General features: G+C 44.6%; 2 protein-coding genes across 4 annotated transcripts; one reads left to right on the top strand and one right to left on the bottom strand.

The window, feature by feature from the left end:
* Positions 1–24,923: 24,923 nt before the first annotated feature.
* Positions 24,924–31,194, top strand: KCNJ15 (potassium inwardly rectifying channel subfamily J member 15; the record flags this gene model as incomplete). Of its 2 annotated transcripts, none has more annotated exons than XM_082277430.1 (2): positions 24,924–25,066; positions 29,044–31,194. In XM_082277430.1, 2 exons carry the CDS (start codon positions 24,924–24,926, stop codon positions 30,188–30,190), a joined length of 1,290 nt encoding a protein of 429 aa, XP_082133556.1. In that variant the 3' UTR covers positions 30,191–31,194. The 2 variants fall into 2 exon arrangements, with proteins under 2 accessions (XP_082133556.1, XP_082133557.1); XM_082277431.1 differs by lacking the exon at positions 24,924–25,066 and adding an exon at positions 28,568–28,692.
* Positions 31,195–65,992: 34,798 nt separating this feature from the next.
* On the bottom strand, positions 65,993–124,577 carry ERG (ETS transcription factor ERG). 2 transcript variants are annotated; one of them, XM_082278156.1, is made up of 10 exons: positions 124,454–124,577; positions 95,589–95,806; positions 83,521–83,672; positions 80,745–80,948; positions 79,762–79,842; positions 77,747–77,818; positions 72,631–72,699; positions 72,237–72,293; positions 70,693–70,740; positions 65,993–68,001 (listed from the first exon to the last, which is right to left on the bottom strand). In XM_082278156.1, exons 1-10 carry the CDS (start codon positions 124,469–124,471, stop codon positions 67,481–67,483), a joined length of 1,440 nt encoding a protein of 479 aa, XP_082134282.1. In that variant the 5' UTR covers positions 124,472–124,577; the 3' UTR covers positions 65,993–67,480. The 2 variants fall into 2 exon arrangements, with proteins under 2 accessions (XP_082134282.1, XP_082134283.1); XM_082278157.1 differs by lacking the exon at positions 79,762–79,842.
* Between the last annotated feature and the right edge of the window lie 19,602 nt (positions 124,578–144,179).

Below are 144,179 nucleotides of genomic sequence, written 5' to 3'. Positions count from 1 at the left end.
CTCTCGGAGACCTTTGGACAGCTCTACTCTTTATTGGGGCCCATAGGGAGACTGGCTTTTCCTGTCTGTACAGTAACTTTCAGACATATTTTCCGTGGATGATAAAATCAGGAGAATGTGTGGGGGTATATGAGGCCACCTGGGTGCTATTTCCTAATAGCAGACGTGGGGGTTTGTTCTGGGGTTGTTTGTGGCTTTGAGTGCTGCTCAGCATCTCTATCCTAATGCATTGTCTGTGGTCTTTAAAGCCCCTAGAGAGCATTTTCAGCCATGTAGTTCAGCATCTATATCCATGTTTTAAGGTTTCTTCAAGTGTCCTGCTTTTGAGAAATGCAGAATATTTAATGCCCTTGACACTGACTGACCCAGCCTGTGGCAATGGATGGGAATGTGCAACCCTTCAATTCTTAATTAACCGCTTGAGAAGAGCAAGTGTCCCATGTTAGAGACACTTGATGCCTTTTCCTGGTCTTAAAATCAAGACTCAAACACGGTTAGAAGGGGAAAAGGGATTTTACCTTGGGATTTATTTTAAGGATCCTTAGGTGCACTACATCCAGGTCGAATGCACACAGGGAAAATGCACACAACAATGCCCCCCAAAAGATCCAGCATAACATTATAGGTTTTACTAATTAGCAGATCTATCAAAGATTCCCCAATGAGAGGCTCAAGTGAGCCCCCCTCCCCAAGGAACCTTCCCCTGGATGGTTCTCTCTTGGTTTACAGAATGTGTTCTGGAGAGGACCTTGGGCTCTGGGGCACCCTGATCCCTGGCTACCAAGCTTCTAAAATGTTGAGTCTCTCAGCTTGACAAACAAGTCCAAGAATGTAGGCAAAAAGCACTAGGAGTACAGAAGTTGTAAAAAGGTATAACAGAGGTATAAAAGAAAAGGCAAAAAATCATCATGGCATCACACTCAGAGGGACAAAACAGACCCAGCCTCCTCTCCTGATACCTTGAAAATTGAATTTTAACACCACTTTTCAACAGTTGTCCCTGAGACCAACTCCTGATATAAATATGGTGGAGTTAATTGTCATTAAAGGAGACTCTTGGTCAGGGCGGTATCCCCCTGTTAAATCTCTCTTTTCTTCACCTGCTGCCATTTGCAAGCCTAAACAGTCCTTGCAAACACTCAGATTGGGAGAGCTCTGATTTGTTTTTCATGCTTTTAATTTTCTCCTTCACATGATGGATGGTGGGATTTATTGTAGCTCAGAGGAACAAACCAGTTGTTATTCAATCTGCCCCAGGGAAGCCGCCCTGGCAACAGCCAAAAATAATAGCCATGGTCCCTGAAAAAATTCTGCTCAGACTTTCTGAAAGAATTCACCTTTGGGGCAGGGAGCAAGCATGGAAAAATGCAGCCCCAAAGGTCAGCATTTTGCAATGCTCATGGCATATGAAAATAGGAGGTTGTGATGGAAACTGTGGTGCAATCCTGGTGACAACGGGTGCAGCCGGCACCCCTGTCCATCTTCCTGTCACAGAAACGTCACCTGTCATATCATGGATTGCATTTTACTTCCTCTCAAAGTTGAGTTCTGTAGATAAATGATGACAACTCTGCTTTCTACAAAAATTTGATCTTGAAGTTGAGCCTTTTCAGTGCTCTCTGGACAAATGTTTGCACTTGGTGTTTGGAAGCTCACTTTGTTGTGCCATGATCTCTGTTGGTGATAGGACAGTCTTTTTACACACACCCTGTGCCCTTCCCTTTATTACCCTCTTTTTGTGCACTTTCAGTAGTGTTCCGTGCTCTGTCAACCTCAGGAGTTGTCTGTAGGCTCACTTCTTAATCCTCTTGGATAAAGTTTGGCAAAAGTACACACTTCAGTTCCTTTCATTCAAGCCAGAAGTTATTTTTCCAGAAAGACACGTTTAAAATGCACAAAGGTACCCATTTAATTTGCTCTGCCTTTTTACTGCTGCTTCCTGAGAGGCCATCTAGTCTGGGTATCTGAAACTGGTAGCAGTAAAGCCACATTTTTGTCCCAAATAGCTACAGCTCAAAGAAATTCAGTAAAGAAAGTTCCAAACAGGTATTTTCACAGGGCTCTTATTGCTGCTCATGAAAAGAAGTTTCCAAGTAAAAGAAACCATTATTATACAAATTATTCTAAAGCAAAGCTCCATTAAAATATCCCTGAGTTTTAAAGGTAAGGAAAAAAACCTAACCTACCTGCTGGACAGTACTGAGAAATGTGCTTGAGAATTCGAGATTGTGGCCCCATGGTTGGAGAATTCAGAGTGGATTCGCAGATTTTGTCATCCAAACAAACTGAAATCTGATTAGGAGAGATTCCCATTCCCACTGTTGTCCTCCAAAGTGTGCCACTGACGATACCTGGACTTGAAGATGAAAGTTTCTCTTTGACTGAGGAATGCTCTTTGTGCCACATCAACAGGAGGGATCCAGTGGTTGAGGAGCTGGGGTTTCCCAGCAGTTCCCAGAAGGATTTCTGGCCATCAGGGCAGCTCTTAACTAGGGAAATTCACACTTGAGCAGAAACCACGGAACAGCAGAGAGAGAGACCACCATGGGTCAAGGGGAGGGAAATGACAGACCAGGCAAAGCTGCCTCTGTTTCTTGTGGTCAGTGGCTCTCTCAGCTGGATGCTTCCAGCCCTGTCTCTCCAGCATCCCCTGGAGCAGCTCTTCTAGACCATAACCCGGGGTCATTGCTTGGGCCAGACATCCTGCTAGTAGCTGGGAACAATTTTCAGAGTTGTGTCTTGCAGAGCACAGTTTTCCATGAGCGTGGATCTGATCCTATGGCAACAAATCCAACGTCATGTTACAGCTACAACCTGAGGGACCTGGAGAGTTCTCTGCTCACACCTGGAGAGTGTGCAGGAAGCAGCCTTGCCTGCTGGGAAGCTCCCAGCAATGTGAGCAGAACATCCCCATGGGGACATTCATGCATCCTGCTGGCTCATGATGTGGCAAACCGAGCATGCACCCACCACAGAGTATCACAAAACAAAGATATGAGGACCAGTTCCAGGAATCTGCGGTGAATTTTTGCTGCTTTGGACATTTTGACCAGATTGGCAGGGGAGGGGAAATTAAAATCCCTCTTGGATCTGAAGCGCATTGTCACTCTCACTCTGGTGTGGAAAGTCAGCTTGGATTTGAATTCCTGCTTGTGAATCTGCTCCATCTCTGGGTAAGAACTAAACCCAGAAGATGCTCATTTCCACAGCCAGGGAGAAGGCAGCCAAATGTGCCTGGGAATGAGTGACTTTTCTCAGGAGGCTGTTTTCCACCAGAGCTTTCTGCTACCTGGAAATCCTTTTGCTCTCTTGGGTGGCAACATGTCAGTATTTCTGTCATTGAGAAGCAAAACTTCTGGGCAGCATCTTAAACTTGTAAGCTGTCGAAGTCCTTCCATCCCTCTCAGGACAGCAGTGGAGCTGGGGGTCTGAAACCCTGAGCTAGCTGGATGAAGAACCAACCACCTTCCCTAATGTGAGCAGATAAGACACATTTCAGCAACTGCAGCCGTCTCACATCCAAACTCCTTGGGATGAAGTTTTGGAAAGCTGCGGTAACGAGGTTTCCACAGAGGTCACTGCTCGCTTCATTGAGAACAGAGCTGGGCTCTCCTCAGCCAGATCCTTCTGTGTGAAGCTCGTCAAGCAGAGTAAAATCCTGTTCCAATTATGTGCTTTCCATGTGCACAAATCTCCCCCAGGAGCAGCAGTGTCAGCCACAACCTCTCATAATGCAAAGAGCCCACTGTGGAGGGCTTGTACTCAAACCACGGCGTTAACCCGGAGCAGGCTGGGAAAATGGGCTGTAAATTCCTTACTGTGGCCACTGCTGCAATGTCAACAAAGATGTGACAAAAGAAAAAAGATGGAAAAATGTGTGTTGAGCGTGCTAAGAGCACATGTAAGTGGGGAGAGTGTGGTGTCTGGTTTTTTGGTGTGTCAAGATTCCCATCCCCATTAGCATCCACAGTCCTGGCCCAGCACAGGGAGGACGTGGAGCTGCTGGAGAGAGGCCAGAGGAGGCAGCAGGATGAGCAGAGGGATGGAGCAGCTCTGCTGGGAGGAAAGGCTGCGAGAGCTGGGATTGTTCAGCCTGGAGAGGAGAAGCTTTGGGCTGAGCTCAGGGTGGCCTTGCAGGGCCTGAAGGAGCTGCAGGAAAGCTGGAGAGAGACAATTCCCAAGGCATGGAGGGCCAGGAGCCAGGGAATGGCTTCCCAGTGCCAGAGGGCAGGGCTGGATGGGAGATTGGGCAGGAATTGTTCCCTGGCAGGGTGGGCAGGCCCTGGCACAGGGTGCCCAGAGCAGCTGGGGCTGCCCCTGGATCCCTGGCAGTGCCCAAGGCCAGGCTGGACATTGGGGCTTGGAGCAGCCTGGGACAGTGGGAGGTGTCCCTGCCCATGGCAGGGGGTAGAGATGGATGATTCTTAAGTTCCCTTCCAGTCCAAGCCCTTCTGTGATTCCATTAATTGCATTTCCTTCAGTGCCAATGTTTTACCTAAGTTATGAGAATCTCTGTAATTAATTCTAACCCTTTCAATTATTTTTTATCAAGAACTTCATCAATAAGAATCAGGTGAATGGTTTGATGAATAGATGAATACTCTAAAGCATGTGGGAAAAATACAAAAAAGAAAGGACTGTCTTCAAACAACTAAAAAACCATGGAGTACATAAAGCACAAATATCTGTGTTCAACAAGACAAGGCTCAGCTTTACACACAGATTTAGTTGTGTAAAAGCACAAACAGATGTTTAGCAGTTCCCTGGTGAAAACTCTGCCTGCTCAGGACATCCTGAACTTGTTTTGTGCAAGAACCATTTCTGTGTCTGGTTTCTATAACGATGCCAATTTCTTTATACCCTGGGTCTGATTTTAAACTCTGAACTTTGGATTCCCAGGAACAAGGAAGAAGAGACAAAGTTTAAAGATGGCTGTGGCTTTTCCCCACTCACACTGCAGTCATCCTTCTGAGCTGGATCATGCTTCACATGAGAAGCCCAAAGTACTTTTTCACTAAAGTAACTGATTTTTGGATCAAGGATAAATTGCAGGTGTAGATTTGATAACTTTTCTGCCAGGGATCCAGTTTTATTGTCTCTTTTCCTTACTTAACTTTAGCACAGCCAACATAAAATATGAAAATGCCCTGAGCAAGCCTCTCATCACCATGGGGTTTCCTGCTCAGCTTTATTGATTGGAGAAGTTTGGGTCAGTATTTCAACATCTCTAGCCCATACTTTTGAACTCACCTGTTGTTGCTGCAAGGGAAGAGATTTATAAGCCCTGGTACTAGGTAAATCTGAATGGGAAAAAAGTGAATTTATGCATTTTGGAGGGTATGAAATAACAAATTAACTTTTCCTTCTGGCCCACCTCAGCAGCAGTGTGGGAACAGGCCCAGAGCTTGTGGTGACCCACAAGGAAGTGACACTTGTTTAAGGTGGAAAACTGTGCAAAGAAAGGTATTTACATTTCCAAATCATGCACGCAAAGCTGGGAAATGCCCATGCAACTCAAATTCTACTCTCTGCTCTGCTGCTCTGTTTTTCAGAATGGAGTAAGAATCCACAGAACATTAGTAAAAAGATTAAAAACTGAACTGTTGTGCATCTTTGAGAGCATATCCTCATATTATGATCTTCCAAAGACCCCTCACACTACAGTGGATTTCATGGTCATCGTGTTGCCACAAGTCCTGATTTGAGGGATCTGTGGGACTAGCACATTAGAATATTCATATTTTGTTATGATTTGGGCAGTTTGTGGAATTTTACTCAGAAGAAAGAAGGGGAAAGCTTTCACTGGGGATTTTTAATAATGAATAATCACAGATAAACATAATTTAATTGGACAGTGAAAGAGAATTCCTGGTGTAGGTGCTTCATCCCATCATGAATCTCTGCAAACAGAACAGCTCATCTGAAAGCAGAAAAAGACCTTCACAAGCATTTTTATATATAAATATAAATATATTTATAGCTGTTGCCATCTCCCTCATAGTAAATATAGAGAAAGAGACACCAGTGCAACAGGTTCATGGATTCGGGGAACAACCCAAGCCGTGTGAAATTCTTCGGTCTCTGGCAAAGTGAAAAAAAAAAAAAAAAAAAAAATCACCTCTAAGTGTTGCCCTTTTAAATGCAAAACAGCTGCTGCCTCCTGGCACTGCCTGAATGCTGCACTTGACAGCAGAATTCCAGCTCCTGCTTTCCTCTGGTCGCATATCAGGGCATTATTAATATCTGTTAATGGCATTTAGATCCCCGTTTAGCAGGGATTTTGCTCTGGCTGGTGTGTTCCGTGGGAATTTGAGGTGGGAAGAGTTTGGTTGGTGAAGGACTCATCCCAGTGTTCGATGTGCTCCTTGTCCCAAGTGAAAGGGAAGGAAGTTATCCCGGCACTGTGGGATGTGCCTGCAGGTGATGCTGAGCTATCCTGTCCTGGAGTAGCTTGCTGGGATATGGAATTCCCAGGAATTACAGTAATGTGGACTCAGAATAATGATATCCCAGGGCATCACATGAGCCTGGCTGGTGCTGCAGCAACTTCCCTTTCCCTGCTGCTGTTTGCATTCCCAGGGAATCCCATCCAATTCCAGCGTGGTACCAATGGCAGTGCGCAGGCTTTACATCCACACCCTGTGTTTGGGGTACCTGACTTCCCCCTGCTCAGATCATCCCTGCCTGTGCTCTCTGCAAATGGGAAACAAAGGTAGAAAGGCACCCAGGCAAACCCAGGAAAAGCCATCAAAGGAAAAAGTGTGGATAAATACATTGGAAAATTTGGTGGTCAGGTATTTCAGCTGCTGCAGCTCAGTGGGTGACAACCACAACCTGAATTTATTTCAGATGAGTCTCAATCTCCCTTTTGCCAACAGGAAAGGGGTAATCAATAACTTCGACTTTTTTATCCTTTTTCCTCTTTTCTTAGCATTATACAACCACTCATAACCTTATTTATTTAGGAAATAAGGCCTTTCAGGGACTTTGATCAGCCTGGCTGAAGTTTCTTCAAAGATTAACTGACTTCTTTAGAAGTAAATCAGTTTCCTCTGAAGCAGGTATTTGCTTACCACGTAACTGGGTGTCGAGAGCTGTGCAGTTATAAAGTTTGCTGGGCTCAGCTGTAGATTTCCTTAACACACACTGCTGACATCACTGAGTCTCCTCTCAGACTCTTTTTCTTTTTTTTTTTTCCCTCTCTTTCTCCCTCCCTCCCTCTCCTCCCTCCCTCTCTCCAGTTTCTTTATTCAGGTAATTCCAACTCAGGCTTATTTCAACTTGTTTTTGACTGACAGCGAGGGAAGGGAGACTCTCTGAGGGGTTTGGTTTGTGTTGGTTTTTTTTCTGGTTTTTTTTTTTTTTTAAATGCACACATGCTTTATTGAAAAGCCACCCAACCTTCTATAAAAAAGACTGTTTGACTTGTCATGACGATAACATCTAGTAAGGAATCTGAACATTGCTCTTTTACAGGTAAGAGGTATTTGTCAAAAATCCATACATGCTTAGCAGGGCTTTGGGAGCTGTGTGGAACTGGAAGTTAAGGAGTAGGTGCTTTTCCTATTTTTTTCTGTATTTTGGTAGTTTAAGGATTTAGAAACTGTGTGTAAAAGAAAAAAATGTTTATAAAATTGTGCCTTTTCCTGGGTTTTGACATAGAGGCATTTTAGCAATGAAGCAAAAGCTGTCACTGTTTGGTCTTTCCACTGATGTGAAGCACTGAATGTGGGGTTTGTAATGCATGGGGCTGAGATTTTTGTATGTTGGGGAAGGGGACAGACGCTGAACCTGTCTTTGTCACTGTTTGCCTGCCAGGGATTTTTTCCTGTAGAAATCCAGAGTGCTGTTTGGAGTGTTGGAATCATACCTTTCAGCCAGCTCTTGCTCTTTTTTTCAATGCAGAAATCAGTTTTCACTGGCATAGTGGGAAAACTTGCCTGGAACTTTATCCTGTCCCTGTTACCTTTGTGTATAAGAGAATGGCAGTTTTCTGTGGTAGGTGTAAAAGAATGTAAACATGTCTGAGTTGGAGAACTTTAGGCATTTTCTTCCAACTTTTGCCTGTGTCTTCACATAACTTGTTTACGACAGGTCTGGCTTTTCCTCATAATCACAATCTAAGCCTGTGGTGCAAATTCCCCTCTGCTTTTCTACTGCCTCCCTTTTTATTTTCACACTGGGATCACGCTGCAGTGAGAGTTACAGATGCAATCTCTTTTTCTCCATGAGGTGCTGGTTGTAAAGAGGAACAAAGCTGGCTTTCCTTTGAGAACCAGGAGTACCCACAGCACTTTTTAACTAACCTTCTTCCCTCTCACATTGTATTTAGAGGCATTTCCAGGCCCTTTCTGATCACAGTGCTTGTGTATTTATCTACCAAGTCTGTGCTTTCTTGTGATTTTTTTTTAAGTTGAGGGGGAAAGAAGATTTGCTGCTAAAGAAATGTCTTCTTTATTTCCCAGTTATAAAATGTCACTGTGCTCTCTGCACTCCCTAATAACCAGCTAAACAGGAGGGAGGAAGCAAGCCTGGAGTGTAACACGGTGCTGGTTGTACAGTACAAACTGGCATCACTTTTATAAAGCAGAGTTGTAGACCAGACCAAAAACTTCCCCAGGAATTTCATCCCAGTAAATGAGGCATGGCCTAGAGACAAAAACAGCAGCAGATGACTTGGGCTTCAGTCTTCCAACATACATACAATAATTCAGTCTGTTACTTTTTATAGAATTTCAAATGAAAACAAATAGTTCCTTTTTATCCTGGTTCCTCATGCAATGAAGCAAACAAGCCATTAGCCCACAGCCCTGATTGCAGCTGAATTTTTTATTGATTTATCCAGATTTCATTAAATCAGTCTGGAATATTGCTCCTGCCTCCTGTCCTGTTTCCCTCTCCTCAGACACACAGTCCACAGAGATGGGCTGTGTTCTTTGGGAACAGGTGGAGGCCAAAGCTGGGAAGGACCAAGAAAAACAGAAATGTTACTGTTTTACATGCTGAGCCTCAGAGCATTTTGAAATAAATTTTGATTCACTTTTCTTCAAGGAAAAACAAAGCAGGTTTTGGGGTGATGCCTTTTTGGTTTGTTTGCTTGATGGAGGGAAAATACCTTAGAGGCAACTTATACGTGTATGAAAATTATAAAAATGATTGATTATTGTATGAAACAGTTAAAATCAACCTTGTCAATTTACTAGGAAGGAATTTATTAAATGCTAAATATCTGAAAGCTGAGCTGTCCTTAACCCCTTGGGATGAGAGAAGTCATGAGTTACTTATTTACAGGCTTGAGCATCATTTCAGCCTTCAGAGTGTCTGGATGTGTTTGTTAATATGGCAAAGGGCTTGGTGTTAATATGGCAAAGGGCTTGGAGTTAATATGGCAAAGGGCTTGGAGTTAATATGGTAAAGAGTTTGGTGTTAAAATGGCAAAGGGCTTGAAGTTAATATGGTAAAGAGTTTGGTGTTAACATGGCAAAGGGCTTGGTGTTAATATGGCAAAGGGCTTGGAGTTAATATGGTAAAGAGTTTGGTGTTAAAATGGCAAAGGGCTTGGAGTTAATATGGTAAAGAGTTTGGTGTTAAAATGGCAAAGGGCTTGGTGTTAATATGGTAAAGAGTTTGGTGTTAACATGGCAAAGGGCTTGGTGTTAATATGGTAAAGAGTTTGGTGTTAAAATGGCAAAGGGCTTGGTGTTAATATGGTAAAGAATTTGGCAAAAATCATGTGCATGTTCCTGGAGTAAACAGGGAAAAACAGCTCCAAGGACTGGCTGTGCATGAATTGAAACTGCTGCTCACTCTCTGCCTGGCTGTGCTGAGTGGTGTGAAATGCACGTGGAGAGCAGCCAAAAGCAGTGGATCCATCACTAACCAGAGCATCTCTGCCTCCTCCTAGGAGTAGGAAATTGTCCTGTATGAGCAGTGTAGGAGATTGTCTTTGTATGGCCAGCACAGCCTGAGCTTCACAGCAAGGCAGAGGTCGTGGTCAGGCAGAAAGGGAACAAGCAGTAACAGGAGTGCCTTCGGGTATTGTCATCCTTCACTGGAAAATTATTGCTTGGACATGAAGAGGGGAGGCACATTTTTGGGATAACAGCTCTGCAGTTATTTACACCCAGTGGGAAGAAAGGTGTTTGGCAAATTTCATTTTCCAGCAGAGCCTTTTGCAAACCTTCTGCTGCCTCTGGTGAAAGTGAGGTGCTGGGACAAGGTTGGCCCCATTTAAATCCACATTTGGCTCCTTTCTGGTTTGTTTGTCTCTTGGAGATCCTCAGCTGGATTTTTCTATGCTTAGAGAGCCACTTTCTCTTTGCAACCCAAAAGTCATAAAGTAAAATAAATTTTGACAATAGTACAACCTGATCAGATTAATTTAATCTCCATTGTTTTAACAGAGGCGTTTCACTGTTGGTTCAATCTGGTTTCACATCATGAACTTTTCCTTATCTAAAATTAGCACTTTTGCATTGAGGATATATGATAAAAATGGTTATCTGTTTAATATATTACTATAATCTGTAGGGAAGGAATATATATGTAACAGTGCACCTACTTAGATGGCTTAAAATGTGTATTCTTAGCATACACTGACAAAGAGAAAAGGGTAAAATATATCATGATCAAAATTTCCCCTTTTCCTCACTAGAATTACACAGCCTAACAAAAACATATAATAATATAGATACCAAAAAAAAAAGAAAATACCCAGAATAAATAGGATAAAATAGATGTTCACAATATTTTGACCAGTAAATAATTTTTCCTGGTTAAATGATTGTAATTTCATTTTTTATTTTCCAAGGAAAATGGCAACCAGACAAACGTTTTTGTGATTTTCTGACCTTGTCTATGAAATTTCCCCAAAGTTTCCCCTTGTTTTCTGCTCAGCAGTGATCCACTCCAAGCTGCCCACCCTTCCTTCTGGAAACTTCCATGCCAGCCTTTCCTGAACCCCTCCAGCCTCTCACCCAAGGCTTCATTTTCAGAGTAAGACCAAAGGTGTATCAGCATCTGGGAGGAGGTGTTGGAGTTGCAATTCTGATTCATTTTCTTATGCAAATGGCAAAACTTTCTCACAAAGATAGGATAAAAAAAGAAAACCTTTCAAGCCTACATTTTATTTTAGCCCCATATTGAGTTTGGTTGACTGGCACAATTGGTGGCACATGGCAGTTAATCTCTGGACTGTTCCCATCTTAGTGTTTTTAGATTAAAACTCCCTTTTCCCTAAGATTAGGCAGAAAATTAATTGTTATAAGGGACTCCGTTGGAGTGCATGGTCCTAGAAGTATTTTCCTGCTCTGTTCTGTGTTTGCAGTCTAAAAAAATCCTGAAAAATTACCCAAAGAAACTCCAAACCATCAAAAAAACCTCAACCAACCAACCAACCAAAAAGCTCTGGAACTTAAATTAAAATTTGATAAAATTTAACTATATTTTTGAACAAAAATATATAAAATTTAGCATTAACTTACTCTCTTGTCAGAATAAAATGTCCAAATTTGTGACTTGATCATGACCCAAAATAGTATTTATTGGTAATAAATCTCCCTGCCCTTTGTAAGGTCTCAGACTGAAAATATAAAACTTATTTTAAGAAAATTTCTTTGGTTTTTTGAGCAGAAATCCAAAAAAAGACACATTTCAGTGGGGCAACCCCAGTGATTTATCCTCCTACTGCACCTTGGTGTGGGGTTCTGCCTTTGCAGATGTATTTTTGGTTGATAAACAGTGAAATTGCATGTGGGGACACCTTGCCTTTAAATGTTCCAGTGCTTGTTTAGAGCTTATAAATAATGATTATAGCATCAAGGAAAAGCTTTTGTCTGTGATTGCTTTACAGTCCCAAGAAATACAAAGAAATACAAGAAGTTTGTTAACCACCAAGATGTCATATAAAGACTGAAAATATCTCATAAATAAATAACCTTTCTGTTCTCACAAGAAACTCTGATTTAAGCATTTTTCTACATAAACTGAAATATTCAGAGTGAAATATACAAAAAAAGCTGGGAGAACGACCAGATCCTCATTCCCCAGCCTCAGAATGAAACAGTGGTCAAGAATTTGCTGAGTTCTTAAAACTCCAGGTGCTATTAACAGAAATTGCTCCTGATCTTCAGCTTTGCTCAGCTTAAGGCAGTACACACCACCAAATAATTCTGGTTTAGCTTTTTGCTCTTTATCAACTGATCACTGGCTCCCATCTTGCTGAATAGATGGCAGGTGATCCGTGGTGAAAAGCAGAGGAGGATTTGAACCACTCCATGAGAAGGGGAACCTTTGAAACAAGCAGCAGTGATGGAGGTGTAGGATGCAGGTTGTTCATATTTTGGAATTGCACAGATAAAAACATTGGGGGTGCTGGTGCCAGCGGCTGGACACGAGCCCAGGGGTGCCCAGGTGGGCAAGGAGGCCACTGGCCCCTGGGCTGGGTCAGGAATTGTGTGTCCAGCAGGAGCAGGGCAGGGATTGTCCCTCTGTGCTGGGCACTGAGAGGCCCCTCGAGGGCTGTGCCCAGTTCTGGCTCCTGCAGGAGAGCCCTGGAGGGGCTGGAGCGTGTCCAGGGCAGGGAAGGGAGCTGGGAAGGGGCTGGAGCCCCAGGAGCGGCTGAGGGAGCTGGGAAAGGGGCTCAGGCTGGAGCAAAGGAGGCTCAGGGGGGACCTTGTGGCTCTGCACAAGTCCCTGACAGGAGGGGGCAGCCGGGGGGGTCGGGCTCTGCTGCCGTGTCCCAAGAATGAGAGGAAAAGGCCTTAAACTGCTCCAAGGGAGGTTCAGGTTGGAGATTGGAAACAATTTTTCCCTGCCAGAGTGGTGAGGCCTTGGGATGAGGTGCCCAGGGAGTGCTGGAGTCACTGTCTCTGGGAGTGCTCAGGAGGAGTCTGGATGTGGCCCTTGGGGACAGGCTTTGGGGTGCTGCTGGTGCTGCTGGGGTGGGGCTGGATGAGCTTGAAGATCTCTTCCTACCTCGATGATTCTGTGATCATGGATGAGGGAGCCTCTTAAACCTTCAAGCTTGATGAATCCATATTTTGGTGAGGGACGTGGTGGCAGTTTCCATGTTGACATGGTGCCATGGTTTGACACTGGCCCAGCGCCAGGCACCCATGAGAGCCGCTCGCTCACCCTCCCCTGTCACAGCTGGGCAGAGGAGGGAAAAGGAAAAAAAATTAACAAACACTTCATGAGCGAGATAAAGACCGGGAGAAACACATCAAGGGCAAAACAGGCTCAACTTAAGCTGCAAAGTGAATTTATTACTAACAGAATCAGAGGAGGATAATGAGAAATAAAAGAAGCCCTTAGAACATCTTCCACCCCCCAACCCCTCGCTCCTTCCCGCTGACAGTGCAGGGGAAAGGCCGTGGGGCTTTGCTCAGTTTGTCACCCAAGGTTTTGTTCAGCTGCTCAGGGAGAGGAGCCCTTCCCCTGCTGCACCCTGGGGTCCCCCCCATGGGAGACACCTCTTTGTGAACTTCTCCAGCGTGGCTCCACTCTCACGAGCAGCAGCAGTCCTGCCAAAACTGCTGCAGCGTGGGTCACTCTTCCACAGGGTGCAGTTCTGCAAGGCCAGGCTGCTCCAGCCTGGGAGCAGGGCCCCTCTCTGCACCGGGTCTCCCACTGGAGCACAGCCTCCTGCAGGCATCCACCTGCTCCGGCGTGGGCACCTCCCCTGGGGGCTGTGGATGAATCTCTAAATCCCCCATGGATCCCCACAGGCTGCAGGGGCAAAGCTGCTTCACCATGGCCTTCACCACGGCCTGCAGAGGAATCTCAGCTCCAGCAGCTGGAGCACCTCCTGCCCCTCCTCCTTCTCCACTGACCCTGGTGTGTCCGTGTTGTTTCCCTCACATGTTCTCACCTTCCCCTCTTCTCTGGCCAGGGGAAAAACTGTGCGTGCCCACTTTGTTTTGATTTCCTTCTTAAATCTCTCATCACAGAGGCCTTACCAACCTCTCTCATTGGCCCAGCTTTGGCCAGAAGCGTGTCCATCTTCAGAGCCATCAGGGATTGGCTCTGCTGGACATGGTAGAAGCTTCTGGCAGCTTCTCACAGCAGCCACCTCTGTGGCCCCCACACTACCCAAAACCAGGCCATACCAAACCAATACACATGGACAACCAAGCTGTCCCGTGGCAGGGAATGTCACAGGCCAGAGCCTTTAAAACAGAGCAGATGTATCCTACACCTTATTTTAGATTCCTAGATAGGTTGTTTTTATATAAGAAACATGTTCATAAACTTCAGTGCCTAATCTGCATTTTTTACAACAACTAAACTGTGTGTGATGGAAAGGGCACATCATGGTGTGTAACCTTACCTGGGATCCCACACAGCACAGCATTTCCCATGGGATTTCACCCGAAAGGCTTCAGCAGTACAAGTCACGCTGACCTGTATTTATTTAGGATAATCTGACTTAAAATGCACACCTGTGCCAGGTAATTAACATGTATAATTCTCATCTTTTCAGGAGAAGAAGGGTACCTTCACATACACTGGAACAGTTGATTTTCACGGAATAAATAAACTTGGCAGCTTTCAAAAGCTCCAGCCTTGCTATAGAGGTGCAAGGAAAAGACAATTTTAGCTTTCTAAAAGTTCAGGATCTGGTCTCAGGTCATCAGGCACTGCAGGGACATGGGCACATCCATCCCTCAAAGTATCCCAGGTTTCCATCCTGGAAAAATGCATGCTTCCAAGAAAACCAATCACTCGTTATCTGTGCTGATGCTGAACATAACTTACAGTCAGAACAAATTATTTCTCACAGCACAGCAGGTCCTCAACACACTTTGCAGTCAGGTGAACAAAAAGGAAAACTTTGAACATGCTCTAAATTATTTCAGATCTAACAGTGAGTGACAGACAGGAGGAACTTTGTAGGTGAACACAACGATGGGGAGAAGTTTGTTGTGATGTATCTCAAAACAGGTGAATTTTCAGGACATGGGGAAGAGGGGAATTTCATTTATGTCACATGGGAAGCTATTGTGGAATTGGAGAAGAGAAATCTAAACTAGGAACAGAGCAAAAAACCCCCAGGGATTGATTTGATGACAAAGAGGAATGAGATGCCAACAAAGAGCAGAAGAAAGCAGAGCTATGGGGACCAGGGCAGCAGCTGTGGAAAGGTTAGACTGTGACCTTTAGGGGTATAAAGAAGTGAAAGAAGTGTTTGAATTAAGGAAGGAAAAAATTAAAATGGTCAAAAGAGCAGAAGAGAAATAAGATTTTTATCCCAGAAGTTTTGAGTGGGACAGATGAGAATGACTGTGAGCAGGAGGAGCACTGGGAGATGTTAATTAATAAACTGAAACTCTGGACTGAAAGAAAAGTTGGATTTTGGAGATGCTGTGGCACCAAGCTGCCTGCACCAGAAGTCTGAGCCGTGCAGCAAGTGGAACAGGGGAAGAACTTTTCAGGAAGAGTTTTTCCTTTGGGAAAGGCTGGATTTGACAGGGTGTCACCAGGACAACGCATGGAGGAGTTTTCTGCTTTGCCTCTAAGCTGCCACCTGGCTGGTGGAGTGACAGTCCCTGGACTTTCAGCAGTGCCATTATCTTAACCCCATCTGAAATCTGCTGCAATTTGAGATATTCACAGCCCTGCTCAGCTGCTTTTTGTCACTACTTATCTTCAGGACTTACCTGCAAAATATGACTTCTCTTCAAACAGCTCTAAAATAGAATATAAACAGCACTAAAATAACACATAAAGGTTTACCAATTACACATTTCCCATCAAGCGTGTTTTCCAGTGAAAATGGAGGGTTTATTAAATATTACAGGAAAAGTACAGAGGGTTAGAGATCAAAAAAGGTTGATTTTTCCACTGGAAGAATGATCTCTTGTGGGAGATGCAGCTGATTTCCTCATTCCCCAGTTATTCTTTGTGCCTAGACTGAATTTCCATTGATGCATCAAGCCTTATTACAAGGCGACAGAAAATAATTGGGGAACGGTGGTATTTTTTGTTCTCATAAATCAGGCAGCTTGGAAAACATCAAAGTGCCTCCTGAAGTCCACGGCATCTGTAAAAAACTCACAAAAAAACAAGGTAGAGGAGCTGCTGAGCGTTGTAGGGTTTTAAAAATAAGTTTGCGGTGTCCTGAGCGCAGTCGGAAAAAATTCTCGGCAGAGCAGGAACAATGTTCTATTCAGCCTGATTACCCCAGTGATCAAAGCTGGACCTTCCCAACTGTAAAAGATTGCAGGAGCTTTGGAGATGACATGGGATCATAAAGGAGCAGCCATAAAGATAAGGGATGTGTAAATAAACCAGCAAAACAGGCTCCTTTGAGTGTAAGGAAACACAGGGGCTTTGAAAAGCAGCGTGAGATTTTTGTCTTGTTTGGGCACATTATCACTGCTTTTATGGAGGTTCCTAAGGAACTGTGAGAAAAAGAAAAATGAGGAGGGAACTGTAATTGTGTTGCCAGATCCCAACAACCAGGACAGGCTGTGTCCCTCCAAGTGTCACTTGTCACCAAACCAACCCACCTGGTCCTTACAGTTGGCTGAGACTTTTCAACCAGGTTTAGATGGAAAAAAAAAAAACCAAACTATTTTGAAAAGTAAAAAAATTGTATTTTGTCTTTGTGGAAGCGAGATGTCACAATCTGTCACTCCGAGGAGTGTTTTGTTCCTCACCTGACTTAAATAAGACACACACACACATATCTGTGCAAACCTCAAAAAAAAAGGTTTAGTTTTTGGTTTGAACAAACAGCCAGAATGACCTTTTTTTCTTTTGATTTGGGTTTTTTTTATTTTATTTTGCCAGAAAAGTTGAAACTATTTTTGCTTTTTTTTTAAATTTTGTTTTGCTATTTCTGGTTTGGCGAGAAAATCCAAAAACACTGATGTGCACCAGTACTTTCATGCTATTTCCTCCCTTTCCGAAGCCACAGCCTCTGCAGCAGACTGAGGGGTCTGTGTCATGGAAATTGGCAGGGATCAAACAATTTGGGAAAGCAACGAGGAAAACAAAGATTCTTTTCCCTCCGATTCCTTGGGAGTTTATCTGGAAGACACACAGAGCTGGGCTGTGTAACTTCCCAGTCAAGAAACTCAGGAAACAGCTTCTTCTTAAAAATATATCCATTTTTATTCCAGTTTTTGCAGATCTGTGAGTGACAATAAGCTCCTGCACAATGTTAGCATGTTGCTGATGGAAAGGATAAATAATTAACCTGGCCTATTTTAATTTCCATCACCTAAGAGTGAAGGGGTACAAACCAGCCCACGTCTTTAAAGCCATGGGCTAATTTCAGCTTGGCTTGGCAGGTGAACAGAGGCTTCAGAAATTATGTTCCAACAAGCTCCATGAAACCAGGGAGCTCTGGAAGCCAGAGAGGCTTTATTAATGCCTTCCCTGAGAAGAGGAAATCAAGGGGGACCAGCCTTAACCAGGCATCAGAGAGTCCCCATGGAGGCCAGAGAAATGGAAAAGGCTTTGAACAGAGCTTGTGTGTTGTTACAGCCCTTGGCCCACCACCTTTCCCCAGGTTCAAATCCAGGTTGGATGGGATTTGGAGCAACCTAGGATAGTGGAAGGTGTCCCTGCCTATGGTAGGGGTGGAATGGGATGGGGTTTAAGGTCCCTTCCAACCCAAACCATTCTGGGATTCCATGAATTTGCTGGTAGCCCTGTTAAAGGGAGCAGAGAATGACACAGCTGAAGCCATTTCCACCTGAAACCCCCCCAAAGCTTCTCACCATTAATCTTTGATTTTCTGTCATCCCCCTACAAAAATACCAGAGCACTCAGGAGCATTAAGTACTTCATATGAACAGAATGGAATTTTACCAACAACCAGCTATTTTTGCTTCACACTTACTAATTTTTAAATCTCCTCAGCACTCCACAATTCCAGCTCGAAGTCCCAAGCAAGCACTGGGGCTCAGAATCCCATAAACCTCAGGAAAAGAGCATTCCCATGGACAACACTGAGGTTCTTTCCTTTTTCTGCTCTGAAATCACAGGTATAACTAAATTCTTCCTTCTCCCCTACATGCTTCTCCCCCTAAAATGCGCAGGAGTGGAAAAAAGGGCATTTTTCCACTCATTGCAAGGAGAGTAGGGAAGCTTGGCACACGAGTGAGCTATGTACTGGAATTTGGGTGGGTCTAGGAAAAAGCACAGACTTCAGTGGAAAACATATATGGGTGTGTGTGTATGTGTGAGCAAAAGCCTTTTAAACCTTAAATTAACCACATCCATGGATTGGTCAGGAACAAGAAAAAGGAAAAAAAAAAACAAGAGAAAGCTGCCCTGAAACAAAACTCTTGGGCAGTGCTGAGGATAAGCAACCCTACTCCAACAAGGAAGTGTCCCTGATATCTTTAATTCTTGCCTGACCACCTCAGAGAAGCAGGTGAAAGGCCCTGGTTTGTACATCAGTCCAGAATTTTAGAGGTTTAGAGGACCCCCAGGACCATTTCTGTCCTCTCTGGGAGCTGGTGAGGGGCAGCAGCAGGATTGGGACAGGGATGGGGACAGGGATGGGGGCAGCGTGTATGAGCCCCAGGGTGACCCCAGCACACCTTTGGGAGGTGTTTTAGCAAAGGACTTTGCTCTCAGACCACAGCCCCAGGGGGTGGTTCCTGGCCCTTGTGGATGTGTCCAAGACTGGACATTTGAGGAGATTATTTTGTTTCAAGATGTAGAGACTTCATTAAGGGCAATAATGGCCCAAAGGGGGACGTGTGTAAAAGATGATGCATCCACACCTGATTTTAAATACAGCAAAATCTCCCACATCAATATTCTAGATTTGCAACTGCTTGTGCTTTATAGACCTGGGAAGCACAGAATCACAGAATCTTCTCAGTTGGAAGGGTCCCACAAGGACCATCAAGCCCAACTTTTAAGGGAAAGACCCATACAGGGGTTGAATTCCCAGCCTTGGTGTTTTTAGCACCAGGCTCCAACCAGCTGAGCTCACACACCATGGAATGATATTTTAAATAGTAGAAATAAACCTCTGACTTCTATGTAAGTGCACATAAATGTGTGCCTGTGAAATATCACATCCTGAATTTATTGGATGCTCTTGAATTTTCTTTCCAGCATTTAAAAATTTTGAAGTTTTGTTTTGGTGAAGTAGCTTCCAAACATTTGTTTGAGAGGAAGCAGAGTTTGCTCTCCATTTATCAGACCTGGAAAATCAAGGGAAATGGGTGCTTCATGCAATTTGAAATCTTTGTAGTGCAGAGAAAACAGGGTAGGAATGAACATTTTTGAAGCTGCTGTGCCCCTCAAAGAGAATATTGTCCACGCTTACTCTAATTCACAGTAAAGAAATTAATAATCAAAAAATAAGTCAGTTATATTTGCCCCTGCTGTGCCAGTAGCATCATCATCTGTGCTTTGCCTAAGAGAGAAAGACATCCAATTTAAAAATAATTTAGGTTTGGGTGAGAGAAGTGGGTACTTTGTCTCACAGGCTGCATTTTGCCAGCATGAGAGAAGAGTCTCTGCTTGAAAACATTTTCCACAGTGTGGACTTGTTCACACAGGCAGGGCAATTCTTCATAACCAAATAACTTCCTGAGAAAATCAGCTTGCAACAAGACAAACCCATCCATCCTTCTTTCTTGGAAATGTGCTTTGTAGGATTGAAACCATCACCACTCCTAATTCACTGGTGTGTCCTGGCTGTGCAGAGGTGACAAGAATTTGGATTATTTAGCAGGTTACTCTCTATTTATCATTGCTCTGCCTACATGAAGCAGCACAAATCAGCCACAACAAACAGGTAAAAGAGATCCAGGAACTCTTTTATAGGAAAAACTTTACTCCAGTAACAGCATCCACCTTCCTGCTGGGTCAAGGTGTGCTGTTTCCCCAGTTGGATTTTATTTTGTCCACATTAGGAATAGATGAATAAAAGGCTAACAATACACAGACCTTTAAATAATTTTTTTTTGTCCCTTACCAGCTTCCTGGCCTTTTGCACCCCTACCATTACTTTCAATACTATTGAGGTTTTTCGAAATTTAAAAGGCACGTGAATTTTAATACTTTTTTGGTGGAAAACTCTTTTCAGAGCCTGATATTTCAGTGTTGACATTTAGTGGCTGCACAGAGGTGGAAAATTATGGGCAGGTTTATTTCTGCAGAGTATGTGTACATAGTATTTGTGGGGTACTCATGGGGTATTAAAGCAACTCTTAATGAGCTCGTGGCATGGGCTGAAGGAGAGCCGTGATTTACTGGAAATGTGATTTATGGGGAGAAAGCAGAGCAAAAACTCTGCCCCAGCAGCAGCCTGACACCCTGCAGGGAGCCTCACCCCCAACCACACCTCCACCCAGCTCTGAGAGAGCCCTGGTGTGCAGTGACTAATTAAAAACAAACCCCAACTTGACTGGGACACGGTGCAATGAACTGGCACCACAAAGTGTAATTAAAAAGAGCTGCTGAGCCCCTGGATATGTTCCTTCCTTGTAGGGTTGGGACACAGGTAGGAGATGATGCTTGTGAGGCGCTGAAGCCTGGTGTCTGATGTTGGGTTTGGGGCATCAGGGGATCTGTCATGAAAAAAATAAAGAGGGGCACAAAAACCTGTAAATTGTCTGCTCTAACTGGTCTGAAATGCCCCATTGCTGCCTGATGTCTTTCCTGTCCCAGCTGAGAGTCAGGGAGAAGCAGCAGCCCTGGAGAAGGCAGCCTTGCAGCTGTTTTATCCAAATTTTTGAACGACCAGCAAAGCGCTAACTTTTCTCCCTGCCATGACTTGGCACGCTCCTCTTCATTTCCAACCACCTGCTGACAATTGAAATTAAAAATCCAAGGAAATGTCTGGGTTTGGGTTTGTTTGCTTGCTTGTTTTTAAACAAAACCAGATTTTTATTAGGCCTAGAAATGAATTTGGAGGAAAAGAGCAAACAAGAAAAGAAAGCAGAACAGTTTTCTGTTCCACTAACCCCTCTTCAGCTCTGAAACAGATGCAGGAGATTTCAAACCAGCTGCAGACTGGCAAATCAGTTGCTCTGAGATTGACTTTACTATAATTATTACTACTATTCAAAGTGATGAAGTGATTCAAAGTGATGGGTGAGTACTGAGAAGATTAAAAACAAGGTGCTGTCCTTTATCTGCTGTGAAAGAAGGTAAAGCAAGGACACAGCCAACCTGTGGTGAGCAGGGAATGACAGTCCCAGAAAGCTTATCATGGAATCATGGAAAGGTTTGGGTTGGAAGGGACCTTAAAACCATCTCATTCCAACCCCCTGCCATGGCCAGGGACACCTTCCCCTATCCCAGGCTGCTCCAAGCCCCAATGTCCAGCCTGGCCTTGGGCACTGCCAGGGATCCAGGGGCAGCCACAGCCCCAGGGGCCTCCCCTCCCTCCCAGGGAGCAATTCCTTCCCAGTATCTAAAGCTTCCCTCCTTTAGCTTAAAGCCATTCCCCCTTGTCCTGTCACACCCTGTCCTTGTGAAAGGCCCCTCTCCAGCCCCCTTCAGGCACTGGAAGGCTCCTATTGGGTTTCTCTCGAAGCAGTCCAGTCCAGTCCCTTTGTTCTCGTGCTGACCTGGGAGGAGATTCCCTTCCCTGTGAACTTTTTCCAACTTAACCTGATCAGTTAATGGCTTCAGACTCATTATTTTCTATCTTGTTGCCTAAAGCTGCCACCCTGTGATTCAAATACTGGAAGGAAACACAGACACCCCTCATTTGGGTACAGAAACATGAAACTCTTGGCACATGAGCTCATGCAGGAGGATTATTGCCAGGTGATTTATACCCAGCAGCATCCAAAGAGGCTAAAATCAAGGGAAAACATGCCTTTGGGGCAAACAACTCACCCACCTTGAGCCTCAGCCCTGAAATCAGACAAAAAAGGTAGCACCAACCTCTCTGGGTGCCTTTTCCCTGGGAGCTGTGCTCTGGAGAGGTGGCCTGTCCCCACTCTGGGATGGGGAAGGCAGCAGGAGCTGTGTGAAAACACTCTCCCAGCAGCCAGAGCAGCTGGCTGGTCAAGGGCCCGTTCCCAAAAAAGGAATTAAGTACTTAGGAAGGACTTAGGTAGGCCTGAGTTGAGTAAGTGAAAAACTATTTTGCAGAAAATCCCTGCCCAGCTTCTGTTTGGTGCTGGAATGCGTACAGGTGTCTTCATCCCCGACCCTCACCCTGCTGGGTGCCCAGGAGCTCTGCATTCAGGCATGCCACAAAACACCACATGGATTAATTTATCTCATGTCTAAGCAGGAAGAGCCAAAAAATGAGGCATTCCTTGGCTTGTCTTCAATCTTCTCCCAATATTCTCCCCTGCCCTGCTCCTCCACCTCCCTCCTGCACTGCAAAGCTCCCCAAACTGTGTGGCTGCTGCCACTTGTGTTCCCAAATCTGATCCTTGGAGGTGAAGGTGAGACTCCTCCCTGAGTCTGAGGCTTTGTTCCCACATTGCTGACTGATAAGGAGCTGAGAGGATGGGGAGGGGAGACCTTGCACTAATTGAAGCTTTGCAAAGTTTGAAATCACTGAAAACAGAGTTGTTGCTGCCCATGGCAGGAGGTTGGAACGAGATGACCTTTAAGGTCCCTTGCAACCCAAACCTTTCTGTGGTTCCATGATTCTCTGATGTGATGGAGAGGTCAGGAATGGGTGATGTGAGCCTGCAGGGAGATTTTTGCTGAACATAAAGCATTCTGCAGTGAGCTACACACTTTCCTGGTGGTGTGGTAAGCACTCTTGGTTTGGATCTTTTGATTCACAGAGAGTGGGAAGGGGAGAGGAACGGGGTACAGAGCAAAATGAGAGAAAGCAGGATAATGAGTGACACCCTTGTGGTAAGGAGAAATACCTCAGGGAGAAAGAATGACAAGATTTGGCTGTTGGAAGTCCCCATGTGCGTTCTGGAAGGGGAGAGTGGAGAAACAGTGGCAGTGACTGCAGAACAGGACAACAGTTGGCATTAAGCTCTCTGAAAGTTTAGCCCTGGCTTTATATTGGCTGCTAAGCTCGACTGGGGTAGGACATCACTCCTGTTTAGTCCCATCTTAGCTCCTTCTCTGTGCTGAGCGGTTTAATGTTCCCACAGCAGCCCAAGATGTAACTGAAAGTGGAAGCGCAGGGTATGAGCTCCATAAGCAAAATGCAACAATAAATGTCCCTTTCAGCCTTGCAGAACAGCTCTGGCACCCAACTTCCCAGAAACAGAGAGGGCAGGATCCCGGGAGTCTGTTCAGACTTGTCTGCATAGAAAGAGCCAGGGATGGTTTGCACAGCAAGAATGAGGAAAGGGTTTGTGGGTGGGAAGAGCATCACGGCATGGGCAGGTTTTAAATGCTTAACTGTGCTCTCCCAGTGCTTGAAAAGACTTTGGAGCCACAGTGTGCCAGCAAGGGAGGCATTCTAAAGTATGTTACGCTGCCATGCTGAAGAAAAGCCATTTGTAAAAAATAAAAGAAGCGGGACAGGTTTCTAGGGAACCTTTCTTTCTTTCCCAGCTGTGCATAAACCATAATGCTGAGCACAAAAAGGAGAGTTTCGTGAAGTGAGGAGTTTGTTTGCTTCTTCCTGGAAGAACACTTTGGTGTACTTGAAGGATGTGCACGGCCAAGTCCCCTGCTCATTCCCAGAGCCCAGGCCAGAGGCTGGAGGGCAGGATTTTGGAAGGGTGGATGCTCACTTGCAGTGTGTTAGCTGCTCACACCCTTGCAGGATATGCTTTTTCTCCTCTTGGAGGCCTTGGGAATCACTGGGAGCTTGTCCACTAATTTTAACAAGCTTTGAGTCATCTTTTGCCTCCTCTCTGCCTTCTTGGTTGTTTTTCTATTTCTTTGCATCGGTGTAGTTCCGAAGGAGGCTCCTCTGTGTAAATCCATAGTTACTGCAAAGCCTTACACCCTGCCCTGGAAAACAACAACATTCCTGGGCAAATCTCCCTCAGAGACAACACACCTGAGACTTGCCCACCTTTAATTCATCTTCCATGCCCAGCAGTCAGCAGCCCAGGAGAGACAGATGGATTTGGGTTTTCACTTCCTTACCACTGCTCTGTGAATGGTTGTTGCCCTGGCCTTGCTGTGAGTGATGTAAAACCCATCTCTGGCTTGACCACTGCACCCCTTAGCCCTCCCTGTCCTGCCCTGGGACGTGCCCCTGCTTTCACCTGCTCCTGGTGCCCAAACTGGAGAGAGTGACCATTCCCAGGGCTGCCCTGTGCTGATGGGTGGCTCCAAGGTGGCAGCTGAAGGCACAGCTTTGGGAGCTGATTTTGACTTGGGGTGTATTTATGGTTCTCTTGTCTCAGTCTTTCTGTGATAAAACCCCAAAATGTGTAAGTTTAGCTTTTCAAGCCTGCCTGTCACCACTCCCTGGTGGCTCCTAGCACTGAAGGGCTCTTTTTGCAGCCCAGGGTCGCAGTGTCCAGCCATGTGGCTATGCCAGAGGCAAAGCACCCTTTTGCAGCTTCTCCTTCCCTCCCTCCCTCCTCTTCTGCTCCTTTTGAATTCCATAACTCAGCCCCCGAGGAGGATTTTGCTGGTTGACAGTTGTACAGCATAACCTGGTGCACAGCCCAGAGGGAGGAGGATGTTCATGCTACGCAGAGCACTGAGAATTCAGGAGGCACTTTTGTAACCTACTGAACCACATCAGACCTAGGAAAGATCTGAAGATTATGCAGCCCTCCTCAGTGTTTTCTTTCCTCACCCCTGGCTTTTCATTTTCCCGATGCCAAGCCTGCTAATGGTTTTTTGCCGCTTGAAAAAACAGCTCAAGCTCTGCCCCCGTATCGGAGTGGCAGCGAAGCATGCGTGAGGATTTGCTCCAGTGGCAAAGCCATATCTGATTGGGAAAAAAAGAAAACAGCTGAGGCCCTTCGAACAAGTCATGCTCCTGTACGCTTTTAATCACTTGTGTCTGCCAAGAGAGATCTTGCACAAGCAAAGCTGGCTCCATGCAAGAGGAACATTTTTGCGTGTATGCAAGCTGGCTTCGGCTCGCTGATAATGTGCTCCCTGGAAGCAGTGGTAATGTGCTGGTTAGATCCCTGGCTGCTGGAATTACCTTAATGTCAAGGTATTCATGCTTGGTGGTTTGGTATGTAGCTCTACGTTTTATTGGCTTTGTCTGCACTGAACTTCCATGTGCTCTGTGGGGGAGTCTCCTTTGGTTGCTCCAAAGGGCTGGTGAGGAAAGGAGGTATTTCAGAGGACATTAGAATGCTAGACAAGCCTGAGACAATTTCATTTTCTTCCCTCTTGAAGTATGTTTCCTTCACTCTCCTTCAGCTCAATTTTATTTGCAGTGCCACTTTGATTAACAGCAATAAAAAGTAATTTATCAGTGTAAAATCAGTTAGGGAACAGACAGAAGAAGTTCTTTTAATTTAAAAATGTGTATTACTCTTATTACTTAAGCTTGTTTGCTCCTAGTAACTTACTGTGGTAGATGTGCTTTGTGATTTAGAGCGAGCATAAAGCAAACAAACCAAAGAATTTTGGCTGAGGTGCTGGGTTGTCAGGGCAGAGAGTGTAAGGTGCCTCTATAAGATGGGAAATAGCAATGCAGGTGTTATGATGTGTTTTTTACACATACAGACATCCATGAATCATTTATTTTGGGATATTATAGTGGTCACTTCACTCAGGAAGCACTGGGGAAGTGGGGGCAGGAGAGAATCCTCCTCTGAAGCCCTTATTTCTTTTTTCTACTGATGGTTTCATCAGAGTTTCTTCCCCCAAGTGATTGCTGCTGGCTGCTGCCAGTGATAAGGGAGGGGAGCAGAGGCAGCGTGACAGATCCTCTCTTCCTGTGGCAGTGTGGCAGAGGAGGGAAGTATTTCTGCAGGGAAAGGAAACCAAGAGGAATTTCTCTGGGGAGGAAAAGAGCACTAGAGGAATTCAGGATCACACAGGAAAGAGTGATGTGAGAGAGAAAAAAAAAAAGTAGGAAGCAAATCAACACAAAAAATACCCTGACACCAAAAAAAGCACCAGAAATTGGCTGGGATCCATTTCAGGAAGTGGCTGTAAAGCTGAGTAACTTTGTCACAAATCAGGGGAGAACACAGAAGATGATGGGGGAGCTCTGAAAAAGCCTCTTTCACCTATGGCAGACTCCAAAGTTTCCTGCTCTGCCACATGTGGGGATCAAGCTTACACATGGGGACAGGGGAGATGGACAGTGAGAAACAGCCTTGGCTGTGAGCTGGACCAGTCTGGAGTGTGCCAGCCTTGTCCTGGGCTGCACCACAGCTTCACTTCTCGGCTTAAAATGTGAAATGGCAAATTTTGCAGCTGTGCCTCTCTCTGTTGGTGCAGCCCAGGGAAGACATTGTGCTTTGAAACTTCCTTCCTGCCTCCCATCTCTTGGGGGAAGCTCTTCTGCTGTGGCATTTTGGTGTCATATCTGTGGTGCCATCCTTTAGCAGGTCTGGAAATGTGGGAGGCTGCTGTGTCAGGATTCTTTTCATTTGGGGCTCTTGGACAGGGAACAACCTATTCCAGGGCAGGCCAGAGACAGGGGCAGGAGCTCTTACCAGGCTCTTGTGAGGGTTGAACCTTTTCCTTCCCTGGGAGGGTGGGCAGGCCCTGGCACAGGGTGCCCAGAGCAGCTGGGGCTGCCCCTGGATCCCTGGCAGTGCCCAAGGCCAGGCTGGACATTGGGGCTTGGAGCAGCCTGGCACAGTGGAAGGTGTCCCTGCCCATGGCAGGGGTGGCACTGGATGGGCTTTGAGGTCCCTTCCAACCCAAACCATTCCATGATTCTATGACTGTTGTTATTCCCACTGCATCCCACACACACATACCGACCCCTGGTGCAGGATCCAGTGTCTCCTGGGGATGGTGAGTGTGGAGAGCTGAGTGTCCACGTGCCTTGGGCCATCCCTGACCTTGGACAGGTAACTCTGACCTTCAGACACCCCGGGAGCCCTGTCCCTGCCCCTCCAGCCCAACCCCACCAGCTGGATCTCCAAGGAGGGAAGGTGGAGCCTTGGCTGTCCCCATCCCTGTGACCTCCAGGGGAGGAGGAGCTGTCAGCCCTGGGAATTGCTCCCAGGAGCAGGCATCCAGGTAGGCTGAGCAAGGGGGTGGGATGGGGATGTGCCTCCAACACCAGAGCAGAGATCCCAGCTATCTCCTGGCACAGCAATTGGTGTCAGGGAAACTTGTTCCGGTGCTGTGGAAGCACTGGCTAAGGGGAAGTGTGCTTGAGAGGGAGAAGTGTACTGATCTCAGGACAGACTTTTGGGCATGTTTTATATCCACGTCCTATCCAGGGAGAGTCTTGGTGTGTTCCCTAAGGAACATGCACTTGCCTGAAAGGTTTTCCATTAGAGGCTGCACATATTTACCTCCCCCTGACAGCAATGCTGGGGTTTGAGTTGGCCTGAAGAGCAGTTGCATGTACAGTCCTTCCCAGCCCTACCCCTCCCAGCCCCCACATTTCCTCCAGTTGTTCTTTTTCAGATCACTTGAAGGTTTTTTCCTGTTTATTATCCGGACATGCTGCGCTCTGTGTGTTGATTTGACTGTCACATAAGGAATCTCCTACTGCGATCATGGATGCACTCCTTTTTTTCATATATATATATATCTGTGGCAATGGTTCTTAGCTATGGAAGAGAAATGCTGGTGATTAAACCAAAACTGGAACCAGCTACAGTTGTTAATGGGGGATAAGTTTAATCACCCTTTCCCAGAAAATCTGCAACAGTGTGATGAGTACAGTCACAAACAAAAATTCTCCTTAATTGACATAACAGGAAAGGTACTTCAGTGAGCAATTATGCTGATGTCCTGGGCTGGCACATGTGTGTGCCACAAATATATCTTGTACTTCCTGCAAAATTCTTTTAAGTAGCTATAAGGAAGACTTTTTTTTTTTTTTTTTTCTTCTCATTTATTTTTTTCCAGCGGTTGGCGAAAACTAATCACTGACTTGGAGTCTCTTTTTGAGGAAAACAATGGGACAAAACAATGCCTTTTTGTGAGACCTGCCAAAGCACAAAGGATGCATGGGATGTTTTTTTTCTTTGTTGCTTTTGTCAGCAGGAAGTTTTGTTGTTGGGAACGACTATAACATGCACTGTCCTTGCTCTACGTAATCGCTGTCTGGTCCTGCGAGCCGGGTCCCGTCCGTGCCTCGTCCAGCTGGCACGGGCAGGGCTCTGCCTCACCCCGGGGGCTCTGCCCAGCCCTGGGTGCCCGCACTCTCCCTCTCCATCCGGACTGATGCCCAGTAAACAAACGCAGGAGTCGGGCGCTCTAATGATTGCTGGGGTCGCGCAGGTCAGGGCCCACGTTTAGAATGCTGACTTTGTGAATTACTTCCTTTTAAAATTTTTTTTTTGGTTTTTTTTCCTTCAGACGGCTTAAAATGTGGGAGTGCTGTCCAGTGCAAACAGCTTCAGAGTGTTGCATCCAGGTGTAAATATTCCAAACCTCGCCTTTGATGTGCTCAGGTCTGCTTTGTTTCCCTCTAGGTTAGTTGTAGGTCCGTAACAAAGAGCCAGATCCGACTGAGTAAATCACTTGTGGAAGTTAATTGTTCCCAGTGAAAGCTGGTCTGGCTCATTCTGCCTCCGTCGCAGGAAGGGACAGAGGTGGTGAGCTGGATCTGCGTTCTGAACCCAGCGACTTTAATTCTGATCAGATGTCTCTCTTCAGGGCATTAAAGAAAACCTGCTCACTAATCAAAAAGAGCCTCTTCTCTAGAGAAACGTAAGGAAAAAAAATATTTAATGCCTTTTACAGAAATAAAGTATTGATATAAAATTTCAGCTTTGACAAATTTCTTTTGCAGGCTATCATAAAAGAGACCTACTTCTCCATACTTGGCAGGCACCAGAATCAAAGAATGATTTTTTTTTTTTTTCCTGGAAACAAAAAAAGAATATCAAATTATTTGTAATGTCAGATACTGTACAGTGGTAACTTTATATTCCAGCTGTTTTTATTCACTGCTGCTGTGTTTAGATTATGTTTGTGCTTCTCTCCATCAACATTTTCAAATGCTTCTCAGAGTCAGCTCTGGTCTCATTAAGTAACAGCCTTCTTTTCTTCTCTCCTCAGGACTGAAGCAGTGAGGATGGAACCCACGAAGATCAACATGTCCCGTGTGCCCCTGGTCAACGGTGGCATCGACACCGCCATGCTCAAGGCACACAAACCCCGCGTGATGTCCAAGAGCGGCCACAGCAACGTGAGGATTGACAAAGTCGATGGCATTTACCTGCTCTACCTGCAGGATCTGTGGACTACAGTCATAGACATGAAGTGGAGGTACAAACTCACCCTGTTTGCTGCTACTTTTGTCATGACCTGGTTCCTCTTTGGGGTGATCTACTACGCCATCGCTTTCCTTCACGGGGACTTGGAAATGAACAAGTTCTCCCCAAAGCGGGAGCCGTGTGTGAAGAACGTGGACTCCCTGACTGGGGCATTCCTCTTCTCCCTGGAGTCCCAGACAACCATTGGCTATGGATTTCGTTTCATCACAGAAGAGTGTCCCCACGCCATCTTCTTGCTTGTGGCCCAGCTGGTCATCACCACCCTGATTGAGATCTTCATCACAGGTACCTTCCTGGCCAAGATTGCGAGGCCGAAGAAAAGGGCAGAGACAATTAAATTCAGCCACTGCGCCGTCATCACCAAACACAACGGGGAGCTTTGCCTGGTGATCAGAGTGGCAAACATGAGGAAGAGCCTCCTGATACAGTGTCAGCTCTCTGGGAAGCTTCTTCAGACCTACGAAACCAAAGAAGGGGAGAGGATTCTGCTGAACCAAGCCAGTGTCAAATTCAATGTTGACTCCTCATCGGAGAGTCCATTTCTCATTTTGCCTTTAACCTTCTACCACATTTTGGATGAAAGCAGCCCTCTGAGAGACCTCACACCTCAAAACCTCAAGGAGAAGGACTTTGAGCTTGTGGTGCTCCTGAACGCCACGGTGGAGTCCACCAGTGCTGTCTGCCAGAGCAGGACTTCCTACATCCCTGAGGAGATCCACTGGGGCTACGAGTTCGTGCCTGTGGTTTCCCTCTCTCCAAACGGAAAGTACGTGGCGGATTTCAGCCAGTTTGAGAAGATCAGGAGAAGCACAGATTCTACTTTTTACAGTGTGGACTCTGAAAAGCAAAAGCTGGAGGAGAAATACAGGCAGGAGGACCAAAGAGAGAGGGAACTGAGAACAATGTTGTTACAGCAAAGTAATGTTTGATTGGATGGACAAATTATTCTGAATAATCCTTTTTCTGCAAACTGAAAAAACCCACACTTTCTGTGCTGTATGTCTGCTGTGAAACCAGAAGTAAAGTCCTTTTCAGGATTATTTCCTTTTCAGTCCTATTTCAGCAAATAGCTTTGGTGTACAGTAAATCTACCCCTGTGGCCGAGTTGTTAATCAAGTATCTTGTAATTAGGCAGCATTTCTTTGTTCCTGATCATGACTTAGCAAAATTGGGTTTGTATTAAACCTCTGCCTTATGCCACCACTGAAAGCAGACACGCCACTTTCCGTTTGGAAAGTGAAACTGGACGCACTGTACTGATTCCCTCAAATATTTATTTGACGTGGTTTTACTGTGAACATGCAGGGACAGCACACAGCACTGCTAGAAGGAAACGTCCTCCTTTGAAATAATGCATATTTAAAATCTATATTCTCGTACCAGGGATCGCCTGCCTGGGGATTCCTGGCACTGAAAGTAAGTTGATTGGAGAGACAGATGGTTGGATGTGGGAAGAACTTCAGGGAGGGGTTAAACTCCTTCTTAAATCTCGAAGGAGTGGGACAGAGCAGTGCTGGGTGGTGAGGAAGAGAACTCGCTCTCTGTCTCTGCTGCTCAGAGCTTGTTTTGTGATTGTTTTATGATCACTCACTTTTTTAAACCTTGCAAGTGCCTGATTTATATCTGATAGCAAAAAGGGGAGATGAGGGCAAGACACACAGGATCACAACAGTAATCAACTAAGGTTCTAGCTGGCTTTGAGACACCTGTTTTTTATCCACTGTAAATAGTTTGTAACAGCAGCATAACAATACAATTCTACAGATTGCTTGCTTTGCTCCGGACCGTATTTAATTTTGGTTAAAAAGAAAGCTGTGTAATGTCTGTAGACAATATTTACTTTTTCTGGCAGCCATAAAGGACAAGCATTCCTTTCATCCATTTCAATTTTGGTCTACTAAAACCATTCCATTAATAAAGGAATTTAATTCGAGCAGTCCCTGATCTCTTTGTACCACGAGGAGAGGGTGCAGTACCCCAGATGTTGAAAGAGCTGAGTGCTTGGAGCATTTGCCTCTGGCACAAGCCCTGGGAATTCTGCAGGTCACTGCAGTGGCCAGATGACAGGGAGCAAACCAGGTAGCAGCGGTGTCCACGTAGCATCTCTGTTATAGAGGCTTTTTTAATGGGAATTTGAAATTATTTCTGACTCATATCACTTTGGCAGCTCTCTTGAGTTCTAGAGATTCTGCTCCTCTAAAGCTTTGGCAAGCAAAACCTGTTTTAAATGGGTCTGGCCTGAGAGCCACCAAGGCTGGCACTGATGAGAGGATGGGGGGGGGTTGGAACCAGATGATCTTTAAGGTCCTTTTCAACCCCAAGCATTCTGTGATTCTGTGACTTTTGGCATCATTGCACTTACTTGTTTTACCAGCACTGTGCTGAGCTTCCCGGCACTGTGTGGGCCTGGTGGAATGCAGTGCTGCACTCTGCCATACAATATTCTATAAAGTTAATAAATCCAGCTTGCAGCCCAAGCGAGCTGAGCACAGAGGTGGCACCAGGAATGGATGTCAGGAAGAAAGGAGCACACGCTGCAGGGGCCTGTGGGGTGTCTGTGAGTGGGGCAGGGTGGTGGTGGTGAGGAGGTGCATGAGAGGCTTAAAACTGCTGATTTATGTAAATTTTTAGGTCTCCTGTGGGGGAAATCAGACACAGAATCATAGAATCATGGAATGGTTTGGATTGGAAGTGATCACCTTGTCCCCTGCCATGGACAGGGACACCTTCCACTATTCCAGGTTGCTCCAAGCCCCATCCAACCTGGCCTTGAACACTTCCAGGGATCCAGGGGCAGCCACAGCTGCTCTGGGCAGCCTGGGCAACATGCAAGTACTTATTTGAAAAGACAAACTTTACTTAATCCTCAGAGTTTCTCTACCCACTCCAGAGTGAACAAGTTCTCTCAAACCACTGTAGGCAGGGTCTGCCTGGAACTCGTGGAAACAATTTCCAGGTGGTTTTATGCTGTGTGGTAACACAGGTTTTCATTTGCAATCCCATGTAGAGGATGTAAATGTTTCAATTATGGATTGTTTATTTCAAATTTTACATCACTTTTCCTGATCCCTTGTTTCATCACACACATAAATTGCGTGTGCTCCAAGAATTTTACAGTCACTTCATAGATCTGAGGTTTGTGTCCTACAACTCAAAGATGCTTTGGGGTGCTGAGGTGAAAGTTCACAGCTGTCTTAACTCTTCATCTGCCAAGCCCTAATATCTGTGTTTTGATAATCAAACAAGCACTCCTATTATTTTTTTTTATCCAGATAAGGACTCAGAACATTCCTAAAATAATTGTCATGGCTGTGTATTGACTACAAAATAGCTTCACCAACAGCAAGAGACCTGGCTCTTCTCTAGAAACATCTGATGATCACCTGATCCCTTTGTACACCAATCCCAAAGTTCAGTCACTGTGTTCTCTAGGCCATTCCAGTCATTAGATTGTCCTGGAAGAAAAAAAAATCTTCTTAAAGCATCTTAAAACAAAAGCTTTGAAAAGAAAGAAAAAAAAATCACAGAAATATTTTTCTCTGACCTTTTGGTCCTACAAGGATAAGAGAGAAGAGAGAAGAGAGAAGAGAGAAGAGAGAAGAGAGAAGAGAGAAGAGAAGAGAAGAGAAGAGAAGAGAAGAGAAGAGAAGAGAAGAGAAGAGTTGTTTCTCTACAAAAAGAAAGAATAAAATTGTTTCTTTACAACTCCCTGACAGGAGGGTGCAGTGAGGGGGGGCTGGGCTCTTCTGATGTGTCCCAAGCAAAAGGATGAGAGGAAATGGCCTTAAACTGCTCCAGCAAATTGGATATTGAGAAAAATATCAGAAAAAGAGTGGTCAGACATTGGGATAATTTTCCCAGGGAGGTGGTGGAGTCACTGTCTCTGGAAATGTTCAGGAGGGGTCTGGATGTGGCTGCTGGGGACAGGGTTTGGGGTGATGCTGGTGCTGCGGGGTGATGCTGGGACTGGATGATTTAAAGGTTGATAATTCTGTGAAAACACTGGATATCTTTTGCAAAACCAAGACAAATCTTCATTAGGCAGTGAGAGACTGCACAGAAGTGTTATATACATACATTAGGATAATATTTATTCACTTCAGCTGGAGAAAGCAGCCTTGCTGTGGAACAAGCTGAAGTTTTCCCAGCTGGTGTTGTGCAGGCGTCACTTCCACTATTCTTTGCAAGCCCAGCAGAGCAGCAGTGGAGCAGGATGCTCAGCAGCAGTGGAGCAGGATGCTCAGCAGCAGTGGGAAAATGTCAGGACACGTGGATCTGATGGGAACCAGCAGCAAACCACCACCTCTCGCTGCTTGTGGCAAGCTCAGCTCTGGGGATTTACCTTGGCTGAGAAGGAAGAGGATGGGGAGCCAAAAAGCAAAACTTAGGTAAGCAAAGCTGCCTCACTCACTGTTGAATTGGAATTTACAATTTCAAGGTTTAAATAAAGCAGTGGAATCCCCTTTCCCTGTGTACAAGAGCATGAATATGTCTAAAAAGTAAATCTTCCATTCCAGCCACTCTTTAAAAGTCAGACTTTTTAAAAATCCAGTCATTTACTTTTTAAACATTTACTGAGGAATCTGACATACTTATGTTTCTTTTATTTATGAATTATCAGTGAGCAGAATATTTTTAGAGTAGTTTTATTGTTTGGACTTTACAGCCCACAAATGAATGGGAACTTATTTCACCTCCTGGGCTGTCTCTGAACTATTTGCTTTGGCTTTGGCTTCAATAATTCATTGTTCTCTTTTTTTTTCCTCTCTTTTTAAAAATGTATTTATTTGTTCTGTGTAGGTAGGTGATTGAATAAGCATAGTTTCACTTCTGTTGCTTCCTTGAAGAAGCTGACTGTGCCAGAGTCAAATCCACCATCCCTCACTAGCGTTTCATGTCATCTTCCAAAGGGATGACAGTGTCTGTGGAAAGCCAAGGATTTGACAGGGCAACAGAGTGGTCTCCAGTAAAAGATGGTTCTCTAATTTTCTGACTAGAAATAGGAGCAAAAATAGCCATTAGGTGTAAAATATACCAGGGGAGGGGATGGGAAAACAGGGAAAAAATACCCCAAACACACTTATACGCATCCATAGGAGTGAACATTTGCTACTTCCATAGGATGCCAGGTTAAAAAAAACCAAAAATAGCTCCCAGATTTGCTGAGATGACTCAAAGCTCTGGGAAAATGAATGCAAGTCCTGTGTTTGAGCAAATGTTCCTGATGCCTTGTGAGTGTGTTTGCTCAGTGTCAGCCTGATGACAGCCTGAGCTTGTAAGGGAACAGGTAAGACCCTGTGATGAGTCTGACAAATCCATCATGGAGAGAAGTTTAAAAAAGCTCAGTGTGTGCTCCAGCTCTTGCTTATCCATTGTTATTCTACTGCTTGGCTGTGTCCTGGTTGCCCTCCTGTTGCTGGGATTATGTGTATAAAGGAGTCTTCCCCTGCCTTGCCTGCTCAGCCTCCAGCAGAAACTCTCTGCAAACATGAGATTACCAGAACAGAGCCCTTTCAATGCCAAAGGTACTGCTTGAACATCCTGTACCTCTGTGGCCTGAAAGGAGCATTTCCAGGGTGTCACATATTCCCATCCGGGGCTGCTTTGTCCTGTGTCAGCACATGGCACACGGGGAAGGGAATTCCACCAGCAGCACAACTTGCAGGTGCTCTTTGCATCTCCTCCCAGCAATAAATTCCTCAGTGCTGGCTGTGCCCCTCACCAGATCCCAGGGCTGATAAATTCATTCCTTCTTACCATCCCCTGCAAACATTTATCCACACAAACCGTGACATGATGACTGACACTAATTATGCTGAGAGGAGGAAAGTGTTTAATGAAATATGAACTCTTGCCATCAGTTATTCCCTGTGGACAAAACCCATCCCTGCTGCACCGATCTGCTCTGCCCTGCCCAAGATCTGCATCCTTAGGACCAGCAGCACAATGGAGCAGTTCCTGGCACTCCCAAAGCTGCAGCTGAAATTCAAGTGTCTGACAGGTTCTGAGGGAACCAAAACCAGCTCATGGAGGTTTGTTGGTGCTGAGATCCCACACTGTGGAAATGCTCTGCTGATTTCATGCAGAAAAAGTGTCCAATGGGTGCAGAAACGTCCCTTGGCCACCCTCCCTGGATACCTACTCTCTTTTGGGAACACACCAACCTCAGACTAAAATGTTGGGTTTCTATACATTAAAAAGGACTTAACAGAGGTCAGATGGCTCCAGGACTCATTACTGGCTTTTGCAGTACAAATTGTTCACTCCTATAGACCAATTTCAATGTTTTTTCCCTTCTCCTGCCCGTATAAAGCATCTAATTATCCAATGTTGGTTAGGATCATAATTTATTTTTCTTTCCTTTGCTGCAAAGATGTATACTTGAACCATGAGCAGAGTATGATTTCACTTAACAACTGTGGTTAAGCAACAATCTTCAAGTTAGGTAATTATTATTCATTCTTTACGGGATGAAATGGGTAAAATGGTCTGAGAAATGTACTCTTTGCTGTGCTCCAAATTAAGAAATACCTCAAAATAAATATCAAAGTCCAAAATCTGGGATGAATTAGGTGATTCATGCTAAATGACCGATCTTGCCAGTTATCAAAAAAAAAACCTCCAGATGGTTATTTCCAGAAAAAAAAATATCCTAAATGCTACCCCGATGGCAGAGAGAGTTCAGGAAGAACACTGTACACCACAACAGCCTCTGAAAGGTGCTTGCTGTAAGTCAGGAGAGTTTTCCATTGGAAAGCTGCAGGCAGACAGCTGCTTTCCTGTGAGGAACACAGGTTTTAGGGAATGTTGGCTCCCCAAAGTGCGTCCAGCTGATATTTGTGTGACAGAACCACTCCAGTTTCAGTGCAGCACCATCAGGTGTCTGGGGAAGGTCAGAGTGGAGGTTGTGTAATTCCTGATGAGATTCCAAATTTCTTCCTCCCTCTCCCCTCTGCTCTCTTCCATGGATTCGGAGTTGTTTTGTACCCCAAGTGCCCTGAAATAGCAGTGAACAACAAGTGACAGCCCTATGAGCTCTGCATGAGCATGAAGCACCTCTAAAACTGCAGATTTGAGTGTATAATGGGGCAGTTTATGGCTGAAAAAAAGAAAGGAAATGCTATCCAAAACACAGACAAGGAAGAGAGGGAGAAATAAATACCTTACCCAAGCGTGGAGCACTTCAGAACTGAGACCTGCATTCCACTTCAAATAAACTGCACCTAAGTATAAGGAAAGTTGTGTTTTCTTCCTAGAAAATTGCCCTAAACCCGTTTTTTTACTTATTCCTGTGTGAATATGACAGCTGATCTTTTTTCCTTCAACCAGAGTGCTTGAAAGCCAGAACAGACACTCCAAACGAATGTTTCGAAACCCAGAAATGGCTGAGCCTTCTGATACATTGGAAAAAAGTTTACTCAGCTGTGAAATGTCCATTAATGAAACACTGATTGCTTTACCCAGACAATTTTATTTATACAAACCTCACAAACCCAGGCAAATCTTTCACTGTGAGAGGAAATAACCAAGCTGAGTTGATTCCCTGATAGGCTTCTTCCATTCCCCGCTTCTACAGCAAAATGAGAGCTTGTATTCACATGGAGCTATTCCAGCACAATCATTTAACAACTCTGAGTAACTCAGTCCACAGTGACAGTGCCTAGGGATGCTGGGGGACTGGATTGTGGCTGTCTTTCCCTGCCTCAGCTTCACTGAGCAATTCCAGCAGAAATAAAAAAGAAATAATCACACTGCCACATGACTCGCTCCATTTTACCACTCTCACACTCTAAATTTACAGCTCCTCTTATTCCAGATGCGTTGATTTGCATGTGCAGACAAGCCCCAGACTGCGAGGAATGGCTCCAGCTTCCCTCATGGAAGTGGTCCTTCCCAGGAATTCTTTCTGGGTGTTAATGTCACTGCAATCCAGAGGCCAAATTCTTGGCTCCACGGCTCCCCTTTTCTGCAGCATCCTGGCGTTGCAAAGAGGCCGTAAAACTGATCCAAAAAGCCAGCTGAACCTTTTCTCTGGCACAGAGGGAAGGATCATCAAGACCAGGCTGTTTCCACTGGAAAAATGAGCTTCATTTTGTTCAAGACACGAATGAGCTGCAATGAAATTTTACAACCCCCATAATAAGCCCATTATCATGATTGTGACAAAAAGAAAAAAAACCTGAAAAAGCTTTAAACTTCCAGTAGTTTCATGCTAACCCAGAAGAATTTCAGCCAGCTCTAATTCTGTTTGGTGATGATCGGTTGGTGTCAGATAGAGGTTTGTTTAAACATTCTATTTTACAGCCCTAAATTTGGCTTTTCAGCTGGAATTTGAACTTAGACTTCACTGCTAATCCATGGTCAGTGATTGAACTGGTGTTTCACAAGTTTGTCTGTGGACTTTCATATTCTGAAAGTGTCTATTTTTAAACCTGCAGTGTGACACCACCATCCCATTTCCAAAGAGTCATCTCATACCTGAATGCAGCTGCTAAATAACAGCAACTCTGCCTGGTTTTGCTTTTTTGGCTCATTAGAACAGGAGGTTTTTAGTGCTTCATTAAGGCAGTCAAGGTGATTTACTGCCATTCCTCTTCATAGCTGGGAAGCTGTGGCACAGAAGAGCAAAACATCAAGGGTGTCCCAGCAGATCAAAGCTGGAGGTGTCCATACCAGGTGTCAAAGCTGAGTTTTTGTTCAGTGAGGTCACAGTTAGGTTAAATAAGGCATTTTTTATACATTTCATGCTGCCTGAGAGGAGGTTTGTGTGAGATTTTTTATCTCTTCCAGGGGCCTTACAGATCATCCAGTGCCACCCCTGCCATGGCAGGGACACCTTCCACTGTGCCAGGCTGCTCCAAGCCCCAATGTCCAGCCTGGCCTTGGACACTGCCAGGGATCCAGGGGCAGCCCCAGCTGCTCTGGGCACCCTGTGCCAGGACATCACCAGCAGTTTGTTGGACACCCTCTGCATTTTTTTAGTTAAGAGGTGACTGGAGCCCCTGCATTGCTCAGATGGATCCTCTCTAAGGCTGGACAGTGTTTGAAGATGGAGTATTTGAGGATCTGTCCAATATGAGAAGAGCAAGATCAGCAACTTCCCGCTACCAGCCAGCCATTTAAAATGTGTGATCTTGTCCTCCATCATCTTTCTCCTACCTAATTTGTGCCAGAGAGCTTTCTTGGGAATGTCGTGTTCACAGTTAGGCTTAGGGAACAGACAGCTGGTGCAGGGCAAGAATATGTTCGGTTATAACCATATCTTTTCTGATGAAGCTTTGTCCAAAATAGTTTCAATTTTCAGGCAGCTACTGAGCGATTTGAGGGGGTGATGGAACAACATTCTCAAAGGATTTAAACTACAAACAAACCGAAGGGCTGGCACTGAGTGGAAATGTTCTAAGTGTGAGGAGAGCAGCTCCAAATGTGGGTTTGGGTTACAGAAATAGAGTGTTTGCTGCTAGGGATACATTTCCAGTCCCACTCCTGGGTCACTACGTGTCGCCACACTGCATGTGTGCGCACATGGTGATCTGTACTACGACTAAGTCAGCTGTTGGCAAAACACAACGTACCCCAGACAGGATCCAAAGTCCCTTAAAGTCAAGGGCTCTTTCCATCGACTTCAAGGGACTCTGGATCCATGCTGGAGTGATGGCGAGCCAAGCTCACTGCTGGAACAAATGATGGCAACTCCATGGAAGCCAACGCAGCTCCATTTGCTTGTGCCAACAGTGAATCTGGTCTATAAACTTTATTCTGCAGCGATCAGAGACTGCATAATTCATTCAGGGGCTCATGAGTAATTAAATTTTCATGGCCATCAGTGTATCAGCCATGTTATGGACTCAATTATGTTCTGACTGTGTGAAATAGTTCTCTCCCACAATCATTTATTTAAATGCTCCCTCTTTCTTGCTGTTGTTATGCTGTTATGGTTTGCTCACTCTCCTTATCTAAAATGCCATTTAATCTTTGAAGCCTTCCTGTTGACACAGTGGCAAGGTAATAAAATTGAATGTATGGTTATGAGTCTGGTTTTCATTTATCCATGTTGGTGGAGGAGAAATGGAACCACGTGACTTGTAAAAGAGCAGGGTGGAAATAACTCTGGACATTACTGGTTCTAGTAAATGTAGCAGCAGTTCTGAGCTGGCTCAATGCTCATTTTCAGTTCAGGCATTTGAATTCAGAGGGGACCTTCAAAGCACTGCATTTTGCTTTCCCTTTACAGGAAGGTCTTGGTGATAGATGCAAGAAAGTCATGGAGACTGTAATGGCAACATTTATGATCATAAGACCACACAGGCAAAAATAATAAATGGGAGAGCATTATGGAGGAGGGCCTGGTATTTCTTTCCCCTTTCTGTTGTTTTATTTAAGTCCAAAGGCTGATTGCTTGTTTTATTGGAATTTTTCATATTAGCATCCCGACAAATGACCATCATCTGTGGATTGTGGCGAATGAAATGCTCCACAGACTTCCATCTCTTTTTGGCCAGCTGAACAAAAAGCTTTAATCCAGATAACAGATGTCAAGTAGAGTGTAGCTTTTTATGAACACATAAAATATATATGAAAATAATTTACTTTACATTTTGGCAAGAGCAGGCAGTGAATGCAATCAGAGTCCCAAGAGCACTTGTGAACCTTATGGTAATGTGTGTCTGGGCCGGAGGAATTCTGTGGTAGTGCAGAAAAATGGAAGCAAAGGAACATTGCAACACTTCATTGTTGTTTTTTATAAACACCACCAGTGCCCAACAAGGAGGAAAAACCCTGTTAAAAACACTTACTGAACTTCCTTTCTTCTGTAAACAAGTTCTTTGAAATTTCTGTAAATAAAGAGATCTTCCCCAAAGTTCTAACGTAATTTTTAAAGCAGAGCACTTCTAATTTTGTGTTAAGGTTGAATATCGAGAAATACAAATTTTTTTGAGAATTCTTCCCCTTCAGGCAACAGCCACCCCATAAATAGTTAATGTGGCACTTGGCACGTGTGAGTGATCTGTGGTGGAGGAAGGAACAAGTCAGTGATGGGTGGAAATCTCTGATAACCCCAGTAAAAACGTGGCCTGATTTCTTTTTCGTAAGCACCATCATCAGCGAGCTGGTAACAATTTACCAGCTGTATCACAAGCCATGCTAGAGTGATTAGGTTTAATTAATACAGAGTGGTTTATCAGAAAGAAATGATTCAGCCTTGCAGTTTCTCATTCATGTCTTCATGGAGGGGAAGGCACAAACTCCAGCATAATTTCCTCTTCTTCCCGTTGTTTGCGCAACTGGGCTCTGAGGGTGTCCTGGGCATTGCACTGCCTGGAACTGAGCTTGCTGGAATATCAAGGTGATAAATCCTTCTCTCTCCAAAATGAAAATGCTTTCAGGCTGTCAAGAGCCTTCACAATCGCATTTGTGGTAATGTCAGGGTACCCCAGAAAGGTTTTAGACTGGGGAGATTCACAGCTCAGGATAAAATCTGTCTCACATTTCACCTCTGTGGTGAGATGTGCTGTCAAATTTCTGTCACCCATGAGGTGGAGACCTACATGGACAACCTCAGATAGGTTTGGTGGGATGGTCACTCCTTCAGGGGCACAAAGCATGGGAACAAATGTATGGGGATGGTTTGGACATGGCACCGGGTGTAATTTAAATCAGGCTACTGGAGGCAGAAGTCCCCCCGATTATGGGCTGGGAAAGGAGTACTGACATAATTTTCATATCCCAGAATGCTTGGGGTTGGAAGGAACCTTGAAGACAATCTAGTTCCCACCCTGCCATGGGTAGACACAACTTCCAATAGGCCAAGTTGCTCAGAACCCCATCCAAGCTGGCCTTGGACACTTCCAGAGAGTGTCTACCTGCACTGATCTGCTGGCTGATGTCACACGGGTGATTTCAGCCCTACAAGCACATTTTGGGATGCGTGACCTGGGGATGAGGTGCATGTGTACCTCGTCACAGTCCACAACTTCCTCGTGAGGGGAAGAAGAGGGGCAGGCACTGATCTCTTCTCTGTGTGACAGGGACAGCACCCAGGGAGCGGCTGGAGCTGGGCCAGGGCAGGCTCAGGCTGAGAGCAGGGAAAGGTTCTTCCCCCAGAGGCTGCTGGGCACTGCCCAGGCTCCCCAGGGAATGGGCACGGCCCCGAGGCTGCCAGAGCTCCAGGAGCGTTTGGACAGCGCTGCCAGGGATGCCCAGGCTGGGATTGTTGGGGGGTCTGGGCAGGGCCAGGAGGTGGATTTGGATGGTCCCTGTGGATCCCTTCCAGCTCAGGACATTCTGTGATTCAATGAGGGCTCTTGCTGCTGACCCCCCCCCATTTCGCAACCCTGTGATAGCTCCCAACACCTCTTCAACCACGATCAATTCTCCACCAGTCTGATTATTTTGCTCCAAGGGCAAGCCTCACATCACCCTGGCTTTGACACCAGCTGCAATCAGCTTTCGGGCTGAATGCAGCCCTCACAAGCCTTTCTAACAGCAGTGTGTTGAGACCAGTGAAGTCTCTGCTCAAGAAAAGCCCCCCGAGCACAGAGAGGCTTGGGGAAATATTTTTCATGCCTGTGACAAGTCAGTTGGAATTTCCAATCTGCAGCTTCCCCACAGCTGCAGACACCCCTCTGAAATGGGTCTGTCTTGAGGTATTTATAACGTGTCTGTCACCAGGGGAGCCAAGCACCACATGGAAAGGCAGCACCCAGGTTTGCAGCTGATGCAGCTCATCATCCCTTGGTCTCTCTCCCAGGTTCCGCACCCTGGAATTCTTCCCTCCAACAAAGAGCTTGTTGCAAACGTTTGCTCCTCCAAAAGTTCCCCTGTGGGAGCAGTGGGCAAGCCTGGTGTCTGCCTCCCTTGCAGAGCAGCCTCCCCTCCACAGAGTAAAGGATTTTAAAGCTTTGATTTTTCTGTTCAAGATGCCACGGTGGGCAGGCACATTTAGCTCAGGAGTGTTTTTACCAACTCTCCAGACTCTTTCCAAATTAACTTTCAGTGTCTGAATCTACTGATCATGCCAGGTGAACACTTTGAAAGGATCACAGGCCAGTGCAGAGCGTTGCCCTTGGTTTTACAAAGCCATGAACGGCTTTCCCCTCTAATCTCCTTTCTGACCAATTCCGAAGGTACTTCAACCTGAGCTAACTCTCTGACAGCCTGATCAGCCATTTCCTTTCCATTTTGTCTGCAGTTTTCATCCCTTCCTTGTGTTCTGCCCAATATTTACTCAGAGGAGAGCAATCTTATCTGAAAGATGGAGTTTCTGCTCTTCAGAGTAAATATGCAGCTTGGACTGCTGGTAAATTACCTGTAAAGGAGCTGATAAAGGAAAATCACTCCCAAGCAGTTCTGGTCTGATCCAGACCAGAAGCCAAGGTAAAGGAGCCAAGGTAAAGACCTGGGACTCCAGAAAGCAGCCAAGGAATTTGAACATTTGTGCTGTTTAATTGGAATATATGTCTGGGCAAAGTCACCCAGGGCTTCCCAAACCAACCCCCCCACTGGGTTTTGTATGTGCTTGCACGTCAAGTTTGACAGCTTTGCAAAATATATTCGGAAAAAAAAACACTCCAAGGGGCATTTAGGTTACCAACAGCTGAGAATACGTGGGGCAAGAGGCATTCCTGGTCACAGCCCACCTGGAAGGGCTCAGCTACAGCGAAAGGTGCAGCCTTTCGTGTGAGCTCTGAGCAGAGCTGAGTTTTGACACGCTGGGGATACTTCGCTCCACTTCAAATGTTCACAGGGCAAACTCTCCCAGAGGCAGACAATCCAAAGGATGGAAATATCAGGCAGAAATTGCTGACATTCCCTTTTCTTTTTCCTCCCCAAGCTTTCAAACGTGGAGAAAACAGACCTTCAGGGGTCTTAGCAGCAGCCTCGCTGGTGCTCCCTCCTAGCTCTGCCTCATTTGCTGAACCCTGCCCTTACAGGCACAGATTCCACCACTGATTTCCCATGTTTTCCCTAGAGAGCAGCCTCGTGGACTTCCAAGGTATTACCCACAAAGCAGAGAATTGCTTCCACTCCTCTGGCCCTCCACAGCCCCCGTTCCGTGCTTGCCTTGCCCACACTGCTGCTCCACAGAGACTATCACAGACCATGGAAAATTCCAAAATTCGCCTTTAGAATTCCTGCGTGCTCTGTGCGGGGGAAGGGGCTGGGTCTGCATCCAGATTAAGTTTAGATTTGGTTTGTGGCTCGAAGCTGACCTGGGACTAGAGTTCATGGTCATAATTGAGGGGTGGAAAACTCACGGAGTTGCCTGATGAGGGTTCTTAGTGAAACAGCTGCTATCATCAGATTTGGGGCAATGGGAAGCAGAGGAGGACATGGAGTATCCCCTCAACATCCATTGATTCCCACGGGATGACCAGAAGACCTTGCATTAAGCCCTAAAAACAGTCTATGTGAGGCTTATGGTTTTCTAATTCTTATGCTGAACAGGATCCACTGAGTGGGTTTGACTGTGGGGAGCAAAACCCTGGATATTTAACAGTTATTGTGACTTTTTGCTTCTTTGTGATACCTATACTATACCCTGGCCTGGGATTTGTCCCAGTCTAGCTGGAGGAGAGTGATCTTCCACTACTACACACTCAAAAAGAAGAGGAAACTTACAGAACTAGTGAGGGTGGCATCCCTCAGCTTAGAGAAAAAACACTTTTTGGCAAGAACAGCACAACCTTTCCCCAGGCCAGCAGGGTCAGATGAAATCTGCCTCAGGTCCTCCTGGCTGATGTGCTCCAGCACTGCGAGAAACAAATCTGTTTGCTCTTTTTATCAGTGCAGCACACAGCACCAGTTTTCCATTCATGCCATTGTTAATCCAGAAGGGAAAGAAGCCAAACCTTTCACTTTTCCACTGTTGTTAAAGCACAAGCATTTTATTTGGAGACTCTGAGAACATAATTGTTTAGAGTCTTTAGTAAAATTCCTGTGCTGCCAAAGATATCCATTCAGAAACCACGAATCAGCCCACTGAAGTTCTTAGGACTGGCATAAACATCATGAGATCTTAAAAAAAACAATTCTTTCTTTCTTTCTTTCTTTCTTTCTTTCTTTCTTTCTTTCTTTCTTTCTTTCTTTCTTTCTTTCTTTCTTTCTTTCTTTCTTTTTCTCTTTCTTTCTTTCTTTCTTTTTCTTTCTTTCTTTCTTTCTTTCTTTCTTTCTTTTTCTCTTTCTTTCTTTCTTTCTTTCTTTCTTTCTTTCTTTCTTTCTTTCTTTCTTTCTTTCTTTCTTTCTTTCTTTCTTTCTTTTTCTCTCTTTCTCTCTTTCTCTCTCTTTCTCTCTTTCTCTCTTTCTCTCTTTCTCTCTTTCTCCCTTTCTTCCTTTCTCCCTTTTTCTCTCTTCCTCTCTTCCTCTTTCTTTCTCTCTTCCTCTCTTTCTCTTTCTTCTTCTCTCTCTCTTTCTTTCTCTCTCTTTCTTTCTCTCTCTTTCTTTCTTTCTTTCTCTCTCTCTTTTTCTTTCTTTCTCTCTCTCTCTCTTTCTTCCTCTATTCCTCTCTCTTGCTCTGCCTTCCTCCTCTTTCCCTCTCATTCTCCACCTCTCTCTTCCTCCAGGAATAATATTATAAAGGTTTTCCCTGGACCATTAAAAGTAGAAAAACTTGCTTTTCAGTGGAAACTGAGACTCAGCTATAACCACCTGACTCTGGGACATGAAGTTTTCAGAAAAACCCCCAAATATTGGTGAGAATTTTAGTGCTGTGACAAGAACCTGTCACACTCACCTGCCATAAGAGCTCCACATTACCAAGAGAATGAACAAAATTCAGCTGCAGGACATTTATTTCATTTCTTTTTGATTCCTACCTGGTGATAGCAATTTCATGGCTACTTTCATTACCATTCAGTACCTATCTTAGAGTAAAACCTACAGGCTGTGGCCAAACTCAGGATACTCATACGCTGAGAAGCAGCCATTAAGTCTTAAAGGATGAGATGAACAAAGGGAGGAAGAAATGAGAGATTCTCTCTCCCTCCCCATCCCAGCACGAGGAGGTGGAGTGGCTTTCCCACGCTACCTCAGGAAGTCCGTGGCAGAGCTCAGAACTGAACCCTGGTGCCGATTTCCAGGCAAGTTTGCCTTATTTGCAAATCCTGCCTATCAACCCAAAGCTGAAGAAGTGACATCAGCAACCTGAGGTGACCCAACACCCATGAGCCGTGTCAGGCCACGCTCTGCCCTGTGCAGGGGTGCTCAGGATCCCTGCTGGGACAAGGACAGGATCCCTTTTGGGTGTCCCTGGGTGCTGAAGGGCAGGATCCTGCAGCACAGCCCCTGGCACGTCACCTGTGACCTGAGGGTGACTTCAGGACTTGTCCTAACACACATGGGACAGCACAACCAGTGCTGATGTGACGTGAACTCAGTCACCCCCAGCCTCCCAAGGGCTCCCTCTGAAACCATGGTCAGCTCTCAGGTGGCTCCTTTTGGTGCAAGAGGAAAGAAAACATGAAGGGCTTTGCTTACTGTAGCGTGAAGGGAACAAAGGGCCAAAGTGCACTGCCCTTGAAAGTCAACAAAGTGCAGAGAAATATCCCAGACCTGGCAGGAATATCACTTCACTAAATGAAAAAAATTGGTGTGCTAATCAACTTCCTGAATTTTAAGGAATTTGTTTGGTTATCAGAATGGAGCTGCTTTCCACATACCTGGAAAACTATCTAATGTAAATAAAATTTATGACTGTCAACTATATATTATTAAGTAATGAACATAATGATATTTTGAAGGTTATTAGGAGTAACTGTATAAGCTATACCTGGGTCCAAGGATAGGTATTGCACGTTTTAATTGAAATTATTCTGGGGGAAAGAAAAAGAGGGAAGTAACCTTCCAGTTTCCTGGATAAGGTGATTTAAGGTTATATCAAAAGATAGCAAGCAGTGCTGTTGGGTTCAGAGGTCTTGCCTCCAATGCATTGAAAATTAGATATCAGTGGAGTTTGGGATCAAAAGATTATGGAACCAAAACTCCTTTGAGGTGGGAGGTAAGAGGATGGGCAAGCACAAGCAAGAGATGGGTTTGTTTTTGCAAAGAGGATGGGATGGGCCTCCCCAGGAGCAGGGAAGGGTCAGGCCTTAGGAAGGGGCTAGAATTAGGGTTTCTGCTGTTTCTTTCCTTGGAAGTGGATTTGATTTAAGGAAAAGTCGTTGGCTCTGCAGGTTGTGCCTGCTGGTGATGAGCTGGGACTGAAGTCAGAGTGCCTGACACCAAACAAGCCCAGATGGCCCCAGGGATGTGGGCCATGCAGGATATGCCTTGAGCTGCAGCTGGTAGTGCCTGGGGACCTGGGAGACCTGGAGGGACCTGGTGGACCTGGGAGATGCCTCCCCCAACACAGGGAGTGATGGGGACCAGAGTATGAGAGGGGTCCAGAGAGGGTTTGTATCTCGCTGGGTCAGAGAGGTTGTTCATTTGCCAACTCTGGCAGCAACAGGGCTCTGCTGGAAAATATTCCTCTTCTGGATGCTTCTCATGGGCAGAAGCATTGTCCCTGTCACCCTGTGACCCGACAGGGTCCTGCCCCTGCCAGGGCACTCTGGGGACTGTGCTGCTCCCTGTCAACACGATGGCTGTGGCTGGGCTGTGGCAGCCCCACAGCTTTCCCAGTGCCCCTCTCCTCACCACGAGCTGCTGCTGAAAGGAAAAGGAGCTTTGCTGTTTGTTTTGGATGGCGTTTACACCCCTTTGTAGTAATTGCAGATCATACACAAAGCACAACCTCTGTCAGTTTTGTTCTGATCCCTGCTCTGATCCATTGCCAGGGCTGATGCCAACCTGGCTGGCTGCAAATGCAGGTGCCCTTTCCTTCCTGCTCTCCTTTCTCATGGTTACACAAGTGAAATAAATTATTTACAGCTGATTTTGCCACTGCAGCATCATTCAGTTCAGTGAAAGTGCTCCTGTTTAAAGGCCAAATCCTGCTGCTCTGTGGATGTGTTCCCTGGACTCCGAGAGGAGCTACAATTATGTAATTTGGTTCTATGTGTAAATGGGCAGATACTTTAAAAGCCTGCTCAATTCTCCTAGAAAGGCTCTGTAGGAGTTGGCAAAGGAGGGCAAAGCACCTTGTGTGCACGTTTCTGATCCAGGGTGGAATCACAGAATCACAGAATGGTTTGGGTTGGACGGGAGCTTACAGATCATCCTATTCCAACCCTCTGCCATGGGCAGGGACAGCTCCCTTTAGACCAGGTTCTTCCAAGCCCCATATGGAGTTGAACCACCTCCAGGTGCAGTCTGTGGGATTTCTGGGCATTTCAGACAAAGCTCCAGGTACTTACAACAGGATGGAGGGCCAGGAGGCAGGGAATGGCTTCCCAGTGCCAGAGGGCAGGGCTGGATGGGAGATTGGGCAGGAATTGTTCCCTGGCAGGGTGGGCAGGCCCTGGCACAGGGTGCCCAGAGCAGCTGGGGCTGCCCCTGGATCCCTGGCAGTGCCCAAGGCCAGGCTGGACATTGGGGCTTGGAGCAGCCTGGCACAGTGGGAGGTGTCCCTGCCCATGGCAGGGGGTGGAGCTGGATGATCTTAAGGTCCCTTCCAACCCAAACCAGGATGTGATCCTATGAAAACCATCAAGCCCATGGGAACACCAGCTGCAAGAGAAAGCTGTGGCAGCTCTGCTTTGCAATATTCGGGATCACAGACTTGCCACAGGTCTCGGCCCAGCATTTCTGAATTCTGCCTCAAGTTTTGAGGTGGAGAATAACCTCACTGTCACCAGAAACTTCCCCCATAAATTTAAAAATCCTCTATTCAGGAGCAAATGGAACTTTGGGGGCTGGTGCTGCACCATGAAATCATCTGCCCACAGGAGCCGTGGGCCCTTGTCACCCCCTAATACACACAGAGGAATGAGGATATTAAAAAAACCCCAAAGTGCATCCTGAAAATCCTGAAAGCACTAGGTCAACACACAACATTTCACAAGTAGCTTTTCCTCTGGGTTAGGAATGCCAAACCACATGCCCCATATGCTAATTATGTGATATAATACACTCCTGGAGTCATATCCAGCTCCTGAGCAGATAAAAGCAGGATAATAAGAATAATCCCCAAACTATGGATAGTAGGAGAGCCTGAACAGAACAGTTGACTAAATTCAGAGAGCCAATTCCATTAAGCTGAAGTAGGGATGGCTGAGATACACAGAGAGGTATTTCTGGGTTGGTGTTTTTGTTTGGTTGCGTGGTTTTTTTTTTCATCCAGAGAGGAATCAAACCTTTGGTCAACAGGAAAAGCTGAATGAGGGGGCTGTGGAGGGCATGGCTGAGAAGCAAGTCACACACACAAACTCACAGTAAAGCACACAGTCTTTGAAGCAGAGGTTAAAATAAAAGATCCCACGGGGTTTCTGACCTCCCTGAGGCTCGGTGCACCATGGGCACCAGCAGGAGAGAGGACTCAGGGATGGAAGCTTCCTGCTCCTCCAAGGCAACAGGATGAGAGTCCCAGCACGGCCCCAGGCATGCCCTGCACTGAGATAATGTCACTGCTGCAGCCCCTGAGCCCTCCCACTTCCTCCAGAGGATAAACACCTCTGCTTCCTCTTGATTCTCCCAACAGATATTTGGCAATGGAGCTTCTCAATTTCCTCAGGAGAGATGAAGAAAAGTCTAGGTTCTTCCCAGTTGCGCAAATCCCCCCCGATTATAACCTTGGCATGCAGCAAGAAATTATTTCCTCTTTCATCAGTGAAACCTTTGCACAAGCCTCCCCTGGCTCCTCAGTGGGCAGGAAAGACACAGGAGAGGGCACAGCACGCTCTGGGTCCGTGCAGCCTTATCAGTAACTAAATATAAGCAGCAGGAGGATATTTCCTGGCATTTACGCCATTCGCGCTCCCGATGACTCCACGGCAATTTGTTGCAGCCCACCACCTCTGCCCCCTTCTCCAAAAGGGCTGGACACAGAGTCATTTCCAAGGCCTTTGCCACACCAAACCTAGAGCAGGATGCCAGTAAAGCCTGCACAGTAAAGGACAGTGGCACTGTGTTTTTTGGAAGGTTGGCGAGGCTGTCTGCTGGGAGGAATCACCATAAATCATCAGCATCTCTCTTCCTTCAGCTCAGCAGACCGTGCAGTGCTTGTGTAAGGAAATCATTCAACATCCCATTTCCCTCTCTTTCTGGGCAGGGAGGGACATTTCAGCCCTCTAAGTTGCTCTGTTTTCCACCTCTGGTGCAGGACTCATCCTTAGGGATGTGACTCTGCTGTGACAACGGCGCTGCTGGCCCAGGCACCTGCGCTTCTCTTGTGGGGCCCTCAGCACCTCGCAGAGTGAGAGAAGGACTCTGCTTTAGGAACAGCAAGGACAGGATGCTGTGCAGTTTTTAGCCTTTTGTGTATTGAATCCCTGCTCTGCACAATGGCATGTTTGGGAGCTCGCAGTCCCTGAGGAGGAAAACACACCGGAGGGAAGCATTTCCTGCTGCGGGCAGTTGACAGCTGGCGTTGGGGAAGGGCGTCTTGAGTGATGGAGAGGAGGCTATTTTGGGGCAGTTTTGGTGACATTATTTCACCCTCTTGTCAACAGAGCTGGTGGTTGCCATAACACAAGTGCAGTGGCAGATCAAAGGGGGAAGTGACAGCAGGGAAGGGCCTCAGGTCAGTGTGTGTGTCGCAGGCAAGCAGAGGTATCTCCACTCTACTCCTGTCATCCTCACATAGGCTGGGCTCTCCCTCACCTGCCAATCGTATTTTCTGGGCAAGGATGGAGGTGCCACAAATCCTCATGTACAGAATACCATGCATGGATTATGTCTCTGAAGAGCTGTGATAGCTTGGGGGGTCACAATGACAACGCAGAAGAGTGTGGGGTGAATTTAAGCCACTTTTACGACCCTGGAAGTGTCCAAGGCCAGGCTGGATAAGGCCTTGAGCAACCTGATCTAGTGGGAAGTGTCCCTGCCCATGGCAGGGGAGGTTGGGACTGGGTGATCTCTAAGATCCCTTCCATTCCCTTCCTTATCATTCTAGAATTCTATTTCTGTGGTTCAGCCAGCTCTTAACAGGGAAGAGATTTCATGGGCCTTATTTTCTGCAACGAGACAAGGACAAGTGGGAATGTACAGGTCAGGATTAGGGCGATTCTGGTGAAGTCCTGAAAAAAACAGGACCATTTCAGTTGGTAATGGGAGCATGAGAGGAAAAAACTAAGGAGTGGGCAAAGAAACTCATCTGCAGAGCTCCGAGGGGAACAGAATTGCAGCAGCCAGAGTTGGGGGAGCTGATCAGCTGGGAAATCTGAGAGATGTGAAAAGTAATAATAATTTCGATTAACTGGCAACAAAATGTTTTATGAGCAAACAAAGATTGTACATCTAGTACAATCACATATTTCTAGCCAGTAACTGCCTCCACAAAACCCATGGCACAGCTTAGCCTGGCAGTAACATCACTTATTTTTGGGAGAAGGAATTTGAAATAAAGGTGATATAAATATTGAAAAAAAAATCCACTTTGGACAGTCATACTTTCCATGAGTGGAAGTGCCTGAAACAATTTCCAACAAAAGGGTATAACTAAGAAAAATACCAATTTTAATTGACCAAATATTTTGTTGAATTCTATCAAAATTGTTGAACTACTTCAACCAGAAAGGGCTGAGAAGACAAAATGTTAACCAACAAAATATTTAACTTCAAGATTCTCAAACAAAAATATTTGATTTTCCACTTTGAATGTGAGGGGAGCTTTCCAAAATAAATCTTTGTATAAATATATCTTCAAGATTAAGGCAGGTGGGTGAGTGTTTGTCTCTGAAGTCATTTATTTGCAGTTTGGGGCAGCTTTACTGGAGATGCAAAAGGACATTGCTCAAAAGGGCTCCAGCTCCAACCTCCTGGCATGTCACAGGCCACATTTTCCAGGACAGCTGCACAATCCTCTTTTGTCCATCCATCCCCTGGCATCGTGACTGTCATCACTTCTCGTGGCTTCAGCTGACAAAAGGAACTTTACAACACAGATGGGCTCGTCCTTTGTGCTGCTGATGGTCTCATCCATGACCACCCCAGCATGTCCCTTGTGTCCCCATCCCTGGAGGTGCCCAAGGAAGGCCTGGACGTGGCACTCAGTGCTCTGGGCTGGGGGACAAGGTGGGGATGGGTCACAGGTTGAACCTGATGACCTTGGAGGTCTTTTCCAGCCTCAGTGATTCTGGGATTCTGGGATTCTGTCAGCCCATGGCCACATATATCCTTTCCCTGTAGTGCTGTTAAAGCAAGACTGGTTGCCTTTACTCCTTTTCTTTGTAACACTTCCTTTATTATTAAAAGAAATTAAAAAAAATAGGCAGCAAGCTGAATGTTTACTTAATTATTGGTCAGGAGTTGGCTCCCATGGAAATGTTGGCTGAAGGCACTGCTGTACAACGCAGGCCCTTCCAGGAGAGTGCCAGAAAACCCAGGGGCAGGTGGCAGTTCTTGAACAATGGTTAATTAGACTTTTTAGGCAAATATTTGCTCATGTGTCCAGACAATAATGTCTTGTGGAAATGTGTTTGCACAATATCCTTGACAAAGGCTCATCTATTAACCTGCACACAATCAGCTGCAGCTCTGGAACAGCGTTTTAACACATGAACTTCGCAGTTCAAGCAACAACAAAACGTCACAGATCCAACCCTGAACAAAATAATCAGCCCAAGTCGCCTTCATATGGGGAAAAAAAAAAGTCTCTTCAAGAGGATTTACTTTCGACCTATAAAAGCATCCAATATGTGCTGGGATCTGTGACTCAGTTCCCATAATTTCATGTGCTTCCAGCATAGCCTTGGCCAGGTCGCTCATGAATGGAGTTTCCAGAGCCTCTGCAGAGTACCTACGTTGTGCTGTGCCACCACAAAGGGATTTTTGGTGGTCTGTGGGGTATTACAGAATATTCCCTTATGGTTAGTGCTCACAGGCCTAAGCAAATAATATTTTAGCCTAATAGTGCCCAGATTTGGAGTGTGGACTGCTCAGGAGGGTCTCTGAACTAGAGTTAGACAAAGCCAAGCTGACTTTTCTATATTTCTCTGGGTTTGGGGCACACACAATGAACAGTCTCTGATAGGGGTGACAGCCAGAAGCAGTTAGCTTGGCCCTTTGGGTTACAAATAGTCCCTCACGAGCTGCTGCTCTTCGTGAATTCCCTAATTTGTAGCAGTGTTTTCTGAATGTTTTGGCTGAAAGCGTTCCAGCCTCTGCTTTGCACACCACATGTTCACCTCATCCCGATGGTGATTCAGTATCCACGAGGTGTGTGAGTCACCTCGGGGATGTGGGATTGTTTCTTATTCCCTGACTGACGTGTGGGCACTTTTACAGGGCAGAACACAACATTTGTGATAGACGGTAAACAAATAAGTGGGTGAAACAGCAACAAACACAGTAGTGGCTGAACTTCGGCAGGAACACACGTTTGGGCTAAAACTGATGAAAGTGACAGAATTCCTGTAGGTTTTTTTCAGGATATTAATGAAAAAGTGTGAACCTGTTCCCTTAGTTCCTTGCAGGAATAACTGGTTGAAATGGTGAGGTTGGTGTTGTTGAAGGAGGTCAGGCAAGGTAAGCAACGGGGCCCTGCTCACCTCAAAGCTGAATCTAGGAGTCACAGCAAACTCAGCTTGCCTTGTTTGTTCCTAAAAGATATTCCTGACTCAGTTGTTTGGGCTTTGTCCCTCTTGATGGATGATAAAAAAAATCTCAAATTCCTACTGCAGTGTTCCTGATGGTGAAATCACACTCACAACCATTTTGTTGTGATCACTATCTTCTCCCTCTTTCCCTCCCCAATGTTACTACTTTCCTGTATTTTTTCAATGCTTATTTTTCCATAGGCTTTAAAAGCTCAAGCTTTGGAAAACTCCTTCATATGCTAAGAGAAACTTTGTTCTTCTGGGAAGGTAAGCTCAGGTTTACATTGTGGGTACCACAGGAGAGTTATGATGGATTCAGTTCCTATAATGCATCATTTTTTCTTTCTTTTGAGTTCTTCATGAGTTATGAAGCAATGCCTGGACTGGAGGCACATTTGGCTCTCCTGTGATGCCCCAGTTTTGACCACTAATGCATATAATTGAAGAGCATCTAAGCAGATAAGTATCAAACACCAGGACTGGTTTAAGTTGCACTCAGAATATTTCTTGGGGTTGTGGGAGAGTAACCAAAACTGCTGAAGTGGCCCAAAAACTGGAGTCAGGAGTGGTACAGGCTGGTAGAATTTCATGTGCCTAATCCATGGTGGCATGAAGGAAATCTTCCCAGGAATTATTGTTCTGACCCCCAATCTGCTGCTGGCACGTGATGAAAAGAAAATCATCTCTTCAGAAGAGGAAAAAGTCATGCTTTGACCAACCACAGTCTATGGCTTATCACAGAATCCCAGGATCCCTGAGGCTGGAAAAGCCCTCCCAGCCCATCCAGTCCAAGCTGTGCCCGATGCCCACCTTGTCCCCAGCCCAGAGCACTGAGTGCCACCTCCAGCCCTTCCTGGGACACCTCCAGGGATGGGCACTCCAAACCTCTCCAGGCAGCCACTTCCAAGGTCTGACTACCCTATCCAGGAAGAAATTTCTCCTGGTGTCCAACCTGAGCCTCCCCTGGTGTTCCTTGTTCTGTCCCTTGTTTCCTGGGAGTAGAGCCCGACCCCCCCCGCCAGCTGCACCCTCCTGTCAGATCTGAGCCCCCTTTTCTCCAGGATGAGCCCCCCCAGCCACTCCCTACATGATTTACTCTCTAGACCCTCCCCCAGCTCCGTTGTCCTTCTCTGGACCCACCCCAACACCTCAATGTCTTTCTTGAATTGAAATCCCCCAGCCCTCGAGGTGGGACAGTCACTTCCCAGCTCCTGCTGGCCACACTATTTTTGATACAGATTCCTGAAGAAGCGTCTAAAATAGATGCTAAGAAATTCCCTAAGAGTTCTGAAGCTAAAATAGATCCTCTGCTAATTACCGCTCCCCAGAAGACGCATTTCACACGGCGATGACAAAACGCGGGGCACGCACGAAGGCGGAAAGCATCCATCCCCCTGGGCCAAAAGCTGCTTTCAGTTACACCCAAAAAACCACATGAAAAGCTCCTGCCAGGAGGTGCCAAGGCATCCTCGGAGCACCACGTCCCGTTGGCTGCCGGTGACATCAGCGAGCGTGGCAGGCGCCCACAGCTCCCGTGGCAGCTCAGCACTTGGCAGAAGGAGCTCCAATGCCCTGGGATGGCGACAGATGTGGAATTCTGCTCCCATGGCTGGTGGCGGTACGAGCTGGACCTAGAGACCGCCAGAAAACAGCCCCCACAGCCGAGCCAGACTCAGCCCAGGGCCTGTTTTGGCGCTGGAGGTTGGCTCCTGTCCTCTGGGGATGATTAATTTTGGTGATTAGCTCCACTTTTTCTGCAGTTTCTGGGCAGCGATGCTGTTAATGGAAGCGGAGGAGTGGAGCTGGGGTGGGACCGGGCTGGCAAAGGCAGCTGAGCGCCTCTCTGAGCCCTGACCCGAGACCACAGGGCTCCTTCAGAGCCCGGCGCCTCTGGAGAGGAGGCTGACAAACATGCTCCATCCTGCCAAACCCCAGGACGGCCCTGGAATGTGCTTCCAGCAGGATCTCCGGCGAGCAGAGAACGCGCTAACCCATCGCTCCATCTAGTGCCAGCACCTCTCACAGCACCCTGTGCCTTCGGCTCCAAAACATCCCAAACAGATGCTCCTTCCACCGTCAGGAGCTGCTTTGGAAAGCATTTTGTTGTTGTTGTTCGTTGGAGGTTTTTTGGGGTTGGTTTTGTTTTGTCTGGGGCTTCCTGAGTTTATAAAAAGGAAGCAAACCCTTGCCCTAAGGAAGGGTTATGGATGAATCCAGCTCTCCAGGAGGGCTTTGGGTAAGTCCTGCCCTCTGCAAGGGCCATGGGTGAATCCTGCCCTCCAGAATATCCATGGGTGAATCCAGCCCTCCAGAATTTCCATAGGTGAATCCAGCCCTCCAGAATGGCCATGGATGAATCCAGCCCTCCAGAATATTCATGGATGAATCCATCCCTCCAGAATGTCCTGGGTGAATCCAGCCTTTCAGAATTTCCATAGGTGAATCCAGCCCTTCAGAATGGCCATGGGTGACTCCAGAACATCCATGAGTGAATCCAGCCCTCCAGAAGGGCTACAAGTGGATCCACCCTGGAGCAGTCCTCTCCCCCCGGTGTGTGCTACCACTGCACTGTTTAATGAGCCCTTGTGCTGCAGTGGTGAATGGTAATTTGTACATCACTCAACAGCCCCAAAGACACGAGCAGCAAAAGTGGGCTGCAAAGCACAGCAAATGCAATGAGTGGGATGTGCAGATCATTGTTAAAATAGGAAAATGGACAGGGACAGTAGCGTGCTGGACAGGCACCTCCAAGCTCAGGTGCTTGGAAGAACCCCTGCACTTCAAGACCATCACCTTCCCTGGGTCTGCCACGAGGGCTTTTCACATCAGGGCTCAGGAGAGCCTTCAGCTGCCTCTCACACTCATGTTTTTAATCACTCTTTAGTGCTGGTAGCACACACAGAGAAAAAAACCTTCCTGGCTGCATGCTAAACTTTGGCCCCTCAAAAAAAATCAGAAGCACGTGGGAATCAGGCACTTACCTCTCAGGAGACAGCAACTTTTGCAAAGTGAAAGAACAAAAGGTGTCACTGCTGAAGTTGCTATTGCTAATGAGCACAATTTTGAGGCCATTGTAGGATTCAGTGGTCCTTGGATGCTGCTGAGCTGTCCAGGCAGGGGAATTACTTGGACAAGGTGCTCCCTGTGTTATTAAATACACTGAGACAGCACTTTCAGCCATGGAATTCTGCTGTCTTGCAGAAACCATCTGCACACTTCAACTTCTTTTCATTTATAGAGCTGTGATCCTATCATTTTCTTTAATGAAAAGAAAACTTCCATCTCTTCAGGTGATAGCTCCATTAGAGATGTTAATGAATACAAAAAGTCCATTATCTTGGAATGGGGATTGTTTTTCAGGAAAAAATAATGATTGCTTCACTGACAGATAAAAAGCTTTCTTCAATGGGTTATAGAAATTGCAAGGAAAAATAATCTCACCAAAAGTTACTTTCATTAGTTTTATCCTTTTAATCATGGAAATATTTCTATAATTATCATTATGTAGAAACATTCGCATTTAAAAACCCCCTTAAAACGTGGTCTAAATTACCAGGCAGACTCTCTATTCATAAATTTATGGGCTATGTTGCTCAAATGAAAAAATAATTAACTTCTGAGTAAAAACGCTAATGATGCCAATTTTGCTACGGCAGATAATGTCAGCATGCAGGAAGATTAATCCCAATATTGCATATTTGTTTTTCTCATTGCCTCGGAAATAAAACACAGGATGTAAAGGGAGGGAGGGGGGGGGAGGAACGTTTTCATCCTAGGAAAAGACATCCCCTCCTGCTGCACATTCCAAGCAGGTGATAACTCCATTTTCCCTCTGCTGTTGTTGCCCCTAACCTCGAGTCCAAGCAGGGTCTGCCCAGGGCAGGATGCTCCAGAGGGTTATGGAAGTGAGGGATGGACACTGCCCTGGAGGGACCTGGTGGAATTTCGCACAAATAGGAACATATCCAGGGTGCCGAGCGGCTCAGTTTCGGTGAATCCTAGTGCCATCTTTTGGGAGAAATGGGAATATGCCTTGAGCAGCAAATGTGACCTGACACATCCGAGGAAGGGAGCTCTGGCTCTGGGCTCTGGCTCTGGGGAGTCCCTGGGGTGAGCACACTGCCACCCACACCGCAGGGACCTCCTGAGGGGACAGCAAAAGGGCAGGATCTTTGGTGTTGTACCTGCAGTGACTACAGCAACAGCATAAAACCAGCCCAGGGCACTGACTGCAGCATTTCCAGCCCTTGCTGCCTTCCTGTCCCACTCTCAGGCTGCTCTGCCTCTCCTTCAGCTGTCCTGGTGATGCCATGAAGATTTTTGCCTTTTCTTTTATACCCCTGTTATAGCTTTTTACAACTCCTGTATTCCCAGTGCTTTTTGCCTCCATTCTTGGACTTGTTTGTCAAGCTGAGAGACTCAACATTTCAGAAGCTTCGTAGCCAGGGATCAGGGTGCCCCAGAGCCCAAGGTCCTCTCCAGAACACATTCTGTAAACCAAGAGAGAACCATCCAGGGGAAGGTTCCTTGGGGAGTGGGGCTCACTCGAGCCTCTCATTGGGGAATCTTTGATAGATCTGCAATTAGTAAAACCCATAATGTTATACCCAATGTTGGGGAGATAGACTCGGCGGGGTGCATCTCGATGCACATGACCTGGACGTGTGCACCTAAGGATCCTTAAAAGAAATCCCAAGGTAAAATCCCTTTCCCCCTTCTAACCGTGTCTGACTCTTGATTTTAAGACCAGGAAAAGGCATCACTGGGGCACCAGGCTCAGCACCACAGCTTGCTCCAGCCTGGGAGAAGGTCACAACCCAGACCTTCAAACAGAAACTTCAGGGAGCATCCTAAAATACCCTGTGCCTCCAGCTCTCACTGGTGACAACACTGTAGGAGGAAAGAGGTGACGGGAGAGAGTTTGGGTAAGACCTGTGCTGCAAAACATAGCCCCCAAAACACCTCTTAAAAACCACTTGGTGAAACCCTGCAGAGTTCTGGTGTGGGAATGATGAAATGACTGGGGAGACTTTACCCGGGAGCACTGGGGGCATGGACACTCCACACGTGTGTGAAATATTTTCCAGACCCTTCCCCTGCTCCATTCCCTTCTCTGGACATGCTCCAGCCCCTCAATGTCCTTTTGGAAGTGAGGGGTCCAAAACTGGACACAGCACTCAGGGTCTGGCCTCAGCAGTGCCCAGCACAGAGGGACAATCTCTGCCCTGTCCTGCTGGGCTGGCCACACTATTCCTGATCCAGGCCAAGATGCCATTGGCCTCCTTGGCCACCTGGACACACGCTGGCTCCCATCCAGCCAGCTCTCAGCCCACCTTCATATACCACTCCTGTGCTTTAAAACAGATTTTGTGTTTTATTTGCTGGAGAGAAAATCTCCTGGTGCCTTGCACAGCCACAGCTCCATGAGCAATAGGGATTGATCAATCAGGAGTTGACTGATCCCATCAACACGACGAGAGGACAGCGTCTCAAGCTGCAGCAGGGAAAGTTTAGGTTGGACATTAGGAGCCTGTCTGAGTTCAAGAAGAATTTGGACAATGCTCTCAGGCACAGGGTGGGATTCCTGGGGTGTCCTGTGCAGGGCCAGGAGTTGGACTGGATGATCATGGTGGGTCCCTCCAACTCAGTGTATTCTATGATTTTTATGGTGGCATTTTCCCCCAACCCCATGGCTGCCTTTGCTGGAGGGAGGCTCACCCCAGCACTGTGCTCTCAGCTTCAAGCCCTTCCAAAGGAATGTGACTTTCTTAAATGACAAAGCACCAGAGAGGGATTTCTGAAATGTCTCAGGAACATAAATCCCATCGGTCTATCAGATTTAAGAGCCTAAGTTGCTTTCTGTCTTTTGGAAACCTTATCATCAGTCAGCTCACATTCACTTCACTATGTTTTGCCAGGTATTCTGACTAAATACAGCTGCTTTACTTCTTCCAATTTCTTTGCTTTTACACTATGCCAAAATAGGGGAAAAAAGGGCACAGTAAAATCAATGACTCTCTGTAACATAACCCTGCCCCTGTGCTCAGGTGAGAGCCCACCTGCAGAGCTGCCCCAGCCCTGGGACCAGCACAGGGAGGACGTGGAGCTGCTGGAGAGAGGCCAGAGGAGGCAGCAGGATGAGCAGAGGGATGGAGCAGCTCTGCTGGGAGGAAAGGCTGCGAGAGCTGGGATTGTTCAGCCTGGAGAGGAGAAGCTTTGGGCTGAGCTCAGGGTGGCCTTGCAGGGCCTGAAGGAGCTGCAGGAAACCTGGAGAGAGACAATTCCCAAGGCATGGAGGGCCAGGAGGCAGGGAATGGCTTCCCAGTGCCAGAGGGCAGGGCTGGATGGGAGATTGGGCAGGAATTGTTCCCTGGCAGGGTGGGCAGGCCCTGGCACAGGGTGCCCAGAGCAGCTGGGGCTGCCCCTGGATCCCTGGCAGTGCCCAAGGCCAGGCTGGACATTGGGGCTTGGAGCAGCCTGGCACAGTGGAAGGTGTCCCTGCCCACGGCAGGGTTGGAACAAGATGAACTTTCAGGTCCTTCCAACCCAAACCATTCTATGATTCTATTCTGAGTGAAGCCCACCAGACATTTTTGAGAAATAGGTGACTGAGTCACAAACCAAACACCTCAGCTTTTGTCCAAAGCAGAGAAATAGAAATCCAGCAGTAACTGGGAGCACCAGCCAAGTCTCAGCTCAAGAGCTGTTCAGAAGTGACAGTGGAACATCAAACATATTAAAGTAGTGACTGGTCTCCCACCTCAAAACCTTCTGTGCTAAACCCTTCCTCTGTGATCTGCACTGAGTAGGAAAAGGAGAGAATATTGGATTTGTCACAGAGCAGTTGAAACACACACACACACAGAATATGAATGAAACTTTGCTGGTTTTTGGTGTACAATTAAAATAACAAGAGTGAACAAAGCCGTTTGCAGAATGCTAAGCCAGCACTTTGTACAGCTCGTGACAAAACAACAGAGATGTATGGTCTGATGCTTTTATACAGTCTGCAGTGACTGATTATTTACTCCCCATTTAGCATTGCAATACATTTAATTGTTGAGGTAAGTGGTTAAAGAAATGAAAAACGCTGGTTAGCTCATTTTGCACAGCACTCGTCAGCGGCTGGAGCTGGATATTACATTCCCAGTGCAAATTACCAGCATTGGCAGGGCTATTTTACAGCTGTTCCGTCTGCAGCCTGCATTGTAATGAAGTCGTGACATGAAATGTTTGTGGAAATTGCAATGAAATGTTAGCTGAAAATATATTAAAGTGGTAAGTGTAGAAAGAGAAATGAAGTACAACATTTCCCCGCTCCAGCGTCGCCTCGGCTCAGGCTGCTGCTTCAGCCCAGATGAGCTGACCTGCCTCCTCCTACCCAATTGCACATCACAGCTGCTCTACAGCTCATCCTTTGGGCTCAGTCTTTGAACTAAACCTGACCTTATTTACTTTTTAAGCCTCCTTTTTGTTCTCCTGAACCTCTAAATTCCCTCGGGCTCATGGTCTTCTTTTCTTCTCTCTTTCTGCAAACCTCCTGACAGCCAGTTGCTATTTCCTTCCCCACATCCCTCAGATCCATCTCACTTTCCCTGGTTAGACAGGAAAATGAGCTGTTTGGGTTTCCCTGGCCATTGGAGCCTCCCTGGCATCCCCCATCCTGTGGAATTCCCGTTTTTCTGAGGGCGAGGGAAGTTGAAGTCAAGCTCTAAGTCAACCTCTTTGGTTGCTGCCCTCGTTGTCAGGCCATGTTTTGATGCTCTGGTTGGCTCCCTGTTTGCCAACAGCTCAGAGCTGACCTCGTGTCACCAGCATCAAATCAGGTCAGCAGCACCAAGGAACCCCTGCAAGGATGTCTTAAACTCCACTTCCATCCCCTGCCATAAATTATTAATAAGGTGTCAGTGTCATGGCACTTCGCTACCCCTCTGACAGCACTTCAGAACTCTCTTCTTCTTTACATCTCCATTTTTGCCTATTTCTCGTATTTTTCCTTCCCCTTCCCAAGTCCTGCTGATAAAAGCTCTCTCATTTCCCTGCATCCTTGGCTCTATGTCCCCTCTCCTGTCACCTCCTGCACTTTAATCTTCCAGGAACAGCCAAGGTAATTTTCACACCTGTTTTGAGAATCACACCCTCCTCCAAGGCCACTTGCTGGAGTCCTGATTTTCTGTCTTTTCCTTGGAAACCTGTGGTGGGAGGTTTACAGCTTGCTTACAGCCATGCAGAGGCACTTGGAATTTTTCCATATTTGTAACCAGCAGCCATTCAGACACTCCAGTCCCTTGGGGAGCCAGGCTATGAGCTGTGTCTCTGTGCCAGGATATGAGCCCATCACAATGTCCTAGGACCTTCCACATATTTCCTGGATTTATCCTCAGCGTATGCTGGAAGAATTTAAAAAAATACCATCCTCCCCTCTTTGAAGAAAGAGCTGGAGTGGAAAATGTTCAGCCTAGTCTTGGTAGAAAATGCAGAATTTTCCAGCATTTATTAGCCTTGTGTATTTAAAGATAGGAGCACTTCAAAGCAGCATCTGTTAGTCATGATCTGTGTTTACCCTCTCCAGCACAATGGGATCCGACTCACGGCTGGGTCATCCGAATGCCATTCCCATCCCAGCAAACTGAAATGTGTGGATGTACCAGACCAATTTCTGGGAACTAGACAGCATGAGGGGATTTTTCAACCATAAAACAAATGAATATTTTGATTCCCCCCCTTCCCCGCCCCCCCACCCCCCTTCCCCTTGTATTTTGAGTACACTCATGCAGGTGAACATACCCCTCCACAACCCACGGGGGAAAAGGGACATTATTTCTAAAACTGACCATTCCAGTGCCCAGTGTGGTTGCAGAAATACCGGAGAGCTTCACAAGCCCTCCAGCTCTTCTCCATGAGGGTGAAGAAAAGTGGTCTTTGAAGCCCCACTCTTATTGCTGCAGCCCTGCGCCCATGTGTCAGGTGGACAAGGCATTTACACGGCTGTTTTGTGACACAAACTGGGAGTTTTGCAAAAATATATGGAAGAATTGAGTAAAAGACGTGCCTAAAACTTAAAAGTGGCCTTTCACATTCTCTTAGAACTGCTTGAAAGCCTAAAAGTGCCACAGCAATCATTTAGTCCAAGTGCTTGTGCCTGTTTAAGAACCCTGTATCCAATCTGGCATCTGGATATGGAATTTGGGGACATGGTTTTGGGGTGACACTGGTGGTGCTGGGGTGTCAGTGGGAAAGGATGATCTTGAAGGTCTCTTCTAGCCTTGATGATCCTGCAATCCTGTGATTTTCAGCAGAGCAGATTTGAAGTTTTCTGTGGAGAAAAATGACACCTCCAGCACAAAGAAAATTGGAAATGTATAGGTAATTCTTTGGGGCAGAATGAGCTGGTGGAACCAAGTGCAGCCAGTTCACCCCAAGAGTTTGGAAAAACCTTCCCAGTGGTCTGCTGGTGGAGACACCTGAGAAAAGGAGGCTTCTTCAGCTCATAAGAAGGAAATTCCAAAGAAAAAGGGACATGGAAATCCATCTTTTAGCTGCTCAAGCTGCTCACATTTCAGCCAGGTGGGACTACAAGTGCATCAGCTGCTTGACTGGGAAGAACAGACTCCAGTGGGATGGAGGGGCAGTCAAAAAAGTCCTAGATGGGAATGGTTTAGACAGGATGGGGGGGAAAAAAGGAAAAAAAAAAAAACAAAAAAAAAGAAGCAGGGCCCATTAACAATTGTCAGAGAAGAAGAGGGATAGGTTTGTGAAGTGGAATATGTCTAAGCTTGGCAAACGCCCAGTCAAAGGGAGCGTGATAACAAACCACAAATATTTGGAAAGCCGTAAGCACCGAGGCAGGCGAGGAACTCTGGAGGGTGATGCATGGGGAGTGCAGTCAGAGGGAACTGCAAAATACAAAAATGGCAGGAAAACATAAAAAAAACAACCTCTCTTTGACAATGAGATGTGTTGGGCTCTGTGTTACGGGATTAGGTGGAAATATGGAAATACCCTGGAATGGAGACCTTTTCAAAGGAGAAGGTTAAGGAAACATCAGTGAGTGTAGAGAAGAAAATAGCTCTGTTACAGTGAGGGGGATGGATGGGACTTCCCAAGCAGAATTCCTCGCTGCTTCCAGGACTGTGCACAGAAAATCATTCTGCCCTTAGGTTTTTATAAAATATATGTGGACCAATATTCTGGCACGCAACCCCAAAATTTTCTGAGCCTGGTTTTGAGAAGTCTTCACTCCAGTGATTTAAAAGGACATCTCAGGGCAATTCCTGGCCTAAGAACCCTGGGTGTTTTATTAGTTTTCTTGAAAATATGTGCCCTTTTCAAAAAATGCTGGGAAGGGAGCCGACAAGAAAGATGGAGAGGGACATTTTACAAGAGCCTGGAGTGCCAGGACAAGGAGGAATGGCTTCAAACTGCCAGAGGGCAGGGCTAGATGGAATATTACGAAGAAATTGTTCCCCGGGAGGGTGGGCAGGCCCTGGCACAGGGTGCCCAGAGCAGCTGGGGCTGCCCCTGGATCCCTGGCAGTGTCCAAGGCCAGGCTGGACACTGGGGCTTGGAGCAGCCTGGGATAGTGGAAGGTATCCCTGTTGGAACCTTTATTTCCCTTCCAACCCAAACCATTCTGTGATGCTATGAAATTAAATTTTGAAACAATTTCCCACATTCCAGTTGGCCCAATATCCTCATTAACCAACTCAAAATATCCTCATTTACCTTTCTTCAAGCACAGCTCATGCTGGGTCATGCTCTGAGGTCCTTCCAGCTGCCAGTGCCTCCAAGGAGAGGTCACAGCACCCCAGGGACAGCAGCAGAGCCAGGATACTTGGGAGGATGCAGGCAGGATCTGCTGCGAAGATATCCAAGTGCTCCCACCACTGCCCAGAGAGGGAATGAAGAATTTGTGTTGCATCAGGAGGTAAAATTCAGTCAGGAATTAACTGAACCTTGTGGATGGATGAGGTGCCCTTCTGACTAACCAGAAATTCAGGTCACCAGAGACTATTCCTTTGGTGCGACCAAAACTTGAGATCAGGGGCTCACCAATCTATAATATAGGTAAAGTTGGGTGGGTTTTTTACCCTTAATACATTTGTAATTAGAAATTTATTTTAAAATTATATCTTATCTGGGGCAAGAAACAGTCTGAGATAGAAAAATTTGCAGAGGAGAAGTCTAAATCCCTGATGATCCCTGTGTTTCTGTGGGCAGTTAGAAAGGCTTGGGGAATGTGAGGTACCAAACATGCACTCTTCAGAACATGGGTAAAGTCTGCAGCTTGGCCAACAATTGACTTTAAAAGAAACTCTAACTTAAATAAAGGGCCAAAGTTATCAATATTGTTGACTTGTGCAAATGTGGGCTCATCAGGACCGTGTTGTCCAGGTGCTAAATGGCAAAGAGAAGGTCCAGCCAAGGTCTTGGGGTTTGTCCGTGCCTCTTTATGAACATCTCTCAAGGTTTGGACACGGAGTTCCTCAGCTCTGGCTGATCTGGGCTCATCCCTTGTCATGGTCACAGGGAGACCCTACAAATAATCCCAGTGCAGCAGTAGTAGGGTCTCTCCATCCTTCACTACCTTCTTGCAAAATCCGTGTTTTCCAAGGCTCCTGGAAGGCAGTGAAGGAAGGTGCAGCTCTACAGTGGGTGACCATGGCTCACCAGTGAGCCTCCCGTGGCCAGCTCGAGGATTTTCTCTTCACACAAGGGGACTCCATCAGGCCATCTGCTGTGGCTCCATCCCTGTGCCAGGATGAGGACCCCAATGCCAGGATGTTGCTCCCATTGCACAGGACAGCAGCCAGGCAGCACAATCTGGAAATCCTGCAGGCAGCCCCACGAGCACTGGGGATGCTTTGGAGGCCTCCAGGCACGTCCTTGCCAATCTAAACAAAGACCGTATTTAAATCTGGATTTTTAGGGTTTAATTAAAAGCGGGTTCAAAAATGCACTTACCATTTTGGGTTGGAAGCACACATGAAGCAGATAGTGGGGATCTGTAGATTTATTTCCACTGAAAGGCAAATCATTATAGTCACACGTAGGTGTGCCTGCCATAACTCCATAACTTTCTAGAACAGTGACTAACCTTTTCCATGAGTTCTTTTCTTCTTTTTTTGAAATACAGACTTACAGTGCTTATTTCCCTGCTCAGGTCTCACATACTGGTAACACAATCCTGTGCTTATAAACTGCCACCCAGACAACCCCTAACACAGGGGCCTGGTGAGTTGGCTCCCATTGCTCTCCAAAAAACGGATATGCAGAACATTTCCTATAAAACCTAAAACCACACCCGTTTTGTCTGGGAAAAAAGAGACAAAAGAACAGCAAAAAGGAGGGATACAGAGGGCTGAGCTGTCTGGGATTCCTGCAGCAAACACTGTGGAAAGCCACTCATAAATGTCAGGGCTGATTTTCCAGACCATTTCTTCAGATGGTGTTGGGAAAGAATGGAGTGATGCCAGTTCTGGAGCCCAGGGTACAGAGTGGGAAGCCTCTGAAGCTAGAAGAGAAAAATAAAAACTCCTGCCCTTTGTAAACAGCCAGGATGGACTGCCATGACAAATGAACAAGCTGCCATACACTCCATTCCAAAGCAGGGAATAATGGAAATTATTCATTATTCACTTTATTTACTAATAATGATACTGAATGTATTAAGGGCAAGGGGGCATGGTAATTCAACACATGATTCAGGAGGAAGATACATCTCAGGCTGAGATTTTGCAGCATAACGTGATGGCAACAAAAGATAATTTCTGAGTATCAATACTCTTCCTTAGAGGCCTCCCTTAGGCTTCATTTCCAGTCTTGGGCATGGAGCTGTCGATGAATTAATTGGGATTAACTGGGGAGAAGCTCAGCACAGGAATGGCAAGGCACTAAGAAGGGCTGGATGTGTTTTAGCAGAACTAATAAAGAAGATACACAGCACCTGTGCACTTCAAACTTAGGCTGTTTGCTCCTGCATTTTCACAACCTAAAAATCCTGGCCTATTTTAACCTGGCGAGTAGCAGATCTGACATGGGTGTCCCACACAGAAAATGCAAATACAAATGCAAACCACAGTGTCAATCTGAATTGCCATGCTAGGCCAAGCTTATTTTATTACATACATTCTGCAATCTAAGGACTAATATGTTCATAATGTAAACATTAAGCATACAGAGTTAAAATTCAAGGCCACGATAGTTTTTTGGATTGTCCCTTTTTTTTTGTGTGTGTGTGTGTGTGTCTTTGGTTGGCCGAGATCAACTCGTAGTGTATAAATGCATAAGTTATATAATAATTATATAAAAAGGAAAAAAAAAATAACACTGAACTTGTATACTTCATTCTGACAAACGCACAGCGTTCGCGACTCGATAAGAAAAACTGGCGCCCGCCTAACAAAAATACTCAGGTGATTTCTGATTTTTGGCAGTCAAGGGTTGTCTCTTGCTTTAACCAATAGAAAACAAACTCCCTTAGTAATGATGAGGTTCTAACTGGTAACTTTTAAATATCAAACACAATTCCAGTTTTGCTTTTTTTTTTTCTTCCCTAAAAAAAAAAAAAGAGATGCATATTTTGATTTCTTGCTTCTTCTGCTTTTCCCTTTTTACCACTTTTTATTACTACTGAATCAAGTCTGTTCCTCCTGAAATACTGGGAATGGTATAATACTGAGCAATATGTTTCACAAGTCCAAACAAGTGTTTCTTCATAGTCCCAACACTACAAAGTTTTCAGTCTTTTCAGTCTCTACTGGTCAAGAAGTTTCTTTCCTCCCCTTCTCACCACCTTCATCCTCCTCTTTCTCCTTCCCGCTTCCTCTGTCAGGTGCAGGCCACTGATCTACAATCATACACTTGCCCTCCAGCACATTCTCATTTCCCACGTTTGGCTCAGGGTTCCTGTAAAACTGCCAAGGAATCTGAAAGTTTGGGTTGTCTTCACAGTTTGAGCAGCTGATTCACTCTGATGAACGGATCTCATTTCATTTTACCTACACCACTGCAGTTCTATTCCAAATCAGCTTCCACACTAACCAGTCTCTTCCATTGATATGTTTCTATTTTTTAAATACAGATAGGCTTTTTATTCCTTTCTTTTTTTCCCTTTTCCCTCTCTTTTGTAATGATCCATATACTGTATGTTAGGTCACTATAGACTTATCCTTATATTGCTGTAGTATAGTCCCAGTTTTGCACTAGCATGATACCAAACTTGACACACAAGCTTATCAACTTTTTAAGACCACCAGCTTCCATAGGTTTTCCTTATCATTTCATGCTTCTACCTACAATAGTCTATTGTTATTTGGTCCACAGAGTCGATGCCCATATACATTACATTTTAGTATCTTAATACTTCTTGGATATTTCCTTTTAAATCCCTACTACAAAGAGTCTTTTTGACATCTATTTTTAACGTGTTTTTTGGTGTTTTTTTTTTTTCCCAGCCAAACCTTCACTTGTCTCTTTAGGCACTTTTAATTCGAGTACTCCAACAGAGTTCATTGCGATTCCTCAGGGACCGAATCCCCGTGAGAAGCGTCTTTGCTTCGCCTGGCGTTTATTTTCCCACCCCACTTAGTAGTAGGTGCCAAGATGAGAAGGCATATGAGCAGCTGGCAGCCTGGTGTTGGGGTAGATCCCTCCAGTCGGCGAATTCCAGTACGGATTGGGGGCAGCAAAAAAGCTGGAGGATGTTACGGGCAAGGCAGGGGGGTGGGGAGCCACAAAGTTCATCTTCTGCGGGTGCGCGTGGTACGAGCTCATGTAGGGCAGGTCTGACGGGTATTTGTACATGGACGACTCCGGGGGGTGAGGCTGCAGGGCCTGGGCGATGCCGTGGAAGTCGAATTTGTAGGCGTAGCGCTTGCCGTGCACCTTGGTCATGATGTTCTTGTCGTAGTAGTAGCGCAGGGCGCGGCTGAGCTTGTCGTAGTTCATGTTGGGCTTGCTCTTGCGCTCGCCCCAGCGCCGCGCCACCTCGTCGGGGTCCGTCATCTTGAACTCGCCGTTGGTGCCCTCCCAGGTGATGCAGTTGGAGTTGGAGCTGTCCGACAGCAGCTCCAGCAGGAACTGCCACAGCTGGATCTGCCCGCTCCCTGCGGGGAGGAACAGAGCGGGAATGTCAGGGGTAGCATTAATAATGTCAAGGCATCAGTCCTGCAGGCTCTCCCCGAGGACCCCATTAGGAAATGTTGTGATGTCACCTCCTAATTCTTACTATTAACCAGTCCCCCTCCTCCCAGGACCGTCTCACGAAACCCTAAAGAGCAGGGATAATTGTAATGTGTCGTGCTTTCCCTCATGTGAGTGGCAGAATGCCATTCCATGGAGCTTTAATTGTTACCTAATGTCATTCAGCGCAGACAATTGATGGGGAAATAATACAGCGCTCATTTAGGAAACTAATCTCTAAAGTTCAGCACAAACAGCTTTCACTTGCGTAACATTCTGCTTGTTCTCACAGCATTATGTTGTAACTAAATGTTCTCTGCTATGGAATGAGCCCACACAAAATGGAGAACTTTAGAGCAAGCTGGGCCTGTGCCAAACCATATCATCCCTTTGCAGCATTTGGGGAAATGCAGAGCGGAAACTTATTAGCTTGCTGTTGCACTGCATACAACCAGAGGGCAAAACAATTGCAAGAACAGTGAAAAGGTCCATAAAATACATTCTTGTCATCATTCTGCTTCGCATGAATTTAAATGATTATTTTACATTAAGACATAAAATGTTGCTGTTGTATTTTTCTCACTCTCTGCCAATTCCACTACAAAAAGAAAATAGGTAAGTCTGCTGTTAACTTTGCAAAAGTGAGGTAGGGCAACAAAATTTGACCATTTTAGACAAGTGAAAGTAGATTTCCAAGGGCCTTGCCACTGATAATCATGTTAGAAGCTTAGCATTTCTTAACAAAGCAGCACTGAAATGATGCAAAATGCAGCTGAAGCAGCTTGCGACGCAATCTGTTTCACAAGCACAGTGTCAGCAGAATTTGCCAACCAGCCTGGATGTGCTAACTCTGAACTACATCTCTGACCAGGAATTGGTTGGGTTTCTTTCTTTTTTTTATCCAAACCAGCTTTGTGGGTATAATAAACAAGCTTTTCTTTAGAAAGCTTATAGTAGCAATTACAATATCAAGCTAGAGCAGCATCTGAAACCCATTAGCAGTTTATACTTCAGTGCAACTGAAACCCATATTCATTTAAATTGTATTTATCCAAACTGGCCTTAATGAATTTCTTCTGTTCCATTAACATGCATTAAATAAACAAACAAACAAAAGAATCTGTGGTATGAGCAAGGCATGCAAGTTTTAATACACGAAACATAACAAGAGGATTAGGCTTTGAAAATCAATAAACAGTTCAGCACTGGACAAAACACAAATTTTTGAATAAGCAATCCAACATATGTTCTAACATAAACACTTGCCTTCCAAATGTAATATATAGTCCTATGAAAATAAATGGTTGCTGTCAATGTCCTTTTAATGAGAGAGTAATTCCACCGATTTATAAACACACAAAACATGTGAAAGCACAGGAATGATGGCATGGAGGAATTCCATATCCAAATGTTAAAAAAGCATCCAAATCCAGATCGTGTTAGTAATGAAGTGTACCAAATGGACACTTGATAAAATTTGAAAAGCCATGATTTATGAACAAATTAAAGGGATGTAGGCCCCCATTTCCAGTTAAGACCAGTGTTGCCTGGAATCCCCCACTGCCTCAGGCCATTTGGAAAATCCTACCCTTAACACATACTTAATTACTTTCCTGCCACACAAAACTGTTTAGAAAGTCAGCTAATCTAGAACTGTGCTCAATGTCACCTGGGAGAAAGTGAAAGGAAACGGATCAGCATTTTGCCAGTTTCAGGCCTTGAAAAGCCATAGGTTGTTGTAAAAAGAACCACCGTCACTGGGGGCTGAGGAGATCCGTGTGGAACATGGAATGCTCTGCCCTGGGGCTGTCCAGGCAAGGGATGCAAGTGGAACACACAGTGTCAGTCCCTTGTGGTGGCTTGTGGTGTAAATAGCGGTGCTGTACAGCCACAGAGTGGCCTGCGGACTCAGAGCAGTGAAGTCTGCACAATTCCCCATCAGAGCTACTAAATCGCCCAGCAGATCCCCTGTCTTCAGCAAAAACATGCTGGCCCGAGGTTGGACTCGATGATCCTTGAGATGTTTCCCAACCTGAATGATTCTGTGAGTCTGTGATTCTCCTCTATGCTACACATCCCCATCCACAATGCACCCCGTTGCCTTCTTGAGGTGGGAGAACATTTTTGAAGTGTTTAACCCAATTATTCTTTGCAAGCAGATTATATTTCTGCTGGCTTGGGTTATTCATCCCAAAGTTTTATATTCATCAAGGCCAGTATGATACTGTGTTGTGGATTAACAGAATCTGGGACACATCTGATGAAGATTGGTAAGAGATTTGCACCCTTCTGGAGGGGTAACTGGAGACCAGATGGGGTCTCTTACATCCCTTAACCAAATCCTGATGTTCAGGCAACTGAAGTGAACTCCAGCTTTGAAGGCTGGATTCTTTGGAGGTCCTTTCCAACCTTAATGATTCTAAATTCTTCAGTCCCACCCTAGTGTAATTTAGAAACCTAATTCTGCAACACACTGGGTATCATCAGCTCCCACTAAATCACACTGAAGAGTGGGAAAATCAGTGACATCAACTCCCAGGCCTGGTCTTAAAGCTGAAGTGGGGATACTCAGCAGTGAAAGAAAAGCCACCTACATCAGCAAAACCCCTTCTCACCTGGATTTGCAAGTCGGCTGCTGGTCGGTCCAAGAATCTGATATGGATCTACAAAATTGTGAGAGAAAGATTTAAAATCATTCAACAATGGTGGCAAATACTTCAGGTATTATTGTTTAACCTTGTAATGGGCAGTGTGCACTGCCTGAGGGGACAGCAGGTCCAACACCTAAGCAATTTCCTCTCTCTGCATGGCAATATTTGCATGTTTTCCTTTTCAACTCCGTGTGCAAGGATATACCTTTGCCTTTTGTTATGCATTAAATGCAGATGTATGTATTCAGAATGTAAGCTTTGTTATGAAGCATTCTGGTGGTGGAATCCCCATCCCTGGAGGTGTCCAAGGAAGGGCTGGAGGTGGCACTCAGTGCTCTGGGCTGGTGACAAGGTGGGCATCGGGCACAGCTGGGACTCGATGAGCCTATGTCAGCCCCACAATGCCTGTAGCATCTTAGTATTTCCCTCTAGGAACTCCCTCTGGAAATGAAAACTTAGCTTGGTCTGAAGTCCAACAGGGAAAACAGGAAGGCTGTGACAGCAGGACCAAAGCCAAAGTGATGGGCTGCAAGCACTGAGTGACCCTGTCACTTCTACAGCCAACAAGACAATCAGGTTACATTCCTTACACATTTAAATAATCTGTGCAGCTCACACACAGAGCCATTAAATGGCCCTCAGGACTTACATAAATCACCAGTATATTTCTAGGAAGATTCTCATGGTTGGAAGGCCAGATTAGATAAAACACTGCTTGGGCAAAAATCAGTGTAATACTTCCCAGGCAGTCTGTGCAGGAGTTAATGAGACCTATTCATGCACAGTGTTGTTTAGTTATAACAAAAACCAGAATAATGATTTAAAATCCATGTGATAAAAACTGGCTCAGAGTCTTCTGAGCTAAGAATATCCTCTAAATCTCTTTTATTTCCTCCTTCTAACTTTTTGCTGTTAACAAAAGCCATGACTGACTCAGGACCTTTGTAGTGCTCTCCAGCTACCTGTCCAAAATGCAGCTGAATTTGCATTAAGGGATTAGGTCCCACCCCATGGATTTGCAGCTTTGAAAACACAGAAGGCCCCCATTTTGCTACACCAATACTTTCCAAACCCATAAACTTCTACTTTCTCCTCAGTTTCCCAACAGACTGAGAATCCCTCTAATATTCCTGTTGTGTTTCAGGAGCCAAATTCAAATGGGTTTCTGTAGGCTGTAATCCATTCCCTTTTTTTGGGCTCATGTACATTTTCCAGCTGTTGGTATTTCAGCTACTGGGGTCTTTTGACATCTCTACCTTCCACCTTTGCACCCACACTGTAGGTAGATTTTTTTAATAGCATTTTCATTCTGCAAGGTTGTCACTGCCTTTAAACATCACATTCATCCCAAATCCAGCTGCAGAGCCAACCCCATACACATCTGGGGTTTTAGTGATCTCCAGCTGTAGGGGTCTGAACCAGATTGTGCAGTCTGGCTGGTAGGTGAGAGCTGCCCTTCTCATCATGTTCAACAAACCCAGGCAGAACGCAAACCAAATGACACCCACCTAACTGAGGACGCTGGTCTTCTGTTTTGGGAACTGTTGAGGATGATGGCTGAGTAGCTGAAAAATGGAAAAAAAAAAACCCCATGTAGTTATTTTTCCAGTTAGGAAGTTGCTCACCAAACCTGTAAGAGATCCCTAGGCCTGGAACTCCTGCTGCTCTCTGCCCCAGGATAGACACAAGAGGATTTAAAGCTCACAAAAAGCTTTTTAAGGCTCTATGGTGATGGACTCGATGAAGTTTGAGTTTAAGGAGGGATGTGGCTGCCCAGTGACATCTCCCAGAATTGCCCTTACAATTGGCTTTCCAAAAATGCACAGATAAAACCCCTCCAGAGCTCCTATAATTCCCTCTGTAGTCTAATCCATGTTTCCCCAGCTGTGCAGATGCTTTTACCTTTTGACTGAGGGCTGGGGTGGGTGTGACTCGTCCATGCTGATCTCCTGGCTTGCTCATAAGGCAAATCTGGGAAGGAAAAGGACACCTATTCATGCAGATATGGCATCAAGTGGTGATGTCCAGAAAGGGTAGGTTTAGGGGGGGACCTCAAGATTTGGAAAATTACTGAAATAGGAAGGCAATTCTTTGTTGAAACCTCCCAAATTCAGCATCTAGCAGTATTTCCTTGTAAGAAGACAGGCTTTAGTTGATTTATTCCTTTCTGCTTCTTGGGACAAGCTCCTTAAATTTACACATCTAAATTTTCATTTCCCTTTCTTTCATTTACTCGTTACTTCTATTTTATTTCAGTGCTTTAGCATATAAAAAAAATTAAAAAACTAAACCATAAAAGCTTTCTTCATAAAGCAAATGTAGTAAATTCAAATGTTTGGCTTACCCTTAGAAATCTTTGGCAGTTTCCTGTGCTTTTCCACGGCTGACTTTAACACATTAGCTAAAATTGCTGCCAAAATCAGAGACTTATGGAACTTCCAGGACCTCAGGAAGGTAGCAGTGCCCACCTGGTGGAACTAAGTTGGTGCAGATGTCTTGACTCTCAACACTACTTGTGCTTTATTTCAGAGTTCATGTTTGGAAATGAGACCAGTTAGGAAGCAAGGAAACAACCCCAGACTGGCTCTGTGCAAGGCAGGTCTGCCCCTTTCCAAGCACTGGGAGAAGCAGCATTGCATGGAAATAAAGTGTAAAGTGTGAAATGCATAACCAAATGGCCTTTAATTTATTTGGTCTGTTTGGCCTGCCAGCACTTCCACCTCCCAGAACCCTGCACTTCAAAACCTCTGCTTTTGCTGAGATTTGCAATTGGTCTTTGTACTGCATTTTCATCATGAGTAACCTTGAATCCCTGATTTCTTGAGAACTAGTCCACAGCCTCAGAGAAAATCATGTGCATTGTGCAGGTGCTCATCTCTGAGGAGAGCACTGGTGCACAGGTGAATCATTGTGACCTGCAGGTGTCTGCCCAGGCTGAGATCAACACTGCTGTTTACTCAGAGACTTTACCACCTGGCAAAAAAATTCCAGAATTACTCTGGTCGTAATTCCAGTGGGTTCTGAGTTCTGTCTGCACAGCGGGGGCTCAGCTGTGGGAGGCTTGCATGCCTCTTGTCCAGTCCTGCCAGTTCCATGGCAGGTTCTCCATGGTAGGTTCTCCACCTCCTCTCTAGATTCCCTTGCCAGGCAGATTCTGGTGACATGAAGAACCTATTTTTCCCTCCAGTTTTTCCATTCTCTGCCCAGAAAGATGCTGTCCCAACCACAACTCCACCCACAATCTCATCTCCTTTCTCCTTTCTCCTGTCTCTTTTCTTCCTTCTCCTCCCCCCCTTTCTCCTATTTTTGGATCTCCAAACTATCAGACACCTGTGCCCTGAGAGGACAGGGAGATGCTGTGTGTGCTTGTACTTGGTGGCACTTGAAACACATTTGGTACAAATTCAGTACAGTGAGAAAGATGTTTTGCCTTTTAACTCAACACATCACAAGATGATCTTTTGACTACGCCCTCTCCATGAAAAGAAAAATCCAGTTATCAGCTTTTCTTGAAATAGAGCAAAGTTCCAGCTTCATTCTTAGTTCAGCATCGTGCCTGGATAAACACGTTGTTATTCCAGATAAGTAGATCTGTTCTTGTCCATGAGATATCAGCACAACATGTCCTTATCTTGGACAGATCGCTGATGGGAATGCTCCTGTTTGGAGAGACAAACCCCAACCAGGTGTCCTTGAGCTCCTGAGAGCCTCATTGTGTTACTGTCACTGAAACCCCGTGTTCTGTTGTAAAGGTGACTGGAGAAACCCTCCTTTGTCACTGCAAGCCCTGCTCATTTCCCATTTTCTATTGTAGTGCCTTAACAATGGCAGTGCTTAATTACTCTCTCCAGAACTGCACCCCAGGATTTGGCTGATTCCCACTGAACATTATTTATTCCCCCTCCCTCCTCATTTTTGACCTTTTTCATGTCATCAAGTGATTGTCCCCAGGGTCTGCTTTTGCTCTCACATGAACAGTGCTTTGTTATGGGAAAGCTTCTTTGCAGTCTGGTTGAAATGTGACATTTAACTCAAAGGAAAGCCACAGAATAAGCCAACAAAACAGTTTCCTGAAAGAAAACTGAATTTTTGCAAAACCCCCTTTTTTTTCTGAATAAAAATTCTGATTTTCAAGACATCCATCAACTTTCAATTGTAAAAGATAAAATAAAACAATGCTTCCAAAATCACTACAGTTTTTTGTAGAAAATGTTTAGTTCTGCACAGAACAGAGACACCCTAAAACCAAACTGCAATTCCACAAGTAATTGTGTGAACACAGAAAGATGTTGACACAAAGCATTCTGTTTCCTGAGCGTCATTTTAAATGTGAGTTAGGTAAAAAAACTGAAGTGAAGGAGCTCCCCATGTCTGACATGTGCTTTAGGACCTTTTCCTCTAGAGAAAATTAACATTTTATTTCTCCATCACACAGAGGATGGAAGAAATACTAAAATAATGGACCTTGTCAGGGAACAAAAAATCCCAATTTTCATTCAAGTCCAGTGGAAAATAGACTCATTCCAGCCTTTGCCTCAAATCCTCTCAACTGGCATAGCTTTTCTTGCAGGACACCAGGTCCCTCTGGCCTTATGTTACATGTTCACTTCTGCTGGGAATTACTGAGAGTTTGGGGCCTCTGGATTTTTGTTTGGTAATTGTTTCTATAGTTCTGCTTTGTTTTCTCATCCCTATTTATGCTGGCATTCCCCAGTGCCACTGAGAGCTCCTGGGTGCCACAGTCTGCTTTAATGCTCCATGAAAATGTCTAATTTATTTGGAATATCCCTTCTTCTTAAACTGACACTAAGCAGGTGCTCTGTGACACTCTTTAATTTGATAATTATATCATGTTTCCTCAACCCCAGACCGTGATTTGAACAATTTCAAACCTCTGTATCTCTCAACATGCTCCAAAGATTTTTCCATATTCCCATGGCTTTCCCAGGCATTTCTAAGCACCTCCAAATTCAGCAGAGAGCCTTTTTGATAAGGGATGATTGACACAGCCTGCCATGCAAGGCCACACTTCTGGGGTATTTAATGGCACAGCCACATTTCCCATGTGGCTCTCCACCGTGGTTCTTCATTTGTTCACATTTTCCACTCTGGCCCACGAGCAGAGCAGTGGCTGTCACTGTGCCATAAATAAAGATGACTGTGTTAAGTTGCTCCTTCATGAGTGAAGGGGGCTCATTTGGAATCAGTAAGATATGCAAATAACTTGTGCCCTGTGCTGCATTTCTCAACTTGTATTTTCAGCTGTTAACATATTGCCAAGTGGTTTCTCCCTAATGAGCTTCCTGGGCACCTGGACAGGAATGCCTTAGAGGAATCTCTGGGTTTTAGTAACAACAGAATCACAGAATCACAGGATGGGTTGGGTTGAAAGGACCTTAAGGATCATCTTGTTCCACCCCCTGCCATGGGCAGGGACACCTCCCACTGTGCCAGGCTGCTCCAAGCCCCAATGTCCAGCCTGGCCTTGGGCACTGCCAGGGATCCAGGGGCAGCCCCAGCTGCTCTGGGCACCCTGTGCCAGGGCCTGCCCACCCTGCCAGGGAACAATTCCTGCCCAATCTCCCATCCAGCCCTGCCCTCTGGCACTGGGAAGCCATTCCCTGGCTCCTGGCCCTCCATGCCTTGGGAATTGTCTCTCTCCAGGTTTCCTGCAGCTCCTTCAGGCCCTGCAAGGCCACCCTGAGCCCAGCCCAAAGCTTCTCCTCTCCAGGCTGAACAATCCCAACTTAACTTAAGATGTCCATTAGTGGTGATGGGCTAATTAAGCAGTTCTTGATTTGTTTCTTATGATAGGCTGATTTAAATTCTATTGTAAACAGTTGTGGGGCATTTTGGTAAATGCCTTATGAAAGCCAAATTGTATGCATTGGATCAGCAGTTCCCTTTTTAGCCACTAATATAAACAAACAAATCTAGCAGGGTTTGATTTCCAAGGATCCAAACAGGTTGAATTTGTTGATGTAATTGCCTGGTAGTTGTTTCCTTATGTCTCTTTTCTAATTATCACTTAACAAATCTACAGACATGATTTACACATGTGTACAAGTGTATATAAAATGGTTATCTGTATGCACCCTCCTGGATTCTACCCTAGAGCACAGATAAAATAATTGCTATTCAAAACCCCTCTTTTTAATGTGAGAATGTATCTTTGGACCAGAGCTCAGCCAATTCCAGTGCATGTCCCTTCAGAACACTTGGATTTATGCCTCTGGCTCAGTAGTGGATTTCCTTTAAATTTAGTATTTTACTGTAGCTCCTCCTGATGTCCCTTAGTACTCTGCACTCATTATTGGAAAAGCAAATGTCCAGATGAGGCATTTTTCCAGCATTTTTTGTAGTGAAGGGTGATAAAAAGAAAATCTTTGGCTTCATAGCCATGTCCTCACCTTCTTTAATTATTCCCACTAGCCTTTCACAAATCACCACATCCACAACATTTTCACAGGCTTCAAAATTTTGAGCATTAAGAACTTCCTTATGTTTTGACTTTACTATTTAAGACTCTTAAACTCACAATCAGATTGTTGTGGGTTTTGCTTGCCTCAAACATAAGTAAAATGTAGATAGCAGGAGAAGCATGTATCCTGAATTTTTAGAGTATTTTTCCACAGTAGACTTCAAATAAAAGGGAATTTTAGCCCCATTTTAAAAACAGAGAGCTGAAGGGCATTGATCAGTGACTGTGCTGGGACAATGCAACAGAACCAGCAAATAGAGCTCAGGTTTCTGATTCCCTGGTGCTTTAAAAAGTTGATACATTTGCTTCAAAGACAGAGATTTGTGGAAGAAATGGACTTATTAAACTGCTCTCTTTAATTATTTCACTCTACACAATTACATGGACACACATATATGTGATACAGGTATATAATGTGTGGGTTCCAAATAGAGCCTCGTATTTATGAAAGGGGAGTTGAAGGAGGAAAAGAATGAGATATTTCAAGAGATGAAATGAGTAAGATCACAGCACACAAAACGTGGTCATTGTTCATACCTGGCCTGGTTGTAATTCTTTGTGTTGCTTCTGGATAAACTGATGTGTTTGGAAAAATAAAAGTGGCACCTCCTGAAGAGAAAGAAAAGGACATAACACCTAAAGATTCATTTCCACAGTCCCTAAATCCACTAACGTTTTCCCTCCTGTAGTGTGGATGAATGGAGACTTGGAACAACTAATTTCTGCCTTAGGACTGTTATATATAAAGTTCATTCCAATAATCTTTACATCTATGTAAATCCATTCAAATTACTGGATAAAAGTCTGTGAACAATTTGTTTTAAGGAAGGAGTCTTGTCAAGTTCAGGAAATCCCCTCTACCTCAACCACCTCCACCTGGGCAGGTGGCTTTGTATCCTCTGAAATAAAACCCCTTTGCCTTCATTAGTGAATTCCCAGAAAGGTACACATTTTCAACAGAGACTTTTGGGTCAGACCCTCAGAAATCTCATTAATCTTCCTCAGAGCGAAAAAATGAAAAATATTGAGCTTGATGTAGGAAATAGAATCTCCCTTTTCTCAGGCATTGAAATTGCTCTGACTTCACCAATGGACTTCTAATGACCCTCTCCAGGAACATGAAAAAGGTCAATTACTGCTGATATCAAGAACTTTTTTTCTAGCTCTTTTGTGATCCACTGAAAATTGAAACAACTAATTTTTCCATAAGCTGATGATCAGCATGGTATTATTCACACTCCCCAATGACAGATAACCTCATTTTGGTGAAATGAATTTCAGAATATCATTGTCAGTGCACACATAGAGAAAAAGATAACACACAGAACTGCTGAACAACACTTGGATATCTGTAAGTGGAAACTGCTTGGCAAATGAGAATCCCAAAAGCCAGAGATAGAAAAGACCATCACGTCCATCTATTTTTAAAAAGGACTTAAATCTTATTCCAAACCACATCAAAGTAAATGGGAAAATTTTTGTTGCCTTTGGTGGGGTTTGCAGCAGGCCTACAGCCCACAGCAGGACTTTGTTTGCCACTATGACCAGTGGCAAACCTCTAATCTCAGGGAAAAATCTTCTAATGCGGTGAATTTTGCTACGAAACTCAGAGTGAAAAATGAAATAAATTATGAAAGAAGCATTGCAATCCAAGTTTTGTTGTCTTTTTTCTTTTGCATTATCCTTTGTATTATCTTTTTCCTTTCTCATAGAGAATTGTTATTTCTGGTCACTGTAGGTAACTAATACCCTCAGGCATGATCATGCAATATTCCAAACGTCTTTTGTAGGGATATAAACCACATTATTGTAGGGATATAAACCACATTATTTGTATAGTTCCATGCCATCCTCTGTTGCACAACTGTTAGAGCAAGTTAAAATAGACTCTGAATTATTTTCATAAACATTTCAAGTTGCATCCTGAAAGATAGACAAGGCATGTGTCATCCTCCTACCTACACTCAACACTTTCCTGGGCCACATTAACAGAAGGGTGAATAGCAACAAAAACCATTTTACATTCAGATCAGACTTAGTGGTGATTACAACATCAGACTTAGTGGAAATTCCAGCTCAAGTCCCACACAGCCAGAAAATGAGATGAGCTAACTGCTTAAAGAGCAATTTTATTGATTTACATAATATTTACTGCATGGGAGGGGATACACCCCCATGCCCCAGAGCCCAAACCACTTCTGAGCTCCAAGAAGCTTCTAGGGATCTGTGGAGTAGATCTGACAGTAGAATGAGACAGAAGGACCAAAAAAATCCTCAGGTGAAAGGCACCAAACCTGCAGTTTTATGCTGTGTCAGGGACCCCTTTCTCTTGCAGGACACAAGAAACTTTTGCACCATTTTTGCACCATCTGGCCCTGCGTGATCTCACCTTTTCTCTGTGTGTCTGTGCAGAAAACACACAGACAGCAGGGAGGGGATTCTCTCGTCTCCCTCCTGATTTACCACTTCCATTTTTTAGCAAGCAGCCCATGGAAAGGAATCCTGTGCTTTTAGAAGATGACCTACAGCAGTGGGAGCAGTGCCAGCATTACCTGTGTTTCTAGCATGCATTAACCGTGGAGAGTTTTGTAAGGCCTTATCAACATCATCTGAAGTCAAATGTGGAAGAGGAGCTACAAAACAAAACAAAAAGCAACACCAAAATGTAAAAAAAATCGTGAATTATCTTCTTAAACCATATTTTCCCCTGCCAGGATTGCCTGAACGTGAGTCTATCTAAACAGCCTGCAGTTTGGAGGGAGGTGTGTGGGCTACAGGGTAAATTAGAGCATTCATTTATCTGGTAATCATAATTTATTATTATGAATGCACAAAATTTCTGGCTGGTTATTGATAGTGTGCGTGTGGAGGAGACTGCACCGCACTGGTGTTGCAATGCTTGGTGGTTTTTTCTCTAAAAACCATGTTTGTTTTAACTTCTTTAAACTGAGGCAAATTTTTCTCAAGCTTAGGTGAAAGCCCTCAAGCCAGGTAATCCCTAGTCCCTTTTTTCCCCATTGAAATTCTAACCATGCACTACAATTAATTTGCATTTGGACTTCAGGGACTGTTCCTTTTTTTCCGTGAATTTACAGAATTTTTTTTATTCAATTCAGTTAAATCTTCCCCATCCTATCCAGAGTACAGCAAACTGCTGCCAGTCCTTAGAATCATGCCTGGAATTCACTTTATGAATCAATGTTTGCACTCTCTTTTAGTTAAAATGGAAAGAAATGAGTATGTGACCAGAAAAAACATTAGCACTGAACCCTACGTGATTTTTCTTCCGGCTGAATATGGTGAGCTTCAACTTGATTTTTCTCTGAGATGGATACATAGAAGAGTCCCTAATTCTTCTCTTTGAGAAACATGAGTGAAATTAATGGGAATCTTTCCATCAAACTCATTAGGATTTGGGCTGGGCTCCCTATTATGTTCTTAGGAACAGCAACACTTGCAAGAGACACTTGAAAACCCAACTATTCACAGCAATAAATTTAGGATTGACTGCAGACACGACGGAGGACTGGCTTACTCTCTCTGAGGTAGTGTAGGTGTGACAGGAGGATGTCTGCATTGTAGCTGGGGGTGAGCCTCTGGAAGTCATCCTTGGTCATTTTGCAGAGCTCCTTGCCGTCGATGTTCTGGAAGAGCAGGATGTCCACGTCCGGCAGCCCGTACTCCTTCACCGCCCACTCCAGCCACTGGCGCACGTGGTCTGTGCTCCACAGCGTGGGGTCTGCGGGGCCACAGAGCATAAAATGAGCCAGGGAAGGGGAATTGCTGCAGCACTGGGCCACTGCAAAATAATCCCCGCTTCACTGACTGCTGGAGGAATTAATTTGGTGTGCTGAGTGCAAGGGAGAACAACTGTGGAGAACTGTGAGCTCTGAGTGTTAACAACAAACCCTGTGCTGCTGAGTGAGCTCCTTCTCCCACTCAGCTCTTCTGCCTCATTGTTTTTAGGCATTTTTAGCCACAGATTAGCAGAGCTTCTGGCCCACTGACAGCACCGCAAGCTGTAGCTGAACAATTTTCAAAACTCTCTGTTCAATCCTTATCTTTATTCAAGTGAAGTTTCCACTCATGTCTGAACGAATCTTTCTTGGGGGTAGGTTAAGTAAGCACTCACAGATTTGGGCAGTTATTTCACAAACTAGGGTGGGCCTCTAGTTAATAATATTAACTAGAATATTAAAATATTCTCCATTTTCTTTCCTAGACTGCTGTGTTGTACATTGCTACACCCATGTGGGTTTTTACTCAACACCTGAAGTACTGGCAAAACCATGTGGGGACAAAAAAGCCCCAAACAGTCCAGATTTCAAGCAAAATGTTTTTTCATGAATCCTTTATTTTAACTTACACTTCTTATTTTTCCTCCAAATTCCTCATTTTCTATTTCTCTCCCATTCTACTTTTCCTTGTTCTTGAGTAAGGAACCAACAACACAAAAGTCCCTCGGCTCCTACCATGAAGAATTTATACTTTTTGCAGAAAAAAGATTAAAGCCAAGGGGAAACAAATTCTTCAGGAGCTTCTGCCTTATCATCTTAGCGATTCTGTGAGTTTGTGATATCCTCAAACATGGAGGTCAGTTGGCTGTTTCCCATCACAAGAAAATCTGGGACATAAATGACAGCCTAAATAGCTTTTCTGTGGCTCAACTTCAGTGCCATTCCCTCTATTTTGACTGTTGTTGAGTCTGGTCTGAAAGAGGTGGAAACCTCCTGAATTCCACCAAAACCCATTTAAAATAATGCCTCCATCTGATATGAAATAAGCAGGAATCTGAAGGGATTCAAGTCTGGTGGTAAATCTTAGGTCTGGATGGGATTTCTCACCTACAGCACAGAACTCTGAAAACTTTAGTTTGGTCTGAAGTAAACAACCAAACACCAGGAAATTTACCAAAATATTTTGATTATGTCTGTATTTTTAAACACTCCTTATTTATGATAAACAGGAAGTTACCACAGCTGGAAATGTGAATTTTTCTTTTTTACTTCTAACTTTACCACATGAACTGCCCACTGCCTATGCAGTAATCAAAAACAACTGATTTTCACCCAATAATTTCTTTAAGTGACCTCAAAACAGCAAGGCTGTGACTGTGACCATCTTCTTCCTTGGAAGTCATTCAAATCCACCTCAAACACACCTCCAGGAATACACTGAATAAAAAATCCCTTGCTGAGCTAACCGTGCTAAGGATTACTAAAAGACTTTAAAAAAAAAAGTGCCAAACACCAGGAAGAAGAATATTTTAGAAGAACATTCAAAAGTTGTGTATTTCAGTGTTGGCAGGACACTCATTATTCAGAGCATCACTCTCCTGTGTCCAGAACAGAATTGACAATTCCATTGCAGGGGACACTGCAACAGATTTGTCCACACCTTTCTTGACAAATAACTGAAATAATCACAGCTTGCAAAATTGGCCACAGTCAGTACTCTTGCATGTGTAAGCAACTGAAAAACTGTAAGAATATTAAGCAACATGGCAGAGGCAGAAATATTTCAGACAGGCACCTCTCTGCTGGAGAAGAACCAGCAGCAAGGCATTCCCTCCTGGCTGCAGGTGTTGAGTTTACCCTGTGCGTACCCTGTGGTTTAGGAACACCCACAGATGCCATGATGCTTTGACTTGGAAACAGGCATGCTAATTATTCTGCAAAATATTCCAGGTTTGTTTGGAGGACAAAGCAGCCAGAAGTGACAAGAAGGCAGCCTTCTTGTCCCATGAACTGCTGAATCCCACAGCCAAGCCTGCCAAGGCTGACCAAGAATTTCTCAACTGTGCTCTTACATTGCAGTGGAGTTGTCAGTTTGCTTATTAAAATGTTTTATGCTGCCCAGACTCAGGGGATAACCCACATAAAGGCTTTTCATGCCCTGTTTGGTCCCACAGAAATGACTGTGTTTTGGTATTTTCACAGATAACCTTGCTGCAGTGATCCTTTCTCTCTCTCCCACACACCTCGTGCCCAGCTTGTCCAAGGGATAAGAAATAGAAGTGGCTCTTCCTTTTGCCCACTTTAGGGTGAAATCCTCCAAAAGGAGCTATAGGACTCAGATAAGATCTGAGTGCCTTTTATCAGCCCATTCTGCTGCTGAAATGAGAAGAACAGATTGGAGGTGTTCCCACTGTGATCCCTCTCAGCTCATTCTCTCAATAACCCCTACAAATTACTGCTCTTTTCCTCCTGATCACCTGCCTTGGTAATTTTCTCCAGACCCTCTTAAATAATCTTAGTAGACTGGAGAGAAATGCTTTTTTTAGCATGCCATTTTGGTGCAGAGGGTCTAACCTGCTGGCACAATGACTCTTCGTTCATTGGTCGTCATGTTTGGGGGTGGAACGTGCTTCTCCTCCATGTAGTTTCCATAGTTCATCCCAACACTGTCTGAGCTGCTCACCATCTTCCCTCCTTTTGCCACGCTGCAGTCATCTGGAGAATTCCTAGGCATACAAGAAAGGTGTGCTTCCATTATTATTCCAGTCCTTATTAATATCACCTGCAGAGAATCACCTGGAATGAAATGGAAAACTGGGAGTCGAGCACCTGGAAACTCAGTACCCCCCACCCAGTGACTCTGCTGATTGCTCCAGTTGTCTAAAATCACCAACCAGGTTCAGTGGACCATATATTGATTTTTATTATCACAGGATCAGGCTCTCAGATCTCTTCAGAAATTATAAACACTAATAATTTAATTCCAGACATGGAATGGAGGTTTGGTCATGAGCTTGTTCAGCCTGGTGGCTGCAAGGAGCTGCAACTTCCCTCTCCAAACATCTCAGAGACAACTGAGAAACACTTAATGCACTTAATTCACATTTTCTGGGGGAAAACTATTCTTTGTTGCCGTTGTCCAAGCAGTCCAAGGCTTGGAGAGCTGCCCACCTCCACTGCCATCATTGTTCCACACTCAGTTGCACTTCATGTCATGCAATGTATTCACATTCCTACGTAAGGCTCACAAAAAAAGGGAACATTTGCCAAAGCCATGATTCAAAATACCACACGCATGACTGGAAAAACCTTTCAGCTCCTGACTAGCTCAGTCTCCATGGTACTGTAGTCAAGACAGGGAAATCTGCAGAGGATCTGCAACCAGACACCTCTTTAATTTTGGCTTTGCTCTCTGAATAGAGTCTTTAGGTTTAACATCCCACAGGGGGTTCCCTAATGGCATTTTAATTGCATCACAGTTTTCTTTCTGGCAGACACAGACATATTTGTCCCTTAATTTAATGTCTACAACGTGTTTCATCAGAAGGAGAAAAATTGTTACAAAAGTCAAAATAAAGAACTCAGCCATGGGGAATACCTTTAAATGTAAGGAGGCTGTTTGGCAAGGGAAGGAGGGTGTTAGCTGGGGCTTGGTTTCTTTAGCAATACCTCATTACTAACAAGCTTTCTTTTAGTCCTGCCATTTAACTCCTGAAATTGTGCCGTGGTCTCACTAAACAAGAGGCAAGTCACAGATTCATGGAATCATGGAATCACAGAGTGGTTTGGACTGGAAGGGACCTGAAAGCCCATCCAGTGCTACCCTTGCCATGGGCAGGGACACCTCCCACTGTGCCAGGCTGCTCCAAGCCCCAATGTCCAGCCTGGCCTTGGGCACTGCCAGGGATCCAGGGGCAGCCCCAGCTGCTCTGGGCACCCTGTGCCAGGGCCTGCCCACCCTGCCAGGGAACAATTCCTGCCCAATCTCCCATCCAGCCCTGCCCTCCTTCACTTTAAGGACTTTCCCCCTTGTCCTGTCACTCCATGCCTTGTCCAAAGTCCCTCTCCAGCTCTCCTGGAGCCCCTTTCAGGCCCCTTGTGTTGACTGCTCAGCACTGCCTTGGCTCAGGAACTAACACAGTTATAATTCTCACACGCGTGTTTTGAAAAAATACCAAGTACTAAGGAAGCTGAGATACTTAGTGCACATCTTAATTAATAACAGCAATTTCTTTTCTACCCAGTGGTCCCACTAAGTTTACCCTTCTGTGTTAAGATAGATATTAAAGAAAAAAAATCACCTGCTGATGACTTTCAGTTTAAAAATAAAATATGTCACAAGATGTCATTCAATGGATGACAAAATCTTCTTTAGGAGAAGGAAGAGGGCCTTGAATGTTGCCTGGAAAATGTTGGCTTAGCACACTTTTTCCAAGATGCCTCTAAACACATCACATATGAAACCTGCCCTGTGTAAAAGCCCTGCGACTGCTCTGTCAGCCACAGGACTGAAAAACAACCACGAGGGAAAACACAGTCAGCACCTGCCACTGCGTGGTGGTGAATTCAGCCCTTCCTCTCACAACCAGAGCACTTGGGCAATGTTTTCTCAGGTTTAGTTTTGCTCTCCTACCACACACCACTAAATATAACCTTGGGATGCAGCCTATTTCTGTCCAAACAGAGCTGAGCAAAACAAAGCTGCTTTTTGTTTCAGACACAAACGCTGAAGAAGAGCTTTTGTGATGACTCCTTGTGAGTGAAATGTTGGCTTCTTCTGCTTCCCTTTCACAAATACGAATGGCATAAATGCATGAGTGAGTCTGCACTTTAAATTATGGATATTTGGGAACATCCTCCACCACCTGCCCTTATACCTGTGCAGATGTGGGCTATGACTCCCCAAAACGGTTCTGTTACAAAGAACTATTTGGCCCATACACTGAATTTTTAGAAACAGAGAGCTAGCAACATCCTTTAGCTTAACTATTTAATTTTGGTTTTTTTTTCTGGGGACAGAAACCGGGGATAGAGGGACTCCAAAGTGAAATATCCCATCAGTAGCAGCCTACAGCACTTCTACAGGCAATGGTGCATTAAAACACTCTTGTAAACACTGAGCAGTAAATGATGTGAAAGATCCAGTAGCACACAGCTTTTGGCAATCTGACAGGGCTTCTGAGATGCTTTTTTGATCTGAATATAAACAGACAGGGGTGGGGAAGAAGATCATAAGTAAGTCATAACTTTTCATTAAAATCCAGAAGCAGATGGTCAAGGGTTTTGTCCCTTCAGCTCGCTGGGTGGACAAGCAAATCCCCCATCCATCAAATCTCCTAAGACCACGCTTAATTTCAGGCACGGAATCAGCTCTGTGGGATTTAACAGGACTACTCAAATTGAGTGTGTGCCCTAAACACTGAGCCAAGGCTTAACTCAACTGCCTGGAACAAACTTCTACAGTACAGAAAGCAAAACTGAAAACGCAAGCAGACGCAAGAAAATGGTGTTTCTAGTGCCCAGAACAACAAGAGAGTGATTGTCTACAAAGGGGTTTTTTTAGGACTTTCTGTGAGTCTGCTTTATTTCTGAACCACTGGGGGAGCAGGGTGGAAAAGCAGCTTTTGGAAAGTGTGCCCAGAGTGAAGGGTGCAGCTCTGCAGTGATTCATCCCCAGCTCCAGGTCTGAAATGAAACCAGAGGTGTTTTTCTTCACGGCTGCCTGTTATTTTTGCCCTTTGTAAATATACTGTTACACCTGGAATTCACAAAAAAAAAAAAAATTAAAAAGAGGTAGGACTACACACAATCATGGTACCCAAGAACACTTTGTCCAGTCTTGAGCTGATAAATGTCTGCTGAGAAAGTATTTTCTCCTTGGACCTTGAAAGCCTCACCTTTATACCGGGTTACTCAAAATCAAGCTGATTTGATGGTTAAATTTATCACCCACTCCTACCAAAGCTGATTGGAGTTTTGCCAGCCATTGACTCTGATGAAAGCAGATGTAAGTTCATAAATAAGTGCATGAAACACACTTTTTCCTTTCCACTATGCTACTATTTTCCCCATGTGACATAAAACACCTGTGTTGTGTCCAAGTGCAAGGTGTCAGAGAAATTCAGATTAGGAATCAGCAAAACCCTACATATGTCATTCCTGTTGTATAAACTCCTCTATTTAATATTTCTGAGTTTCAGAGGGAAATAAACGAGAAAAAATGTATTCTCCAAATATCTACATGTCTTCAGAAGTTTATTTAATAAGCACAGCTTGGATTACAGAGGCTGCTACAAGGTCAGCTCATACCGAGGGCATTGCAAAGCTTGCTCAGCCTCATCCTCATTCACTGCAGCCTGCTCACGTTGTAGTGAATTCGGTCAGTGCTGCCTCCCCAAAGAGTTTGTCACTGAAAAGAAGAAGAAAAAACCTGAAACTTCCCTGAGATTCATTACTCTGAGATACAGTGGGGATAGCCAGACCCTCCCTGGTGAGAAGGAGCCTGTGCTAAGACTCTGAAAAGCACTTCCAGGCGTGATTTCAGAGGCATCAACACTTCTCAGAGAATCCCAGAATGGTTTGGGTTGGAAGGGAACTTAAAGATCACCTTGTTCCACCCCCCTGCCATGGCAGGGACACCTTCCACTGTGCCAGGCTGCTCCAAGCCCCAATGTCCAGCCTGGCCTTGGGCACTGCCAGGGATCCAGGGGCAGCCCCAGCTGCTCTGGGCACCCTGTGCCAGGGCCTGCCCACCCTGCCAGGGAACAATTCCTGCCCAATCTCCCATCCAGCCCTGCCCTCTGGCACTGGGAAGCCATTCCCTGGCTCCTGGCCCTCCATGCCTTGGGAATTGTCTCTCTCCAGCTTTCCTGCAGCTCCTTCAGGCCCTGCAAGGCCACCCTGAGCTCAGCCCAAAGCTTCTCCTCTCCAGGCTGAACAATCCCAGCTCTCACAGCCTTTCCTCCCAGCAGAGCTGCTCCATCCCTCTGCTCATCCTGGTGCCTCCTCTGGACTCCCTTCCAAGACTTCTTGTGAGAGCAAAATTTCCCACAGAGAAGTCCAGCACAACAGAGGCATGAAAATGCCAGAAAACTCACACTGGTCAAAATCTCCCTGGGGTGCTCCCACAGGCTCCTGCCCCACTGCTCAGTGTACTGGGCTGGGGAGCTGTACACAAAGAAGTAAATAAATGGGTGAGTAAGTAACTGGAAAAGGGATGGCCAGGGTGGGAACAAGCTGCCAGGTCTGTGGAAGGCAGGGAAGTCCCTCAGAAACACACCACGGGCTAAAGCTGCTTAAGCTGCTGCTGAAGCCATGGCTAATCTTTGCTATAAGGTGTCAAAAGCAGCCCTAAGAAGACAAAAGAAAAGAAAAAAGAAAACTGTAGCCTCCCCTGGGCTACTCAAGTCATGGCACTGCTCTGCTCCATGTAGGGCTTGGCATGGTCCAGCAGCCCCAACAGGCCATGGCCATGGCGAGGAGGGAAGGGGGCATCCCCCTGCAAACAGAGCACCCAAAACAGGGGCAAACACCTCTGTGTGGGGTGCCCTGGGCTCGGTGGGTGCTCAGGGTTACATGGGGTTGGCCCAGGGTCACTCAGAGATGTCACCTGGAGGCACCTCTGGTTCCTTTCTCCCGTGACAGCACACAGAGAGTTGTTGGCTTTCTGTGAGCAAAACAGAAGGTGCTTTTTTACTGAGCTGTACACACAGCAACCATCCATCTCCAATTAAATAATAATTTTGGCTAATTCAATCTTTTAATTTTCTTTTTTATTTTCTTCCCCTGAGCTTTCCCCAGCTATCTTGCAACCCACAGCTGCCTTGAGCCTCAAGGCCATGGTGGCAAATGAAGGCAGTCAGCATCTGGCTCACTAGAGGCCAGTCAAGCTATAAATATTCCCAGCCTGGCTCTTTGTGCTCACAGTGTGGGGAAACAGCTGGTTTAAGTTTGACTGCACGTTGTCATTTCTCCATTAGTGCAAACACTTCAATATTTCTTACGTGTCAGGTTGGAGTGAAGAAAGGGAAAGCAGGGAAGGGGGTCACGAAAAGCCAAAGCTAAGAAATGATGTTCTGTATATACATAATTTAAAATTAGATTGCTGCCTGGGACAAGGCTGAGGTTTGACATGGTGATAGCTAGGCCAAAGCCACAATGACTTCCCACTTGGCCTATAACTTTCAGGACCTATTTTCTCTTGTTTTTCTTTTATTATTTTTATAGAAATTCTATTATGATGGTAATGGATTACATTTCTCAAATTGTATTTCATTTCAAGAGCTTGTAAGGCTGTTGTATTTGTGGTTTCGTAAAATATGAAATACCAGGAGATGAGGCCCTTCCCAAACCACACGTGCCTTCTTTTGTGGGCAGGGATCATATAGAAAGTTAGGAAAATAGAGCATAAACAGAAGTGACATCTTGTATGGAAACCATAATCCCCCCTGTCTGTGGAATGTCTGCTGATTTTCATGATTAGCACTAAGGGGCTGTGAGGGTGCAAAATGCTAAAGCCCATGAGCAGCCACTTTTCCTTACCTTCTGTTTTGTCTTAAAAAGCTATTCCCAAACTTTGAATACCGAACACCCCCACTGATGCTGCCCTGATCAAAATGAAACACCCACTAATGACGGGGCAGAGGAGAAAACTCACGCCCAGCTCTTAAGTGCTCTGGACACAGTAAATCCTGTACAGCAAATCAAAAGCAATGATGGAAAGAGTCCTAAATAATGACAGCAATCACAACTCTTGTGGGCTCCTATGTCATTATTTGAAGACTATTTTTATATTTCACTGCCCATCTGAAAGCCTTTGGTTGCTGGAAAGTCAGTGGTCAATCGTGAATGTCGCCATGATAATTTTGAATGAGCCCATTATCCCACAGTGGAAAACTTCTTATTTAGCACCTGCCAGCCCAGCACCCCCCAAAAAGCTTCCAAAAAAATAAAATAGTTGTAGTATTAGTGAACTGAGTTTGTTTTTCTCCTTAGCAACACGTTTGCCTCAAGAACAGAGCCAAACCATGCCCACACACGCATGAAAGTGCTCATGTTAAGCTGGTGGATTTTCAGAGCAAAGAGGAGCTTCTTGAAGCAGCCACACATCCCTGACTTTGCCATTTTTCCACCTTGGTAGCCAGCCACTCCACCAACCACCCAGTCTTTGGGAAAAAGGATTATCAGTCTGAGATAACCAACATCTTTTTACCCAACATTAATAATACTTTACCCAGGCAGCTCCAACAAAGAAAATCATCCTCTTAGGACACATCTCCCAGCTCTGCCCTGGGCTGCTGCAGGGGCTGACTCTGCTGGAGACTTGCAAGGGCCTGCTGGGGGTTTTGGGCCAGGCTTGTTGTTTAGTCTGAGCTGAGGTTTCCCAGGAATCCCAGGGCTGGATGCCGGTGGTGTGCCACCAGATGTGGAAGGGACGTGGCACCGTGCCCCCACCGCGGGGTTGTGCTCCAGGGGTGGAAAAAGCCGTGCCTTGGGAAAACAAGGGATGTCAGGGTGAGGGCTGCACATCAGCCCTGTCCCTCCCATGCTGGATGCTCTCAAGGTGGGGGTCAAGAGGATGGGGCCAGAATTTTCAGTGACAGAATGAGGAGCAATGGCCATAAACTGAACCATGAGAAGTTCCACCTCAACAGGAGGAAGAATTTCTTTACTTTGAGGGTGGCAGAGCACTGAACAGCTGCCCAGGAAGAACATGGAGTCTCCCTCTCTGCAGACATTCCAAACCCACCTGAATGCCTTCCTGTGTCACTTGCTCCAGGTGACCCTGCCTTGGCAACAAGGATGATCTCTAGAGGCACCTTCCAACCCCAACAATTCCATGATTCAGTGATTTTGTGATTCTGTGGAGCTGCTTAAATACTCTAATTAGACCCACCAGTATCACATCATGATGCACAGGTGCCTCCTACAGCTTAAAGCCTGCCAGTCTGGCTCCTGGGAGCAGGATGATCTGCTGGAATACAGAGCTTCATATGGATGAATGCTTCCCTCCCCAGTGCCTGGGCACATCTCAATAATGCAAGGTACCTCAAGTGCTCCCCATTCCAATTTGCTGGCTTGTACAGCTCAAAAAATCTACTCCTTGGGAGACTTTACGTCAAGGGGAAAAGAGAAAAAAAAACACCAGCAAGAAAACTCAAGTTCACCCTGGACTCTGAAAAGTCCTCCTGTGTGCCAGACGTACTGAACCCAGCGAGTACAGAGGCTCTTTGATGAAAATTCAGGCAGATACATGCAGAGAAAAATGGTATTTCCCCAAAGAGCCAGCACAAAAGATGTATTAAGTGATAATTTCATTCTTAAATGGTTTTCAAGCAACAACTGGTAGCACTTAAATCAACATTTTGCACATGATTAAATCCTAAGGACAACTAATTATTTCTGGCATTTCTTTAAAACTTCTCTATCAGCCAAGCTGATGTTGGAAAGCTTCTGCTGTGCTTTCACTGCAGTTAACTTTCAAAATACTTCTTCAATGAAATCATCATGCTCCTCATGGCAAGAGAAATTTATCTGTGGCCTGAATAAGACTCTGTGTTCCACTTCAGCCTGCCTGAAAAAGATGGATTACCTACAGTAAATGTTATTATTCCAAGCTACCTTTGTGTAGTCCCACCCATGGGCATGGCAGAGCCCCATGGGCGAGTGTATTCCAGGATCACTGGGAAATCCATGGATTTAAGTGTTGTTTGAGCAGTACCCAGAGCCTCATGAGAGCATTTCCACAGAGTGAATTTCTCCCTAAATGCATGACGTGAATTGCACTCATTGTGGCAGAATTGCTCGTGCCTAATTTGATAAAATATATAAAGAACAATAAACAGCCCAGTACCAGTGTGGCATATGCAACCTCCAGATTTATACTACAGGGTGAATCTTTTGGCCTGACCCAGGAGCAATAAATAGCAGGAAACAGGATTATTGCATTCAGGTGAAAGATTGACTGTAGGGTGGCACAAAGGGTCTCATTAGATTTATGTACCTGAGAGGAACAGAATGGCTGCACCAACATAATGTATTTAAAGAAACTCAATTTGATACCTGTGACAACCTGCATTATACATGCAACAACAGCCAGGTAAATGACAGCTTTAATTTAAACTTTCCTTGCTTTATTTAATTTAAGGTAAGCCCCCAGGCTATATTTTGTGGTGCTGGGCAGCGGGGTTTAGCTTGAAAAATACTGTTATTGTTAAAGAAAAGTGGGTAGCTAATCCCCATACAGCACACTGAAAATAACCCTTTAATTTCATTCTAATGGAATTTCTTTAGTATTCACAGGAATGCCAGCTCTGAGACCCTTATGTTTTGAAATTTAATGTAGGGCAATTACAGCCAAAGTGTATCTGGGGAAAGTCCTAGCAGAGGGGGCACATTTCTTCTCTGAGTGGGTGCTTAATTGGGGATGGCTAAGGGGCTCAATATGCTCCTAAAATGTTATACCCTCTTCCAAAGGACAGACTATATGGCCAGGAAGCACTGACACAGGGAGAAGGGAGAGCTGGACAGTAAAAAATTGCAATGTTAACTTCTCCCTGGCCACCACTTTGTGGGATCTCATTCCCTGCTTTGCATCCTGAATTATTCAGATTCAGGTGCCCCTGAGGGAAGGCAATTACAGAGGATACCCTGGAGATCCTCGAGGAAGCACTTGCATGGCTCTGCAATGTAGGGTCATATTTTAGACTCCTCTGGGATGACTCAGGTTTTAAAAGGGGTCTAAACAGAGCAGGTACCGTTTTACTAAAAAAGAAATGCAGCTCTAAGCGCTCCAGGTACTGCTTGTGTTAATATTTAACACACAAAGCATTTTAAGAACTGAGGAAATATTATCACTGAATATCATTTAAGGAAAAAGTCTGTGGACTGCAAAGGAGGAGGGTGGGGAAAGCTTCTGCAGAAAAGAAATTGCAAAGTAACCTACAGAAAGGCAGGGTAGCACTATCTGATACACTTTTTTCCCCCTAAAAGTGGCAGGAATACCACATTCTAATTCCCAGAGTGTAATAACACTACATATTACATACACACATGTATGTGAGGTTTAGAAGTGCCACAACATATTTATTTTTGTTGCTTGGCAGTGTTAGTTTCTCCATTAAAAGTGTAGTACTAAGATCTATTTTTTCAGGCATGAGTTAGACCCAATAAATTAAAACTTCTCTGATGAAATACAGTGTTTTTAAATTAGATCTTTTTATTATTTTTGTGTATAGTATGAGCATGCAATATATGCATGCAGTATTTTTTGTTGTTGGGCTAATTTTTTTTTTTTTTTTTTTTAGCTTGCAAGTGATTTTATTTGTTTCTTTTTCAGCAAGTCATGACTTAGGAGCTGTAGCAAAGTACGAATTTTCTTTGTTGTCTCCAGTTAGGAACTCTGCAGTGCTCTTTCAACAGGGAAGGCTGTAAAAGAATTCAAGATTAATAATCAAACACCTTCCACTGTGCCAGGCTGCTCCAAGCCCCAATGTCCAGCCTGGCCTTGGGCACTGCCAGGGATCCAGGGGCAGCCCCAGCTGCTCTGGGCACCCTGTGCCAGGGCCTGCCCACCCTGCCAGGGAACAATTCCTGCCCAATCTCCCATCCAGCCCTGCCCTCTGGCACTGGGAAGCCATTCCCTGGCTCCTGGCCCTCCAGTTCCTGATGAAGGGTCCCTCTCCACATGCACAAGCATTTTATGAGGACACTGCAGACACCTCTAAAGGAAATGCAGACACCTCTCTACACAAAGGGGAAATTTGGCAGCTGAAACCAAAGCCACCTCCTGTCTACTGACTGCAGGGAGCCAGAGCATCCTCCTGAGCGATTCAGTGAATGCATGCACTAATAGAAAACAGCAAAAAACAAGGAGAAATTATAGAATCACAGAATATTCTGAGTTGGAAGGGACCCACAGGGATCAGCCAGTGCAAGCTCTGGCCCTGCCCAGACCCCCCAGCAATCCCAGCCTGGGCATCCCTGGCAGCGCTGTCCAAACGCTCCTGGAGCTCTGGCAGCCTCGGGGCCGTGCCCATTCCCTGGGGAGCCTGGGCAGTGCCCAGCAGCCTCTGGGGGAAGAACCTTTCCCTGCTCTCCAGCCTAAACCTCTCAGCAACAAGTAACATTGTTATCTAATAATAATTATCTACTCTAATGCGCCTTTAGGAATTTACACTGAGGGAAACTGCGATCAGTTCTCTTACAGAAAAGCCAGCACAAATACTTAAAAGGCAATTTTAGGAAGCAGGTAAGACTGATATTGAATCAATACTTCATTTGTGATTATACCTCTGCATTTGCTTAGCACAAAATAAAAAATTAAAAAGACACTGAATTAAAGACACTTGAACTTCTGAATAAGCAGCCTTACAAGAAGACCTCCTCCAATTCTTTGTAACTTCAGCTCACCCCTATTATTTCTACATATCTCAAATCTTTGACTACTCACTGGAAATTCTGATTTGACTTCAGCACAATTTCCATCCTCACCACTGAACAGAGGAGGTGTGATAAGCTGTCAGACCACTTTGCCCTGCTTGTGCTGCTCATCACATCAGCACAGCAAGTGTGAACAGCAACCGCAGAGCCCAGGGCTGAGGTTTTCCTGAACAACTGATCCTGGGAGATGAGATTAAAATGCAGGTGTTTGTGACAGAGAGATGTGAAGCACAGGCTCCACTGGTACAATTGTCAGCAACTGACTCTTCTGGACCTTTGCCCTTCAGCAACACCAAAGGGAAACTGTTTTAAAGACAGTCAGGCATTTTAAACAGGAAAGCACTTGTTTGGATAGTTTCCTTAAAAATAAAAAACACAAATCTGCATTGTGTTTTGTTAGATGTCCCACAGGGCGCTCCTGAGCTTGGGAAAGCCACCAGTCAACATCCAAAAATCCACTGCAATACCCTGTCAGCCTAATTGATTCAGGTCTCCTTTATAGTGACATTCCTAAAAAAATGTCCTGAGACAACAGTTAATGCACATACACTCTGTGGCTACTGCCTGTTGAGCTGAGCAATTCATTTTCCTGCTCCTTTCTACTCCCCTGCCTGCCTCCATATTTATGTTGCTTTTTCAGCCCAAGTTCTTAAATCCAGCTCCACTTTTTGGCATTATTTTTACAGTAAATACAAAAGTAAAGATCAATAGTTCACTCCCTCTGCCATTACATGAATTTAATTCCAATGTTTCCCTGTTTGGTTATATTTGGAGCAAAGGCAAGTGCCCAAATGGCTGGATTTGACAACTTCCATGCAGTGTTAGATCACACACACCACAGCCTTCAATGGATCAATGGTGCTGCTCCAGGCTACGGCAAATCCCCATTTTATTAACTTTAATATGTGCTCTTTCACCTGGTGCGCAAAGCAAATTCACATCCAAAAATTATCCACAGTCAGAGGAAAGGTATTGCACAAGCTCATGAGAAGTCTGTGCCTGTAGCAGCATTTTAGACCCTCTGGAACACCTGAACAGGGCTGGCAGGACAAGGTAGGGTAAACTGGAGCGTTCTGGGATGGCAGCAGTGGCCTGGCAGGATATCCTGAGGCACCTAAAATGGTGCTAAACACGCAGATTTAGACAACTGAGCCACACCCATCACAAAACCCCTGTTCTCGAGCCACCACCAGCCTTATTACCTTGACCCGTTAACCTGGTTGGGGTTACACTCCATCTTGATGGTGACTCTGGCTGGGGGCTGTGACAACCAGTCCTGCTGGGGGACACGTGGGCTCATCTTTGAGGTCTGCCCATATTCACTGGAGGAGGAGGCCGTCATCTCTGTCTTGGCAAGGTGGGGTGATCCGTAGGCACACTCGAACAGGGACTGGTCTTCGCTCACCACCGATAACGCTTCCTGCAAACCAGAGAAGGGTCAGTGCAGCCACGTTGCAGGGCAGCCATCACAATATTCCCCAAGGGAAAAGGGCTTGGCCCTTCACAGGGAGGTGAATGGTCTCATTAGTTTTTAGGCACAGCACTGCTCTTGGTGCAGGTGAGGACCCATGGGGACAGATGTTGTCAGCACAGGACAGGAAGACAAGGGAACGTCTCCCTGGAGAGACCCCTCCCACAGCAGATGCACAAACACACGCTACCGAACACTTGGGAACACTGGCCAGCAGCTGGGAGGGAGGAGAGGGCAGGATGGGCAGCAGAGCTCAGATCTGTGGGGTCTCAGCAGTGATGCAGAGGGTGAGATCGGCTGGATGTAGCAAAAATTGCTGTCCCTGCAAGGAGCAACTGAAAGCCAGGCCCTGCTGACCCACTGGGATCCTCCTCTCCTTCCTCAGGGACCCAGACCAGGTCCTTTCTGAACCAGGAGCTGAGACATTTGGGCACAACCTCCAATCCAGGGACATCATGCACACCAGCCACCTCCCTCCCTCTCATGGCAACTCTTCCTGGTAGAAATCCCACTCCAGAGCTGTGGGAAGGGCTTCCCACCCTCTTTGTGGCAGCACTGGGGTTATGGCCATTGAGGGCTGCAGGGCCCATCAGCTCCCTCAGTGGTGGGGGAGAGCTGTCACCATGTCTGTCTGGAGACCAGACAGACACCAGAGGGATGGACAGTCACCCTCTATCCCCACTGCCAAGCATTCCTGCTGGCACCAATTCCTTCCCTGTGCTATCTGGAGTTGAGTTTTGTGAGCAAGGCAGTGCCTGGGCCAGGCTTGGGGTGGTGCTGTGGCAACCACATCCATCAGAAAATGTGGGAAGAGCTGAAACTCCTTAAGGGACACATCCCACCCGAGATAAGGCTCCCCAGCCACGAGAGCAGGTCTAAGCTGCCACACTCCCACTGTCCTCCAGCAGTTCACAGACTCGGGGGGCACCCTCCAAAAGCAGAATTCTGAGGAAATTCCCCCTCTCCAGGGGCCACTTAGGGTGGACAAAGTGCATAAGGGTGCAAATTCAAGCACTGGAAGGAGCTGCCCAGGAAGGTTTGGAGTGCCCATCCCTGGAGGTGCCCAAGGAAGGGCTGGAGGTGGCACTCAGTGCTCTGGGCTGGGGACAAGGTGGGCATGGGGCACAGCTTGGACTGGATGGGCTGGGAGGGCTTTTCCAGCCTCAGTGACTCTGTGAAAAGACAGTAACCCCCTGTGTGACTCCATCCTGCCACCCTGGCCCTGTGGCACGGAATGGAGCACGGGTGAGGCCAGCACCTCCTCCCTGCCATTGTGGGGACAATCCCCAGCTCTGGGTGGGCGAGAGGCTCCGTGTGAGCCCGGGGGCCGACAGCAGCCGAGGGGGAGGCTGGGCCAGCTGGCCATGGCTGCGAGTGTGGGGGCCAAGGATCAGAGGGTGGGGGGAATCGTGAGCCAGACTCGGGGCAGGGAGCTCCGTGAGGCAGCGTGTGTGGGCTGTGCTCCTGCCAGATCTGCTGCTGACGGCCAGAACCGCGTGGTCCTGTCAGCAGAGGAGAAGGGAGAGAGAAAAGGGATGGGAGTTCCCCAGCTCTGGGAGGGTGGGTGGCTGTCTGCAGGCTCCCACCCTCCCTGGCTGCTGGAAGAGGGCTTTGCTGAGCTCCAGCAGTCACATGCTGCCCTAAAAATCAGTGTTTGTTCATTTTAAGGCCCATGGTGTGACTTGCAGATGTCCTAGGCAGGGGTAAGAGCTGGATTCCACCCCTGTGGGCTTCTTTTGACCCCAGAATATTCTGTGATTCTACATTTCTCCTTCTTTTTATCCACCTGGTTTGTGAGCCCTTGGGGGGCACTCTGTTAATATTCACAGTTTGCTCTGCAACTGCAAAGGTGGGGACAGCACTTCTGGCTTCTTACTGCTCGTGAAAACTGAGATCACCCCTAAATCCCCGGGCTTGGGGAATGGGATCTCAGGCCCTCCAAGTGCCCTGAGACTCATGACTGAATCACAGAGTTCAGGCAGTGATCTGCACTTTTTTACTGCTGATTTTCCGATGTCATTTGAGTGCAAAGATCACCACTAGGCTGCTCCCAGTGACTCCTCAGTTACCATCCTTCCTTCCGTGTTCTGCACACTCTCCCACCAACCTGCAACCAGCTACCTCTGCCTCTTTGGTTCTGTGAGACAAAAAGCATGCCAGAATAACACCTCTCCTTTTTGCCATGCCTCTCATGCCAGAAACCTTTGCTCTTGGTGGTCTGAAGCTTTTCTGATCAGCTTTTTCTGGGAAAAGCTGCAGACCAAGGAGGTATGGGGGGAGATGGCCACTGGTCCCTTGTTCCCCAAAGATTCTTCCCTGGCTCCACTGAGAGACAGCAGGGAACTTGATGTGCTTTGATAGTAAAGTAGAAGGGATCATGTAATAAGAAATAAAAAAAGAAAATGTTACACTGGAAGGAAAATAAAGAGTTCTTTCTCAGCAGTCCATTAGAGTTTTTCAGGAAAAAAACCCCCAAACTAAATATATTTATGCACAAACACAGCCTGGCCAGATGATTACAATACATCCCATACCTGACACTACTGAATGCACAGTTCCCTCTTTTCTGCCCCAATCCATGAGACGAAAAACATGTAACAAAATGTTAATTTTGGAAGACTTAGCTCTAGTAAATACACTAGTGTGAGTTACACAGGAGAAAGCTGATACAGATTGAAAATATAACATTGTTTTACTTTGTAAACCATTAACTAATGGACCTTTTCAAAACAGGCATCAAGCACTATATAATGGATTTATTTCTTCTCCTCCCCCACACAAGTGAAACAAAGTACATTTTTCTGGTTCCTATTAAAGATGACTCCACCTAATGTAAGTTAATTTATGGATATTTAGGGTAAGTGTAAATGTAAACAACAACAAGAAAAAAAGGGGCTTCTATTTATTGGCATTACTAATGACAACAAACGCTGCTTGCACTATGGGTGCCCATTATGTTGCCTAACAAGGGAAAGTACAAACATTTTAACTTCCTGAGGAGCACAGTAAATGTTGGAAATATGAACCCAATTACCTAGGGCTGTATGAATATCTACAGCTATAGGACACAAAACAACACAAACATAAATGAGCCCAAGAGACAGACTTGAACTTCACGTTTTGGAGGAAAATTCATGGACAAAGCAAGCTCAGCCTGAGTTCAGCCCTGGTTGAATAGCACTCATCTGTACTCCATCCTGCTGGTTATCAGTTAGTGCTCGCTGACAGGTCTGGGAAGGCTCTGGAGGAATAGCTGAGCTCCTGCCAGCTTTGTCTGCTGTGGGTCGGGCCCTTTGTGGAGGCTCATTAATGTGAGCTCCACAACGGAGTGTCAGAGAGCCTCTGGCATTCACCCTCCCTGGTCCTGGCCAGCCTGTCTGCAAGGACAGCAGGACATGGGTCACCCCTTCCTAGGTGACAAAAGCTGCACTGGCCATCGAAGCCTTTGCAAAACGTTGAGGAGTCAGCACAACCAAAGAAAATGGCCCAAGCTGGAATCAGCCTTATGTCCTCTTCAACCTCTTCTTCCTCTCGGTGATCTTAAATCAGAGTATCCCAGAATGGTTTGGGGTGGAAGGGACCTCAAAGATCACCTTGTTCCACCCCTGCCATGGACAGGGACACCTTCCACTGTCCCAGGCTGCTCCAAGCCCCAATGTCCAGCCTGGCCTTGGGCACTGCCAGGGATCCAGGGGCAGCCCCAGCTGCTCTGGGAATTCCATCCCAGCCCCTCCCAACCCTCCCAGGGAACAATTCCTGCCCAATATCCCATCCATCCCTCCCCTCTGGCACTGGGAAGCCATTCCCTGTGTCCTGTCCCTCCAGCCCTTGTCGCAAGTCCCTCTCCAGCTCTCCTGGAGCCCCTTTAGGAACTGGAAGAGGCTCTGAGCTCTCCCTGGAGCTTCTCCTCTCCATGTGAACACCCCCAGCTGTCCCAGCCTGGCTCCAGAACAGAGGGGCTCCAGCCCTGGGATCAACTTAGGCCACTTAAAAGGTGAGGATTTCTGGCCCAGGCTTTTCTGAATCCACTGACCTTGCAAGACCCAGGGACGCTGAACAACCAGAACTCAACCAACCTGATATAACCTCCCGTGAAGCTCATCCTGGGGAAAAGCACAGAAACGGCACCCAGCAATAGGAAGCATTTCTCAGCTGTTCAGGAATGTCTGACAAGGGGCATAATTTGGTATCCCCCAAACTGTGAGCTGTGAAAGGAAGGCCCCAACAGCAAACTGCTGTCCTAGAACAGCTGACAGAAAGCAGTGTGGGTTATTCCTTTCCTAAATACAGGGACTTAAAAATCTGTTTTGTGTTACAATTGCAAATGCAAGCTCCTGGACCTGAAATCTAATACAAAAATTGTCAGAACTCACCATCATGAAAAAATAGCGGCATGGTCTGGCCACATATAAATGTAAACAAAGCTATTAATACTGACAGTGTTTGGCAAGGTTTTATTACATATGGATGCCAGTTCTATTCCTAGTAAATGCTTTTCATTACTCATTTACATGTTAATCTCTTTTTCTCATCCATATTAATGGTGTTGCTGGAGCAGTTTGGCAACATCAAGCTGTAAATGGGATAAAGCAATGTAAACATTAATAATTATTACAAAATAGATGCATTACAGGCTTCTTTCAGTTTTGCAAAGGTTTGTACCTTTGTGACAATAATTTTTGCAGTGAATGGGGTCATCTTCCTGGATTTCACATGATGTAACATATTCTCATGGCATCTCAGAAATGAAGCCTTTAATTTCCAGTAATTAATGTCTGGAATAAAGGGATATGAAGAAAGGAACACATGGAGCTTAAAGCAGAAGGTGGGAAGGGTCTTTCATGTAAGTCTGTGAAGCAGAGCTGTTGGTATCTGAGGTCAATACTGAACACAAATTTTCTTTATTTCATCTTCCTTTCTCCACATATTTCCTCTCATGACATCACAGCAAAACCCCCCTCCCCACAAAACCCAAACAAACCCGTGTTCCTTCACTATATTCCTTTTATATTTTAATGGCTCGTACTATGCCAAACCTGGCTTCTCTCTTGGACTTTCTGTACTAATGATAAAAGAACAAAACGATTTCACTATTTGGTTTTGACTTACACTTCACTGATAAGTTTAAAAAAAGAAAAAGAATAACAGACTGACAAATCTGTAGAACAATAGGTACAGCAACGCCTTTAAAGTAGGCATAAAGTCATTAGGACAAAGGTGTTTACTTAATCAAATGCAAGATTACTTGGCCTAGAAGCATGAAGTTACAGGAAATGTGATTGAAGTAGTTCCCATCATGAAAGCACATGCAAGCTGCCCTCTCCTTTAAATGCAATGTCAGGAACTAAGGACAAAGACTTTTTTTTCCCCTAAAGTTTGGTCAAACTTAAGAAATGGCTACACAAGACAATAAGGTGTGTGGTTGTGCAGCAGAATTCGCTTGGGCTGAGGGATAGCAGCAGGATTTTAAAGTAATTTGGATGCCACTCTAACCCAGGGATTAGAATGGACAACGGTTTTAAACTGTGAACTGGTTTTGTTTTCATGAGCAATGGTTTTAAACTGTGAACTGGTTTTGTTTTCATGAGCAATGGTTTTAAACTGAAGGAGGGCAAGTTTATATTGTATTTTAGGAAGAAATCCTTGGCTGTGAGGGTGGGCAGGCCCTGGCCCAGGGTGCCCAGAGCAGCTGGGGCTGGCCCTGGATCCCTGGCAGTGCCCAAGGCCAGGCTGGACATTGGGGCTTGGGCAAGAAGTGCACCCAAGGAGGAGGATGAATGAGGGGACACAAACACAGCAACAACTCTTGTTGTACACTGAGATGCTACAGAAATAAAATGCATTTTTTGCTTGTTCAGACAGCATTCCCACACTCCCAAAAGGACCTGTTACCCTTGGCTTGCAACAACACTGCAATAAAGAACTTTTAATTAACATTGCCATATGCACTACGTTTATATCATCTATTTTTTGACACCAGTTTCATAATATTTCTCCTCAAAGATGTAAACATATTTTACCTTCTTCTCTAATCTGATTTCATGGTAATCCATAGATAAGCACAAGCTTTGACCTCCCCACAGCCACAATCCATTCAGACATGGGCTGTTTCTTATCACTTCTCAGATGTCTACAGTTGGTCAGAAAAAGCTCTCTGTTCTAAAAAGAATTCTGACATACTGCAACTTACTTTCATTCTAAATTAGAACAAAAGCTGTTATACGAAAACTTTCACCAAACTGTTTATTATGAGCATTAATTGTAACACACCAGCGTGTGTTTTGCAGATGTTAAAACTTTCTAATAAACAGTCACATTTGGAGAGGAGCTGCGTTTTCTGAGGGAAGATTGTTTTCATTAAGGCTGTGCAATTAGCTCCTTAAGGGTTTCCATGCTTTAGTGCTCTGGGTATCCCCTTGTATACCTGATAACATTTGTTGTTGAAGCTTTGTAAATTGAATTACAGCTGTCACTGAAAGAAAGGACAGGTGAGAGTGGAGAGGGGGAGCACACAGAGCACAAGATTTGACCAAATCACTCTTCTTGCTTGCTGCTCTTCTACCTATCCTCCCTCAGACTGCCTCTTCTGATGCTCTAGGAAGCTGTTCATCTGGAGAGAAAAGCTAATTTCAAACAGGCCAGGAATGTCATTTCCAGGCTGGAACAGAGAGCACAGGGAGGCTGGACACCAGAACCTCCCTGAGCAGCGGGAACTCTTCCAGTCTGAGACTCTGCTCACGTCTGCAACAGGCACCACTGCATGAGGAAACAAGCTGGGGTTGAACTGCTTAAAGAGCCTAAATTTGCAGCCCTGCTCCAAAGCCAAGCCTTTGAGCCTTGGGTTCATTGCATCCAGCAGCAACCGGGTGAAACAAAAGGCAAATGATTGATGTTTTAGCCTTGCTGTAGCTTATTAATCATGATGCTTGTACAAGTCTCTCCTGACCATTTGCAGAAGGAAGATATTCAACATGGTGTGGGGAACATACTGGAAAAGGTTACTGCTTAAAATGCAGTCACCTGAGTCAGGAATTACAACACACATCTGGAATATGTTTTCCTTCTAAATCTCTGAGTCTTGGATTCATTAGATCAGACAAAAACCCACATATTATATTCATGAGGAGAGTTCAGGAACAACAAAAAGCCTTGGCAAGTACAAGATAGGAAAGACAGATGTTGTCCTCACCTCCACCCATGAGAATCCGATTGCCAGCTCAGCCAACATCCTCCACCTCCTTTCAGGGAGCACTTGGAGACTCCGTGTTAATCCAAACACAGGCCCGGTGCTGCCACTTATCAGCTCTCCTCACCTCTTGCTGAGAAAAATACAAGGATGTTTGGAGCCCCACTTGAAAAAAGGAATAATCAAGCATCCATCAAGTTGATGTTATGAAATTGCAGGCTGGATTCAATTCTGGGAAACGGCAGCAGATGTTTGAGGCCTGATCCTGCAGCCCTCTTTGCGTAACTTTGACTTCACTGGTAACGTGAACAGAGGCCTCATGGCTAAGCCCAAAGGCTTAATATTTTGTGTCTTAACGAACAAACTCTGAAATACTATAAATTCAAATGCAGGCCCTGGTGCCTTATCACAATTTCTAATAAACAGTCATTCCTGAAATGTCAGCAAACCATAAGGTAATATTTGCAGCATGAGCCATTCAACTCCACGTCTCCAAGTGCTTCAGAAAATAAAAAAATCACCATTCCGTTATTGCAGATGGTGAAACTTTGGTTGGAATTACTAAAAATCAGTCTTAGAAAACATATCTCCCTCATGCCTAGCTGTGTGCTGTGTTTGGGACTACCCTGAATTTCACACACTATAATTATCACATTGATTAGAGTAACTTCCAGAGCAGGCACGAACACCTGATTTGAAGAATTGCCATTTCACAATCAATTATTTCATTTTTATCTGACAGCAAAGTGCAAGTGAATAATTTAATCCCAAACCAAGATTTAAGATGGGAAGTAGGAAACTCTTTTATACATGTTACAGAGATGAAAACTTCCACCCTGCACCTGTTTCAACCATCTCAACACCTGAGTGGGCCTCAAGCTGCTTGGAAGCAGCTCTGCCCATGCACAACCACCAAAGAACTGCACCAGGCTCCTGAGCTAAAGCAGACCTCAAAATTCTTCTCCTGCACAAGCAAAGTGCTGGAAAATTACTTAAACACTGAGGCAACACCGGGTTTTATCAGCAGCACCAGGAGCTGAATGAAGAGGCTGCAGTGTTGGAGCAGCACAATGATCAGAATACGTATTCCTGAATGATTATGTCAACCTTAAATCACCAGGGCTGGAAACAATACAAATATATCCTGCAGATTGTATATTGTATACAATATATTGCTTTTTAAAAGAAACTGTAGCTTTGTATGCTTATTTTAGCACTTCCATCCATGGAAAGAGCTCGAGCAACGAAGTTTGAATGACTATTTTTTTCAGTCAATACAATAGACTTTTCCCCTTTTCATCTTGAGAGTATTGTCAATTACGAACTTTGAAAGCTTGGAGTTTTTTGCTCCTTCATGCTTGGCTGTTAACTTCTAGGCCTTCAAAATGCCTAGAAAACTGGGAAAACTTGGATGTAGAACTCTTTAACTTTTATCTCAGCCGAGGGCTAGCCTGTTGCTGCTACCTTGCTTTTCTAGTACAGGACTGTATTGATCTGAAGGAGCAGCCAACCTTCTGCTTTGTTAAAAAATACAAACATCTGAGTGTTTTTTCAGCAACCTTTCCAGCAGAAGTTTGTTTGGCAAAGCAGGTTGCAGGTTTGTAAAGTGGCCCAGAGCCCGATAGGAAGGGAACTCAGGCTGCACACAACACCTGCTAGGAACTAACAGAACAAAATGATATTGGGAAAGAACCTTGGGAAAGAGTCTTGGGACCAAAATAAAGCCTAAAACAAGGCACTGATTCCATTCTAAACCATCAATCTTAACCATTTTTTGCTCCCTCTTAAAATCCTTTGCATCTTGGGCAGCCCCAGCAGTTCAGCTGAAGTTTCTTCAAAAGTTACTGTGTGTTAATCAGAGTTAGTCTCCTGCCCAGCATTAAAGGCTTTGCTCGTACTACCCTCAATTTTACTGAGATAATTTTTAACATTATTATTTTAGCCTTATTCGAAAGATTTGTGCAGTGTTATGGTAACATTTGCAACTCTTTTCCCTAGCATCTAAGGAAAACTACAAGATTATACATTACATTTATAATTTGTTCTACTACATTCAATATTTGTTCACTGTGGTGGGCTGACCCACCATAGATATATTTTATATATAACTATGTACTCTTATTTTATATATGTAATATATATATATACACATATGCACGTACACACACTCAAGTATATGTACACATGCACATTTTTAGAGAATCCCACTCTCCATCTCTGAGCAATTTTTAAGTAAAAATAACTCAGGTATTAAAATACCTTTCTCTAAAGCATAGCATGTGCCAAGGACAAGCTCATCAGCAAAATGATTAGAAATACATGGGAAGGAATGACGAGATCTTTACAGCCATGGCATTGAGGAAGCCTGAAAAAATGCATCTGAACAAGTTTCCTTTCCAATGAAGCTTAGTTTTTTAGGAATGCCTGAGAGCGTGAGGGAAATAACACTTGGATGGAGGCCACGAGCTGAGCTCCTCGGTGACCCATCACTTCCCTGCAGGGTCTGTGCGTGGTGTTTGTGCACGTGCACACACGAGGGTGAGCGTGGCTGTGTCATGAGGGGGTCACTCACCTTCCTGCTGGAAAGCCTGCACTTACAGGGCAGTCTTAGCTCCAAATAGTCCCAACCCCAAGGAGATCACAGGAAAACAAAAGGGTGTCTGCTGGGTGTGTTCCCAAGTCTAACCAGCAGCACGCTGGCAAATCTCAGATGATCCCCTGTGTTTGCCTTCATATGTATTTAAAACTCTCACTTTCCTGTTTAGAGAGCATTGAGCACATTCAACTCTTAGCAATCTCCTTGCTTGAAACCTTTGGCAAATGCTGCTCAAGCCATCTTTATTTGTATGTATGTTTTTATTCACTTCGAAGTGTATTTTGTCTTGATGTAATTGTTCCCTGGGAGGGTGGGCAGACCCTGGCACAGGGTGCCCAGAGCAGCTGGGGCTGCCCCTGGATCCCTGGCAGTGCCCAAGGCCAGGTTGGACATTGGGGCTTGGAGCAGCCTGGGACAGTGGAAGGTGTCCCTGCCCATGGCAGGGGGTTGGAACAAGGTGATTTTTGAGGTTCCTTCCAACCCAAACCATTCCATGATTCTATAATTCCATATATTTTACTGACTTCTCCACATTAGACAACTGGAATTAAACCACAAATTTCTAGTGCTTTAAAAAAATTTACTCTGTTAGCAGTGCTCTCCATTTTTGCACAGCATTGGAGCAGAAAATCTTTTGTTTACATTATTGCCCCTTCCTTTTCCTCAGACACCTTTTATTCTGGAGCTCCCATGTATACACTGGAGATATATATATATGTGGTATTACATGCCTCTCATGGTATTCCCCATTTCAGGAGCATATGGAATATTGCTCAGATGGGTAATCCTTCTAAATTCAGAATGAACTTTCCAAATATGCCCACTGTGTATGTAAAATATGACTTCCTGTCACGATAACCTTTGCAGTGTATAGCCCAGCATACTTTCCTATAATTGTTTATAATGAATATCTTGATTCATACTTCTGCACACATTATTTTAGTCATCTGCCACAAAACATGACTAATGAAATTAACACGGGGTTGAATGTCACAGCATTAAGTCATTTCTTTGGGTGCAAAGACTCCCACAGGAGAGGGTTTAGTAAAACAGCAATAAAGTTAAGTGCCTGCTTTTCTTTAAGGATATTTAACCTGCTCTGCTGAAGCAGTATAAAATAAAGATATTGCTGTTTCAGCTCAAATATTAACTCCAATCAGTCCAACAGACTGGTATTGTTTTTGCTATATTGCAGTTAGAGAAGTAGCCAAACCAATGGATTATAAAAAAAATGTTGTTTCATACCTATGGCAGAAAAAGGCTGAAGTGAATGTTCCTTGTTTGTCCCCAAATCAATCAAAACAGAACCATCCCAAAAAGAAACCTTCACATGCACACAAACCAAATTGCTTTGTGAATAAAAAAAAAAAAAAATCCAATCCCATTTACACCTGTGCTTTTGCTTTTAAACTAAGTTATTACTTTATTTAAGGAATGTCTTTCTAAATAAAATCTTCAATCCAGAATCACGAAATAGAAACAATTATTTCAGAAAAAATTTCAACTGTTTCATTCTTTTTTCCTTCTTTTAAGAGATCTGCCTCCCAAATTTAACCTTTATCTTCCAACTCAAATCATTCTATGATTGTATGAGCTTGTGGCTCTCTGCTGAATCTCACATGCAGCAGAAACAGGTTGTGGCCCATTTTTAATTTTACACGTGAAGAAGAAAAGGAAAATGCACGTGGCAATATCTTTGATGTGGTGGCAAGAAAAATCCTGCAGCTTTTCCTTGTGGCAATATTTCTTCCAAACTAGTGATTACCTAAGTTACCAGTCAAGAACCAGGCCCTGCAGCTCTGACATTGACTGGTTTTTGCAACAGCACCAACTTCAGCTCCAGAAGGACAAGAAAGATCAGCTGCTGCCACTGATGAAAAAGTGAACTGAGAACGTCCATTGCAAATGAAGAGAATCTCCTGTCCAGAATGGTGAGATCTGCATTTACCACAGCAATAGAAACCTTTAGGATGGTTTTCCCCACATCTCACTAAGAGGTGTCTAATACACATTGCTACAAGAAATGAAGCTGGGTGGATGAAAAGCTTAAGATATGCTAAAAGGTAAAATTTTTATTTACTTTTCTTTGGTCTGAGTTGAAAAATGACCCCCAAAATGTCTTTACATACTGTAATCCAGCCTTCCAACACACAGGAGAGGTAGAGAGGTCTGCAGGCTGTTTCTCTTTTATTGTTTCCCCAAACAAACCCATTTCCTACAAGCTGTTCCCATATCTTTCGTGCCACGTCCAGCTTCCCAGAAAAACAGCAGGAAAACAAAGTGTGAACTCAAAACAACCCATTTCCCCAGAACAATGTGCCATACCAAGGAGAGAGAGAGATAAAGGGGAGGAGGGCTTGGGGGAAGGCGGGGAAGAGCGGGAGGGAGGCAGAGGAGCTGCTGTGATGCTGCCAGGGGACCTGGAGAAAAAAAGAGGGAGGAACTTTTAAAAGTCACAGAGGGGAAGAGCTGTGAGTTGTGTAACTGTAAATATGCAACAGGCAGGTTGCCAACTATTTCAAAGGATTCGAGGTTTCAAAATCGTCGAGGAGGCTTAACTGATTTGCGCTCGGGGTCTGGAGCTTCCAGGAACACCTTTACATGTCTGAGAGCCAGAAACTGCCCCATCTTTTTATAGACTCCTCAAGCCATACTTGGTCTGCATTTCAAGTTGAATCGGTAAGGAATGTAAACAGACCCCATTTATGCTTCTCTGCAATCTAATAAAATGAAAGCATGGACTAAATAAAGCGAAATGATCGATGTTGTTTGGTAAGAAGGGAAAACCAGATGAGCTTGTTCATTCAGTTCCTGGCTGACCTGAGCAATCTCCAATGCTCCTGCTGTTCAGTAGACCAAGAAAATCCATGCACTGAGCTCCCACAGGAATAAAAACCACTCACCGAGACACGTGTGATAAAAAAATGATAAATGTTACCATGACAGTTTAAAAACCTCTTTCTGTATTTGCAGGAATAAAAGTAAGGAAGGAACAAATCATTTCAGCCTTTTTGTCCTTGAGGATTATTCAAGTGAGAAAAAAACTTGTGTAGAATCAACACAATTGGAATACCCTTCCCCAAACCGTGCCCTGGGCTGATCCCCCAGTGTGGGCAGCAGGGAAGGGATTGGGATGGTGCCCCTGTGCCCCTGTGCTCAGGTGAGAGCCCACCTGCAGAGCTGCCCCAGCCCTGGGACCAGCACAGGGAGGACGTGGAGCTGCTGGAGAGAGGCCAGAGGAAGTAATGAAGTTGATCCCAGGGCTGGAGCCCCTCTGCTCTGGGACAGGCTGCGAGAGCTGGGGGTGCTCACCTGAAGGAGAGAAGGCTCCAGGGAGAGCTCAGAGCCCCTTGCAGGGCCTGAAGGGGCTCCAGGAGAGCTGGAGAGGGACTTTTGATGAGGATATGCAGTGATAGGACAAAGGGGAATGAATGGCTTTAGACTGAAAGAGGGTAAAGTTAGATTAGGTATTAGGAAGAAATTGTTCCCTGGCAGGGTGGGCAGGCCCTGGCACAGGGTGCCCAGAGCAGCTGGGGCTGCCCCTGGATCCCTGGCAGTGCCCAAGGCCAGGCTGGACATTGGGGCTTGGAGTAACCTGGGATAGTGGGAGGTGTCCCTGCCTATGGCAGGGGGTTGGAACTAGATGATCTTAAGGTTCCTTCCACCCCAAACTATTCTATGAATCCATGAAATCAAGAATCTGACCAGCTTTGAAATCTTTGGGTGGGGAGACACAGCTTCAGTAAATGAAAGACAAAAATGTGGTTCCTTTCTTTTTTTCTGTTGATAAAAGATGCAAACCCACAGATGTTGCAGTCAGTGCAATAAAAACCCAAACACAACCATTTGTCAGTGAGACCTGGCATTACCATGAAAGGTGCACTCTGCAGAGAGGGAGATGTGGGGCAACACTGATGTCACAACATGCTGACTTCCTACTGTGGACTTTTACTTGAACTGCCATGATTCTGCAGCAAAAAGGACTCTTCCAGTGCCTCAAAAGTATTTACTATTTACTAACCACGAATTTTATGCAGTGCTAAATGCAAGAAATAAATGGACTCTGCTGTCTTGGGCACAGAACTAAGGCAAAGGAATAGGCAGCTCTTGTCAGAAAATGCTTGTAGCTAACACAGAAGAGACACAAGCTGAGGGAAATAGATACAAAGCCCAAGTTAAATGCAAAGTGTGACCAATGTGACTATCACAGTTGTGCCAGAGGTTATTTTTTCAATTTGAATGACCAGAAAATAATAAATAATGAAAGGCTACTACACATGGCAGGCAAGAAGTGGAATGAAGGTGAAGAGAAAAGCCTGAAGAATGGGGAATGAAAAGCAAAGGTTTGGGTTGGAAGGGATCTTAAAGATCATCTAATTCCAACCCCCTGCCATGGCAGGGACACCTCCCACTGTCCCAGGCTGCTCCAAGCCCCAATGTCCAGCCTGGCCTTGGGCACTGCCAGGGATCCAGGGGCAGCCCCAGCTGCTCTGGGCACCCTGTGCCAGGGCCTGCCCACCCTGCCAGGGAACAATTCCTGCCCAATCTCCCATCCAGCCCTGCCCTCTGGCACTGGGAAGCCATTCCCCCTTGTCCTGTCATTCCAGGCCCTTGTAAAGAGTCCCCCTCCATCTTTCTTCTATGTCTGAATCGGGCACCTGTTCAAAGCATCAATTTCTCAAGACTGTGAATTTTCAGCCAGCCAAACACAGATTGTTGAGGATTTCACACACTAATTGTACCAAAACAATTAGCAAAACTCATTTTGCTCCATCAGAGTCAGCAGAAACGTTTTACTGGTTTTATCAGGAGAACTCTGACTCTTCAGAATGTCTTTTAAATATATAAAAGCTTTCTTATAAGGTACTTCCAGTGAGACTGAAATCTAAAACAGATCTTTAGAAACCAACTCTTTTGTAAGAATATGGAAAACAGATCTAAAGCTTCAGTAAAACTTTTTGCTTCCTCATGTTGAGTATTTCATCACTGTCCAGGCGTGTTTTAAAGCTGTTTATGACCCTCTGAAGCTTCAGGCTTCACACACAACTGTGGAGAAAATGTTTGCTAGAAACATTTAAAATTCCTGCCACATCTTCTTGCATTCTACTTTTTCCACAGATAGGTTTTGCATGCTGAGTACATTAAATATTATACTGGTGATATGCACAAGGATATTTTTAAGTCAGTTATTTGAAAAATTAGTTCTTATTTATTTCAAAGTCCAGAGCTCCTGATTCTGTATTTCTAGGAACACCTCTCAGGATATTTTTCTAATTTTTACAGTATTTTTGAGGTGTCAGTGAAATCATCAATCTTTGCAATGAAAACCACACCGCTCATTTTAAAACTTGGCAGCTAAAAATTCTGCATTCCAAATTTATCTTTTATTTGAGCACTTCTATTGCCATAAATAGAACTATTTGCAAATAAGAGCTAAGTGCATCTAATTAATAGATATTTCTCAAAGCACCAGAACAACTTCATCATTAACTGAGCTTAGTGGCAGCCCATGCAATTTTAGCAGCTGAGCAGAATAACATCCCATTTTGTCAGATGAAAAGCTCTTAAAGGCTATTAATGAAAATTCTGTGGGAAACAGAAAAGCTCTGAAAATCACAAAGAAAGTATCTTAGATGGGGACGTGGAAATAAACCAGCTGTTTCTGAAAATAGAGTGATTTTCTTCCCGTCACGGTGAGGATCTGTGCATGCAACTGAAAATTCTCTCTCCCAGTCCTCTGCCAGAGTCAGCACCCACCACATGGAATCAAAAAAGCCAAAATGTCCCATCCAGCAAAAACAGGAGTAAAAAACATGCTGCTGATTATACATTTGGGGCCGTTTTCTTCCCTTGTTTTCATTATTCAGAGGGAAAGATTTTCCCACATGAGCAAAGTACTGTCAGAAACATTTCAACAAGACTTGAATTTGCCAAGTTGGGTGAGCTGTGTTTCTGCTGGAAAGGGGTGTAAGATGGTTGTGTGAGGACCACAGAATCATGGAATGGGTTGGGTTGGAAAGAACCTCAAAAATCATCCAGTGCCATGGCAGGGACACCTCCCACTGTGCCAGGCTGCTCCAAGCCCCAATGTCCAGCCTGGCCTTGGGCACTGCCAGGGATCCAGGGGCAGCCCCAGCTGCTCTGGGCACCCTGTGCCAGGGCCTGCCCACCCTGCCAGGGAACAATTCCTGCCCAATCTCCCATCCAGCCCTGCCCTCTGGCACTGGGAAGCCATTCCCTGGCTCCTGGCCCTCCATCTCTTGTGAAAAGTCCCTCTCCAAGAGAGACAAACAGTGTAAAACCAGCTCTGTCCTCTGGAAATGTGTGTTTAGAAGTTGAGGGCAACTGAGGATTAAATAAAGCAAAGAAATTGCAATCTGAGTGAAAAAGAAAACACAGGAAGAGACGAAATAGTGCAAAATGAGATCAAAGAAATCTGGTGAAGAAAAGACCATTAATGATTAAAACTAGGCTGAACTCTGTGACACTGGAGGGTTCTGCTGGTGGCTGGAGCACTGGCAAGGTGTGGAATTAAACAGTCAGCCAGGGAATCTGAGAAACTCAAGGGTAACTGAGGCATTGTTCTGCATAGAGAGAGAGCTGCCATAGCACTTCTTTGTTTGCAAATCTAGACTTGTTTTGGAAGTTTGGGCCTCTGTTCTCCTTTGCCTGGCCATATTCTCATTTATTTAAACAAGCCTGGTGATTGAAAATGGTCTCTGAAGCACTGGAGATTACAGTTTATACTCACTGCCATGGAAATTCAGAGTATAATGACTTTGTTTTTCCTTTCTGATAGTGTCTCTCCTATACTAAGCTGACACTTCCAAAAAAACTGAAAACTTTGCCCTTCTCAGGACACTTCATGACTCCGAGAACTTCCTCAACAGATTTTGTTTTCCCATCTTTCACTTTGGTTTGCAACACTGACTGGCACTGGTAATTCTTCCTTCAGTTGTTCATGGAGTAGTTGGAAGATTATTTTAAATCAGATTTTAAGTCAAGTTCCTCCTTCTTCAGAGCATCTAGTTTTAGCACCTTTATCAAGCATAGGAATTTCATTTTCAGCATCATCCCAATCCTGTTTAACGAGGATTTCAAAAGAGTTAATTCTGAGGATTTATCAAGCTTCCTTTTTAACAATGGTGGCTGCCAACTTTCATGATCTTACTGAACTTCAGGTTCCTCTGAACCTAAATTCTAGAGTCAGCTAAAAAGACTGTTGGTTTTTGTTTTCAGTAAAAGATTTGTGAATTAGAAGGCAGATGAGATAAACAATATATATGTATTATTCCCTGAAATTCCATGATTTTTGAGGTCATGTCACTGTGAATTCTGAATATTTTTACTGACAGGAAATATAACATTTTTTATTGTCACCTTAATTTCAGTATCACATCCCACTGCTTTCTGCCTCTACCGTGAAACTTTCATATAAAACTATTTGCAACGTTTTGACTTGTCTTATTATTCAACCTTCTGAATTGCTCCTCTTTTCACTAAGGAAAGAAACAGAGAATTAGGAGAGAAAAAAAAAGGAAAACAATGCCTTGGGGCTCACAGACACCCCACTTAATGTTGACCTCTCTCAAGCAACCTAGAGGCCCCTTAACTGGTCCTCTCCAGTGTCATAAAAGCCTCCAAGCCCCCTAAATTGCAATATTTGGAGGGAAAATTTCTACAAATGTATAAATAGAGATGCGTTTTCTTTACTCATGATTGTATCATCACAATTTTATGATGCAAAATTTGAATATTTTCAAGCTTTAAAATATGAGCTGAAGCTTTTGGCACTCACTACACAGCAAATACATTTCCCCAAGAGGCTGAGCTGCCAGCTTTATTTCTTAACACCTTCAGGAATAAGATTTAACCTGAATCTGAATCCCAGCTTGCAAGCCAGAAACATGACCAGAAAGTTTTTACGTCAGGCCTTGGAAAAAAAGTACTTAAACCCGATGTGTTTTGGGTCTGTACCTTGGCTTTTTAGGTAAGATTTTTAGAACTAGAGCCTTTTATCAGCGAAAACTGAAGACTTCAAGTATTCACATAACTCAAGAAACTGCCCCTTAGTTGCTAAATATCACGACTCCCAATAAAAATGGTGAGAGCTGGCAAGAATTGCATCCTCCAAGAAGCAGATGAGACTGACAGAGATCGAGGCCAAACACAACCTCTGTGAAAGAGGAAAACAGGATTATGAAGGCCCAAGCTCAGAAGAGAAACATACTTGAAATTGAATTTGGTCTGGTCTGGGTTATAAAAGGCTACATTACGTATGTGATAAAGGTGAGGAGAAAAAGAAGAAAATCTGAAGATAGGAAATAAGGGAGACCTTGTCATTCTCCACAAGTCCCTGACAGGAGGGGGCAGCCGGGGGGGTCGGGCTCTGCTGCCAGGGAACAGGGACAGGAGGAGAGGGAACGGCCTCAGGCTGGGCCAGGGCAGGCTCAGGGTGGACAGCAGCAGGAATTTCCCCATGGAAAGGGAGCTCAGGCCTTGGAAAGAGCTGCCCAGGGAGGTTTGGAGTGCCCATCCCTGGAGGTGTCCCAGGAAGGGCTGGAGGTGGCACTCAGTGCTCTGGGCTGGGGACAAGGTGGGCATCGGGCACAGCTGGGACCGAGTTGTTTTGGAGATCTTTTCCAACCTCAGTGATTCTGTGTTTCTGTAAGATTTCACATTCACGCTAATTAAGAAGCATCTGGGCACTGTTGCGGAGAGAAAATTCGCACAGAATGAGTTTAAAGTCAATAATTTACATTTTATAGACTGTGCTTTAGCTCAAAATACTTCCAACACCTATTTAAGTGATTTTGTTTGTTTGTTTTTTTTAAGATGTTGCAGTTGTCAAATCTGCAACCCACTTGTCCAACAAACAGCTTTGGAATTTGTAGCTCATTTTCAATGTCTGGATCTAAAGCTTCCTATTCTAAGTGAGAAAACCAAATCATCATGGAGTCATGGAATGGTTTGGCTTGGAAGGGACCTAAAAATTCATCCAGTGCCACCCCCCTGCCATGGCAGGGACACCTCCCACTGTGCCAGGCTGCTCCAAGCCCCAATGTCCAGCCTGGCCTTGGCCACTGCCAGGGATCCAGGGGCAGCCACAGCTGCTCTGTGCCAGGGCCTCACCACCCTGACATTAAAGATTCCATTATTTTGCTACACAAAACCTTTCCTTGGAAAAAAAAAGATCTGACTACTTTCAATTTCCTTTACTCTTTCTAAAAAGGTGCTGTTGACAAGGAGGGGATTTTCTCACATCAGGTAAGTGGCATAACAGCAATTCCCAATTGTGTGTAAGATTCCCTCTTCAAAAATCCATCTGAATTCCCAATGAGCACAGACAGCAGGAACTCTCAACTCGATCAGCATCTTGAAAAACAAGATCCTTATTCAAGGCTCTAAGCAGAGATTTAACAACCTCTTAGGGACTCTCTTCTTTTAAAAATCATTCAGCCTGGCCCATTTAAAAACTTTCTACTAAACTTGCCTCCTTTGGCATAAAGCACCAGTGATTTAGTTGGCATTGTAAAGATTTACTATGCACTTTTCCTATCTTATTAGAACCAGTAATGGAATTCACTCTCTTGAATTGCTTTGGCTCTGAATGCACAGTGCTGAAGAGGATGACATCCAGAGGTTACATTCCTGTCTACCTTTCATTTCAGCTTTGTAACTGGAGCAAGTAAATTTTCTTAAACCCTGTGGATTCTAAATCAAAGGAAAATGCATTTTTAATCTCTCTAGTATGAGAAACCCTAAGAATTCAGCAGCAAGGTTATTAGACCACTTGATTAAAAGAAAATTAAGAAATTGTCAGAAGCTTGTAGATAGATGTTTCTTAACAAAACTTGTTTTTTGTATAATTTGTTTGTTTGTTGCACGTTTATAAAAGAAATTAAAAATAAACCATCCAATGAATGCTGTGCAGCCCACGACCCTCCACAGAGCTGATTTCTTGGCTGGGACAACCCAGCCTGACTCAAAGTTCACAGAAGTCAATGGAGAGACTCAGCACCATCGGCAGGATGGAGCTGATCCCAAGCCAGGACAGGAAACTCGGAGGAAACATCAGAGCTACCCTGTTTGTTGCCTTGAATATTTGTTTAGTGTTTTGGAATTTACTGACTAAAGCTGCATGGAAGAAACCTGGCAGCCAGAGCCTTCTGCCAAGTTGTGTTATTTTGGTTGTATCAGAACTCCTGAAATAAACCCAAAAAATCCAGCGAGACTTTCGTGTTCGTGCCGCAGCCTCCTTGAACTCAGTCCATCCAAATGCTCAGGATGAGCCTGGACTGGCAGAGCTGCTGCAGCCTTGGCTAGAAAGGCAATATTGTGCTAAGAACACGATGCACCTGGTTCTCCTCTCACTTTACATCCACCTCATACCTCTGTAGCCCATTGGATACAGTGCATCCAGTTCTGAAATACCCCAGCTTGGAAAAAGTGGAAAATTCAACAGGTTTGCTTCGAGCCCAAGAAAAAACTCCCAAAGGTTGGATTTCTTTGAGTGGTCACCATGATGTATTTCCTCTCACTTAAGCATGAACTGAAGGCCTCTTCCATCAATCGACTGGACAGAAGCATCTTGGGTTCCACATCTCGCCAGGGGTGCTTTGTTGGCTAAAATTGTCACCAAAAATACACTTTTGGACCTAAAAAAACAGGTCCAAAGAGAAGAGGAGGGACACAAAAAAGAAGCCTACGAGTTTGTGTCCACGAGGAGGGTTAACACAAACGCTCCTGATTGTTTCTGTTGTTTATGAATCTCGACCTTCAGAAGAGCTCTGAAATGTGCTGTCTCCTAAAGATGTTCCCCGCCGATATGACACACACTCTGCATTGTTTCACTGCTCGCAGGCATTAATATCCCAGAGGTAACCCACCCTTCTCTTAACGGCTGGTGACAGGTCCAATGGCTGAGCAAAAATCAGTTGGAGGAAAGGGAAGTCTTGTCGGAAACGAGATTAATCTTGTAACGAGTGTTCAGCCCTGATAACCCATCTGTGCAGAGAACTGCTTTAACTGGAGAGCAATTAACCTTCACCTGACAAGCTCTGTCCAACCGTTATAAACAACATTAAAGGCACAGGATCCCCCTCGTTTTCCCTGCTTTACGTAGACTAAACAATCGGATTCTGAATTCCATGAAAACAGCAGAGGTAACGATGCCTTGGTGACAAATCGCAGGGAAATTTTTTAAAAGGTAATGCCTGCGTGGAAATAATGTGAAAAATGTCTCTGGCCACCACTTTAGTGAGTTGATCTGATTAGTAAAAAGCAACAGTTTTGAGCGCCTCCAAGGGAATACCTGACGCATGAGGAAAGCTGATGTGAGTACGCCAAAGATTAACAATAATAAAAACTTATGTGAGCAGATAAGAGCTGACTAAACCACATCTGAGGAACATTGCTTTCAGGACAAAGTGTGCATTTCCCCAGCACCCCTGTGAGCCCAAAGCCAGAGGGAAACTTCCTAGAACTTCTTCCCCCATGGCCTTGGGAAAATCACTTGTCATAACCAACTTCCAGCTTGCAGAACCCTCTGCAGTATCTGGGGTTTTGGGTCAGGTGCCCACAGGACCAGCCCTCCTGTCCCACAGCCAAGGGATCTCCAAGGGATGTGTTCACCATGGTCTCTGGAAGGGCCTGGGAATCCAGCTTCAGATTCCCAGCCTGCAAATCCAACCTCAGATTCCCAGCTTCAGTAAACCCAACCAGATTCTCCGGTCGCAGACACAGAGCACAACACGAATTCAGCAGTCTGAGGAGGTAACTGAACGCGGGATACTCTTCCCTGATGAAAAGGGATATAAATGAATATAAATGAAGCCAAAACAGCAAAGGACTTCTCAATTCTGCAGGGAAAGGCCAAGATACCCATTTCAGTCACAGTGGCAGAAACCTGGAATGACGGCAGGGGAATCACTGGCAAAACAACACAGAAATTTTGGTCTGAACTCCTGAATAACTTGGGTGAAACCCTGGCCCCAGTCAAACCATACTGTTGACTTCATTTTGGCCAACTTCACTCCAGGTTTCATAAATCCTCATTCATCCTATTCATGTGCCTGAAACGAATTACCCTGAAGTTATGATTAGCAATGGAGGTTTTCTGTCTTTATTTCCTTTGCCTTTGCTCTGAGTTTCTCTCTTCCTTAGCAGAGCTTCAAACACACAGGTTAGTCATGGTTTTATTGCCCTGCATCGTGAGGCAAAACTCCTGTTTCAGTCATTTTTGCTGAATATGTAGAGCACTGTGGATTGCAAGGCCATGGATCTCCAAGATCTGCAGAACATGCCCTGAACTCTTTGTTGGAGAAGTCCAACACAAGTGCTACTGAAATGTATATTTTACTTGGAGATGTACAGAAATAAGGAAAGGATTCAGGCAACAAGGAGCTGGAGGGAGGATACTTGTTTTTCATCTGATAAAATGACAGTGGATTTTGAAGCATCCTGATTTCCAATATTATAAAATGCAGGGGCACTTTTCCTACCACTGCAGAGAAAAGCTCTGGTATTTCATAGTCCAGGATAACAGCATTGGTTTGAAATTTATTACACCACCAGATGCATTGTACTGGGGCTCAAGTGTTTAAATTGTAAAAGGTAGAGCATTACCTTTATATGAAACAAGAAGGGCTTAGATCTTTCCAGTGACTTAGATATTAACAGATAGGAAGTTCCTATTGAAAGCATTTCCTGTATTGGTAGTCCCTGATTTTGGCAGCTTATCTGGGTAGGAAATGAACGCAGGAAGTATCTGTCTACAGACCCTTTATCATCAAGGTAATTGCTGTGGCAGCATTTTGCTGTTTATCAAGGTAATAAACAGAGAGTCTAAAAAAAGATGTTTTTTCAGCTCTGAAGAATGAGGTTTAAAAAAACTCCTGCAGTTCTGCAAAACCTTCCACGCAGAATTAACGTGCTGCTGCTCGTTGTAATGAGGGATTTGTCAAACAAAGCATTTCCATTCTCCTGGGGGCTTTTTCTCCACTTGTGGCACTGTGTGTCTGTCTGCCACTCCCTCCTCCCTGTTCAATCAGGCAGGTAGCTTGAAAGGGGCCTGCCACTTCCCGAAAACAGGGATCCACCCCTTCCTGCAGGTATTTGCATAAAGCCAGTCCCTGTCATCTGTTGGCAGCACACACCTTTGACTAAGCAAGTCAGCTCCTCTCCCAGGGTGTCAAGGCTACGCCAGCCTGGTGACACCACTTCCCACCCATCGCTGGAGATACACACTCCAAATACACACGCATTGCAAGGGGAACACATCACATCCTAGGCATTCCTTCCACTCAGTATTCCCAAAAGACCATTTCCCTTGTCCACTCGGAGTCCCCCAGTCTAGCCTTAAAAAAAAAAATCACTATTACTCATCATTCTTTTTTAACTTTTCATGGTCAGTGACATTCTTAGGACAGTAATTGTCAATTTATTCATTTTACTTTGAAGCAAATTTGATAGTGGTAATTACCAGAAGTGGTAATCACTGGTTCACACACAGCAGTTACTAAAAACCATCACGAATAGTATTTATTTACCACTAATATCCCTTTCCTGAAAGAAATGTCCCATCTTTCTCTGTGCATAGTAAAAATTGGTAACCCAGTGCCTAAGGATGCATTTCAAGGAGAAGGCTAACGTTTGCAACCCAAATCTCACCAGATTTCCTAAAACTTCTCCCTCTCTTCATCGTTATAAATTATTTACAGGATTATAGAGTCCTTCTAAGGGAGCAGGAATAAATTGATGGACACAGCCTTACCCAGCCTCAGGCAGGCTTGGCTACAACATTTAAAACAACCCCTCCAACCACAAAGACATCCATTCACTAAGGAAAGCACTGATACCTTTTTCACTTAAGTTCTTCAAAGTTTTCCTATCTTCGTTGATGCTTTGTTGATTTTCTTCCCTAATACACAAATCTATCTTATATACACACATCTATATATATGCATATCAAGGACAGCAGGGTGGCTGTATAATTATCTATCCAAAACCATTAATTTTTCAAAGATGGATCTGATAAAAATCCCATTGCAGTCAATGAATTGATTACCCTGACAAGGTTTGGCAGTGCATGTGATATTTTCTACTGTATCACCCTTATTTTGTTAAAATTCATAATACAAGTGATACAAAACCAAATTTTCTTTTTTTTTTTTTTTTCCTTTTCTGAGTTTCTAAGTAATTCTCTTGGTTTCATTTACAAACTTGCATTATAAAGGCGACTTCTTCCTGAGTAAACAGCATTAGATATTTTTATTGAATTATAAAGCATCACTTGGAAAAGAAATGTCTTTTTTTGGCATTCGTATTTTGCAAAACTACTTCTGTGTTTATCTTTCAGTAAGTCATTCTCCAAGAGCACTTGTTTCTTTTAACATTATTTCTGAAAGGCCTTTTGTAACACGGGGAACTTGCTGAAAAACATTTTGTTAAGGGATAATGTAGTTCTTGTTCAGGAAGAACAAACAAATCAACAAACTCAGACAGTCAAACATATGCATTTTCCAGCTGTTGTTCCTTGCCTGGGGACTTAATTCTAGAAAGCAAAATCCTTATATTTCACTTCGTTTTGGCATATGAAAATACAAACCAAATTGAGTTAAATGACTGCTGATTAAAAGCAAAAGAAAACAACACGAAAATCCCCCCCCCAAACAACTTCTGCTCATTTCTGCCTTGCAAATTGCACATTTGAATTTGAGTCAGAAACATTGCTTTACCTGGAAATAATTATAGCTCTCATTCTACTGCCTTTATTGGGACAAAACCTTCACAAAATTGGTGGGAAGTTTGGATTAAGGAGTGGAGGATTAGGGGAAGTGCTTTAAGGCTCTGTTGCTGTTGTTGCCTCTGGTTCACCAGAGCGCTCAGGTGTGTGCTCAGCTTTAAATGTGCAACATCACCAAAGCCAATGGAAGCATTTACAGGCTTGAAGTCAAATATGCCATTGGATCATCTGCTAACTGAGATGAGGGGAGAAAAAAAAAAAAGATAATAATCTTTATAATTGTTCTAATGCAAGGAACAAAAGTACAAATTACTGGATCAGCTCTGCTGGACTCAGTGCAGATGCAATCCTCTAAACAAAGCCTTAAACATTTCCATATGCCAAGAACAGATTTATTTCTTAACTGTCTCCAGCTTTCAGAAGCATTTGAGTGACTACTTAAGAGTTTCTAAAAGAAAGTGAGAGAAAAGTAATGCTATAGAGACAAGCACAGAATAGGATTCCTCAAAAAAAAAATTAATCTTGCCCCTATATTCTGCTTTAATCACTGCATCCACGCCCTCAAACCTCAGAAACCACAAAGATTCTCCTGTCCTTTATCAAATACACAGACCTTTCCTCACAGAAATTGTAGATGCCATATGAACATCACTGTAGAAAATAATAATAAAGAGTGGATGTGAGCATATTTAGGTGTAACTTAAATGTCCACAAGTATAACCAGTAAATCATTATAAAGTCAACTTAATGAAGAGTTTTTCAAAGAATAAGCACAATGGCACTGGCAGGCAAAGAGAGAAACAGAGCAAGGCTTGAACATGGCAAGGAATTAGAATTCTGGTTGTTCTTGTCTATTTAATGTTCTTTCCTCCACTGTGGGATGGATAATGGGAAAAAACACCAAGATGACCTCCAGGACAGCTATTTTTACTCCACCCCAAGGTAACACTTAAATAACTTTTGCTCCATTCTATTAAAAAAAAGCCACCAAAACACACAAAAAAGACTGGTGCCTAATTCAGACGTTCTAGAATTGTATCTACAGTAATGAGCATGATTAATAAGTACAAATAATTGTACTTATTTGATAAATAAATCAGCTTCAGTACTCTGCACTTCTCTGCCACTGCAAGTGCTGTCAGATACCACCTGAGCCATAGGGACACCTGTCAGCGCTGAAACCTTCACTCTTAGGAGACTTTTTCCTCTTGAAAAACCACATTTTATCCTTCAAAATGCCAAAAAACGTAATGGAGAGTTCAGGTGAGTGTGCACCAGGTATTGGGATATGAAATATCAACCTGAAATCCCAGCTGGGGAGGCACCTTCTTGCACCACTCTCACAGTTTCCTGTGCTGCCCTATCCCTGCTCCCCATCCAAGGGAGAGATCCCTGGCCTGGGCAAGGATAGCCCAGTGGGAATGTCAGGATTAATATTATCCATCCATGTCAGAGCTTGGGAAAAAGGCACTGCTGCCCCATCCTCCTCCTCCTCCTCCTCCTCAGGAGAAACCTCCCACCGTGGCGCTTTCCCCTCCACGGGGAAAAAGGAACAGGGGGCAGCAGAAAGAGGGCACGGGATGAGGAGAGAGTGATCCCCTGGGAAAACCACGCTCAGGACATCAAACCCAGCACCCAAAAACCCACACCAGGGTTTGCCTTCCCAGACACCAGTGAGCCCCAGTGAAACCAGCTCGATTTCTCCCGAGCCCCAGTGTCCCAGGGGTCCGTCTGCAGGTTGGTGAGAGGGGAGGGATGAATCAGACACCCTGACTGGAAGGTCACCTTTGCACATGGGAAGGTTCTGAGAAGTCTCTGCCCAGTTATGAACAAATACAGAACCATTCACATCCTAATTCTGAAATTGAATGACTCCACAGCTTCCCTGAAGAAAGGAGTGAATTCCCAGAGATCCCAGATAAGGCTCTCCGCTTTCCTTAACCACACTGGGATAGCTGGGCTACCCACTGCCAGCAGACAACACAAGCCCTTATACTGAGTATTTATATTATTAAATGTATATATTATTAAATATATTTATAACTGTTTAGCAAAAGCTAAACAAGCACCTGCCTGGCCTTCAAATGGAATTTCTTTGTTTCAGAAACCCTTCAGTTCCAAGACTTCTTTATCCACTCCCTATAGAAGAGGAATTGAAAATCTTTGGACTGTCTCAGCTTCATGCCAGAGCACATTTCCTGCACCTCGAGTACAAAGCACCTGTCATTTCTTTCCAGTCATTTCACATTTTGCACTTGCATAAGTAAAACTCTTGCTACAGCATGCAAGAATTCATGCTGGGCCTTCCCAGCACCCTGAGCAGCAAAATCCTCAACACTTTGGGTTTCCTGAGACCTCCTGCAAGATTCACACTCCAGATGAGGAGAAAGAATTGTACATTATTCCACTTTGCTGAGTACATTGCATTACCAGGCTGTATAAAACAGTTCTCTCAGTGTAAGGTGGAGGTTAAATAATAACCTAATAAATGAGATACCATTTAACAATCTTCTATCCTACTCAAATTCAGCCAATACAAAATATAAAGGAAATAAATAAAAGGAGTTACCTAAAATGCAAACAGCATCCAGTCTTCTGGTGCCTTTATTTTTGAAAATAAATTTCGCATCAATACTCTGACTGATAGGAGCAAACCCAGCATTAAAGCCTCAGTACACAGCCCTCCTTTTAGCCAAAACTTGACTCCCTGAACCTCAAGATTTTCATAACGTGCCAGTCATGTCCTGTGTGCTCTGAAATGCATGGAAAAACCAAAGGGAATTCAGTTTCAGGAGCTACTTAGCATTTAATAGATGCTGGCCAGCAATGCAGAGGAGAGTCAGATCTATGTCTCTATTGATAGCCCCATGAAAACATCAGTGATTGCAAACAGAAAAGGTTCATTATACTTTTTAATCATATTGCCCTCAGGCAAGACTGTCAGATTCCCAAAACTGTAACAAAAAGCATCAAATGATCTCTAAAATGTAAACACTGGAGCAGAATTTACTGAAAAATGCAACTGCAGCCCTATTTATCCAACAGCCAGGCTATTCCATATCCCTTATTAAATCTCTGACATAATTAGAAAAGTACAGAAACAGACAATGCCACGAAGAAAACAAATACCTCAGTCCTGAATCTGATAATACCTTGATCCCAAACCTGATAATACAACATCGCAGAGTCCTCCCTGTCCGTGCTCTCCATGTAAAATTAGTTTCACTACCACGAAGCACTTAATTACTGTTACATTCTGCAATTAATCACAGCTATTGCTCTGCTGGTAACTGCTGTCCAGAGAAACAAAAACTAGACAGACAGATAGATTTATTCAACTTTCTAAGGGACACAACACAAAAAAACTCAGCAAAGCCATTCTTAAAAAAAAAAAAAAACAAACCCCAAAACCAACAAACCATGCACCGAGATCAAGTTATGCACCAAGAAGAGACTTTTATTGTCCAAAAGATTAAAACAAAAAAACAACATGCCTGTGAGATCTTCCCGCCACCATTAAAATAACATTCAGAAAGGTCCCGAGTTTAAACTTAAAGAGTTTTCTAGAAAAGCACATAATGAAAACCTGCATTAGAGAGAGAAACAAGAGCTGGTGCCTCTCCTTCCCGCTCGCTAAAATTTTTGTCCCCATCCGCAAGAGAAACAGTTCAAAGTATCCAAAAGTTTAGCGCTCTTAGGAACCCGGTTTTTCCTTCCAGTGCACACCCTCTCCCCTCATGGCAGTCCACAAACACATCCAAGTTGTCTGAGGGATACCTACAAGAAATTTCAGAAGCTCTCACAAAAGGGCTTCGCCTATGCAATCCACACCACTGAACAGTGAATTTAAAAAACCCAATTTTTTTTCCGAGTTTGAAGTTTTTAAGCCTTGCGGATGGTTGGAGTAGGAAAAAGGAAATTTACTAGGCAGTACAAAGGAAATCTTGTTGTCCTCTATTGTGGCAGTGGGGGTGTTGCCCAATTCTAACTTATCTAGGTTGATAAAGGAAACCAAAGAACACGCCAGTGAAAAAAAAATTCCAACAAAAAAAGGTACCCCCTCCTTACCTTAATAGTGCTTGCCATAATGTGATCAAGATTATTGATCGCTAATAATTGCTAATAATAATTATTGCTTCGCTCTGACCAGAAAGAAGTTTTGATGAGGTTGTTTAGAGCGGATGAGATTGTGCTAACTCTGGGAAATGAAGTCAGCCAATGGCAGGAAGAGGTTTCTATTGGTCCTGGCTACTGCAGCTCGAAGAAACAGGATATTTGGGAGTGAAGAGATAAGAGTCCTAAAACAATGTTGTTTTTCTTGATGATATGTGACTAAATTTTTTTTAATTATTTTTTTTTGTTGGGTTTGTATTTTTTGGTTTTTTTAAACAAGAAAGTCAATTGCCCGTGGCCGCCTGGGCAGGTGTGATCTGATGTGCAGTAAGTGTGACAGGCCACTTCGGGGCAGGATGCAGATGTCAGATGCAATGGGCCAAATTCAGCAGTGGTTTGATGCAGGCTGTTCACTGGGGAATTGCTGATCCAGGGCCAAAGCCAGGCTGGGTATAAATGGGTGTAACTCCAAATATGTTAATGAAGTCTGCCCTGCTTACACCACGTCTATATTTGTCCATTAACCTCATTCCTGCATTCCTGAGCTATTGACACTTTCCAGCCTATCTGATTTAGCACTTTTTTTTTCCTTAAAGAAGAAGCAAATAGGTTGGAGATAATAATTTCTTTTTGATGTCTCTTTCTTACTGAGGAGAGTAAGTCACAAAAAAGACATGAAACTTCAAAAGCAGATGCCTGAATGCCATAAACAGTCTTAAATCTTCCATGTTCTTCCCTTAATTCACAGCTCTATCCATGCATGGAGCTGAGATGGTTTCACTGGTGATTCCTTTCCTGGTTAGAGTGTAATGGCCATTTTTTATTCAGTGTTGTATTTTTATTTGTCCTTTTGGAGCACTTGGCTGTCATGGAGCACCCCAGAACTCCCAGCTGTGCAAACAAAACACAGTCCCTGTCCCAGGCCTTTGTATAAGAGAACTGAACTTAAAAAAAAATATATATATATAGGAAAGGCAAAGTGCTTCCACAGTGCCAGCCAGGTATTCCACTCAGGATCCAGGGCTGGCACAACCCTTTCACACTTAGGAGCCTCACAACGTTCTATGTTTTCATAAAAGATACAATTCCTGGTGTCAAGAGATTCCGAGCTTTCAGCCTGAAGAGAAAAGCTTGAAAATAGAATCCTTAAAGAATTGGAAGGAAAAATCAGAACATGCCAGAATTTATTTATTTTCTAGAAACCAGCTTTAAAAAGCTGGTCCTACTCTAACAGGTTTGTAATTTCTCACTGCTCCCTATGACAACACCCAACCATGTTGGACAGGTCGCCTGGAAGATAATTCCAGCTGTACTAAGGTCCTGCCCTCTGACCAGGGACTCTGGTATGACAAAAAGAACAAGAAATAGTGAATGGCTTGTTGCAGCATTATTTAGTGGAAGCAGATGACCTCACCCTCTCCCAACGCCGCCTTCTCCTGCTACTTAGGAAAAAAAAAAAAGGAAATGGGAGCGTTGTTCTGTAGCTGGTGGTGACTGCTGGCATTCAACACAGTTTTTCCACACAAAGACAGCCCAGAGTCCCAGTTCACTTTTCCCATCCTATCCTGACCCAAAAAAGGTGAAATGAACTTTTCCAGAGGTGCAGACAGAGTCCCTCAGGCACTTGTCCTGCAGGTGCTGCTCCATCTCCCCCAAAGCAGGGCAGAGCAAGGGGCTCATCCACCCTCTCCTGCTCATGGGAATGGCTCAGCCATTACCAGGTCCCAGGAAAATCTCATTTCCAGGTGTCCCATGGGGACCACAGAGCTGGGAATCCCTGGATGCAACAGCGACAAACAGAACCACTAAGGTGGGAAAGAGCTCCAAGACCATCAAATCCAACCTTTGGGACATAGGATCAACTCCCTGCACAAGATCAGCTCAATTTTAGAATTCACTTTAAGGAGCTCTGGTTTCTTCCACTGTAAAGATGATTTTTGGTCGCTTTGGAGCAGTCTGGAGTCAGCACTGCCATACAATATTTTATATTCTCCATTAATTGGTTCATATAGAAATGCAATGTTACACTGCTGAATGTGCTCTTGCAGTCTACATCCACCAAATTACAGTGCTCCTGCAGAGTAGGTAACTTTCCTATTTTCATTATGAACAGTATGAAAAGAAAGCAATTTATAGTAATTGTATTTCATGGGGATGTTGATTTCCTCCCTTTTCAACTCCAAACAATGAGCAAGACAGCCAAAAGATTAGAACCTTTCTCTTGAAATTTCAAAGCATTGTATAATGTTTCAGTTGGGTGACTTCCACTCCAGTTAAGCCCCTGGTATTTTGGTTTTTCCTCCAATATATCGAGAGGTTGCTCCAGCTCCAGCTCCCCATTGGAGAGGATCTAACAAATTCATTCACAAGCAGGTTTTAGTAATGATTCTTCTCCATCCCACCTCCATATACACAAACCTCCTCTTGGTTTACACAGGGATTTTGGAAGCATAAGGCACTGCTGAGCTCTATTATTATTGTATAAGTTTTACAGAGCCCACAGCCCAGTAAGGATTTTGCCATTTTAAACTGGCACACATTCTGTGCCAAAGAATCCAGTGAAGTTTATTTGACTTTCAAACTAATACCCACAGGCAGATTTCTGAGTGCTTACGCTGATGCCGATCCAATTGCAAGCAGAGCCTTGGTATTGTGAGGCAAGGAAAATATTGGGTTATCAAATCACCATCATCCAGTTGCAAAAGAAAAAGAGTACAAACATTTTTACTATTTTTCTCTTTTTTATTTTTTTTTTAAGGTTAAAAAGAAAGAAAAAAGGTTTTTATTATGTTAGGCAACTGTGTTATTGTCTGAAACAACGCTCTGTGAGTTTGAAAAACTTTGTCAACAAACAAAATAAAGACACCAAGAAAAGTATTAAAAATCCATACCAAATGATCCCCTCTCTCAAACTTGTCACCCAAATTTGTCCTGGGTCCTTTCTGCTGGAATATTCTTCTACCTTCAGCCTGCATCTGGAAACTACTGAGCTGCAAAATTCCCCAGCGGGTTAACACTGAACATGTGCTTAAGTGTCTTGATCAAAGCAGGGGGGTTGCACATGCTTTAGAGTTACAGCTGGGCTTAAACTCTTTCCTGAACACCCTTAAACTCTGCCTGAAGTGCTTTCTACTTCTAGGACTCAAGAGTTCCCTCTTTAGAGAAGATCTTTCTAAACTGGAGATGAAGGATCCGCTCCATGCTGATCTAAGCCTGCTTAAACCAACAGGGTCCTGGACAGACCTGAAGATTTGGTCTGACCATGCAAAAGAAGTGCTTAGAACTGGGTCCTAAAGGAAGAAGATGAAATTCCAAATAAAAACGAGTTGTTTTGCTTGTTGTATCCTTTCTAGGATGCACTAGAAATATGCTGAGTATGTACATACCCACCTAAACACCTAAAATGTGTTTTACGTGTGTTCAGGTGAGAGGGACTTGTCACACAGGCGTGGAGTGACAGGACAAGGGGAGATGGCTTCACACTGAGAGTAGGGTTAGATGGGATCTTGGGCAGGAATTGTTCCCTGGCAGGGTGGGCAGGCCCTGGCACAGGGTGCCCAGAGCAGCTGGGGCTGCCCCTGGATCCCTGGCAGTGCCCAAGGCCAGGCTGGACATTGGGGCTTGGAGCAGCCTGGCACAGTGGAAGGTGTCCCTGCCACGGCAGGGCTAAAAATTAGAAGATCTTTAAGATCCCTTCCAACCCAAACCACTCTGGGATTCTATGAAATATGAAGGAAATACATTGCAATATTCCCTATGTAAATAGATCTGTAATCCTTCTTGCTGTGTGGGAGGTAAACCAAGAACTCTGGGCTGACCAAGAGATTAGAGGCACACTCTGCAATGGTAATAATGTGACCTTCATCCCTTGAACTGTACAAACATCTCTGGGTAAATAATTGGCAAACTGGAGACACAGTCACCCTTGTGTCTCCAGATGTGGGTATTAAAAGAAAAGACAACAGACAGTGGAGAGTGAGTTTTGTTCCTCTTGCCAACATTCCAGGTAAAAAGGAGGTTCTCTTCTAGGTAGAACCAGGCTACAAATCAGAAGAACTGCAGCACAATAAAAGAATTTGCACTGCACTTTTTGGAAGCAGACTTGAAGAAATCCAAGCAAATTAGGACTACTTCATGCCATGCGAAGACACAACGGTATCAATCTTCTCAAAGAAATTCAGCACTTTGCTTAAATGCAGCTCCCAACACCAGTTTGGCCATGCCCAGTTTGGTGTGCAAGGGTCAGGTACACTCTCACCAAGCTCTTCAGCTGGACTGTCTCCCTTTAAGTCCCTGTATTTCACTGGCTCGGAAGAAAGTACCAGTAAATCTGCTCACAGAGGGGTAAAATCTCCCATCACCTCAAGGAAAGGTCTCACAATTATGCTTTCAGCAGTGGCACAAACAGGGCTCAGGAGAGAATGGAATTCCACAACGTGCCTGAGGAGCTGCAGGATCAGCAGTTCAGGGATGATGGGCACTGCACCCCAGACCCCCTGGTCCCCTGACTCTGGACTCTTGTGCCTTTGGGGCTGATGCAGGACCTCTTCCTTCCATGCCTGAGTGGCTCTGATGCAGAACTAGGTCTGAGGGCAGAGGACAAACTCCACGCTGGGAAAAACGGGATCCAGTTCTGGGATGGGCTCACGCCCACTGACCCATGGCTGGACACGTGGAGGTCAGCTCCAGGTGGAAGGCACAGTGAGGGGAGTCAGGCACTTGCATTCCCCAAAATCCAAATACCACATGGAAGCCAGCAATCCATAAAGCCATGTAATTAAAATAATTATCACTATCTGATCACAGGGACAACAAAACTTGCATCCCACAAAAAACATCCTCTCCTCCAGTGCTGCTTCCAAGCTTTTGTACCTCTCAATTCCCTGCCTGCCAGGCCTTGCAGCACAGAGGAGGAGCAGGGAAGTGTCCTCACTCACGCCTTTCCCTGTTCCCTGCCCTGTGGGCAGCCCTGTGGTCACTAGATGGTGCTCCCTGGCCCTGGAAAGGAGCATCCTCCACACCAGGCGGTGAGCAGCTCTTCCCCAAGGCAGCACTGACACCTTTCAGTTAAGAGAATACTTTAACAGAGCCAGGTAAAGGATTTTTTCCTGCTGCCCTGGCACCCACCATCAGTTCCGCACTCAGGGCCGGTTGTCCTTAGTGCATTCCCACTTTTGCTTCCCTTCAGCTGCTCCAAAGCATTTGGACAATTAATTCCTTCATGACTCTTCCCCCATCCCCGCCTTCCTTCCTCTCACGATGAATTCACTCACTGCCAGAGTTGAAAACTTGTGAGAGAACCTGATTTGGGGACACGTTTTTTATTTAACATTACTTCACGGAACAAGAGCAGTCAAGAATGGGTTGTTTTCCCATGGAAAAAGCTTTACAGAAAAGAAATGCTGGAAGTTTTCAAAGTGAAAATCAAAGCACTTCATTTACCAACTCTTACCTGTGACCCAAGCTACTTAAGATTTTACCAGCCAAAATATTTTTGGTGGCTACACCACTGTTTGCCCACCTTTTCTGGAGACCAGCTATAGTCTCTACATAAAACAAACATCACAAAACCGGGAAATGAAACAGAAGCTCTGTTTAGATGACACTGGAATTATTTTCAACAGTCAGTGCATGTCCTTGGTAACAGGGAAGTCCTGACACTCGTTTGCAGATAGGGAATTGAATCCCTATCTGCTGAAGGGGGATTCACCTCATCAGACTTCAAGGATTTTAAATGCAGGCATCAGAACTACTCTCGTTCTCTGAGATTTCTGCAATTCCCAACACAACCACGTTCATAATTTTGTTCAATCTCACCTACAACTCCTACTTGCAAAAGACAAGATGAATTTCACCTTTAAAGTGTTTCTCTCTCTCCATTACCTACAAGGGGAACCTCTGCTATTCCCAATTTTTTAACAGCTCTGCTTATATGGGATAAATCTCACCTAAACGTTCCTTTTTTCCTTAATTTCCCACCTCTGAAATACCAACAGCTGTACCACCAATTGCCAAAGGGGTGCTGTGTGGATTGATTAATTAATTGATGAATTAAAGTGCACTGAAATTTTCAGCTCAAAGTTGGCACTGCCATGAAAACCTATTCAGTTTATGTTTGATGCTCATTTAAAGCTGGTTGTGACAATGATAACGCAGGACACACAAAAAACCCCCAAACAAGACAAAACACCAAACCAAAATACTTCAAAAAAGCAACTTCTCTGCAAGGAAAAAAGAAGCAACTGTGAGGGCAAAGGCCAACATTCTTCCTCACTTCCTTCCAAATGTTTTAGGTAATTTTAACTGAACTACAAAATAGTTTGAAGCAGTTATTAGACAGTGTCCTTCAAAGTCCCATCCCTGGATGGATGGCCACTGCACACATCAAATATGTCTGGAATATTGGATTTCTACCCCATATTAGAGAGGCTGCTCCAAGATTTTCATCAAGAATGGAACCTATTAAAGTGCCTCTCACATTCTGCTGTTTGGGACTCTCTGAATATTGCACTTCTTTGTTAGTGGCTGCGAACAAGAAACAGATGTGGAATATCTGTGTTTGAAACTCAGTGACCCCAAAAGACCAGGGCTAACCCAGATCATTCTTAAAAACTGGAATCTGCCACCCTTTGAGCACCTCGAGGAGCATGCCCACACTCAGGGATAACCCCATCCCCACTCCAGCAGACACAAACAGGAACCCTCAGCACTGGGAAACACCTTTATGCTAATTAGGAACTCAGGTGCAGTTCAACATTTGAAAAACAGCAAAAAAGGGATTCCCAAGGGATTCCCTGTCAATCTTTTTCCTCAGTGTCAATCAGCCTATTTCCACTCAGACAGCTGCCCTCCACCAAAGGGGAGCTCTCTATTTTGCCATAAGATTCAAAAAAATAATTAGAAATTAAGCACTTGGGAAGTGTGATGTTACGTCTTCCAAGAATACTCCCAAGACCAGGCTGTGTGGTCCAAAAAGGATAAAATTCACACATTTCTGTAACTGTCTGATATTTCTGTGTCTCTCTAAGATCCACTAATACCATACGCCTTGTGAGGAAAAAAAAAGTTGAAAAATCACTGTTAACTAACACTGCTTAGCTACATGGTTTTGTAACAGTTACAAAATGAAATTAAAAATATTGATCACCTTAGATCTGTAAGGCCTGGTATCAAATACCAGCTATTCCAAACACACAAGAAATTCCATGTTAAGTCCTACCTGATCTGATTTCCGTATTTCCAAACCTCAGTGCATCTAGAGAAAGACATTTCCAACAGCATATAAGAAAATGAGATTATTATCTTTAAAGTACTACAGTGACATCAAAGGACTTGGCAACAATAAACCAAAGTATTTTCTCCTGGGGACTACTCATTTACTTTAATGGATAAAAACTGTGGGCATTTAGAAAAAAAACCACTGAATATAGTGAATTGCCAAGTTAAATCTAACTCAGAGCTTTTACAGACCTGGGATTTGTCTTGATCATCACAACCTTTTTACCCACATTTAAAGCACTTTGTAGGTCACAGAGTGCTTTAATAAATAAATAAGAATATAGTATTAAGAAATAAATATATATAAATGAAAATGAAGACGATGTCCTGCTTCCACTGACATGGGTGGCAAATCTGCTTTTGCTGCAATGGGATCAAAGTTTCAACAAAATAACACATTATCAGAGTTTTCTGCAAACTGGAAATTCAGAGCTTTGGAGTGCTCTAAGTAAATCATGTTACAAGGCACAAAAAGTACTGCCCAATAACAAAAAATGGGCAGAAGTGGAAACAGGGAGGGAACCAATAATTGATAGGATTTAATGCATGATTTAAGGCTGGGGAAAGAATCCCTAAAGCCTTCTCCTACTGTGAGAGGCTTGCCAGACATGTGTGAAGAACTTGCTACAACATGTGTGTTGAATTACCTTGGTGGACCATGACTTTCCCAACAACCACTCACAAGGAGCTGGGATCCAGTAGAACAGGAATTAAATTCTGTATGCAGCATTATTCCATGGAGTGGGGCACTTATTCTGACAGGATCTGTGTTTTGGGCCTGGACCAAGAAAATGTCAAACTTTTCATGGCAGACACCTGCATGGTGGGTCTGCATCTTCATCTCTATTTTCACTGAAAGGTGGATTTTTAAATTGTCCTGTCTGGATCTGTCTTTGAATCACTTGATTTTACTCACACTGGAATTAGCCCAGAATTTCTCACAGTGCAGGATGGTGACTGGTCCACAGAAGAGATTCCTGATTAAAACATTTGTATCTAAATTTCTACTGCATTTCCCCAAAAGGAGCAGTGGAAATCTGGACAGGATGTCCTTGAGGAAAGCCTGTCCCATGATGTCCCTCCAGTCAGATTTGAGGATCTCGATGGAGGGGTGATCCTCTTTCCCCCCATGAAGTTGTAACCAGCATCCCACACACAATTCTATCTTAACAACCCAGACAATGAAGAAAGGCTGGGAGAGCTGGGATTGTTCAGCCTGGAGAGGAGAAGCTTTGGGCTGAGCTCAGGGTGGCCTTGCAGGGCCTGAAGGAGCTGCAGGAAACCTGGAGAGAGACAATTCCCAAGGGCATGGAGGGCCAGGAGCCAGGGAATGGCTTCCCAGTGCCAGAGGGCAGGGCTGGATGGGAGATTGGGCAGGAATTGTTCCCTGGCAGGGTGGGCAGGCCCTGGCACAGGGTGCCCAGAGCAGCTGGGGCTGCCCCTGCATCCCTGGCAGTGCCCAAGGCTGTAGGAACCCAGAGTGCTGAGAATATTTCTCTGCCTGTTTTGAAGGGGTTTTACCCCCCTGAACAACACTGTTTTAACCTCCAACCTTGGAAAAAATTACCAACGATCAGACAAGAACTAGAAAATGCAGTGGTGTGAATTAGGTGATAGACTACTATGTAAGATTGTCACAGGGTGAAAAATTTAGAGGTTTTGGGCTTCTCTTCGTAGTAAATAGGTAAGAGTAAAAAAGATCAAAATGGAGGATTGTTATTGTTCTCTAAACCTTCTTCTTCTTCTTCTACCACTCCATGTTCTGCAGTAAAAGTAGTTTGGGATGATTGGATAGAGAATTCAGCAGTTCCTGCCCGTGTTACTGAATAATTGGTAGGAAAGTGAAAATAATGTACCTTTTTAGTAACCATTGGTTAAATTATCTTTAAAAGGCTGTGTAAATCTTGATAATGAGAGCCTTCACTCCCACTTTCTGTGCTCTATGCTGTACCTGGGTCACACTAGTGGCTCTGTTCCTCTGATAAAACTTAATAAACAACTATCTGGCAGCATTGAAAGTCAAGGAAAAGTCTCGGTTTATCTTTGAAACTCCTTGCAAGGACTTTTAGAAAATTCTCTCCCATCAGGAGGGACTTGATTTATGGCACGGTACAGTGTCCAAGGCCAGGCTGGACATTGGGGCTTGGAGCAGCCTGGGACAGTGGAAGGTGTCCCTGCCATGGCAGGGGTGGGATGAGATGATCTTTAAGGTCCCTTCCAACCCAAACCATTTTGGTTTGTAAGTTTGTAATAGGTCATGATGGTAGGGCAGAAAAAAATGTTATTCATGACACTGTCATTTTATTTTTAAGATCTGGTATTAAAGAAAAAAGAAAAAAAAAAAGAGAACAGGAAAGAAAAAGCAGAAAAATTTTCCTTAAAGTAACCAAGAGTTATGTTTTAGTTAAGTGTTAATATTTCATAGCTTTTCATTCCTAGGTCCAACAAAGGACACTGCGGGTACCTGTGATGTATCACTTGGTGACTGTAATCACTGGATTTCTTTTTAATGATCTCATTTTGGGTTTGAAAATAACACCACAGACATGAACTCCAGTCCTGCAAAGACTTACAGCTGGCTTATCTTTACACAACTGAACACTACGTTCTCACTGAGTTCAGTGAAGACTACATAAAATATAAGGAACAAATTTATGGATGTGGTTTTGCAGGATTGGGACCTTATTTTTTTGAATTTTCACTTTTTATGAGATGTTTCATTATAGCTGTAACTAAGCCTGTGAATGTTCCTTCACACCCCACAGGCACAAATGGTGGAAGCCACCGGTTTGTATGTCCAGTGTGGGTCAGTCACCTGTGAGATTTAGCAGAGTTTTAGGTGATTTAAACAGCAGGTGAAAAAAGTGCAGAAAAATTTCAGAAAACCTGGACTTTCCTGCCTGATGTGGAAAACAGTCTTCAATGGACTTCTTTCAGAGATGAGTCTGATAAATGTCATACCATGAATACAGGAAAATGCCACTTGAAAAATACTCCTGTACAGATGGATCAACCTTCCATCCAGAGCTGCTGACACTACTGATAGTGCCAGGACTGCCTCAGGAGTTTCTCAGCAGATCAGCCTGTTTTGCCAACTAAACACAGGTATTTAGGGTGGCCAGGTGGTTTAACACCCGAGCACTCAAACACAGAGCTCCTTCCCCTCCAAGGTTCTAGACTGTCCAAGACCTCTCACCATATGCATCACTTCCACCACAGCTCAGTGAACCCTATTTATTTATGGGCAATGTAGTTATTTGCCAAAGAATGTAGTTTGGGGGACAGCTGAAGACATTTCTTAGCTCAGGACAAACTTGCTGGGTTGCTCTGGCCTGATCAAAAACAACAGCAGGCTTTGAAAACACCAGGCATTCCCTTGAGCTGGCATTTTTAAGTGGTTTCACAAGTGGACACTTGTGAAAGCAAAGGAAGGAAAGAGGATGATTCCCAAAGTTTTCAAGGAGGGAACCCCCAGTCCTTTGCCCACAGTAGCCCAGGACATGCTCAGGCACAACCCTGGGATCATCTCCATCCCTGAACTTCCAACACAGCAGTGCCAGCAGAAGATTCACCACCAGTACCTCCCTCCCCAGCTCAACCTCCCACTTGCTCCTTAATTCTCCTGTGAGAAGCCAGACAGAAGGAATTCCCAACACCAGAACTACAATGTGACACTTTGTCAGACACTTTCCTGAACCAGAACCTTCAATCCCAAACCTACCCTGGGTCCTGCACATCAGCAGCTCCGGGTCTGGGCGTCAGGGAAGCTTTGTTTGCCATTGGAATATCAACAGCACACGGGAATAAAGTTATAAAGGAGTGCATTTCCCTCCAGGTTCTGTTTGTGCAGGCTTTGTGAAAGCCAATCATGTGCAGAACCAAAGCATCTGCCAACACCACAAGCAGGGTCCAAGCAAGTCCATCGGGACACTGCCAGACACACAGCTCTCTCCACCAGGAAAGAATTTGGAATGCATTATTTGACACAGAACCATGTAATTGCAGAGTCAAAAATCAGAGTCAGTGGTTCTCATCAACTGCCAAGAAGTGGGGTATTTTTCTGGCTTGGGCTTCTAAGAGAAATATAAAAAAATGCAACAGAGTTACAGCAAGGCTGATGTTACTCAGCTGTCATTCCAGAAACTGTCCTTTAAAAAAAATGTTGCAGGAGATAACAAAAAAGATGATACGAGTTAGTTCAAGTAAGGTTGGAAAACAGACTGCTTTTTCAAGCTTCCTACACCAAACCACAGAACTTTGTGCACCGTGAATATCCAAAATCATATGTGGCAATTTATGTTATTAATTTAAAGACTGCACAAAAGAACTCAATCAACTCTGACGTTAAAACGATGATTTTTGTGTGTTCAGCTCTTAACAAAATGTTCAGCTGCTACAGGTGAAGGTTCATGGGAGGGATTTTCACCCTCAGGTTAATTTTCTTATTGTGTGGGGTGCCTTTTTTCCTACACTTTTAAAAAAATTATTTCTTTTAAGTTACTCAACCCTTTTAAAACTGGAACACCTACAGATTAAGATTAATTTTATGCATTAAAGTACCTCATGGAAATGATACACATAAATTCATGCTCTAACCACAGTGTTATTTCAGGCTTCAATCTCATGGTGATTCCCTGGGCAAGACATGGAAAGAGCCTCCTTCCCCAAACATTTAGAATATCCGAGGAAGGAAATGCAAAGGATACAGCAGGGTGACAAACATCTTTAGGCAGTGGGTAAATCAGGCTGCATAAAACAGATCATTAGGGATGGGACTTCACTGGGGGATGGTTTTTGAGGAGAACTGCTGACCAACAATATCAAAGCAGCAGACTGAAAGTGAAGGAAACTTGTGGTTTCTTTATGACTCGGAGATGAATTCTTTCATCAGATTAACCACTTCTGAGAGCATCCGGCGTGTCTGACACACTCGAGGGACAGCCAGGGTCTATTCTAAGGCAGTGCATGCAGGGCTGACTCAGGATAACATCCTTATTCAGGAAGGACATTTAATTTTAGATTTCACTCTAAGCAGATGCTCAAGCCCCACTACATTTGGTGAATTTTAAGCTTATCCTCAAAGTCAAGCACGTGCTTTGGCTACTTCCTGAACCCAAGATCGGTAGGCAAACACAGGCAGAAATACATGGAACTGAAGATATCAGTGGAAGAAACAAAAACCTCTGATGGGGAGCTAATAATATGTTAATTATTATACAGAAAGTTTCCAGAAAATGAGGAAGAAAACCCAAGTGAGCAGAACTAGCAGAAAAGTGGTCTCCCACCCAAGGTCCTGGGGCACCAGCACCTCTCCAGGTCCAACCCTAGGAGAATTACAGCTGGGGGCATGGATAAAAGAAAAATCCATCTCTGTTTCATAAGAGCCAGGCTTATGAATTAGAACATTTTTTCTGGAAAATGTTCAAATTCCATGCAGGCTTGGACATGGAATCACAGAATCATTAAGGCTGGGAAAAAAATCTGCAAGATCAAGTCCAACCTTTGACTAAACACCATCTTGTCAGCTGAACCACAGCACTGAGTCCTCCAAAACTCTGAACTTCAAGTAATCAAGTGCATATAGGTCAGGAGAAAAACTCCAAACACTCCAGATTTGGTGACCAATGGTAGAGTTGGAAATTCAGACAAACATTCAAATAAGTAGACAAATTCATCAGAAATTGATATGGAAACAGGAATTAGTCATTAGGGAATTAGTAATGAGGGAACGGCCTTAAGCTGAAGGAAGGAAGGGTTAGATGAGATTTTTAGGAAGGAATTGTTCCCTGGGAGGGTGGGCAGGCCCTGGCACAGGGTGCCCAGAGCAGCTGGGGCTGCCCCTGGATCCCTGGCAGTGCCCAAGGCCAGGCTGGACATTGGGGCTTGGAGCAGCCTGGCACAGTGGGAGGTGTCCCTGCCCATGGCAGGGGGGTTGGAACCAGATGATTTTTGAGATCCCTTCCAACCCAAACCATTCTAGGATTCTCTGATTTATGGTCTATCAAACATCCACAAGCCAAAAAAAAAAACCCAAACCAACAAACAAAACAGAAATGTGTTTCTTTAAACGGTCACTTCAGATTTCTTTCGCTCTAGAAGACAACTTGGGATGCAGAGAACCAATATCCACCCCTGGCAGTGTGAGAAGAAATACTAAGAGACCACTCCAAGCTGTGTCAGGGCTGTCTGTGGGTGGGCCCAACCCAAGTGAAGCCACCCAGGTGAGCACAAAAGCAAAATTTATCCTCCACCAGCTCTACACAGGAGCTGTCACTGAACCTCCGCCTTTTGGTGGAATTTGTGATGGATTTGTAATCTAATCTAGTAATAGGCAACCTAATATCCTACAAGGTGTTGGTCTCCTTGTGAGATTCACCTTTTATGAACATCAACCCCTGGGAAGGGTGAAGCTGTTGTTCTCAGCTTCAGTGGGTTCCCAGAGCTTTGCTTCATGGAATAATAACAAAGTACAAAGATATTTGCAAGGATAAGTTGATGCTATTTTTTATCAAGTGAAATCAATTCAGAAAATAATTAAGAAATGATCACACTTTTCTTCTCCAAGCAAGCAGGAAAATGTCTCTAGTCTGCCAAGAGATGCAATTAGCTGAGGGAAAGCAGTTTTACCAGGTTTTGAAGAAACACAACAGGATTCTCTGGCAAAGAATGGAAATTGGTGGCCAGCAAATTATTTGGGGAAATAATCATGGAAATGACCAAAATTTATTTTAAAGGATTTGCTGGTGAGACAGAGTATTTCCCTGCTCGCACAAGAACACAAACATTTGTGAAAAACTTAGGACAAAGTTAATGGAGGAAAGCTCAGAGTAAATGTTTTGAAGAAAACACTGTTGGAGGAGGTAACTTTTTGTATTACAATCTCCACTTCATTCAACCTCCAGGAAAGGTCATTGATTTAATCAAAAGCTTTTTCTTCCCCCTTTGGTCAGACTCCCAAATGCACATACCATCAAGATCTGGTGCACAGAAATAATTTGAAGCAAATCTTCTAAAAAAGGTTTTGAAGATGCCTGCCAGTAGAACATTGTGCCTCACAGCTATAATATCAGAAAAAAGCCATTCAATTTAAATTAATATATTTGGCCAGACAGCTATATTAAAATTCTTGTTGTTTTTTCAGTTATAATGGTAGCCTGTGGTATGACTAGCCCTCCTCAAAAATCTGTGTAGTTATTGCCTTTCTCTTGCCTAGGGTGCATCACATGTTTTTGATTTGGATGATCTGCATTGCGCTACCTCATTAAAACAAACATTTATGCAAAACAAAGGCCGTGTATCACAGGGCAGGGCTCGGGAGCCAGCTTTGAAGGCTGCAGCCTTCCGAGAGCATCTTTCAAAGCAGAGCTTCCGCCGGCCCCGCTCCACTTGTGTTGAACATTTGGGGATGATGTCAGGCGCGCGCGGTGCCCTCCGAGTCCTGCGAACAGGGAGGCTTCAAAAGCGATGCTGGAAGCAGCTGTGGAGCAGGGAAGTGTCTGCTGGGGGAATGGGGAGGTCGGGGTTTCTCCTGTCCCCTCTCGGAGCAGCCGCCGTGCCCTGAGGAGCTGGAGGTGCTGGACAGCTCCGCTTCTCCAGGGCCACCGCCCCGGGACAACCCTGCCCTCTTCCCGAAGGCCTCCCACCCAAAAACCCAGGGAGAAACCACTTCCAGAGCATCTGTGCAGGGAATCAGGAGGATGTATTCTGTAGGAATTGTGTTCCCTGGGTCGTTTGCAGCAACTGCTTTCCGCTGAGGTTATTTTTGCCCTTAAAAATGTCTGGTTCCCTCCCACTGCAGGAGGAGAAAACTCCCTAATTTCAAAAAAGAAAAAGGATGCAGAGGCGCTGGAGCGTGTCCAGGGAAGGGAATGGAGCTGGGGAAGGAGCTGGAACACAAATCTGATGGGGAGAGGCTGAAGGAGATGTGAGGGCTCAGCCTGGAGCAGAGGAGGCTCAGGGGGGACCTCACTGCTCCCCACAAGTCCCTGCCAGGAGGGGCAGTGAGGGGGGTCGGGCTCTGCTGCCGTGTGCCAAGGGAAAGGAGGAGAGGAAATGGCCTCAAATGGCACCAGGGGAGGCTCAGGTTGGAGATTGGAAACAATTTTTCCCTGCCAGAGTGGTGAGGCCTTGGGATGAGGTGCCCAGGGAGTGCTGGAGTCACTGTCTCTGGGAGTGCTCAGGAGGAGTCTGGATGTGGCCCTTGGGGACAGGCTTTGGGGTGCTGCTGGTGCTGCTGGGGTGGCACTGGGTGATCCTGGAGGGCTCTTCCCGCCTCGATGATTCTGTGATTCTCTAAAAAGAGCTTCAGATAAACAGTTTAAATGCAGACATTACAGATGTCTGAAGGCAGGTACAATGAAACCTAACAAAAAACCCCTAAGATATATGAATCTGTGGATACATTTTTGGTGGCTTTTCTTAAAAAACAAACAAAAAACCCTCAAAAAACAAACAAACAAAAAACCTCTAGCGCCGAGGTTAATGCTTTTCATCCAAATCTCCCAAGCTGCTTACATGCCAAACGACATCACTACTAATTTAACAAAGCTTACACATGATGGATTTTGGAAGGTTATAAAGATGTTACAGAACCTCAGTGATTATCATGGTTTTGTATAATGTATTCCTAACATTACTGCTTTATCATGATGCCAAAATACATTAATCAATGCAGGCAAATATTTGCATACTTAAAATATTTACTGTTTGGCATTTCTGACACTCCACAAGCTCATTTTTAATCACTTATCTTCAAGAGTCAATAAACACTGCTGGTAAAAATTCAAGAGAATTTTCTACAAACTCCCTTAAAATGTAGCACAATTAGTGACTGTATTTATAACTCAATACAGAAAAGGAATTACCAGCTTGTGTGCTACCTCAGCCTTCCAAAATAAGTATGGCTAATCCACATACTCCACAGTTGCTAAAAAGTAAATATTCTTAAGTTTTTGATGTGGCACATTTTGAAGTGACTGACATGAAATTATGGCAAGACTGATGCTTTGGAGGCTGAGGATACAAGGGACTTTTCACTGAGTATTTATTTGTGGCAGTTCTGCACAGAAGGATGATTCCAGTGGAAAATGAGCCCTTCTAGATTTGTTTCTGGCCCTGCAGCTTGGACAGTTTCAATCATCCATTAACAAAATTCACTACAGGAAATGCAGGGAGCTGACCAGTCCTACAGTTCGAGTAGAGGTTTTTAAATCAACTCAGTGAATTCAGGCTGGAGCTTGCTCAAGCTATGAATGGATTGCTGAATTGTGTGAATATTTAAAAATAGTATCTGTACAAGTATCTGTACGTATCTGTACAGATATGCAGAAAAGAACTCCATGTTCATGGATAACTATGGAAGAAAAAAAAGACAGTATTTAGAACTTAAATAGTTCGTTCAAACACATTCAAACACTTGGCCTTAAGAGCTCTACTCACCAGTTTATCTTGTCATCTCCCTCTGGATGACTCTACTATCTCTTTTTTTTTTTTTTTAATGGACCAATTATGCTTAGAAGTGAGTATTTAATTTCCTTTTACAAAGCTAGGAACTTGACTTTTAAAAACACATGCTATTATCTAGCACTGAAGCCTGCCAAAATAAAATAGCAAGGAGTGGTACAGTTCATCACCAACAGAAAGTACATACAGAGAGCTAGAAAAAAACAGGGTGAGGGTTAAATCCTGTCTCTGTTAAAGCCAGGGGAGTTTTATCACTGTCTTCTCCAGAGCCTGCACTTCATCCCAGCTACTCATAACACTTTTCATATTTGATAGGGAACAATTTAAAGTGATAAATAGCAGCCAAACTGCACGTGTGTGTGAGGAGGGGAAGAACTCAAAACAGCCTCAGTGTCGAAACTAAACTACTTCTGTCAGTTTGGAAATTTTTTGGCCTGCCAGGCTAAAGCTGAGCTTAAGCAGGGGAAATATTTCTGCTTATGCTGGTTATCTGAAAGCTCCAGGCTGGTCAGACTGGCTCCTTCTGGAGTCACCTACTCAGATATGAAGTTCAGGCTTGCCCAAATTTCAAAAGGGGCCACCAACTTTCACTCAGAAAATGAAGTTATTTCTAATAATGTGTCAGTATATCAGTTTAAGATCTAATTTCAGGCAGAAAAAAATGCCTCACGCAATTCCAAAACAAATTATGCTTTTCCCTCATTTGCTGTTGGTAAAACCTTTGCTGCAAAGTCCTGAACCTGAAGCCACATGCACAATGTCTGTAGCTCTGTCCATCTGGAACATGCTGCAAAATTCCACCTTTGAGACCTGGTACCCATTGCTGCTGAACCAACCATCATCATCATCATCATCATCATCAAGGGGGAAAGAGTCTTTCAGAATCATCCACTCCCAGCTTTCAAGGTAATTCTACATTACATCAGTTTTATTCCATTCAGAGAGCAGAACTCCTCAAAGCAGGGAAGTTTAACATCTTGTATTGCTTTCCTGACAGAGTGTTCAGTAATATCTAGCTTTGAAATAACCATTTCATTTACTCAGTCCCTTTAAATGACTTATAATTTCCTGCTTCTTAGAAAAAAAAAACCCTTTAAAGATATTTCTTAAGAGAGTTTTTGCTCTCAAATATAAATATACAGATTGGATAAGAAAACATGTTTATGCTTTGGAGTAATGTAGCCAACAGACTTTTTGAGAATGGATTTCTACTGATTTTGCTACCTTAAAATCAAAATCATTAAAATGTATGCTGACAGCAATGAAAGTTACATAATTACAGATTCCTTCCTTTCTTTAAAGCACCTCTCCCTTCAAAAAATGTTTCCTCTGCTCCCATCAAGTGAAATATTTAAGGAAACTCCCTCACAGCTTATCTCTGGAAGAGGGAGGAATATAATGTGTGGTGGGTTCTGCCCACACGTGTGAAGCTGATCCTTGTCTCCCACATCCAAGGCAATTTTTAGCCAAAATTGTTTGCTGGCCCAGAGGGAAAAATGGTTTCTAGTTAAAGCCACATGCAGAGCAAGACAGAGAGAGGAGATGCTACCCCCTGTTAAGCCTCTCAGATGTCTGGCTCTAAAAATACTTTTCTCATGTCTGTCATGCCAAAACCAGTAACATTAACAGTGCTGCTATCACAGCCAGCACTTCCAAAACTGCCTTCTCGTTAAAGTCTCTCATCCAAAACAATTTAAATGGTCTGTATCTAAACCACATGAAAGTCTGTAATAGTGGGCACAGGCTTTATCTGAGCCTCACCCAGCCTGGTTTGCTCATCAGGATCACCAGCAGGAACCAGTAAAGCATCTGAAATCACGGGCCCACTGTCCAGTTTCCTGGAAAAATGCTGTCAGCCACACACTCTCTTTTACACAGCTCCACCCAGGCTGCCACAGCCCTCATTTTTATCGTATTTTTTCAGAAAAGCCCAGCTGACGCCGTGGGAAGTCCTGCATTACCACATCCCCAGTGTTCCCATTAAACCTGTCTTGGAGAGCCTCTACTTAAGGCATGTACTCAGAAGATCATGAGAATTTTCACCTCTCAAAGACAAACCCCATCATTTTGGAGCTGCTGGTTCATTTTTTCAGTTTGAGATTTCCCTCTGCTGTAAAGGGCAATGGATGCCAGGCCTGAGCCTACAGCTCTGACTCAAACATCCCACAGATTTTAAGAGGGGCAGAAATTCCTTTCAGAAACTTTCACAGAGGAAAATCACTAATTTGATTTGTCTTAAATGATGTCAGGAAGCTTTGATTTCTAGCACTGGGCATCCAACAGGGTGTCAGAGGATGCACCAGGCTCTTCTCAGTGGTGCCGAGCAATGGCACCAGAGCCACGGGCAGGAACTGATCCCCAGAGGTTCCAGCTGGACATGAGGCAGAACTGCTGCCCTGGGCAGGGCCCAGCCCTGAGCAGATTGGCCAGAGAAGCTGTGCAGTCTCCTCCCTGGGGATATTCCAGAGCCATCTGGACACAACCCTGTGCCCTGTGCTCTGGGATGGCCCTGCTGGAGCAGGGAGGTGGCACCAGATGAGACACTGGAAGGTGGTCCCTTCCAGCCTGACCCATTCTGTAATTCTGCATGGTTTACCTCAGAAATTTTTCTGGTGTTTAACTTTTGCATCCATACGGCAGCTCTTTGCCTGATAAATTCACCTTCCTAAAGGATGCATGAAGTGGGAAAAACTTCTGCCTCCTTTGCTGGTAAGGCGCCATCTCTCCACTGCACAGCAGGTGACTGAGGCAGAGGGAGAGCTCAGGATGCAACAGGCAACTGGTAGAGATGTGAATCTGTCTGAAGATCAAGTGAGGAGAGGAGAAAGGCTGAGGGCACTTGGTCTGTCCAGCTGGAGCAGAGGAGACAGAGGTCAGAGCTCCCTGGGGGCTGCAGCTCCTCCCGAGGGACAGCTCTGATCTCTGCCCCCTGTGACAGGGA

This window comes from Coloeus monedula (genome assembly GCF_965178545.1).
Source record: "Coloeus monedula genome assembly, chromosome: 3".
Classification (NCBI taxonomy): domain Eukaryota; kingdom Metazoa; phylum Chordata; class Aves; order Passeriformes; family Corvidae; genus Coloeus; species Coloeus monedula.
This window is presented reverse-complemented; position numbering and strand designations above follow the sequence as displayed.

What these genes read in the sequence shown, in the direction of transcription:
- ERG (XM_082278156.1), bottom strand. An exon ending in AACCAGGTTAACGGGTCAAG is followed by an intron (nt 83,673 to 95,588) that starts GTAATAAGGCTG and finishes TTGTATGCCTAG; the next exon opens with GAATTCTCCAGATGACTGCA. An exon ending in AGACCAGCGTCCTCAGTTAG is followed by an intron (nt 70,741 to 72,236) that starts GTGGGTGTCATT and finishes ACAATTTTGTAG; the next exon opens with ATCCATATCAGATTCTTGGA.